The sequence below is a fragment of the Spermophilus citellus genome (assembly GCF_964194105.1).
Source record: "Spermophilus citellus genome assembly, chromosome: 2".
Classification (NCBI taxonomy): Eukaryota; Metazoa; Chordata; class Mammalia; order Rodentia; family Sciuridae; genus Spermophilus; species Spermophilus citellus.
In genome coordinates this window covers 85,587,004-85,731,182 of record NC_138183.1, presented here as the reverse complement: position 1 = coordinate 85,731,182, position 144,179 = coordinate 85,587,004, and the positions used below count along the sequence as shown (strand labels likewise).

General features: G+C 41.3%; 2 protein-coding genes across 9 annotated transcripts; one reads left to right on the top strand and one right to left on the bottom strand.

Annotated features, from left to right (window-relative positions):
• Positions 1–30,187: 30,187 nt before the first annotated feature.
• On the bottom strand, positions 30,188–47,540 carry LOC308641543 (uncharacterized protein; the record flags this gene model as incomplete). The annotated part of the gene is made up of 4 exons (XM_081280217.1): positions 30,188–30,317; positions 39,779–39,848; positions 46,474–47,031; positions 47,394–47,540. 4 exons carry the CDS (start codon positions 47,538–47,540, stop codon positions 30,292–30,294), a joined length of 801 nt encoding a protein of 266 aa, XP_081136343.1. The 3' UTR covers positions 30,188–30,291.
• A 551-nt stretch (positions 47,541–48,091) lies between these two features.
• Positions 48,092–140,077, top strand: TLE1 (TLE family member 1, transcriptional corepressor). Of its 8 annotated transcripts, none has more exons than XM_081278495.1 (21): positions 48,092–48,222; positions 49,019–49,119; positions 50,559–50,622; positions 50,741–50,785; positions 78,984–79,046; positions 80,654–80,728; positions 93,945–94,146; positions 94,876–94,892; positions 106,842–106,958; positions 110,409–110,462; positions 111,033–111,185; positions 112,690–112,834; positions 113,408–113,509; positions 113,837–114,024; positions 115,463–115,539; positions 130,791–131,040; positions 132,801–133,048; positions 136,131–136,278; positions 137,780–137,930; positions 139,212–139,288; positions 139,434–140,077. In XM_081278495.1, exons 1-21 carry the CDS (start codon positions 48,199–48,201, stop codon positions 139,539–139,541), a joined length of 2,409 nt encoding a protein of 802 aa, XP_081134621.1. In that variant the 5' UTR covers positions 48,092–48,198; the 3' UTR covers positions 139,542–140,077. The 8 variants fall into 8 exon arrangements, with proteins under 8 accessions (XP_081134621.1, XP_081134620.1, XP_081134619.1 ...); XM_081278494.1 differs by having other exon boundaries at positions 93,942–94,146; XM_081278493.1 differs by having other exon boundaries at positions 80,654–80,758.
• Positions 140,078–144,179: the final 4,102 nt, after the last annotated feature.

Genomic DNA, 144,179 nt, shown 5'->3' with positions numbered 1-144,179 from the left:
ACCTCCACAATCGCACAGGGATGCCTATAAAGGAGTGTTCATGATTGTGCATGCTTTGAATATATGAGATGTTTGGAAAGTCATTCCTCTTTCTAATATCTTGATTGTGTAATGACCTCTAGGTATAAAAGATAAGAATTTAGCTCATTTATATTATCTTATTCCTCCCAGTATTGAGCAGTTACATCATTATTTTCAAGTTTTGTTTTGGTCATCCTTATAAATTTAAATAGCAGGTCATACTCAATTTCTCATTTCAGAGCTGGAATCAGTGTCTTGACTTCTGATTAGACAAGTTGCAGGAATCAGTGATACTATTTCTTTTTCATTGTGCATATTTTCTTGTGGTACTTGGGATTGAACCCAGGACCTCTAACCTGCTCATGCTAGGAAAGGGCTTTACCACTTAGTTACACCCCAAGCCCTTTAAATAAACTTTTTTTAAAAAATTTTTAATTGTGAGACAGGGTCTACTTAACTTGCTGACTGGCCTCTAACTTGTGATCCTCCTGACTCAGCCTCCCATGTAGCTGAGGTTTTCGCCACAATGTCCAAATCCCTTCTGTGTGTGTGTGTGTATGTGTGTATGTGTGTGTGTGTGTGCGTGTGTGTGTGCATATATATATTTTTTTAACTTTTTACTTCTTGCTTTTTGTCAGGTACTCCATTTTTATATTCTGAAGATTAATACTTGCCTCTTTAAAAAAAAACTAGATCTGCTTTGTTTTGATCTGAGGTTGATTATAACAGATGTTGGTCAAAAGACACAAAACATTCAGTTATAAGATGAATAAATTCTGTACATCTAATGTACAACATGGTGACTAGTAAAAAGACAAAAACCCAACCAGAGTACTTAACTTATTAAGACTACATCAATACTGTGCACATCCCAGTGAGGTAGTATGTTAGAAATGTAATTTCTTTTTCTCTGAGGGCAGTATCATACCCCTTATCTATGCAAAGAAAAATAATATCATCACATTCTCATCTTTTTCTTATAATCTGTAAATTACTGAAAATCATATAACATGATATTTTTTTTTCAAATTTGGATCAAAACATTCTCCTCAGTTAGCTTTTTGTTTTTCCTGGAATTCTTAATTGTTTTTTTTTTTTTTTTTTTTTTTTTTTTGGTAGCGCTCAAACTGAATCCAGGGCCTTCCACATGCTATACAAGCACTCTACCATTGAGCTATACCCCAAACCTGTTAAATGCCCTTTGTATTGACTAAATATGTACTTTATCTTGTGCTGAAAAGTTTTCGCTGTTGTTCACTTAATCACACTACAGACTGCATGGAGATCTCTTTTGTCCCAGAGATTTTCTCTTTGGAGCTCTTTATCCTCCTACTCCTACAAGGATGATTTTCTTATACTCCTTTCCTGTTTTAGGAAGCTCCCTTGCTGCTTTTTTGTGGGGAGGGTGTACCGAGGATTGAACTCAGGGACACTCAACTACTGAGTAACACCCCCAGCCCTATTTTGTATTTTATTTAAAGACAAGGTCTCATTGAGTTGCTTAGTGCCTTACTTTTGCTGAGGCTGGCTTTGAACTTGTGATCCTCCTGCCTCTGCCTCCTGAGCTGCTAGGATTACAGGTGTGCTCCACTATGACCGGCTCTTTGCTATCTTTTTTCTTGAATTAATTTATTCTGTTGCAGCACATATTCAAATAACATAAAGGGATTCTGGGAAGTAAGTTTTTTCCTAAGTTCTAGTTTGTGTGAGATGCCTGCACTCTACCCTCACATTTGGTTGTCAAGTGGGTTGGATATGCAAATTTGTTTCAAATTCAATTTCTCCTAGAACTGCAAGGACCACTTTATTATATTGCAGCAACCAGAGATGTTAAGGAAAACGTGGCTTCTTAATTTAACATTCCTTTATGGGTGGACTAATTTTTCTTTCAGGAAGCTTTTAGGAAATGATTGAAAGATTGTGGTACTGGGGATTGAATCCAGGGATCCTTTACTACTGAGCTATAACCCCAATTGCTTTTATTTATTATTTTGAGACAGGGTCTCAACTAAGTTGCCCAGGGTGGCCTCAAACTTGTCCCTCAGCCTCTGGAATAGCTGGAATTAGAGGCTTGTGACACTGGGCTGACTTGGGTTTATTTTTAGAGTTCTAAAAGTTGTGTTCATGTTATTGTCCCCATTTATCATGACTGGCACATAGGGGGCTCTCTGGAGGTAAAGATGTGTGTCCTTTTCTGGGAATTTTTCTTAAATGATTCTCTAATGTCCCTTACACCTCTCTATCTGATCTCCATTTCTGAATCTCCTATTATTTAGCTGTTGGATCTCTTAGATGATTAGCTTTTATTGTCTCCTATTTTCTTTCATGTTCTCCATAAATGGGAGAAAATGGTATTTCCCCTTCAACATCTTCATCAGTATTGTCATCTTTTTTGTGAATTATAATTAAATTATAGTGGGATTCATTATGTCATATTTGCTCATGCACATTATATATATCATTACCCAGTACCTCCCCTTTCTCTCTCCTCCTTCCTCCCACCGATTAGATTGATGAACTTTACTGATCTCCCTTCTATTATTATTTTAATTATTGCATTATAAACACACACACACACACACACACACACACGGTTCACTGTGGTGTCTACATACAGAAACACAGCATAGTTTAGTAGATTTTGATCCCTAGTATTTCCCCTTGTCTTCTCCCCTCCCCTCCCCCTCAGTCCCCTCCACTCTGTTGGTAATACTTCTTTAGTCACATCCATCAAATAAAATTGTAGTAATTATTACTATTAACTGGGAGCAGAATCTTTGTTTCTACCATTTTGAGTACCTCACCCAGATTCATGACTACCCAATTGTTGTTCTAGGTAGCATCCTGTCAGAGAATTGATACTGAAACATGCCAAGGGATAGAATCTAACCCCCCGCCCCACCCCAACACACACACACACACCTTTCTGTAGTCTAATTGTAGATGTTGCTTTCTCTTCTACTGCCAGGCTCATCACTCCATCACAGATAAAATTAAGTTGGTCTGGCATAATTTTGCACTTCAAAAAAATCACATTGATTACTACCCAGTACCTTGTATTTTTCTGGTTGGTTGCAAATTGATAGTTTGATGATTTGTTCTTGTATCTTCCCAGGTATCCAAGATAAGCTGAGTAGTATACAATTACCACGGGTGTCCCTTTCTCTGTTTTAAAAAACCAGGTACTCAATCTGTCAATTCTGCTTGTTAAGACCTCCTATCCAACCTTCCATGGCTAAAATAAAGCTGAGGGTCTTGCAATTACATCTGCCAATTCCTTAGATATTCTGGGATGCATGTAATCAGTCCCCACTGATGTGAATGTACCCAGCTTTCTGGAGTGCTCTTCAATCACTTCTTTCCCCCTTGTTTGCCTTTGCACCACCAGTGTGATATCACTCAATCCGGTTTAGTTTCCTTATCACTGCTGATTATAAAGAAAAAAAAAAAGATTTCAGATAGTGAAAGCTTCTCCTAGTATAGTTTTTTGTTAATGGTTTCTGTTTAATAGTACTTAGTACTTATTAATTTTTGTTAATAGTTTTAGTGGTCATATTTTATATCTTATAAATTCTTTATGGTCTTATTTCTGTTCTCCTTCTTTCCTGCTTCATTCCTTCCCTCCATCTTCCTTCAATCTTTCTTCTTCCATCTCTCCTTTCCTTCTTCTCTATTTCTCTTTCTTTCATATTTCTTTTAGAGGGGATGAGGTACAGGGAAGGGAGAAAATAGAGAGTCTGGGTTAGCTTTCCATTGTGTGAAACACATGAGAAAGGGGGAGAGATTGATTTTGAGAGGTCTCAGTCCATGGTCACTTGGACCTGTGGCAAAACAGAACATCAGGGCAGGGAGTGCTCTACATCATAGCATTCGGAAAAAAAGACAGACAGGGGAAGGAGCCATGGTCCCAATATCCCCTTTAAGGGCAAAGTCCCCAGTGACCTAACTTCCTTTTACTGGTCCCACACAGTGAATGTTCCACCACGTCCCAATAGTGTCACAGGCTGGTGATTATGTCTATAGCACATGCAACTTTGGTTTAAGATCTGAACCCTAACACAGGCCAAGAATGCCACATAACTTTAGTGCAGGGACATTTATTAATCACCAAATAATCCCATGCTTCCCCCAATTCTCCAGCCTGCCTATAGTTGTGCAGAAGGTCCATGTTTTCCTTCCTCCTCCTCCTCTAAGGTGGAAGCCACCTCTTCTGAATGGCGTACTATCAAAATGCAAGCAGCCTGGATCCCAGGCACCACTGACAGGCAGCCATCCTGGACTAACTCATCAGACACCCCCAGGAGACCACGTGCTAAGCCACTGAGATCTGGGGATTTGTTTTTCTCAGGACAACTTAGCTTATCTTCACTAATACATTCAGAATTGTACTAATAATTTCTGGATTATTCAGATTATGCTAGGTTTTTTTGCCAAGAGAACAAATTAACCCTGAAATCTAAGTGACTTAACATAACAATGCTTTATTTCTTACCTGTGGTATGTGGCCATCAGCTCCAAGCACCCTGATTAGCTTACCTCCTGGTAATCCTTCCTTTATAGTTACCTCCCACTCTGTCTCTGACTGATCTCATGACTCACTTTAACCAAGAAAATGTGGTCAAAGTCACACTTGTGACAGTTCCCAGCTTAAGCTTAGGAAATCTTGGCATTTTCATGATATAAGAAGTCCAACCATCCTTACTGGAAAGAGAGGCCATGCAGAGATGCCTGGAGAATGAAACTCTACGTTGAAAAGCATAAGTAAGGTTCCAGACATGAGTAAAGAAGCCATCTTTAGTTCAAGCCAAGTCAAGATCCCTGAGGACTGCAGACCCAGCCACCATCTGACTACAGCCACACAAGAGACCCTAAGAGCAGCAAAACTTCCTAGCTGTGCCGAGCTGACTCACAGAATTGTAGAGATAACAGTGAATTGTTGTTTTAAACTATTTGTTTGGGACCATGTTTTGGTTTGGATATAGAATGTGCATATCCCCCAAAGATTCCTGTGTTGAAACTTTGTGGTTCACAGTGGGGTGGAGTTGAGATGGTTGAATCTTTAACCTTGAGATGGAACAAAGAGCATCAGGTCATTGGAAACACTGCCCTTGAAGGTATTAATGTAGTTCTCAAGGAACCCCAGTTGGTTCCTTATTATATAAAATGGGTTGTTATAAAGGAGCTTGGAAGGGAAGTTATAACCTCCTCCCTCATGTGTATGCACCACTTACACCTTGCCACCATTGTGATGCTATTTTTCGTGAGTCTCTCACCAGAGTTGAACAGATATCAGCACCATGATCTGCAACCATGACAAATATGAGCTAAGCAAACCTCTTCTTTACAAAGAATCCAGCTTCAGGTGTTTTGTTGTAACAACAGAAAATAGACTAAGATAGATGGCATATCATAGGTAGCAATAGATAACCAAAGCATAGTACACATTCAGTGTGGGTGAATGAGAATTGGATTACACACAGACATTCATGGAACCATTTTGATACAGGCTCCAACATTTTGTATCTGCCCCATGAGAAACACATGACCTCCTTAACTGCAGCAGCAAGGAAGGCAGTACTGCAGGAGGTTGCATACCGACTTCTAAATATTTACATCTCTGTTCCTAGTCTATTAGCCAATAAAAATTATGGGGGAGTAGATGGAGATTCAATGGGCATTAAATGTCACTGCCATATACCTTGCCAATAAGATTTATTATCCGTTTCGACTAGTATTGTAACAAGGTTCATCCAGGTATTACCCAACTAGCTTTCCAGAAATTGTACAGTAGTATGCAGATCTGGTTCATATATCTCACAGAGCTGTGTGTATCTCCTTCCTACTCTGCATTCTATATGCTAAGTGGGTAGCCTAAAATCAGCCATGGTAGAAATATTTACGCCACAGAACTTGGTGAATGAGTTCAAATTGGGGCTTTCTTTCCTTGGAGAACTAATTATTTAACATTTACCAGAACACCATTAGATGTACAGAATTCAAAATCTACCCACTGCTGGCTTGGTGGTACATGCATATAATCCCAGTGATTCAGGAGGCTAAGGCAGGAGATGGTAAGTTTGAGGCCAGCATGGGCAACTTGTTGATATCCTGTCTCAAAATAAATAATGAAAGTAGCTGGGGATGTAGCTTAGTGGTACAGTGTCCTGGGTTCAATTCCCAGTACCACATATACATACATAAGTCACACACACACACACACACACACACACACACTCACACAGATAAATATACATACACCTACTATTCAAGCTGCCCCTATATTCATGAATTTATTATTTTCAATATGATTTATCATTTAATATTACACGTAGAATTTGGAAATATAGCCATTGATGACTGGATACTCTATTAGTTCAGATTAAAGACTGAACACATGAATTAAAAATGTTAGCACACACTTGAGCAAACTTTTACCAATAATTTTTTTAAAATGGCAATGTTAAGTCTTCTCTGTGTAATCAGAATGTGCATATTTTCATAAGCAGATACAAGGTTAACATTGACATTAGTAGAGAATTGGAAATGTTGCTGTGAATCAAGTGTACAAGGTACCTGTTTTCAGTCAGCATCAACAAAAATTTTATCCACCCAGTATCACTGCATCTAATAACAGTGGCTTAGCTACTGATTTATTCTGGAAGCTTTGGTTGTCTTTAAGATTGCCAGGAGCTGAGTCACATGCCTGTAATCCCAGTGACAGAAGGCTGACACAAAAGGGTGGCAAATTTGAGGCCAGCCTTGGCAATTTTGTGAGGCCCTGTCTCAAAACAAAAAACAAAAAAACACCTGGGGATATGGCTCAGTGGTGAAGAGCCCCTGAGTATGATCCCCAGTATCAACAACAAAAAAGAACAAAAGAAAAGAAAACAAAAAACAACAACAAATACCTTAAGTCTTTAAGGTTTCTAACACTAAAATCTTTTATTTTAAGCCTTGCTAATGGGGGGCCTTCCTGCTGTAGTTCACCGGCACTTCCTCTCCTAGCTTCAGCCTTGGCACACACTCAATCAAGAGGAGCCCTCAACAAGGCTTACACTTCTATTATAGGATGCAAAGCAGTAACACTTTAAATAGCACCTCGGAGTTCTAATGAAGTTAATATATCTTTCATCAGTGCCTACTTTATAGCTTTGGAGTATTTTGGACCCCGAAAATCTGGATTATTTATGAAAGAATGAGAAGAGTACAGTTGAAGGAAAAGTTTCATTTACCAGACAAGGAGGGACATGTTACAAATGACATTTGAAAATAAGATGTCCAGAAACCTTTCACTATAAACAATAAGATATTTGAACTTTGTCCATACCAAACTGTATGGTAAAATAAAACATAAGATGGTTCCAGAACCAAAGAGACCAGTCACCTTTAAAATGATACTCCCTGAGTAGAACCAGTAAGACGACCTACAAATAAGTTTGATGTTCATCAATTCAGAACAGGAGGAAAGAGAGTTTCACTATACCTGCCAACCTTCTTTCTATCATAGCATTAATAGTTTTCTGGGAACTAAAGTTTTTATTTTAGGAATTAGTCTACATGTTGAGGTTCTTTTGTTTACAAGTATGAGCAATTTTATTAAATAAATATGGCCATTTAATATACAGTCTGGCCACATGCTCTTCTTACAATGCAATGCTGATATTTCTTCACAGAGAAGTAGGGTCCTCTTGAGCCTGGGTGGGTCTTTGTAACTGCCTCATGAATAGGATGAGATGAAATGACACTACACATCTTCCTAAGGCTAGGACCCAAAAGGCAATATGGCGTCCACCTATCCCATCTCCTTGGGACCTGTGACATATGGATTCCTAAGCCTCCATGTGATAGTACATCTGAGGCCACCATGATGAAGAGACCACAGAGAGATCAAGAGCATTTCATGCAGGGCTGAGCACAGTGGTACACACCTATAATCCCAGCTACTCTGGAGGCTGAGGCAGGAGAATCTCATGTACAAGATCAGCATGGGCAATTTAGCAAGACCATGTCTCAAAATAAAAATGAGTGGGGGTGGAGCTGGTGATGTATCTCAGTAATAGAACACTCCTGAGTTCAATCCTCAATACTACAAAAAAGAAAAGCCCGGCACAGTGGTACACACCTGTAATCCCAGTCACCTGGGAAGAGACAGAAGGCAGGAAAACTGCCAAGTTCAAGACCAGCTTTAATAAATGAGCAAGACCCCATCTCAAAATAAAAAAAAATAATAATAATAAATAAAAAGGGCTATGAATAGCTCAGGGGTGAAGTACCCCTGGGTGTGACCCCCAATACCACAAAAAGAAAAGAGTTGTTCTATTCAGCCACCAACTACTAGAGTCTCCCCAGCGCAGAAACCAGGTGTGTTTAAGTGAAACTTCAGACAATCCGTCCTCCACACCCCCACCTCCAAGGTGTCTCAGCTGAACCCAAGTTGAAATGGAAACAAGCTGCCCGTGCTCTGCCTTGCTCAGCTGACAGATTTGTAATAAAATAAGTGTTATTCTTGTTTATGCCACTCAATTTTGGAGTGACATGTTCCACAGCCACTGCAGCTTAACAGCAAGTAACAGAAGCCCTGCAAGCCAGCATTGTCAGAATAGTGGTGATGGTTATAGTATAAAGGTTTAGAAGCATCTAGTGGAGCCCTAGGAAAAGAGGCACAGCTCGGTCTCATAATGGGTTGAACAGGAACTAAGAAAACGAGCCGAAGCCAAGCCAGCCACTGGACTCCTGTCCTATTTTTCTCTCTCTCGTCTTCTCTGGTCTCCTACTTCATGGCTCTCATCTCTGTCTCTTAGCACGTCTACTTCCTTCTACCTCTCTGCAATCTGGTGCTCTGGCTGCTTCTTGCCAATGGCACACTAACATAGCTGTTGAGTTCATATGCCCTTAGTGTAAGAGACCAGTGCACACTAACTGGCCCCCTTTCATTCCAGTGACAAGTTCCTGGAGGACAGCATGGAACAAGACTGCCTTGAGTCAGATGTCTACTTCTGGTCCATTTGAAGAGCACTGGGGGCAGGACCACCTGTAATAATGGGGTCATTACCCCACTCCCCAATTCCCTGTGAGAGATCTTAGAAGGCAGATTCAAAGGCTTTAGTTTATAGCAATATATCTAATGCCTGAACATTAGAAGGCATTTTGCATGTTTTTATCCTTATATAAAACCCCATCACAAAACAGGAGCACTGGTGCATGCCTATAATACCAGTGGCTAGGGAGGCTGAGGCAGGAGGAGCACGAGTTCAAAGACAGTCTTAGCAACTTAGCTAGGCCCTAAGAAATTTAGCAAGACCTTGTCTCTAAATAAAATATAAAGAAGGGCTGGGATGTGGTTCAGTGGCTCCGTGCCCGTGTATTCACTCCCTGGTAACAAAAACCCCACCAAAAACCCCTTAAAATTGCCTGTTGCTTTGTGTACACATATGCTTAGATAAGTGCATGCCACCCTTCTGCTCAATCTCTTCTCATTCTCCCTATTTTTAAAAAATATGCTCTGGATCTCTACAATAAAGGCAGTGGATTGACCACCTTATGTGACCTCAAGAAGACTGAATGCAGTGATTAACCTCTTTTATTTCTATTTTTTTGAGATTTATATTCTAATATGATATTGGCTCTTTACCTTTTAGCTATTAGGGCTTCTGAGTACCTGGGTCAATTAGAGTTCACAAGAGACACTCAGGGAAAGTACTTCTTCTTCATGAAATTTGATAATTTTTCAACACTAAAAACTTCCCTTTGCTAAGTAACCTGTGGTCTCAGAAGTCAGGATAGAGGTTATCCCCAAAGGAAGGAGAGACTGGATAAAGTTTCTTAGGTGCTGGTGATATTCTGATTCTTGTTCTGGGAGATGGATGAATGAGTATATTCCAGTTCATAAAAATTCAGGAAGCACTGGGCACAATGGCACATGCCCATAATCCCAGTGGCTCAGGAGACTGAGGAAGGAGGATAAGAGTTCAAAGCTAGCCTCAGCAAAAACGGAGGTACAGTGGGCTGGGGATATAGCTCAGTTGGTAGAGTGCTTGTCTCGCATGCACAAGACCCTGGGTTCGATCCCTAGCACCACATACAAAGTGAGGCACTAAGCAACTCAGTGAGACCCTGTTTCTAAATAAAATACAAAATAGGGCTGGGTATGTGGCTTAGTGTTCAAGTGCCCCTGAGTTCAACCCCTAGTACCAAAATAAAAAAAATAAAATAAAGGCAATTCAGAAAGCAATATATACATTGTGTTAACTTCTATTGCTGTGACTAAATACCCGAGAAAAGGTTTAATTTGGTTCACAGTTTCAGAGGTTTTAGTTCATATTCACTTGGTTCATTTCTTTTGGGCTGTGGCAAGGCAGAACATCATGGTAGGAAGTATGTGGTACAGCAAAGCTGCTTATAGCAGCCAGGAAACAGAGAGAGGAAAGAGTTAGGGTTTTAATATCCCCTTCAAGAGTGTCCACAGTGACCCACTCCTTCAACTAGGCCACACATCCTAAGTTTCTACCACCTCTCAATAGTGCCATCAATTGGATTCCAGCCTTCAACAAATGAGCTTTTGGGGGATATTTAAGATTCAAACCATAGCACATATGTTATGTATTTTTCTGGTACATATGTTAACCTTCAATAAAAGTTTTAAAATATTTCATTAATTATGATCCTGGCACAGTGGTGCGTGGCTATAATCTAGCAGCTCAGGGGATCACAAGTTCAAGGCCAGCCTTAGCAACTTGATGAGGTCCTAAGCAACTTAACGAGACCCTGTCTCAAAATTAAAAAATACAAATAAAAAGGTCTGGGAATTTATGGATCAATGGTTAAGTGCCCCTGGGTTTAATCCCAAGTACCCCCTGAAAAAGACTGCTCAAACTAGCCTCACAGTATAGTGTGAAAATATATACAACTTAATGATACAAATATATCCTCTGTTAACAGATATATATATTTGTTACGGTACAAACCGAATTTTAACATTTCTTCAGGATGTTACACAGATATACCTCTCATAGAAAATTTGGCTCCTAAAATACCCAATTTGAGGGGCAGTAAAATAGTGAATGGCTCTGGAGTCCGACTCTCTGGGTTCTAATCCTACTATATGCTACTTTTATAACCTGGGAAAATTATTTAACCTCAGCTTCCTTCTCTGTAAACTGGAAGTACTGAGAATACCCACTTCATCAATTCTGAAGGCTGAAGCAGGAGGGTCAGTTCAAGACTAGTCTCAGCAACTTAGCCAGACCCTGTCTCTAGATAAAAAGGGCTGGGGATGTGGTTCAATGGTAGAATGCCTCTGGGTTCAATCCTCAGTACTGAAAATAAAATAAAATAAACAAATATAAAATGTCATGAGAATTAAGGGAAATAATGCTTGTCAAGTGCTTGGAAACAGGGCCTGACCCCTAGTAAACACTTCATAAATGTTAACTATCATTATTATTACCATTATAATTACTGTGAGGAGACTACCTCAAAACAAAGAAAGAAAGCATCCCTAATTCTACCTGTTACTACCCCATCCACTCCAACTCAACAGAACTCACTTGAATACAGCATGTTAGCTCACCTCCATGTGCCTGGTACAATGCTCAGGTCTGGGCAGAGCAGATGTAGAAAGCGAATGTCTGCCTATTCCAGAGTCCCCCGCTGCAGAGATCTAAGCCCCTGGGATCAGTGTACGCTGGTAACATTCTTTAAAAGGTTCTGTGGTTCCTTTTTTCCCCACGAGTTCACTTCTGACACTATCTGCAGTTCTACAGATTTCTGTCTTGAGCCATTGTGTGAACAGAAGCAAATCCTCTTGCTGGGTTGTCCTAAGAGGAACCTGGCAAGGTAAAAAGGTGAAGTAGGATGGATTTGCTGCTGTGTTTGCTTTTTTGGTTGCAGGTGCTGTGTCGTGTTGTGTTTCACTGCAGCACCAGTCCACTTGACCTAAGTGCCCTGGGAGTCTCTTGTAACACCCGTTTTGTTTTAAGTAAACACAGGGAAATGGGACAAAAGAAAATGGCTATTAATCAGAACTTCAGCAGCACACTGTACACAACGAGGTGCTGCTACAACCATCTAAGTTGAACAGTTGTTTGGATGCCATTCGTAACCAAGGCAATCTGCAGTGGACAGGAGCAAAAATGATTAGTTACCTCCTCCAGAATTCACAGCTACAATCATCTCTAGTAACTCCTATTTCACAGCTCACATCTGGCATTATACCAACACATGAGCTGAGAACCTCTTGAAATGGAATTTGTGAAAAGTGGAAGGGAAATGTTACTTCTAATTAGACAAGCCTAATGCTCCAACAATTGATAAAAACCAAATTGAGTCTGCAGCAGTGGTACATGCCTGTAATCCCAGAGACAGGGGAAACTGAGGCAGGAGGATCACAAGATCAAGGCCAGCCTCAGGAACTTAGCAATATCCTTCCTCAAAATAAAAAAATAAAAGGGGTGAGGATGTAAAGTGGCCTGGGGTTCAATCCCTGGTAAAAATAAATAAATAAATAAACAAAAAATGAAAACAAAACACCAAATCAGTGGGGTTTTTATTGTTGTTGTTGTTTCATTTATTTCCTCCTCCTTCCCTGAATAAGGAGCTTCCTGAGAATAACCTGATATATATTGCTCTTCCCTCTCAGATACAGAATTGGGTGCTTTGCAGTTTGGCTTCTGCCTTGTCCACACCCAGGCATGTACAGAACTGGAAAGGAGGAGAAGAAACTGGGGGAAAGGAGAGCAGGAAGCCAGCAGTGAACAACACAGTGACCATCTCCCCTCCAGCTTAGGCAGTGCTGTGTAATGAACCCTCTGTATGTGGGAGGTAAGGACTTTAAACCACTTGATTACTTCCAGGTAGGGCATGTTCTTCCAGGTGAAGGGTATGTGCCGGTAGCCAAAAATATTGGCTTTGAATCCTGGCTCAGTCATTTACCTTGGATAATCAATTTAATTCCTCTGTACTTCAGCTTTCCCATGTGCAAAAGGGGATAATAATAGTACCAATAACTTAACACCTATAAAACACTGAAAGAAAGGACTAGCACATATTAACCACCCATAAATGTCAGCCATTATCCTCATCATTATCATCATCATCATCATCGTCATCATCACTATCATCACCATCACCATGAAATATTTCCAAATCATAATTACAATGCAACATCATCATATTATATTTTCCTCCAGTTGCACACCATTGAACCACCGTATAGGCAAAAATAAAAATTTTTGTTAATGTAGTTACTGAACAGTGTTATAAGATCTAACATAAGCTGTGTGTGATGGCACACACCTGTAACCCCAGTGACTTAAAAGGCTAGAGGAGGAGGATCAAAGTTCAAGGCCAGCCTGGGCAACTTAGAGAGACCCTGTCTCAAAATGAAAAATTAAAAGGGCTGGGGTCAGTAGTAAAGTGCCCCTGGGTTCAATCCCTAATACCACACACACACACACACACACACACACACACAAAGTTGTAACATGAAACACCTTGGGCTGATTTAACAGGGATTCAAATTGCCAGTAATTCTACTTCTAGCATAACTTCCATGGGATTTTTCAGATATGCAAAGAAAAGGTACTGCGGCATTATTTATAGGGTGAACAACTGCACACAGCCAACTAAAAATCTGAGAATGATTAAATAAGTTATGACCCAGTGATGCTACAAACATCATGAAGTCATCAAGAGGGGCACTTTTGAAGAATTTTTAATGTCTAGGAAATACTCAGGAAACAAAGGTTTGTAGAAAAACAGGCTTCAAAACTCTGTGTACAGTGGGATGGCATTTGGTAACTAGGTAAGCACAATTCAGAGAAAACAAAACTCCAGAGAAACACATCAGGATGTTAACAGTGGGGTTTCTGCCAGTGGGGGACATATGCATGGTTTTTGTTTAGTTTACATTTCCTTATATTTTTTGGTGCCTTCCACAATCCCACAGACGAACACAAACAATTTGGGGAAAACATTAAGTCATAAAACCAAAGCATTTACACAAAGAAAGGATCTTTCTGAAAACACACAGAGGGCCAACAGGAACTAGGGCTTTGACCTAAGTTCCTTCCAGGTTTGTTTTGTTTTCAGTCCAGAATGATGTCACATCACAAAGACAGGTGTTGCTACTCTTCAATTTATCTTTGGTCTGGAAAGAAAACCCATGAGGAACCTCTTGATTAAAAAAATACAGACAGATGCGGATGGGGCAGTAGCAGAGCGAAAGAGCCTCTCCCTCTCCCTAAGTTGTCTTAGGATACAATTTAGGATTGACTAATCACAGGCATTTGTTTTCACAACATTGGGGAGAAACGTCTTTGGCCCACAGCAACATGGAAGAGAGCCATCCATCAGCTCTTTTGGAAAAAGTTAAAAAAAAAAAAAAAACTGCAGTTAAAAAAAGAAAAAGATAAATAACACAAACAGTACATCAGACCAGTCTAAATAAGTAACAGAATTCTTGAATTTCCACGCCTCTATGCACAGAACCTTGCTGATAAACCTCCTGTTGTTCCAAGTCCTACTAAGAAGAACTTGACTTAAAAGGACTTGGAACATATCAGAGAAAGCCAGTGTACACTGCAGGCCACCTAATATCAGTCAGCTCAGGGCCCCCACATGGTCCTCACCAGGGGCCCTTGTCCCTTCAGCCAGGAGCTTGGGTCTGTGTACTCGGGATGAGAGGGGGGTCTTACATGAGTCGGACCTTGGTCTGAGAGGCCAGAGTAAAAACATTAGGTTCACTTATGATGCAGCAGTGATTTAATAATATTTTTCAAGAACCTGATAAATTTATGTAGAGGAACTGCTGTTTTAGTAACTAAACCCTTTTGGATAAACTCCAAGATAAACCAGACTTGTCTGGCTTCCGCCCCGAGTCCCTCCACCTCTTCCAGTTTCTCTTGGCAAATAATCTCCTTTACTTTACTGGAGGGTGATGGTCAAGGAGATGACCTTCCTGGCTGCTTTATCATCCTGACTCCCCACTTCGAAATATCTTCCAGGAGTATATCTCTTGTTCCTTCAAATCACAAAAGAAGAATCACAGGAGGCTGCAGTTTTTTGTTTGTTTGTTTTGTTTTGTTTTGTTTTTTAATAGTAATAAGGATTGAACCCATGGGTGCTTTACAACTGTGTTACACCCACAGCCCTTTTTTACTTTTTGAGACACGGTCGCCCTAAGTCACTGAGGCTGGTCTGGAAGCTTTGATCCTCCTACCTCAGCCTCCGGAGTCTCTGGGATTACAGGTATGTATCACCATTCCTGGCTCGTGCCTTCTTCATGCCACAAGTGTGCACTTAATTTCCACAAAAACCTGCAAGTTAGGCACACGTATCTCTGTTTTGTTTTAGAGAGGATGGAGGAAATTGTTTCTTGTTTTTTGTTTGTTTTTTGTTTTTTAGCAGCTGATATGAGTACTCCTCTCAGGGAGAGAACCAGCTTAGTGGGTAATGCCTTGACCAACTTCTTTGGATTATTAGGGTATGGGGAGGGGTGGGGAAATATGCAGACTGCAGGGAAGGGTTGTGGACTCTTCACTCAGAAAGAAGAGCAGTGGAGGCAGGAAGAGAGCAGCCGCTTTAGAAAAACACTTGGTATGGTACCAAATGCCCCATCCTCAAAAAAAACATAACTTCAAATCTTGAATAAATGTATAAACTTATAAAATGCTTCTCAAAGAGGATTTTATGAATTGGGCTGCCAATGTAGGGTGAGGCAGAAACCACATGAGTTCCACCTGGAATGGTGACAGGTGATACCATAAAAAAAAATATGTTTCATAAATTCAAAAGCAGAAAGACCCCTTGATTTTGGAGTTACACAAAGAAGGATACACATAGCTGGGTGTAGTAGTGCATGTCTGTAATTCCAGGAACTCGGGAGGCTGAGACAAGAGGATCAAAAGTTTGAGGCCAGCCTGAGCAATTAAGTGAGACCCTATCTCAAAATTTAAAAAATGAGGGGCTGGGGTTATGGCTCAGTGATAGAGTGCTCTCCTTGCAAGGAGAGCACTTGTAAGGCCCTGGGTTCAATCCTCAGCACCACATAAAAATACATCAATAAATAAATAAAATTTATTTTTAAAAAATTTAAAAAGTGAAAAAAGGACTGGATTTTTTTGCTCAGTGGTAGAGTGCCCCAGGGCTCAATCCCTAGTACTCAAAAAATAAAAATAAAAAACTTTCTTTGTGCAAGAGTCACACAAACACGGGAGACAGGTCTGCAGGTCAGTTTGCTGACTGATTTTCCTAAACCCTCCCTTCTTTTGGGTTCTTATCCTGGTGGGTCAGCTCCTGGGCTGGGCTCCCAGTTCTCCTTTGCCTCACACTCTCCCCATGAAACCATACAGGTTTGTTTGTGAGCCTCAGCACACATCCTGGCATCAGGATCTCTCCTCCACCCTTATAGCTCCTCCTGCCTAACAGAAGAAAAGTAATTGTCTGCTTTCTCTTCAGGAGGCAGCTATAAACTAAGAGAACCAGCTATCATTTAGATAACCTTGGTGAGGCTAAGCTCTAGGGACAGGATAAAGGGGCATCCCACAAGAACCAAGGCTTGCTAATGATGTGCTTCAAACAGAATGAAGATCACAGAAAGAAACCTCTAGAGAAGGTGGAGAAGTCGTTGTTAAGGATCTGAATCCAAGGAGGGAGTCCTGCAGCCAGAAATGGAAATGCCTCACTCATCTAGGAAGCCAAGGCCAAAGGTCAAGACACAGGTGCAGGACAGGATGCACTTCTGCCCAGGACCATTGGACAGCACAGGTCCAGTACAGGCTCAGACTCCATTAAGGGAGACTAAGAACAACAACAGCCATCACTTCTTAATTAGCTGCTATGCTCCAGGCACTCTGTTGCTGGGCTTTTAAAATAATGCATTATTATTATTATTACTCTGTGTGGGGGGAAGGGGCCAATACTGGGATTGAACCCAGAGTACTGCAGATGCTAGCAAGCACTCTACCACTGAACTCTATCCCCAGCCTTTTCTTCCTCCTCCTCCTCCTCCTCCTCCCCCTCCTCCTCCCCCTCCTCCTTCTTCTTCTTCATCTTCTTCTTGGGGGGGGGGGGGGGGGGGGTGGAGTTGGATCTCACTAAGTTGCCCAGGCTCCTGCCTCAGCCTTCTGAGTAGTTAGGATTATAAGCACTGTATCACTGCACCCAACTTCCTTCAATCCATTTTTTAAAAAAATATTTATTGAGGCTGTTTCTCTCTCAGGAAATGGCCTACATTCTCCCTCAAATGGGCCTCTGCTTTCCTTAATACACCTGGTTCAATCCCCAGTACCACCAAAATAAAATAAATAAATAAATAGGTGTGTGTGTGTGTGTCTGTCTCATAGGAGATAGGGAGATCACAGGTTTCCCTGAGGAAGTGCGTCTTAGATTTAAATGCAGTGATTATTAGTGATGAGTGAGGTTAAGACTAGACCAGACAGAGGAAACAGCATGTACGAATGCCCTGTGATAGACACAAAGGGCCAGAGCAAGCACAATTTGAAAGGTTTATATAGTTGAGCAAAAAAGAGTAAGGATCAGCCTCTGTTCACTGAGGTTTAAAAAAAAAAAGGAAGGGAGGGGCTGAACCAAAATCTTGTTAGGGTACTTATTTTCTTTAAATACTGAAACCGAGGCACAAAAACTCAAGTAACATGCACCTAATAAAATATGGAGCTAGAAAACTAACCTGTTAACTTCCAGACCCAACTTCTATATTCTCTTGGTTCCGTTTGGTTTTATGTTTACCTGATGTCTTTATAAATTTCTCTTAATGAAATTTCCATTTTGTTCAACTAAATTAAAAGAAAGAGAATTTTATTTTAGACTTAGTCTGGAAGGCTAGCAGGGTCCTGATACTAGCAGGAAAGCAGAGGGAAACTTGTGGAGGATTCCTTCAGAGAAGGATATGCAAAGATTGGGGATAGCTATGATCTATATTCTCTTTTCACCTTCGATGTCTTTTATGGAGTATTATTAAATCTTTCTTTTTTTCCTCTATATCAAAGAATAGTGTTCAGATTATCAGCCTGTGGAAGTGGCAAAAATCTGTAGTCCCAGAAACTCAGGAAGTTGAGGCATGAAGACTGAAAGTTCAAGGTCACCTCAGAACTTTAGCAAAGTCCTAAGCAATTTAGTGACACATTGTTTCAAAATAAAAAAGGGCTGGGGATGATCTAGGCACGGTGGCACACGCCTGTAATCCTACAACTTGGGAGGCTGAGACAGAAGGATCACAAATTCAAGGCCAACCTCAGCTGCTACTTAGTGAGACCCTCAGCAACTTAGACCCTGTATCAAAATAAAAAATAAAAAGGGGCTGGGGATGTGGCTCAGTGGTTAAGCATCCCTGAGTTCAATCCCTGGTACCAAAAGAAAAGAAATATATGTAGATAGATAAAGAGACTATCCCTCAACACCCTAAACTAGCTTTGATACCTGTCCCTGCCACACTCTTGTCTTTCCAGTACCAGGGATTGAACCCAGGGTGCTCTACCACTGAGCCACTTCCCTAGCTCTTTATTTTTTTTTTTATTTTGAGACAGAGGCTTGCTAAACTGCTAAGCCTGGCCTCAAACTTGCAATTCTCCTGTCTCCAACTCCTGAGTTCCTGAGATTACAGGTGTGCACATTTTTTCTTGATCCAGCCTCTGTCTGCCTCTCCTCTCTGTCTTATCACCTCATTTGCCTCTTTCTTCTGAGAAAATAGGCTGACTTGTCCCATGAGAATCCCATATCCCCTCTTTAATTCCATGCTGTCCCCTCTGCTGGAGGAGCACATGACTGGCCCTGCCCCTTTGTCTAGATATTCTTTCTCTTTAAGAATTCATTCAGGAGCTAGGGACAGTGGTGATTACTTATGATCCCAGCAGTTTGGGAGGCTGAGGCAGGAGGATCACAGGTTCAAAGCCAGCCTCAGGAAAAAAAAAAAAAAAAAAGTGAGGCGCCGAGCAACTCAGGGAGAACCTGTCTCTAAATAAAATACAAAATAGGGGGCTGGGGATGTGGCTCAAGCGGTAGCGCGCTCGCCTGGCATGCGTGCGGCCCGGGTTCGATCCTCAGCACCACATACCAACAAAGATGTTGTGTCCGCCGAGAACTAAAAAATAATAAATATTAAAAAAAATAAATAAATAAAATAAAATAAAATACAAAATAGGGCTGGGGATTAGGCTCAGTGGTCGAGTGCTTCTGAGTTCAATCCCCAATATATATATACATAAAAAAATCCATTCAAGAATGACTAGGGTATTCTAATTTTAAGAAGCCCCCATAACCTCTTCCTCACCTAACTTGAATGCTGTGTTCCTTCTCCTGTGCTTACAATGGTTCCTACACTGATGGCTAACTATCCTACTATCCATCTCCCTTTAGTGGTCAGCCTCTGCCATGAACCCTCAGCTGGTGAGCTCTGTGACAACAAAGGACTTGTCTGGTAAGTATTTTCCATATGGAGGTTAATTTATTTAGCTCCAGTTTCCTTAGGGAGGTTTAATTGTTGACTTGTTAACTCTGCTTCTTTTGCCTCGTAAGTATATTTCTATCTTTTGGAGTTCCTACCACTGGACTTATATCAGCAGTTCCAAAAGTGGGGTCCCAGATCCAACATCAATATCATCAGCATCACCTGGGAACTTGCTAAGCACTGCAAACTCTCCAGCACTTCTCTGACCTCTGAAAACTCTCAGAGTAGTAGTAGTACTAGTTCTGTTTTTTAATAAGTGATGCGTACTAAATATTTGAGAAATAGTGCCTTACAGAAGTTATTGCTCATTAAATTGTTGAAGAGCTGGGGATGGGATGGAGCTCAGTGGTACAGCACTTGCCTAGCATGTGTCAGGCCTTGGGTTCAGTCCCCAGTATCAAAAAAAAAAAAAAAAAAAAATTGTTGTTGATTCCCTGAGGATGGCAATAGGCTATTTTTAATCTCAAGAGAAACAGTAATTGAGGAAATTACCAGGAAAGCTTTTATGAGGTTGAATTTTTTCTGACATAGTATTTCAAATAGATGACTATTTCAGAGAAGGAGCAGTGGTTGGGGTTTTGTTTTGTTTTTGTGGTAATGGGGAGAACATGGAGATGCTCTACTATTGAGTCACGTCTGCAGCCCCCAGCCTTTTTTTTTTTTTTTTTTTTTTTTTTTTGAGACAGGGTCTCACCACATTGCACAGACTGGCCTCAAACTTGTGATCTTTCTGTCTCAGCCTCCTGAGCAGCTGGGGTAACAGGCATGTGCCATCGAGTCCAGCATGCTTTATATGGGCTTAAAAACAAGATGGATTCTCTTGTCTGACTCAATCTGGCTTGAGTGTGGTCTTGCTGAAGGAACATGGAGGAGACTGCCTTCACAGTTTCCTTCTAGTGCACAGATTCTCTGCTTCTAGGACAGTCTATGTGCTATTTCTTGTCTGACTCAATCTGGCTTGAGTGTGGTCTTGCTGAAGGAACATGGAGGAGACTACCTTCACAGTTTCCTTCTAGTGCACAGATTCTCTGCTTCTAGGACAGTCTATGTGCTATTTAAAAAAAAAAAAAAAAAATGAAAGTTAGGGAGCAAGGGACCTTGCTAGGGGACCTTGGGCTTCAGCCCATAAGGAAGTATTTACTTTTTTTTCCCTTCCTGAGGTGTCTTTGCCAGTCTATACACATAAAAAGGGATGACCAAGACCTTTCCAGAAAGGTAACTGTTTGTTTTACAGTCATAAAAATGAATCCTTGCTTTGTTTTCAAAAGAACATGCTCTTCATGCAATCCAGACAAACTGAATGACAAGTAGGTGCGGTCCAAGATCGGAGAGATAAAACTTCATTTGTTGATTTTTGGCCTAGAGCTGAAACAATGGGACAAAGGAGCAGCTTGTTGGTATAAGCTCTATAAAACACAATAATATTAGTCATGTAAACAGAAGAAAATAGGAGAGGCTAAGGAGATAAATTACATCAAGTCACCACAGTAGGGATTAAAATATTCTGATTAAGCAAACACTAAAAGATCCAAAAGAAAGGATGAAGGGAAGAATGATAACTTCAGATTTAGAAAACAATGGGTCCTTCTATCTAGGGTGCTGTCTGACAAGGACAGCTTTCAGAGGCTGCCTAAGCCAACTGTGATCGCCCATTAAGATCCCACTTTTCATCAAAAGAAAAAGAAAATCATCCTATGCTCATATCGCTGGCACACAAACCCACAAATTTTTTTTTCTTATTTTCTTCCCTATTGTCTTATCCCCCTGCACAATTGCAAAGCAATCCATTTTGCTATCTAAGCCCGGGAAGGGAAAAAAAAAAGCACTCACAGGTTTCTAACTCTATTTGCATTCAGAGATTTGTTGGCTTAACTTCCAAAGCATGAATTGGTGGCCGCTCTCAAGCGATGGGGAAAACAGCCAACTTATCAATGTTTAAGACTGCCCAGGTAACTGTGTGAACAGCAACTTTTTTCATAACTGTCTTTATAAGGATATTTGAACAACCAAAGCATAGCTTACAGATTGGTACTATTTCAAGTAATAGTGCTGCTGAATCTGGAGTTAATGTTCTATGTTTATATACTTGTCTGTATTAAAGTGCCCTTATACAATAATGAAGAAATAATATTTCCCTTTGAAACTTAGAATGCTGACATGCTCACTGACCTACGTGTCTGTAAACTTCTTGGCAGTGACAATGAGCATAGGTTACTGAAAGCCAGTAAGCATTTTTAGAAAGTGAAGGTCTGGGGTGTAGCTCAGTGGTAGAGCACTTGCCTGGCTCTCCAGCACTGGAAAAAATAATAATAATAATCTTTAAAAATAACCAGGCTCCCAGACCTGGCTCCAGGTCAAGAGTTGATAATTCTACAGCTAGACAGGACTCCTATGCTTTTTTCCCCCCGGGGAAAAAATGTCCTTCTGGAAGGAATTGAGACTAGCTGTTCTCAAAATCAATTTTTGTTATTTTGTTTGTTTTAAAAGTAATATATATATAAGTATTTAATGAAAAATAAGCAAGATGCAGAGAGTATTAACAAATTATGATCATGAGACCCACTTTAAACCACTTTTTGGTTTATTTCTTACCAGGCTTTATTTATATTAAGATGTATTTTTAAAAATATTTTTAGTCGTGGATGGACACAATATCTTTTTTTTTTTTTTTTAATGTGGTGCTGGGGATTGAATCCAGTGCCATACATGCACGAGGCAAGTGCTCCACCACTGAGCTACAACCCCAGCCTCTTAAGATGTATTTCTAAAAAAAAGAAAAAAGAAGATGAATACACACAATTATTCAGCTCAATATTATACTGTATGTAACCTACTTTTTTCAATTAAACATTTTCTTGCTAATAAAAATCTTAAAGCAAAGGTTGTAACGTGGTGGCCAATGAATACATTAATTGGCTCACAGTGTTCAACAGTGTGGAGCTGAGGAGTAGGAGATTCTGTGATATGGCCTGTGGTCTTCACTTTACTGCAGTCCCCACCACTCCCTATTGTTCTCCATTCAAGATTATTGGTTGCTATTTATCATTTCAATTACACTACCTTTTATTTTTAAATTGTAGGATCAAAAAGAAAGTGACAATATTAATTCTGCCTATCCAAGAACAAGGGAGATCTTTCCATCTTCTAAGGTCTTCTTTAATTTCTTTCTTTAGCGTTCTGTAGTTTTCATTGAAGAGGTCTTTCACCTCTTTTATTAGGTTGATTCCCAAGTTTTGTTTTTTTCTTTTTTAATTTTTTTTTGAGGCTATTGTAAATGGGGTAGTTTTCCTCATTTCCTTTTCAGAGGATTTGTCACTGATATACAGAAATACCTTTGATTTATGGGTGTTGATTTTGTATCCTGCTACTTTGCTGAATTCATTTACTAGTTCTAGAAGTTTTCTGGAATTTGGGGGGTCTTCTAGATATAGAATCATATCATCAGCAAATAGTGGTAATTTGAGTTCGTTTTCTATCTGTATCCCTTTAATTTCTCTCGCCCAATTGCTCTGGCCAGTGTTTCAAGAACTATGTTAAATAGAAGTGGTGAAAGAGGGCATCCCTGTCTTGTTCCAGTTTTTAGAGGGAATGCTTTCAATTTTTCTCCATTTAGAATAATGTTGGCCTGGGGTTTAGCATAGATAGCTTTTATGGTGTTGAGATATGTTCCTGTTATCCCTAGTTTTTCTAGTGTTTTGAACATCAATGAGTGCTATGTTTTGTCGAATTCTTTTTCTGCATTTATTGAGATGATCATATGGTTAATCTCTAGGATTTATAAAGAACTCAAAAAGCTAAACTCCAAAAAAATTAATAATAACCCAATCAATAAATGGGCCAAGGAACTGACAGACACGTCTCAGAAAGTGATATACAATCAATAAATATATGAAAAAAATGTAATAATCTCTAGCAATTAGAAAAATGCAAAACTACTCTAAGATTTCCTCTCACTCCAGTCAGAATGGCAACTATTAAGAATACAAACAACAATAAGTGTTGGTGAGGATGTGGGGAAAAAAGCACACCCATACATTGCTGGTGGAACTGCAAAATGGTGCAACCAGTATGGAAAGCAGTATGGAGATTCCTTGGAAAACTGGGAATGGAACCACCTTTTGACCTAGCTATCTCACTCCTCGGTTTATACCCAAAGGACTTAAAAACAGCATACTACAGGGACACAACCACATCAGTGTTTATTGCAGCACAATTCACAACAGCTAAACTGTGGAGCCAACCTAGATACCCCTCAGTAGATGAATTGATAGAAAATGTGGTATATATACACAATGGAATATTACTCAGCAATAAAAGAGAATAAAATCATGGCATTTGCAGGTAAATGGATGGAGTTGGAGAAGATAATGCTAAGTTAGCCAATCCCCAAAAAAACAAATGCTGAATGTTTTCTCTGATATAAGGAGGCTGATTCATAGTGGGGTTGGGAGGGGGAGCATGGGAAGATTAGACAAACCTTAGATAGAGCAAAGGGGAGGGAGAGGAAATGAGAGGGCAAGGGGATTAAAAAAAAGATGGTGGAATGAGATGGACATCATTACCCTAAGTACATGTATGAAGAAGACACGAATGGTGTGAATATACTTTGTATACAAGCAGATATATGAAAAATTGTGCTCTCTTTATATAATATGAATTGTGATGCTGTCATATATAACAAATTAGAATAAAAACTTTTTTTAAAGTGAAAAAATTCCTTTCTCCATGTCTCCACTTTATATCCAACCTACCTTCATTCATTTCTGTTATTGCTTGGTATCCAGGTTTAGAAGTCTTTTATTAAAGTAAATTTTATAAAGACTCTAGAAAATATAGCATTATGTGACTTCCATAAGTATTTAATCAATCACTGCTGTTGGACCCTCAAATTATCTCCAGTTTGTTGATATTACCAATAAAACTGAAAATAATATCTTTTATATAAATGTTAAATATAAGTTCTTAGGGATGGGAGTATAGCTCAGTGTTAAAGCACTCCCCTAGCATGTGTGCAGCCCTGGGCTGGATACCCAGCACCATATAGGCGCATGTATGCAAACACACACACACACACACACACACACACACACACACACACACCACACACATGCTTCTTGGAAGCAGACTGCTTTCAAGCATAGCCAGGCAGGTGATTTAGCACTGAGCTACACCCCCAGCCCCAGCAGAATTGCTTTGAATAGTAAGAATATTTTAAACCTTTTGTTGTTGTTGTTGTTACTGGGGATTGAACCCAGAGTGCTTTACCCCTGAGCCACATCTCTATATCCCTAGTCCTTTTTATTTTTGAGACAGAGTCTCACCAAGTGACAGAGGCTGGCCTCAAACTTTCAATCCTCCTGCCTCAGCTTCCCAAATCACTGGGATTACAGGCAAGTGCCACCATGCCCAGCCAACAGCTACATTTTGAAAAGATATTCCCCAGATAGTTTTTTGTTTGTTTTGTTTTGTTTGCAGTATTGCAAACAAACCCAGGACCTTGTACAGGTTAGTCAAGTGCTTTCCCACTGAGCTCCTCCAGATAATTTTTTAAGCACACACTGGTTAAAGAAATACTTCCATAAGAGACTGGGAAAATGCAAGGAACCACTATGGAAAGTTGAGAAGAGTTGGAGAAGCAAAAGCAATGGGAGATGATGGGGGCATGGTCAGCCTCAGGGCCTGGCCAGGCACAAGCTTTCCACCAAGGAGGCTTGTGACATGTTGCAGTGAGGGCGAGAGAGATTATGAAGGCTTAACTGTAAGGAAGAAAGCCTTAAAAGAACAGAAAATAGAGGTACTTAAACATTTATTCACGAGAGAGAACTTTATATGCTTAAAATCAAAGGAAAAAAATGTATTCCAGATCTGACTACATAAATATGAAGTATTTCAACATGTCAAAAATCCATGAAAAATTAAAACAAGAAATCAGTATATATGATCAAATAAAGCAATATCACTAATGATATAAAGTTTTATAATCCATTCGAAAAACTATGACTCACTTGTAAAAAAAATGAGCAACCACATGGACAATTCCTAAAGATAATACAATTTTCAGTATATATGAAAATGAATATAAAACATTTATAAAAATAAAAATGTATGACATTTTAAACTTTTTAAATTGGCTTTTTTAAAAACCAAAAAACAAACAAAAAAAAGTATACTACTGTTCTGGCACAGAAAATAAGGGAAATGGGCAAATTCATCCACTATTCATATTCACTATCAGTAAAAATATCTTTGGCACAAATTTTCTAAAGACCTTTGGAAGTTTTTCTGCTGGGATCAGGTTGGCACATGCCTGTAGCAACTCAGGAGACTGAGTGAGGATCACAAGTTTCAGGCCAGCCTCAGCTACTTAGTGAGGCCCTGAGCAACTTAGAGAGATCCTGTCTCAAAATGAAAAGAAAATAAGAATAAGAAGAAAAAGAACAACTGGGGATGTGGCTCAGTGGCAAAGCACCCCGGCTTCAATTCTCAGTACCAAAAAAGACTTCCAGGCACACTGGGCATACCTATAATCGCAGAGACTGAGGTAGGAGGATTGCAAGTTTGAGGCCAGCCTCTATAACTTAATGAGACTCCGTCTCAAAAATAAAAATAAAAAGGACTGGGAATGTGGCTCCGTGATAGAGAGAAGGGTAGGAAGGAAGGAAGGAATTCCCTCTTTTGCCACCAGGCACATCTTCTGACACCTTATGGTCAAGCCCACATTTCCTCAAACTAATTCCATCTTCTTAAATATTTATCATTTATTTATGCTGGGAAACTTTGAACTCCTGTCTTCTGGGAGGCCCTTAGACAGAAAGAGTCTTGCTTCAAGCTGTTTTGATTTCCTTAATGATTAGAAGTGAAGAAAAAGATGCCAGATAATAATCAGAGCAGATACTACAAATTGTCCAAGTTGAAAAATCTTGTCCAATCCCAAAGTGCTAGGGCTGGGAGTGTGGCTCAGTGGTAGAGTTTGTCCTAGCAAGCATGAGGCTCTAGGTTTGACACTCAGTGTGGGTATACACACACACACACACACACACACACACACACACACACAGATTTCTATCCAAAAGGTGCTACTTAATATCTTGTTGCTTTCATTGTCCATAATCTCAAGAGGCAGCTCTTCCTTCCTGGGCTTTTCTGATGCTCCTGGGTAACAGGAGCTCCTAAGAACTTCTTTAAATCTAGCTTCTCCTGTTAAACTCAGAAGTTAGGCTCAAAGCAGTATAGTCAACCATCTATCTGACAGGGGGCAATGCATCCTGGTTAGGAATGATGACTCGCTGGGTGCAATGGTGCACACTTGCAATCCCAGCAATTTGGGAGGCTGAGGCAGGAGGATTGTAAATTTGAGGCCAGCTTGGACACTTAGTGAGCCCAGGTCTCAAAATTTTTAAAAAGGGATTGGGATGTAGCTCAGCAGTAGAGTAGCAGTGGGATGAATCTCTAGTTCCTGTGGGGTTGGGGGCCCTAACTATAGGGTGATTCTGCAGTCACCATCTGTGAGGTTGGGGGACAAAATGGAAACCACGATGACAACTCTAAAGGTGCAAGGGTACCTGAAATTTCTCCTCTGACAACTTCTTTAGTCTGAAAATGGTCCCCAAACTATGCTCTGAAAAATGCTAGTGTTTTGGGTTTCAGGAGCTGGGCCAAAGCAATTTATTGCTAAATTTGAATACTGACAGCCTTGCCTGCCTACATCCCTCACCTACTGCAGACCAAATTAAGTTCATGGACAAAGTTTTCAATTTAGGCAGGGTGGCACATACCTATAATTCCAGGGACTAGGAAGGCTGAGGAGGAGGATCGCAAGTGCTCGGCAATTGGGGGAGACACCATCTCAAAATAAAAATGTTTTTAAAAAACCAAAAAGAACTGGGGACGTAGCTCAGTGGCAAAGCACCCCTGGATTCAAACCCTTGTTCCAAAAACAAATAAAACAACAAAAAAATGAATTTTTAAATTAAAAACATCATCATCTCAGCATTTTCAACCAAAAAAAAATAATAATTGTACTTATTTATTGGGGACAGTGTAATAATTCAATACATGTAAAACATATAATGATTAAAGGAGGGTAATCAGCATTTCCGTCTTCTTAAATATTTATCATTTCTTTATGATGGGAACCTTTGAACTCCTGTCTTCTAGTTCTTTATAAAATATATAACAGGAGTTGAAGATGTAGCTCAGTGGTAGAGAGCTCTTGCCCAGCATGCCCAGCATCTCTAGTACCACAAACACAAATAAATAAAACCTATAATAAATTGTTTGGAACTATAGTCACTTATTTACATTATAGAACATTAGAATTTATTCATTCTATGTACCTGTATTTTGTTAACCATTTTCAAACCTCCTCTATTAATCTGCTTTCCATTGCTGTGACAAAATACCGGAGAAAATCAATTTATAAGGAAGAAGGGTTTGGGCTCACAGTTTTAGTACATAGGTGATTGGCCCTGTTGCTTTGGGCCTATAGCAAGGCATCGTGGTGGAAATAAATAGTGGAAGGAACTTCTTTATTTCAGGGCAGCTGGGAAGCAAACAGAGGAAGAAAGAGAGGAGGGGGTAGGGGTCCAATATTCCTTTCAAGGTCATGCTGCCAGTGTCCTAACTTCCTTCCAATGGGACCCACTCCTCAAAGTCTCCACCTCCTCCCTACATGGCAAAGCTAGGGGCCAAGACTTCAACAAATGAGCCCTTGGGAACATTCAGATCTAGACCACACTGCCTCCATCTCTCCTTCCTCTCCCCTTCCTATCACTATTACCACTATTCTACTTCCTACTTATATTTCTATGAAATCAACTTTTTTAGCTTGCACATATGAACAAGAACATGCGGTATTTGTCTTTACTTTTTCCCCTGAGTGTTCTGCATCCTGTTTTATTGTTTCTATTTTGGGGGCAGAGGGGGATTGAACCCAGGAACATTTTACCATCGAGCTATATCCCCAGTCCTTTTTATTTTTTATTTAAGACTTAACTTCCACCAAGTTTCTGAGGCTGACTTTGAACTTGCAATCATCCTGCCTCAGCCTCTGGAGGGGCTGGAAATTTAAGTGTGAACCACCACACCCAACCTGTTTCTAGCAGAATACCCCACACAGCACATAATTTTAGGGGGTATAACTCAGTGGTTGCAGACAAGGCCCTGGGTTCTGTCCCTAGCACAAAAATAAAACAAACAAACAATAATAAAAACATGTATTTGCAAATATTTGTTATTCCTCGACCAATCATGTGTCATGAGAGATAGGATTCTTTTGTTATAAATAAATACTTAAACACAATTTGGTTCCTACAAGCATCTGCTCTGTGTAGTGGGGCTACTTCAGCTAAAGATCCCTCAATAGCATCATTATTCTTGTCCGATAAGCAATACATTGAATCAGAGTGCCAATAGTCACACGTAATCTCAATAAAGCCCTTTTCTTTTTAACTTTTTTATACATGACAGCAGAATGCATTTCAATTCATATTACATATATAGAGCTCAATTTTTATGTCTCTGGTTGTACACAAAGTATTTTCACACCATTCATGCCTTCATACATGTACTTAGGATAATGATGACCATCTCATTCAACCATCTTTCCTACCTCCATGCCCTCTCTTCCCTCCTTCCCCTTTGCCCTATCTAAGGTTCCTCCATTCCTCCCAGGCTCCACCCCACCACCACCATTATGGATCAGCATCCACATATCAGAGAAAACATTAGGCCTTTGTTTTTTGGGGTTTGGCTTCAATAAGGCCCTTTTCTAGAGCTTTCCCAGGCCCTCTTCAAACATGATCTGGCCTGGATAAAAAAGATGATTGGAATTTCTTATAGGTTAAAGTTCCAAAACAGTAAAGTGTTCTACCTGATTCTCTTGGCTTCCAGGTATTTGTTCTTCTGTGCCTGGCTTATTTCACTTAACATAATAAACTCCAGTTGCATCCAAGTTGCTGTTAAATGACAGGATTTCACCTCTTTTATGGCTGAATAATATACAATCATGTACATGTACCACATTTTCTTTATCCACTCATCCACTGATGGACACCTGAGTTGATTCCATTTCTTGGCTACTATGGGTAGTGCTGACATCCCTAAATTTTGTAACTTCAGTGCTAATGAATGTTCGGAAGGAATTAACAAGTAAAAATGAAGTATTATTAGTAAAGCTCAGAAACAGTGGCATAGACCAAATTTAATAGTCAGGTTATCCTCATGAAGATCCACTCATGATTTTTACTTTAAACAATGTAGAAATGACAGCCGCTTTCCACTAGTAAAATCGACCTTTATTGTATGTGAGAATGAAATATGTCACTATTTGTTGTGCTCTCCCAGGAACACAGAATCAAAGGTCAGTGCCACCCAAACAAATCTGAGTGCCCAGATGAGGCACTCAGGGTGACTCTACCTCCAGTACCATGACCCCATGAATTATTAAAGCACTCAAGAAACATTAACTTTTACTTGTCACTTAACATATGCAGTTGGGTGGGACACTGTGGTGCACACATGCCTGTAATTCCAGCAACTCAGGAGACTAGGGCAGGAGGATCCCACATTCAAGGGCAGTCTGAGCAACTTAGCAAGACCCCATCTCAAAATAAAAAATTAAAAGGACTGGGGATGTAGCTCAGTGGTAAAGCCCCTGTGGGCTCAATCCCTAGTACCAACAAAAGAGAAAACAATTAAAAAGGCTCAGTTTGTAGCTCAGTGTTAAAACAGCCGTGTGTTCAATCCTCAGGAACAAAAATACCATATGCAGTTGGCCCTCCATGTCCATGGGTTCTTCATACATGGATTCAACCAACCTTGAACTGAAGATAATCTGAAAAAAAATTGTGTCTATACTGAGCATGTGCAGACTTTTGATCATTTCCTAAATAATACAGCATAATATTACATATCATTTACATTGTACTAGTCATTAAATGAATCTAGAATGATGGGAGAAGGGCTGAGAGTATAGTGATAGAATGTGCTTAGCACGAACAATGCCCTGGGTTCAATTCCCAGCAGAAAGAAAGAAAGAAAGAAAGAAAGAAAGAAAGAAAGAAAGAAAGAACACAAGAGGATGTATATAGGTTATATGCAGATACTGTTATTTTACATAAGGGACTTGAATATCCACAGATTTCAGTATTTTCAGGGGTCCTGGAACCAATCCCCTGAGAATACCGAAGAATGACTCTACTCTCTCTTATAGCACTTTATTATTATTTATCATTTATTTGTGTGTGTGTGTGTGTGTAACAGTACTAGGGATTGACCTCAGGGCCACTCCACCACTGAGTCACATCCCCAACCCTTTTTATTTTTATTTTGAGTCAGGGTCTTGCTATGTTGTCCAGGCTGGTCTCAAACTTGCAACCTCCTGCCTCAGCCTCCCAAGCAGCTGGGGTTCCAGGTATGCACCACCACATCTGGTAAGTGTTAAGTTTTGGTTATACAGCTATCCTCCAAGTTCTCAGAGTATCTTTTACAAGGTTCCTCATGTCCTCAATACCTTGAAGTATATTTTTGGTAGATCTAAATAAATGTATTGACCAATAATGTATTACCTGGAATGGATGATACTTCAGAAGTTTTATTTCCGTTAACACAGCCCTTCCTCTAGAAAATGGGATATGGGGTCACTAAATCTTGAGCTGTAAGGGATTAGAAAATGTCCACCTCCTCAGGACCAAACACAGGATAGCAAACAGCTGGAGTTTTATGTTCAAGGGCATTAAGCTCTTAAGATAGTTGTCGTGACTTAAAGAGGGAAGGAACCAAATATTTCAACAAATTGTTTCATTCATAAAGGTTTACTGGAGCCATCACTAGCAAATTGTACACTATTTACCATTTTCTGGTTCCCAAAGCCACTTTTTTTGAGGTACTGACAATTGCACCTAATGGTGCTCTACCATTGAGCTACATTCCCAGCTCTTTCTGTTTTCAGACAGGGTCTAAGTCACTCAGTCTGATCTTGAACTTTCATTCCTCTGCCTCAGCTTCCTACCTGAGTAGCTGGGATTACAGAAATACACCACCTCACCTGATGGCGGCTCCTCCTCCTCCTCCTCCACGTCCTCCTCCTCCTCCTCCACCACCACCTCACCTGATGGCTGCTCCTCCTCCTCCTCCTCCTCCTCCTCCTCCTCCTCCTCCATTATTATTATTATTATTATTATTATTATTATTATTATTATTATTATTATAAAAGCCTGATCTGAGACAAGATTGTTTATCTGGTTTCCTAGTATTTCCTTACTGGAAAAAGCCAAATCTAGAGAAAAAAATATTTTCTCTTTTTTCCTTTCACTCTACCAATAAATGAAAGTTTTACATTTCAATAGTTTTTTTAAAAAATTCCCTAAAGTAAGCCTGATTTCAAAGAGAAGTTTTCAAATTAAGAAGGACACAGAGAAGAAGTTCTAGAAGGTCTCTTGGTAGGCAGACAACTGTTGAATTAAAAGATAACTGAGCCAGGCGAGGTGGCACACTTCTGTAATCCCAGCGACTTGGGAAGCTGAGACAGGAGGATCACAAGTTCAAAGCCAGCCTCAGCAAAAGCGAGGTACTAAGCAACTCAATGAGACGTTGTCTCTAAACAGAATACAAAATAGGGCTGGGGAAGTGGCTCAATGGTCAAGTGCCCCTGAGTATAATCCCCGGTACTCCACCACCAGCAAAAAAAAAAAAAAAGATAACTGAGTTTGAGTTCTTCCTACATCATGGCAAGCTGGAGCTATTGGGATTCTTATTTAACCAGGGCTCATTCGTTCTCACTAAACCTTATTCAAAGATTTGAAAGACTTCAGCCATGGCTAATAAAATAGAAGATGTGAACGTCTCCAGGAGGAAAGTGGAAGTTCTCAGTTCAAAAATAATCCTAGAACAGAGCACATTCCTAAAGAGAGTCCAGCTGGTATCTAATGACTTCCTAATTTCTGCATGTGTTTCTCAAGGTCTTTCCAACACACAGCTTCACATTCATTAGGTGAGATGGCATGACATTCAAGGGGAGCATATTTGAGACCTAATTCCATTAACCTCTCACTGGTTAGCCACATTTTTGTCTTATTATATTATCTAAGCAAGCATTTCAGGGCATTTAGCCACAGAAAACAGCTGTTGTATGTTGTTCAATATTTGTTTTTATAGCCCTCTCACCCAAAGTTTGGAAGTTTGCATTCCTAGTTCCAAAAACATACAAATAACTCCTGTTGCTTTTTTTTTTGGTTCACTCCCTAATACCACTCTATCCCAGGTTCTTTTCATTTTTTATTTTGAGATAGGATCTTGCTAAACTGCTGAGGCTGGTCTCAAAACTGTCATCCTCCTGCCTCAGCCTCCTGAGCAGCTGGGATTACAACACTTACGTCCACGATGGCTGGACATAAGTGTTGCTTGTGTCCAAGCAACTGGCTATAAATGGGTAGGACATGGGAGTGTATTCAAGGTCACTGACTCCTATTTTCCTGAGATCCATTTATCCTACTCCTGAGAAATACAATGGTGATGGCTTTCTTGGGCCCCAGAGTACTGGTCCATGACTGGAGTATAGAATTCCACAGAACACACCTTTGGAATCCATGGTGCCAGATGCTCTGGTAATAGGGGTGGTGTTTCTCCAGTTCTGGCTGACTTAGGGTAGAGCCTTCAACTCACCCCAGGCAAAAAAAGGGAAAGGCCAATGCTATGTTAAGTATTTTATTATGTTATCTCAGTTAATCCTTCAATCCAAGCAACTATCTTAAGAGATCTGTGTTATCTTCATTTCAGAGTTGAGAAGGGGCTGGGGAATGTAGTTTAATGACAGAGTGCATGCAGGTGCAAGACCCTGGTTCAATCCCTAGTACTGGGGAGGAGGGGGAGTCATTTCAAGGTATGGAAGCAAAGGGAAATGTGTTTTGTTCAAGGATATACCTAGTAACAGGTAGGGAAGGATTCCATTTCAGAATGGAATGTCTGCTACTGTTTTTTTTTTTTTTCTTTCCTTTTTGGTGATGGTGCTGGGGAATGAAACCAGGGTCTTGTGCATGTGAGGCAAAAGTGAAGTGCTAAGCAACTCTACCAACTGAGCTATATTCCCAGCCCAAATCTGGTGCTTTCAAAATTTTTGTTATACACAAGAATTGGGGTGTGTGGATAGGCAGGGAGGCCAGAAGGATCCCATGAGAGGTGGGAAAGGAATGGGGATGCTGAAAGGGAGGGGGAAATTTGAGGCAGAAAAGAGTCAGCAGAGAAGGTAGTAACTCTAAGAATTCAAAAGACCCTCCAAAGTGATTTGAATTCTACTAATTTGAAATTGAAGATTACGATCAAGAAGGCAGGCAGGAATTATGGCTCCTCATATCAAAATGGTATAAAGGAAAGAAAAATATGTCATTTGTCCTATAGTTATTGGGCTGACTTGTGTCACCATTTTTTATGGGTACTTAGAATGTATACTTAGCATGGTCAAGGCCCTGGGTTCGATTCCCAGCACCACAATTTTTTTTTTAATTTAAAATGGTACAGCATAATGTAAAGCAATATTTTTTGTGGTGTGTTGCAACCTATGTACGTGGTATGTGTGCATATATGAGGTTGGGGGGAGAGAACAGAGTTGAGGGATTAAGTGGTTTTTTTGGTACTAGGTATTGAACCTACGACCTCACACAAGCACTCTACCACTGACTATACCCCCAAGCCCTTTTTAACATTTATTTTGAAATAGGGTCGCGCTAATTTGCCCAGGCTGGGCCTGGACTTGGAATCCTGAGTCACTGGGATTCCAGGTATGTGACACAACTGGGCTGAGATCTTTTAAAATGTATCTTAATATGGTTCGTGGTCAAAGATGTTTGCAATCCACTGATTTCAAGAGAGCTTTGGAGGTTAGAAACACATCCTTTCCCATTCAACAGGACAAATGCTTCCAAATGTGTTGTCAATACTCAGTCTACCTGTCTATTGTCGCCAAGATCTTCTCAAAACAGTACTATTCACAAAACCATACGTACCTTTCCTTTATTTTTTCCCCTTTCAGTTTTAGCATTTGAAAAATTGAAAACCAGGACAGGTGTTACTCTGTCTTTGAAATTAAGACTTCCTGTCACTCTCATTTGTCTGCTTGGGCTGGCTGCTGAGCCCTCCCTTTATTTGCTGAACTGCAATGTGAGGTATGGACTGGGTGCTGCCAGAAAGCACAGGACTGAAGGTGGCTGCCTTTTTCCACTGGCAGAAACAATTCCAAAGCCCTGGGGCAGGTGTTAGTTCTCTTTGCAGGAATATAAATTCTTAAAGTATCAACTTCAATTCAAAAAACTGAGAGAAATCCTACCAAGCTTGTGAACCATTTGTATTTTATGTATGTGTGTGTGTGTTTCACTTTTCTATCAGTAGATCCATAGGGTATGTAGAAATGGTAAAGAATAGGGCAGCCGGGCGTGGTGGCACATGACTGTGAACCCAGGGACATGGGAGGCTGAGGCTGGAGACTGCAACTTCAAGGCCATCCCTCAGCAATTTAGCCAGACACTGTCTCAAAATTAAACAAAAAGAGCGAGGGAGGAAGGGTAGAGGTAAAAAGCCCCAGTATTGTAAAAGAACCAACTATAACAAAAAACCAGTATGGAATGGCACTGGAGGGTAACTAAGTACTACACTCATCTGTGACTAATGGCGTCCCATATGTTCTCATGAACACCAGGATTAGGAACTGGGCTCTCCCATATGACTCTGTGAGAGTACTGGGCCACAGTAAATAGAAATGATAATAGTACTTACCTTGGAGGGTAAGTACAATTGCCATTGTACTTATCTAATAGCAATTATGTGAGGATCAAATGGGGTACTACAAACATGGAAAGCACTTAGTAAGTGCTCAGTACAAAACAGTGATATTCATAAGCTTGGAAAACAAACAGGAAAGCCAGGGTGTGGTGGTGCGCGCCTATCCCAGTGGCTCAGGAGGCTGAGGCCCGAGATTGAAAGTTCAATGTCATTCCTCAACAATTTAGCAAGACACTATCTCAAAGTTAAACAAAAAGGCAGCACCCAGTCCATACCTCACATTGCAGTTCAAAGCCAGTCTCAGCAACTTAGGGAGGTCCTAAGCAACTTAGTGAGACTCTGTCTCAAAATAAAGCATAAAAACAGCTGGGGACTGGGGACGTGGCTCGGTGGCTAAGTGCCCCTGGGTTCAATCCCTGGTACCAAAAAAAGAAAGAAAAAAATTAGGAAGAGAGTCCAAAATATATATATTTTTGTTGTTGTTTAAAGAGAGAGTGAGAGAGAGGAGAGAGAGAGAGAGAGAATTTTTAATATTTATTTTTTAGTTCTCGGCGGACACAACATCTTTGTTGGTATGTGGTGCTGAGGATCGAACCCAGGCCGCACGCATGCCAGGCGAGCGCGCTACCGCTTGAGCCACATCCCCAGCCCAAGAGAGAGTCCAAAATATGGTGCATATTGCCTTAAACCTCGAATCTCAGCTACTCAGGAAACTGAGAAAGGAGGATAAGCAAGTTGGGAGATCCTGTCTCAAAATAAGAGATGAAAAGGGCTGGGAGTGTAGCTCAGTGATAATGACCCTAGGCTCAATCTCTGCTACTTCGAAAGCAAACAAACAAAGAACAGATACATGAAAAAAAAAAGGAATTTTATTGTCTTTTAAAAAATGTGGTGGTGCTAGGCGCAGTGGTACACACCTGGATTCTCGGTGACTGGGGAGTTTGAGGCAGGAGGATCACAAGTTTGAGGCCAGCCTGGGCAACTTAGTGAGGTGTTAAGCAATTATGTGAGACAGATCCTGTCTCAAAATAAAAAATAAAAAGAGCTGGGGACTTGGCTCAGTGGTAAAGTGCCTCCTGGGTTTAATTGCCAGTACCAAAAAAAAAAAAAAAAAAAGTGTGGTACTGGGGAGTAAACTGAAGGAAACTATATTAGATGCATCTATGAATGTGTCAAATGAACCCCATTATTGTGAATAACTATAATGGACTAATAAATAACAATTTTTAAAAATGTGGTGGATCAAGGGTATAACTTAGTGGTAGACCACTTGCTTAGTAGGCAGGAGGCCCCCAGGTTCCATCCTTGGAAAAAGGGGTGGGGGAGAAGAGAGAGAGATGGAGAGGCAACCACCATTCTCCTTTCATTTCCATCATGCTGAGTCTCCTAGGTTCCTTATGTAACTGGAACCCTTTACAGTTTTCTGAATGACTTATTTCACTTAACCTCCTAAAGTTTCATCTATGTTGTTCTATGCGTCAGAATTTCCTTCCCTTTTAAGTCCATTTTCTTTATAAAACCTATCAATTCTTTTTCAGTCTTTCAAAAAAATTAATAAGTAAACCTGATAACACCCCTCTTTCTCCAGCAAAGGCAAATAATTTTTCCTGAAATTCTCCCTAGAGTTCTCTGAAAATAGTGTCTCCATAGAAATGCTAATTGGAAAATCAGTTTTCTTAAGAAAGGTATTATTCCTCCAGGCAGGCTGTTTACATTAATCAACATTTCTCTAATACTTGTCAGTGTTTTGTAACACTTTTTCAAGTGCCAATTGTAGCTTGCCAGTTCTTCTGAAGTGTGGAGGCTGCAAATGGGGAAAATCAGAATGGTAACTCTGTTCCCTTGGGGCTATTTCTGTCATGATGATGAAGCATAAGTTCTTTTCATTATTTTCATTTTACATAGTCATTAGTTATGTGGATGGTGGCTAGAAATATTGGATGAACTGATTAGTCACTATGGGTGAGAAGTCCAGCCTTTCCAGAATTTTCATATTTGTCTTCCTTAAGGCAGTCAAGTTTTTCATTACAAATTGTGGGTTTAGGGCTGGGGATGTGGCTCAAGTGGTAGCGCGCTTGCCTGGCATGCATGTGGTCCGGGTTCGATCCTCAGCACCACATACAAAGATGTTGTGTCCGCCAAAAACTAAAAAATAAATATTAAAAAAAATTTTTAAAAAATTGTGGGTTTAATCTGTTTTCACAAAAACTGGAATCTGCTACCAGGGGAGGTGGTGTAAATTTGTAATCCCAGCTATTCAGGAGGCTAAAGCAGAAGGGTAGCAATTTTTGAGGCTAGTCTGGGCAACTTAGTGAGACCCATCTCTAAATATAAAATTAAAAGGGCTAGGGATGTAGCTCAGTGGCACAGTGCCTCTGGGTTCAACCCCCAATACAAAAAAAAAAAAAAAAAAAAAAAGTAAAGTAAATACACAAACTAGACTCTGCTTACCAATGCCACAAAAAGTATTCCCTTCAATAAACATAATGGTGATAGAAAAAGCAAAAACAAACTGAAAAGTTGTGATGAAAAAAACATGATGAATGTTTTTTTTTTTTTCAATTTCTACTTTTAGTTTATGTCTTGTTACTTTTCATATCTTTTCTGGAAAACTACTTATTTATTAGTACATCATAAACATAGCAGTCCCTCCATATATACTTGGGTTCTATATCCATGGAATCAACCAAACTATCAATCAAAAATGTTCAGGAAAGCTGGCTAAAGAGGCACATACCTGTAATCCCAGTGGTTCGGGAGGCTGAGGCAGGAGGATCACAAGTTCAAAGGCAGCTTTGGTAACTAAGTAGGCTCTAAGTAACTCAGTGAGGCCCTAAGTAACTCAGTGAAACCCTGTCTCAATAAAATACAAAAAAGGGCTGGGTATGTGGCTCAGTGGTTAAGTTGCCCTAAATCCAATCTCTGGTACCAAAAAAGAAAAACAAAAAATAATGTTCAGAAAAAAAAAAAAAAAAAAAAAGCTTTCAGTGTGCAGACTTTTTTCTTGTCACTATTTCCTTAACAATAATAGTAGAACAACCATTTACATAACATTCACAATGTGTCAGGTATTATGAGTGACTTAAGACACAATGGAGGGTATTCACCCATTACATACAAATACTATATGTCATTAAATGTAAGGGACTTGAGCATCAGTGGATTTTGGTGTGTGCAGCAATTCTGGAGCCAATCCTGAGTGAATACTAAGAGACAACTGTGGCCTCTGTGATTCTGAGTGAGGATAACATCAGTGTTCAAGATTTAGTGATATATTTATGTTTTCAAGATAAACATTTAAAGCTTAGTACATAATGTGATACTCTATCAGCATCATATTTCAAACTATTAAGAAATTTAAAAAATCAAATTAATAATTCATAAATTTCATTGCTAGACTCAAGTGATTAAAAGGCTAGCAGAACAACTATTCATAACAGAAATAAAGAAACTGACGTAAAATATATTTGCTACTGCCTTATTCTTAATAAATAGTTTTGCTCTTTATTTGATAGTAGATTTTCTAATGATTCAGAGCTTTATGGCTCACAAAAAGATGCATCAATGAAATGCTGCAGTGTATTTAAAAATTTCCATATTATATTAATAAGTAACTAATCTACATTTAGGAAAAAACAAAAATTAAATAGAATAATAAAAGTACTCAAAAATTCAGAGCAAAAATATTTGGTAACACTTAGTTATCAGTACCACAGTTCTTTCATGATGAAGGAAAAAAATCATTTTTTACATTTTTTTTTTAAAGAGAGAGAGAAGAGAGAGAGAATTTTTTAATATTTATTTTTCAGTTTTCGGTGGACACAACATCTTTATTTTATTTTTATGTGGTGCTGAGGATCGAACCCAGCGCCCCGCGCATGTATTACCGCTTGAGCCACATCCCCAGCCCTTACACTTTTTTTTACTAAAAACATTATAAATCAAATTTTAACTATGAAGTTGAAAATTGTTTCACTTTATATATGAAACAAAGATGTAGGTAATAAGTTTTGAATTGTTTCCCATACTTATTAAAACTTCAAACAGGAAGAATGAAGGAATAATAAAATAAATAACTATCTCTAAATTCTGAAGGGATCTGTGTAAACACATTGCCAAATTTGCTTTCTCTTTCTTTCTCTAGACACACTTATTTGCAGTTACTTTTTCTTTTTTTGGTACCCAGAGGCATTCCACCAATGATACTCCTAGCCTCCCCCGCCCTCCCCTCCCCCTTTTATTTTGAGATGAGACAGGGTCTCACTAAATTGCCTATGCTGGCCTCCAATTTGTGATCCTCTTGCCTCAACTCCCAGGCAGCTGGGATTACAGGCATGTGCCACCACACCAGGCTTACAATTAATATTTGAAGTTGCATGCTTTACCATTCATCTTCTCAGAATAACAGCCTCCTAGATAACCACAATATTTCCACATCAAAAAAGAATCTTTATTCTATATTGCCTAATATCCCAAGTACTCTGTCAATGAGCTATTGACAATTGCCAATGACATATTCCATACTTGTGTGTACTTGTGCTGCTGAAAGCTCAGTCCTTGTCCCTGATGCCAATCCAATAATGAGGACAAGGTTCTGAAAAAAAAGGAAAAAGAAGGTTTATTTTGCTAGTAAAGGAGAAACACAGGGGACTCAGGTCCAGAGGCTGTGATTCTGCCAATCAGTAGGAAGAGGGACCCTTTTAAAGAGGTGACTCAAATGCTACATTCCAGAGTTCTCTGTTGGAGCTGTAATTCACTTGTTAATTTGGGCAACACTCATTTGGAAATGCTCTGGAACCATCCCCAAAGTCTTAATGATTTGGTTCCTAAAGTGGGGTGTGTACTCAAGGACAGATAAATCTGCCTAGCATCCAGAAGAAAGGTAATCCTAATTCCCCTAATAATAGGGAGGGGGAGAAGCAGGGAGAGAGGAAGAGAAAGAAACTTTTCCATTTTAAAAATAAATTGCAAAGAGGGGAGGGAGGGAAAGGGAGGAGGTAGGGGATTAGCAAGGATGGTGGAATGTGATGGACATCATTCTCCAAAGTACATGTATGAAGACACAATGGGTGTCAACCTACTTTATATACAGAGATATGAAAATTTGTGGTATATATGTGTAATAAGAATTGTAATGCATTCCGCTGTCGTGTATTTAAAAAAATAAAAATCAATAAAAATCAATAAATAAATAGATAGATTGCAGTGGCAGAGCAGCAAGTTATATTCAAAGCATAAAGTGAACCACTGTTACACTTGTAGTACTGAAGATTGAGTCCAGGGCCTTGTGCGTGCTAGGCAAGCACTCTATCAATGAGACAAGATCTGGTTTAAGTTGCCCAGGCTGGTCTTGGAATTTGCAATCCTCATGCTTCAACCTCCTGAGTAGCTGGGATTACAGGCCTAAACCACTGTTTCTAGCTTGACATTTTTAAAGAGTGCAGGCTAGTTGTCTTGTGAAATGTACCAACGTTCTGTATTTCTGCTATTTAACATGTTCATCCAGGCCTAGACTTTCTGTTTTAGAAGCATGACTGTATCTGGAACATACACTTGTTTGCTGGTGCCCTCCCCATGTCAGACTTTTTGTCTTCAACTATACCAAGAAGAATACTCAGAGATCACAGGTGAATTGAGTTCAACTCTTTAACCCTTCAAACACTTTGCTAGCTTCAGGAAGAAATATCATTTAAATGATACTGACAAGTCTTCTAAGGTAGAAGGAAAAATGTATTTCCTAGCAACTCCTTGGCCTGCAGCAAATGTGGGTCATTATAGAGAACTTTAAGGGGCCAACATCTGTTCTTGTTATGTGAATATGTGGGAAGAAGCATCAAAAGGGTTTCCTTTTATTACTTTTGTCTACCAAAAGTCCTTCAGCTTCTGTTGTGCTAAATGCTAGATTGAAGGAGTGAAAAGGTATATTATCCCATCTTTTACCAGACTTTAGAAGAGTTAAAAAAAAAAAAAAAAAAAAAAAAGGTAGGGAGTGTGCAGTTGTGCACTACCTTCACTGAGACCTATGACAGTCTGAACTCCAGACAGTTTTTGATCAGGTCCCCAAATACTGACAGCTTTTCCAAGGCATCTGGCCAGGTAGACATGAAAATCTCTGACAGCTAGGCCCTCTGCTTGAAATATTTCAAAGAAAAGAATCATGAATCTATTTTATTGATGTGAAAATTCCAAATTAATCAGACTACATGAATACACAGGTGTGTGCCATTAGATGTAAACAGGCTTAAAAGGAGCACTACTGTGCAAAAGAACATGGTAAAAGGCATTTATATCTGAACTCTGATGACTACATATAAACATATCTATTTTGGGCTGATACCTCTCTGGAAAACCAGCCTTAAGTAAACAAAAGGTTAGCCCTGGGTGAGGTGGTATTCTGCAGGCACAGACACAGTCAAGTGTTTTTGTTTTTTCGAAACTTGATTGGCTAGCTAAGAAGTTTATCCTCTTGGTGCCTCAAATTCTCAAAACAGTTTATTTGAATACTGAATGAATGGCTAATCTCCTACAAGTTTTGGGGCTTTAACAAGGTAAACAAATGGGTGGGCTGTGGCAGTAAACATTGTATTTAGTCCCAGGCTCATCCAGGTTTCCAAAATTCCTCTCTTCCTCTCCTTTTTCTATATCTAGCCTTCCTACTCCCCAGCTTGGTCTCTAGTACCCTGTAAAAGTACTGAAATTGCAAAGGAGACATTTTTAATTATAAGTACTATGGTAATGAATTCAAGTACACTCATTTATCATAAAGGGCTTTCCCATCTGTCTCTAAAGTATACTTAAAAATGATGTGTATTTGATAACATTAGCACCAAGCATCTTCCACATGTTAATGCTCACTGTTTTAAATGTTCCACCCCGCCCCCCCAAGACAGCATAGTGGTTGTTCCAGAAAGAACACATTTATCTCTTGTTTGGGAATGCCTGTGTGGTCTCTTCCTAATTTATTTGCACTCCAATCCTTGGGGATCGCATCACAATCCCCCTAGGCAAAGGGAGATTAGGGAACAAGGCCGGCTGCTTTTCCCCACCCTGCCAGAGAAGGGAAAACAACTTCCCCAAGTCCCACAAGTTCTTCTGGCCACTGTACAAATTGTTCTTGAGCATGGAGAGATTCCAAAAGCCCTAATTAGCAACTCACAGCAAACATTTCTTTGCATTAGCTAATGATCCGGCTACACTTGTAAGCAAACAGAACCAACATATCTAATCAATGCTGAAAAACCAACCAAATGCCTATTAAACATCTGGATGTAATTTTCTAGTTAGAACAAAACGAAAACATATGCAGGTTCCTTTGATCTGCGTCTTAACAAAGAAATTGTTGATAAAAAAGCATACTGGTCAGTCAATGTGTCATTTCCATAAAGTCTGCTCATTTCTCTTCAAATGCTCCCAGCTTAATTTAGTTGGTTTCCTGCAATCTCTAATTTTACCATATTGTGTGAAACCACAGAGGTTCTTTGGATGTGATTTTATTTGAGGTTTTACTGCTGCATGGATCTGCTACTGATTTTTTTTTTTTCCTTCTCTGCCTTCTTTCCTCCACCTCCACACCCATTCCGTCCTTTTCTTTGGTAATGGGGTGGAGGAGGAAAAGGTTATAAAGCAATGCTGGGAACATTTCTTCTGGACCCTACATTCTTAAGTTTTAGAAAACTTTCAGGGAAAAAAAAAAAAGCCAAATGAGGAAATGTATGAGCAATAACTTGTAATTAAAACGAAGAGAAAATGAAGAGGGTGAGGTGGTGTGTGCCTGTAATCCCACCTTCTCAGAGGGTCAGGCAGGAAGACTGCAAGTTCAAAGCCAGCCAAAGGCAATTTAGTGAGGTTCTATCAACAAAATAAAATACAAAAAGGGCCATGGATATAGCTCAGTTCTTGCTTAGCTCCTTGCTATGTCCTGAGTTCAATTTCTAGTACTGAAAACAAACAAAAAGCCTAATTTTTTGATCAGCATCCATGTATTTTCCTGTTGTGTCCAGTTATCATCTTACTGTATGACATTTTGTTTTTATAATTATTTAACCTATTAGTTGAAAATTTAATAATCAGCAATAAATGAATGGAAATATACCTATATATGCATCAAGATAAACAATCTGACAATTTTTGTTTCTTTTGCAGAGGATCAAAGGGGTATTGTTTTGTTCCAAGTCAATTTCCTATGGAAGTAGTATACATAATATTATTTTATGTGAAAACATAACTGACATACGAATATGATAAAGGTAAAGAAGATTATGGTTAACAGACTTTAAATAGAAGATCAAAATTATAGATTTCATGAGTAGGACTATTTTCTTTTAAATAGGCTGTAGGCAATCTGCACATATATTATTTATTTAAAAGGTAAGATTAAAGCTACTTGATTGTTTAAACACTATCATTTGTAAAGCAGTTTGATGAGAGTTTTGTAGTATAATTATTACAGCATGACAATCATGGAGAAAATACGACCTTGAAAAGGGATAAGGCCTTCTCCTACTCTCAAAGTGGATGCACTGAATGATAAAGAAACCTTCCAAAACCAACCATCTTTATACACGCAATTAGAAGCCTTTCAATTTAAAAATCATTAGGAGCTTTCTTTTGTTCCCCCAACATACTTCATTTTAAGACAATCAGAAGGCCTGGTCTGGTTTCAAACTTTATTGGTAAGGAAGTACTAGTTAACTTATTTCCCATTGTTAATCTTAGCAAACTGGTAATATTCTGAGTGGACACATTTTCTGTGAACAATTAGAGAACATTTTAAAGACAATATGGCTAGTTGTGGAGGTTAAACTGATAATCCCAGAGACTGCAGGAGGGTCACAAGTTCAAGGTCAGCCTCAGCAATTTAGCAAGACCCTAAGTAACTTAGCAATTACCCCCTCTCAAGGGCTGGGGCTCTTACTCAGTGGCAGAGTGCTTGCTTAGCACATGTGAGGCACAGGCTTTGATCCTTAGCACTGCATAAAATAAACAAATAAAATAAAGGCATTGTGTTCATCTACAACTACAAAAAAATTTAAAAAAATATCCTGTCTCAAAATAATAATAATAAAAAAGAAATCTGGGGATGTGGCTCTACACCCTGGGGTTCAATCTTTAGAATCAAAAAAGAAAAAAAAAAAGGACAAAGTGTTAGAATTTTGAAGTGTAGTAGGGAAAAAAGTAGCAATACTTTTGCTCCTGTCCAAAAATACTCTTTCGTTTTGTGTTTAATTACCAGTCTGTGACAGTTAGTCAAGGCACACTGAGTACATAAAACTCAGGGAAGCCAGGAAGAAGTCTCAGTGTAGGCAAAGTCTACTTGTGGCATAGAAGAACTTTCTACCCAGTTCTGGCACTGATTATGGGATAAACTGACCACAGACTGGCATTTGTGGCCCAATCACTGGATGATGATTTACAGGGGCACAGGCTGCCAAAGCACAAAGCCTAGTTGTCCATGTATCATCTGATTTCAAACGTCCTGTATGTGGAGCAAGCCTGCTCTCACCATCACTAAGTTTAACCAAGGAGAAAGGCAGTGTTTCCCTCTTTTCATGCTCCATGTTAGTAGTAATATGAATAACATAACCCCCATTAATTCCATTTAATGAACATGCCCCAAAACTGCCATGCCAAACTTGTTTTAAGTCTTCAGACTGGCTCAAAAATTGCTCTTTTATTTTTCATTTATAATTGATATTTGGGATTGATGCAATTACATACAAATCAATATCATGCATATTTTAAAACAACTTCAACAGTGAACTGTAGTATCTAAAACGATTCTTTTAATATTTCAAAGAAAAAGATCTCTGTAAAAGCAAAATTTCTAATAAAACATATGTTTACTTAAATAGGCCCCTTCCCATAAACCTCTTGAAGGTAAAATAAGGGTTTTAAACTAAGAGGTAAAATAAGGGATGGTTTTAAAAAAGAGGGAGGATTTTAATACCAAACATTTGTTTACTAGATTCCAAAATAAGATGAACGATTGTCCAAGATGCGCCTTTCTTAGGGAGGAAGAAAATAGCACCATTCTACTCACTGCTCACAGGCAGAACTCCACTGAATTAGTCTTTAAAGTATATAGGTAGTGGTTGAGGGGGAGGGGGGCTAGGGGTATAGCTTAGTTGGTAGAGTGCTTGCCTAGCATGCACAAGGTCCTGGGTTCAATCCCCAGCACCCCAAAAAGTGGTGTATAAAGTATAGGTAGTGGCAAAACAAAATAAATAAATAAAACTATACACATGGGAACTCTGAAGGTTTTTCTGCTGTGTTGTGTATTTGGACATACGGACAAAACCTGGAAACTCTGAGTTCTAACAGCATCCCTTTCAACTAAGAACCTTAACTATGCCACGTACCCAAAGTATTTTCAAGCAGCTACTTAACACTGCTCAGCCCCAGGGTACCACCCAAATTCTGGGGGTGGGGTCGGCAGGACAGGTTTTTCAGGTCTCTGGGATGTGTTATTCCATTGTCTCTCTTTGTTCCTAAGACGTGGAAAAGACTCGTGGTCTCCTGGTTGAGAGGCTCCTGAAACGTTCGGTCACCTCCTCCTTCCTCGTACACAGCAAAGTCAGACAAGGACCCGGGATTTCTCGCCCGAGGGAGAGTCATCTGCGCCTGGGACACATGTGCCTAATATTGGTCGCACCTTGGAAATCCTTCCCGCCAAGAATACAGGCCGGTCTTTTCGCAAAATGGTTTGAAATCCTTCAATAAAACCTGAAACCCACTACTTGGGGAGCAAAGCGGGTAGGTGGGGTGGGCGGGCATTATCGTCAGGATCAACGCCGCTGGTGTACCTATGCCACCTAATGCATTGCTCATCTATGAATTTTCCATTAAGTGCACAGTCCGCTTCTGCGTCCGTGCAAAGGTAGCTCAAGGTAAAACAAACCTCACAGACATTTTTGAACGTAACCCCACTTTCAAAAAGTAGCATCAAACAAGGGCCAACACCGAAAAACACATTTTGCTTAAATTACCCCAAAGCGACCTCTTCGTCCCCAATAAGAAACAACGCGGTTAGTCTCTGAGTTACTTTCACTGAGATCTGAAGATTTTCATTAAAGGGAAAAGTGAACAAGTGGAAGGGTTTCTGCAAAGTCTAGCCCCCAGCTTCCGCCACAGCACTATCGCCGGTCCCTCCAGCTTGCGCCAAGCCAGCCCCACGTTACTTTGATTGACAGTTCGGCCCCGCCGCGCTCCTTCCCACCGACCTTCCAATCCACCGTGCCAATCTCCGCGTCTCGCCGCTTCCCATTGGCTGGTTTTGGCGTCCCGCGGCTCCTCCAGGAACTGTTCCTCACCGAGCCCGGGAGGACGCGGCTGGCGGAGAAGGGGCGGGGGGAGGGTGGGAGGGGAGACGGGGGAGACGGCGGAGATGGAAGCGGGGGGGGGGGTAGGAGAGGAGGGGGAGGGGGAGCGGGCCGTCCGGCATGGCGCAGCCATAGGCTCCGGGGAGGCTCTACGTCAGTGCCCCACGTTGGGCACGGCGCACTGGATTGGCTGACGCGGGCCTCCGCTCCCCCCGCCCCCCCCCCGCTCCAGCTCGGCCCCCGGCCCCCGCCGGCTCTGTGCAAGCGGCCCCCGCCCGCGCGGGGCTGGGCGGGGCCGGCGCTGGTTAGCTCCGGAGTGTGAAACCGCGTGTTAATGTAACCGGCGCGAGAGGCGCGGGCGGCGGTGGAGGTGGGAGCGGCGGCTGCAGGAGCAGCAGGAGCGGCGGGTACCCTGTGCCCAGCGTCCCCGAGGCAGCCGACTGCTCCACCCCCACCCTCCTACGGCCGGGCAGGACCTGCGCCACCAACCGGGCTCTCCGCCGTCCCGCGGCGACCCAATCCTCTTCCGCTGCGCTGCTGTGACTACTCGGGACTCGCCCTAGGAGTTTGCCCGCTGGGGAGGGAGACCAAGCGGCAGAGCGCTCTCTTGCTCTTCTCTCCACCATTTCGCGGATGTCTTCCCCTGGGTCTTGAGAGAACTTTGCTGCAGGCTGGAGAGCCCTTTGCAGAGAGTGAGAAAAAGGGAAGAAAAGAAAAAGACCCAGGAAGAAGAGGCGCGGACGAAGGGTCCTGAGCGGCTGTACGGCCGGGACAAGTGCGCGCAGGGCACTGCGCCCTAATGCGCCCCGGGCTCAAGGAACAGCGGGTGGTTGCGGGATTGCTCCACGAGGAGTAGCCCTGTGGGTCCAGGAGCGTTTGTGCAACCGCGGAGAACACCGAGTGCCGGTCGCACGGGGCGTGCCGAGCCGCCTCCCGGCGCGCCCTCCGCACTTTCCTCGTTTCGTCATCTTTCGTTCCCCAGTAGGGGCTGAGGCTCTGGACCACCGGGTGAGGATCCTCATCTTCGATCCCGACCTTGCAGTTTGCAGAAGCCAGTGAGCGCCTGGCCAAAGACGCCGCCGGGACCCGAGGAGTTGCCCCGGAACGCCGCCGGGTTTGTTTGTGTGTGGGTTAGCTGGGGGTGCCGCGTCACCTGCACCTCGCCTACTGCCACCGCTGTCGCGGGGAAAACCCGGGGAGGAGGCTGATCAGAAGAGCAAAGCAAAAGAGCCCGCCTGGATTTGTGTGCCCGGGACGGGCGCCCGGCACGCGGATCTCGGAGAGGAGTGCCGCCGGAGTCACCGCGACCCCACCTCCTCGTTTGGGCGGCCGAGGGCCGCGGGTTGGAACGCAACCCCCGCGCTCTTTCTCTGCGAGCCAGAGACGCCGCGCAGATTTTTGGAGCAGCCCGCACCTGGGCGCCCCACAATGTGGCCCTGAGGGCGGAATCCCATAGGCAGGAGCTGCCGCCGGCACCGAGAGGCCATAGAGCGCGCCCGGGTGCGTGGCCAGCGCGCCCCGCTTCTGCCTGGCCTCCTGGCTTAATTTTCCTCGGAGGGATTAAAGTTGGAAATTGAGCGGAGAATTGAGTTGTCCGGGAACCGAGCCGCGGCAGCCGCCAGAGCGATGTTCCCGCAGAGCCGGCACCCGGTGAGCCAAAGGCGGGTGGTTGGATGGGGGGCTTGAGCGAGGGTTGGGGAAGTGATTTCCCTGTGCGGTAAGAGACGAGTGGCTACTGCAACCTGGCGGGCTCCTTCGCCCCCAGCGGTGCCAGGGTGAGTGGGTCTTGGGCTCGCCCACCCTAGGGCAGGGAGTGAAGTGAAACTCAATCCCCCCCTTTCCTTCTGGGCCCCCTCCTATTTGACGTCTAGACAGGGCGGACGAGGGCGCCCGGGGAGGCTGGGGTTTCTTTCCCGGAGCCACATCCTTCCCATTTTCCCGAGGCGTGTGGGGTGCCCCCCCCTTTGTTTCTTGTCTCCCTTATTTACATGTCAATGTAGCCCCCGTTCTGGTGCGCCCAGTGGTGGCCCCGGCGACTCTGGGAATGGGGAACGTTAGGCTGTTGTTTTTCTCCTCCCGTCCCCGGGGTCATTATCACCCCCGTGGGGGAGGGGGCGGCGGCGGCGGCGGCGGCGACGCGATCTGGCTTAGTCCTCTCCAGTCTCGGGGCAGCTCCCTTTCCCGGGTCTGGTTGACCTAGGCACAAGGCGCGATCCGCCCTGGAGGATGGAGGAGATTCTGTTCTGAGCCTTTTTAGAAGCTGAGGGCAGGAGGAAGGGCCACTTTCTCTCCAAAGTGAATCGTAAAGTTGAGTTTGGGGCTCGTTTTTTCACCACTTAACTTTATTTTTGTTTATGTCTTATCCGATTTCTCCCTCCCCTGACTTTTTGCTTTATCCATCCTCCCGCATTCTGGTGCCTCGGTGCCCCTCGCTGGTCGACACCAGACGCCTCACCAGGCTGCAGGCCAGCCCTTCAAGTTCACTATCCCGGAGTCCTTGGACCGGATTAAGGAGGAATTCCAGTTCCTGCAGGCGCAGTATCACAGGTGCGTGTCCAGCCGCGTCACGCGAGTGGTCGGTCGCCCAGGCTGCCCGGTGCCCCTCATCTCCCATTCTACTGGCGGCGGCGCCTGTACTTAGTACTGGCGTCCAGGCGGTGGCGTGTGGAGTCGCAGTTAAGACCTGTCATTCATGTTACCCTCTTCAGTGTCTCTTCTCGGGCCGCCTCTTTTCTCTTGTCTCCTCCTCCTCCCATTGTTTCCCTTTTGCCCGTTTGCTGCTGTTCCAGGGAGTCCTTTTTCGTGTATTTAGGAGTTGCATGAGAACCGTCAATATTTGCACTTCATTTATTTATTTTGCAACAGGCTGAGCTGAAACATTGGTTCAATCGATGCCTCAGCTCTGGAGTGCGGGTTCATGGAAGCAAAGCCATGTTGAAATCGTTGTTTGCCATGCTAGAAAATTGGGTTGTCTGAAACAAAGTCCATTAGGGAAGGCTAGATGCTTTTAGCTACGCCCATCACTGGTGATGATGAGGGAAGAGATGGATAACAAGTAGGGGAAAGCACACCTGCATTGGCCTCATTCTGGGTTGTTTTGAGTGGGACAAGAGAGAGGAGTCATATTTATATTAATGTCAGCCTTAGTTACTTGTAATGATACCTACCGTCAAAGGATTTATAAATGAAACTATTGGTAAAGTATTCTGCCCATGGTGAATTTTCCAGAAAGGTTAGTTTATTTCCTTTGATCCTATGAGGTTTTGGCTCATTGGAGCTAAGAAATGGCTGTATTGACATTTTTACTTTTGTAGTGCTTGAGAAAAAGCACACAGATAAGCTAAGTGGCTTGGGTGTGAATTTTCTTATTTTGTCAGGGGCTTTCTGATTATTGACCTTTTATCTACTTGTAAATACTATCTCCAGAGCTTGAGGCATACTTGCACATACCATGTTTACCTAACAGGGAGAACTTCAACCCACTTCATTTCGGTAGCTGCTTGACATATTTTGGCAGGGATTTAAAAATCAAAGGTTTTGAAAGGGAGCAGCCATAGTAGAAGTAATTTTACAGGTAAGACTTTCAAACCTAGAGACTGTTTAAATTGGCAAGATGGTACAGACTATGCTGAAGTCAGAAAAGTGTGCAAAGGCCAGATATTGGTGTAGTCTAGAGAAGTGAACTTTGCAAGGAAGTAAGGAACAGATAACCATGAGGAGAAATCTGTTTTGATGGACTTTTCATTCTTGACATCGGACCAGGTATGCATCAAGAAGAAAAAGAACTGTAGTTGAAAGGGATACCCTGTACTGTTAACCTTATTCTTCTCTGTTAAATGCAAGGACAAAGCTTTCAGGTGTTTACCTAGATAGTTTATGGTTTTTCCAAATTGGTCTTTGTTTTTACTTGAAGTGCAAATATGTGAGGCAGATGTTAAAACAAGTGACATAATGTTTACATTAAGTTGCCTGTTTTGTTTTCATAGCCTTAAATTGGAATGTGAGAAACTGGCAAGTGAAAAAACAGAAATGCAGAGGCACTATGTGATGGTAGGTATCAAAAATTGGACTTTTTTTCTTTTCATATAAGTATCATTAAGTATATATTCTTAGCATTATAACAGCATGAGTTAATGAAATACGGGTTCTTTTTTTTTTTTCTTTACAGTATTATGAAATGTCATATGGACTAAACATTGAAATGCATAAGCAGGTAAGCTTTAATTGACTCTCAAGCCGAAATGAGAAATTTCTTCATGATTTTGTAACACTGACTTTGTCCTCAGCCCTGGGGTTGTTGGGTGGGCGTTTGTGTGTCATTTTTTCTCTCCTCTTAGTGTCCTGTATCTTCCTGCGAATTGGTAATGGTAGTATTCTGCAGCAAGGATTGCTTCTTGACAATTACCTTGATTTTAAATGACTAGGTGGGAGGTGCTTTGGAAATGTAAAGTAGCCTGTTTACAGACAGATAAGAACTGAGACTCCAGAATTTACTGGGGTTTCTCTCACAGAATTGCTGAAATTTCGAGTAGTGTTTGTACTGTTTGGGAAGAAAGTGTGGACCTGTGTGGGGAAGAAGAATGGTTAGGAGGTTTTCTTAATCAGATTAAACAAGGTATATGACTAACTGGAGTACTCCTTATGCTTTGGGGTTACACGGAGTGACCCTGAGGATTGGTGACTTATCAGCAGACATCTTTTTGAGAAATTCCTCAGTTGATGCAGGTTTGGAAGTGAAAAAAGCATCCTTTTATGGCCACAGCATATGTTGAGAGTTACTTCAGTCCTAGTGGTTTTAAAAGCATGAAAAGATTAGTGACTGGAAAGCTCTAGCTATGACTATGAGTTTGCAAGTTCCCATAAAATTCACACTTATGGCTACTATAATGGTGTGTAAAAAGAGTATTGAGCTGGAACAAGGCACTAAGGACCTCATAAGAGAAGAAAAGCTAAATGATTGATCAGCCCAAAGGACCCTCGATTGAGTAGTCATTGTCTGCCAAAGAAAGCATTAATGGCAGGGTGTAAGTATTCTGGAGATATGCTGACATTCACTTTTTCATCAAGACGCTGGTACAATAAGTCTTTTAGAAATCGATTGCCTCTTAAAAAATTATCATCAGATGAAGTTGCACAGTTGGACACATTTCAAAGTGCAACAATACAATTCTTACTTGATGTATATGTGCTATTTCATCTCAAACCCTTGTTTCATTAAATTAAAGAGCATGGCTGACCGGCTGGGGCACAGTGGAGAAATTGATTAGTTCAGCCTTCAGATCTTCCTTATATTCAAAGACTTTCATTAAGCAAGTGTGTTTCAGAGTTGAATTCTGCTTTTGTAACTGTGCTCTTTGATTTTTAATTCATCATAGATTTCATAATGTTAGGTTATCATGTACATTAGATCTATTTTCAGATATGTGTTTGGAAAGTGATAGCTTAGTTCAAGGCCTCTCATTAGTAATGTAATTGGGCTTTTAAAATAGTGCTGATTTTACTCTGATTTGCAAAGTTAGTAGCCTAGCTTGTACTGGGATTGTGCCTTTGTTTTTATATTGTTTCAGTGGCTAGTGTCTTATTGAGACAATTATGCCTTGTTGATAGTAAATAAACCAGAAGATCTATGGCTCATGTCTATGGTCATTTAAATTAATTATGCAGATAAATCTTGCCTATGCATCCTAATTTGCTACTTCCCCCAAACCTCCAGTACTAGGACTTGATACTTTACCACTGAGCTATATCCCCAGCCCTGTTTATATTTGTTTTTATTTAAGTTGCTAAGGCAGGCCTTGAACTTGTGATCTTCCTGCCTCAGTTTGCTGGGATTACAGGTGTGTGCTACTATGCCCAGCTACTTTTTTTTTTTTTTTTTTTTTAAGATGTCCTCAAGGGCACATTTTTTAAAGGCAGGGTGGGGGGACAGATATTCTTTAAGTGTAAGAGGAAACTTGAGTTTCTTTTTTTTTTTTTTTTTAAACCCATAAACTTGAAGGATTTAATAACCTCATCGACTCTTTTACAAGGGAACACCACCCCTGTGTGATGTTGTATGCTGGTGCTGGGTTTATTGGGGAAGATAAAAGAGGTGTAATTCTTGTGGGTTCCTGTAGGTTACATGACAGGGTGACCTTTTTGTCATGTTAGGGGGAAGGGGGTGAGAGAGTGTCAGAAACCCCACGGTGTGAAAATAGTTTTCTAGTGAGTTTCTGTACTGTGTTGGGCATTTATGTGTATATATTGTCCATCTATGAGAATGTGTGCGTTAATAATATGCTGTGTATAACTGGCTCAGTAATTTGAAAAATGTGAAATGCTGAGAGAAACCATGTTCTTCATAGTAGGGTATTAAGCCCCCTGAAATTTAGTTTATATTGTAAATGCTGACAGACCCTTAACTAGAGTGGTGTGCAAAGTAATGCTATAATTCAGTTTAAAGTGGTCTTACATTTGAAAAACATCCTTCTGACTGTCACACATTAATAATAAGTTCTGAGGAGGCATTTGGTGCAGCTAGTAATCATAATTCTTATTAAAACTGGTGACGTCTGGCCCCCAGGGTGCAGCCAGGCTCAAATTGATGCTTTTCGCCGCCTGATCACCAGCATGGCCTAAGTGCTCATTATATTGTAGAGAGGGCCTTTGGAGCTCTCATTAGATTTGACAGGAATTCTCTCTAGGGGGAAACTGGGCATTAGCGAAGACTCCTGACAGGCTGAAATTATTCCTGCTTTATGGCTTATAACCAAATGCTAGCAAGGCATCATCAGGGGACACAAAAAATTGTCATTTCTGACAACATCTTTGTTACTGGGGGAAAAAAAATGCAGTGATGGGGAAACTTTCCATGTAGAGAGCTTTAATGCAGTTAAGATTTGTCTGCAGTGTGACGACTGCTCTGCCTTCCTACCTTTCAGCGGGCTTGTCGGAAGGAGTAAGTCTTAGAGTTCAATGTCAAATCTCACTACCAGCTTCTCCGGCTGGAAGTTTTAAAGTGGAAGCACCGGCCAAATCAAGAGTGGTATAATTGTGGTTTCCTTACTTGGTGTGGTGCTCCCAGTCTGTTTGTGTTGTGTCAACACTTCCTGATAAGGCTTCCTCTTACTTTCTCTGCTCCCATTTGTGGTTCCTTACTGAAAAGGCAGCAGAGCCAGCATGGGAATAGATACTTGAGTCTTTTATGGTAGCATTAAGACAATTTTTTCCTCCTTAGAGCTTTTTAATAGGTCCCTGTCTGTCCATTTCTAAACATGTAGATGTTGAATTTTAGCTTTTTTGTTTGTTGGTTTGGTGGTGCTGGGGATTTTATCCAGGGCCTCACGCTAGGCAAGCACACATCCCCAGCTCAGCTCTTATCTATTTCTAAGCAAAAGAGAGGTGGAGACTTGAAAATTTGAAGGAATTCTGAGACCATCAGAGTATTATAAGTACAGTGAAAAATAGGAAACCCATGTGAGTCTGGTTGTTTTCAAGGGCAATGCCGCAGTGTGTATGACAGCCTGATCTTTGATTTTCTTTGTTCCATGTCTTGGTATTATCTTGTTTGATATTTTGGGGAACAAAATGTACTGTAAATTTCATACATAATCCTTATTTATCCCAATAGTGTATCTTTTTTTGTGTGTGCTGATAAAGCCAGGTTATGAATTATCACTAGTGACATCAGTTTTACAGATTTTAATAGTGATTTGGTCTCATGCCCTCCATAGGCATCCCTTAAAGTAGTTTATATAGGTATTTTGTTTTGCCTGAAGCTGTGAGCACATGTTCATGACTGGGGCTTGCTTAAGGCCCAGCATCTGTTGAAGCTTTAGCTGGGGGTTGCTTGGTTTTAGGTAACTAGTGCTGTTCCCTCCCCACCCTCACCCCCACCCCAGGTGCCCTTGGGAAGATGAGGCCAGTAGTAGAATTGCCCTTGGACCTGTGTGTTGTGACCCACATCTACCTCTTTTTGTGCTGATTAGTTTCACTTTGTGTGTGTGTGTGTGTGTGTGTGTGTGTGTGTGTGTGTGTTGGGGGTTATTGGGGATTGAACCCCTGGGTGCTTTACCACTGAGATTTTTATGTTGAGATAGTGCCTTGTTATGTTGCTGAGGCTGATCTCAAATTTGTGATTCTCCTCCCAAGTCTCTGGATTGCAGGCATGAACCACTGTGCCCAGCTTCAACTTCATGATTTACAGGACATATCAGGGATGGGCATATGTTCTAAAAGTTAGGAAAAACAGCAGTGCTAGTTTTCTCTGGTTTCAGATCTGTGGGTGTCACAAACCATGGTATGTAGAAAGTTATATCTGACTGAATAATACTGTCTTCTGGTTAAAATATGTTTAAGAACAGAAGAACCAATACATTTCTGAGTGAATCAGAACTTCAGTGTGTGCTGTAAAATTCTCTTAGAAAAATAATTGCTTTTTAGTGAGTTTTTTTTTTTTTTTTTTGGAAAGTATTTCTGTGGGATTATATAAGGGATTCCTCCGAGGGTTAATTTCTCAATGTAGCATTTACTGTTTGTTCTAAGTTTTACTTTCTTTTATGTTTGTATGGAGGGGGCGAGGGTACTGTGATAGAACCCAGGCGTGTTCTACCTTCCAGCTATATTCTCTGTCTTTTTTATTTTGAGACAGAGTCTTGCTAAATTGCTGAGGCTGGTCTTTTTATTTGTAATCCTGGCTCAGCCTCCAGAGTAAATGGGATTATAGTCATGTGTCCCTGTGCCAATTACTGCCCTGTCTCCCACCCACCCTACTATGGATTGAACTCAGGGGTACCCCCAGCCCTATTTTGTATCTTATTTAGAGACAGGGTCTCACTGAGGCTGGCTTTGAACTCGCAATCTTTCTGCCTCAGCCTCCCAAGCAGCTGGGATTACAGGCATTCACCACTGTGCCTGGCCCTGTTTTTAAATCAGTTTTAATTTCAGTTTCTCACTTTGAGGTGTTTTGTTTTGTTTTGTTTGGTGCTGGGGGTCCTCCTTGCACATACCAGCTGTACATTCTGCCTTAAACTTCACCCCAGCCCTGTGATCTACCGCCCTCAGTCAAAATCTCAAGACTGGCTGAAGTATAACCACTTAGAATTAAGCTCCACCAGGTGTGAAGCACCTTGTAATATGAAGAGGGTAACTGTCATCAAGATTAGAATGATCCCAACTTCATTTTCATTAGCTAGGCTTGCCCTTTACAAGCATAAGTTCAAAGAAATCTCTCAGTGTATTTAAAGCCTAGGTTCTGAGTTGTAAGATTAGCCTGTCCAGTCCCCCACCCCCACCCGGCTTTTTTTTTTTTTTTTTTTTTTTAAATCAAGCAGGGCCAGTTTCTCACTACTTAACAGCTACCTCCCCAGCCCCTTCAGTAGCAGGCTGATGGTTGGTTTCTGCCCAGGGCCTCTGCTCTGGGGTAAGCCTCAGACATGCAGTTTAAGGAGACATCAGAAAATATAGTAATCATGATTAATTTTACATATACTTTTTTTTTTTATATGATATTAGTCATGGAACCTAGGAGCATTCTGCCTCTAAGCAACGGCTCTAGCCCTTGTTTTTAAATTTTATTTTGAGACAGTGGCTTGGTAAGTTTTCCAGGCTGGCCTTGAACTTGGTGGTGATCCTCCTGCCTCAGCCTCCTGAGTAGTTGAGATTACAGGTGGTTTAGTAATATTTTCTTCCTTGTTCCTTTTCTCATTTCTTGTCTTCCTCTCCTCATACCCTTCCCTGCTCCATTCTTCTGAGGATGGAACTCAGGGCCTCATGCATTTTAGGCAAGTACCGAGATAAATCCTAGCCCAGTAATAGTTTCAGCACAGGTACAATTTTGGGGGTGGGGTGGGTACATACTGGGGATTGAACCCAGGGCCTTACACATGTGAGGCAAGCATTCTAGCTACCACTGAGATTCACTCTAAGTCTGATAAAATTTTTTAAAAATTCAAAATGAATACCCTCCCCAAATCCACACAGAACAAAATATCAGAATTTCCTCTAAGGATGGGAATGAGCAGTGTCAAGGTCAGATTAAGGTGATGCAAGGGAGGCAGAGCTGGGCCAGTGTGGGGGTCAGAACCTCCCCCTCTTCCTGCTGGGAGTGGCTGTGACCTGTAGGATCTGCCTTGGTTCTGTTTCTTTCACTGAGATTATTTAATTAGGAATTAGACATGTCACTAGAATCCAGGGCTTCAGGTTCCCTTTTTGTAAATGAGGGAGTTATAGATTGAAGTCTATTGGCCTCACATGGCAGGAATCATCCCAGCACACTCCACAGAACCAGCACTGCTTGTGGAATTTGAGGAGAGTCCTTTGCCAGAGGGCTTAAGATGTTCTTCCAAATAATGTTTATTAAAAAAAGCAGAAAGGAAATCTGTTTCTTTAGTAAATATTTAAATAAACCATCATGAGTGGTAGTTAAATTAAAGATATATTCAGTTACTGGCTCATGGGGCCATTTTATGCATCCAGAGAGCAGAATTTTTGCTCTTGGTTGCTCAACCTCTGTGCCCTCCAGCAGCAGAATGACCAGGAGGGAACTGAGAAACTTGGCCCTTCACTTTGACCAACTCAGTTCCCCACCCCCACCATTGCTTACTGTTGCCTCAGATTTTCTTTTAAATTGAAATTCTTACGGCTAGTATCTTTATTGTGGAGTATTTAGAATAGCACTTTTTAATTCAATTTTAGATAGCTTTTTTTGTCAGTTGGCTTATTCAAGATCAGGCGTTTATACTTTCAGAATACCCTCACTAATGATATTGGAGATTTCTTTAGTAAAATGTATACCATAGGATGGTTCTGTGGGGGAGAAATATGAGGCACTAGGATTACAGGCGTGCGCCATCTTGCCGGGTTCCAACTTGATGGTTTAAGTAGTTATTGTGTATAGGTAAGAGGTAAGTGTGTACAGGTAGTGATGCATGGTTTCATCTGGAAAATGAAATAATTTACACTGAAATTTTAACATATTATGATATTCAAGTATTGCCATTCACTTAATTTAATAAACAAGGTCTCAAATAATTGTTTGCAAAAATAAAATGTTTTCAAAATTGCCCAGTTGGTTGACTGCCCAGTCACTATAATGGTTTTTGAAATGTTGAAATATATGGTTTTTCTCAAATAATATGTGATTTAACACAATTACATATTTCATTATTTAACATTAATCTTTTTGGTGAGGGAGTTCTAACCCAGGGCCTCACATACTTGCTAGGAAGTGCTGTACCTCTGAGCTAAGTCCCCTGCCCTTCTATTTTTGGTACTATACTGGGGATTAAACATAGGAGTGTGCTGTACTACTAAGCTACATTCCCCAGTCCTTTTTTTTTTTTTTTTTTTTTTTTGGTGCTGGGGATCAAACCCAGGGCCTTATGCATGCACGGCAAGCACTCTATACCAACTAAGCTGTATCCCCAGCCCCTCCCAGTCCTTTTTTTTTTTTTTTTTTTTAACTTTTTATTTTGAGACAGGGCCAGGCTGTCTGTCCTCAATTTGACACTTTGCCTTAGCCTCCCAATTTGCTGGGATCATAGGTGTGCACTGTTGTGCCTGATATAAGATTTAAATTTTTAATAATTCCATTTACCTGCTTTGAATCATAAGGAACATAATTGTTTACTCCCTTCCCCTTCACGCTTACATAGTGGGTATAAAAAGTAAATTTCTCCTTTTATTTTTTTATAAGGAAATTTTATTTTTTAATTTTTTTATTGTGCTGGAGATCAAACCCAGGGCATTGGCGTGCTGTATAAGCATTCTACCACTGAGATACATCTCAGCCCTACTTTGTCATTTTTTGACCACAAAATTTGTTAGCAGAAAAAAGGGTGGGGTACTGGTCATTTTTGGTTAAAGAAAAAATGAGCCAGTCATGGTGGTGCATACCCATTAATCCCAGCAACTCAGGGGTCTGAGGCAGGAAGATTACAAGCTTGAGGCCAGCCTCATCAACTTTATAGAGACCTCAAAATAAAAGGAATGGTCATGTGCTCAGTGGTACAGTGCCCTTGGGTTCAGTTCCTTGTAGCCCCCACAAAAAAACAAACCAAAACAAAAAACCTTGGAGGAGAACAAAATCTGAAGATTCTACCAATTGAATTAAAATTTTCATCTGTCAAATAGAAAAATTATTATGTGGGGGATGTCCACAAATATGTAAACTTCCTGAAAAGGGTAGAATTGTGTGAACAACCTGCTGAGCATCCCTAAATCTCTTCCCAGTGTGCTAATAGATATTCATTAGATAGTTATTACCCATTAGGTGAGATAGGGGTAGGCTTTGAGAATGTAGGCACATTTGAACTTGCACACCGAATCAGCCCCCATGAATGGACATTTTCAATGGAGAGGTTAAAATAAAAGTGCTACATGTCAGGGCAATTCCTAAGTTGGACCCTAGGGTATATCCTTTCTACCTCGGAGACTAACCTACTTCAGACCTATCCAGACCTATCCGCTCCTTGCAGCTCTAACCCTGGAATGGGAGAACCTTTAAGACGGTAAATGCTGTACAATGCTGTACCTCATCAGATATGGCTTTGGGGCTTTGGGCCTTTGTAAGTTTTATTTTCCACTCTTGCCGGTCACTCATAGCCTTCTATGTCTGCCCCTGACTGCTGCTTCATTCATATTTGGCTCCATCTCCTTCTTTTCCTTGTATACCCTTTAATTCAGTCTTTTCATACTGAAACTGAGTTTCTTGTTTCCTTCATAAACAGTCCAGGCCTTTTGGTCAGACTTCACAGGCCTTCCTCAGCTTTCTCCAAGGTCTCATTCAGATACACTGCCTATTTCCCTCAGGGCCTTCCATGAGGGCACCAAGAGCAGGCTGTCACACCCTTACTTTGCTGTGTTCTGTCATAAGGTTTGTTCATGTGCCTCTGTTATTCCTCCAACTAGGTTGTAGTCCACTCTAAGCTTGAGCGTGAGGTGTATCTACTTTCCCAGTGAGTTCTGCGGTATAGGTGCTTGGTATATAGTGTATTTAGAGTATTCCTCATGTATAGTGGTAGTTGCAGGTGTTTTGGGTCCTGAACATTTGAAAGTTGAAACCTACTTTGCAAAAAAAAAAAAAAAGTTGTACAATTTTTTTTTTTTTAAACACAAGCACACAACATTGCTCTACCAACAATTTTGTTTGTGTACATCTCAGGATTCTTCTGCAAGTCCATGGAATCCAGGTGCCGGAAGGGATCCTTAAGCAAAAATTTAAAAATGAAATCTGTTCAATGTGTTTGTAATAATCTCATCTAACCACTTCTTGTTTTTCTTTTGGAAAGGTGATTCACAGAATAACCATTGAGATATCTTAATGAGGAGTTTAATTATAGTAATGCATTTGGATTTGTACTTAAAAAGAGAAAACAAAAGTAGCATGTTGCTGAGGCCTGGGTTTTGGTGTGAATTGATGTGTGCATACATTACTGTCCCTGGAACTGTCACGTATTGCTTAAGGACAACCACAGCTGCCAATAGGGTTGTGGATAAATTACATTACAAGCTTCTTGAAAGGCATTACATTTGACTTAATCACCAGTTTTCTTGGTAGTATAATGACTATGACTATTGATTATTAAAGTCCTTGCATTGGCCCTAAACTCTCCTAAACATCTGAATTTTGAAAAATTTCAAATCAACAGAAAAGGAGAGAGAAATACACAGTGAACACCCATCTTACACCCACCTCTATTGTGCCTGGAGTCTGTAAATTAGCATTTTATAATACCTGCATGTTGTATATCTCCTACATAGAGCCATTCCCTCTATGGAATCTGGAGAATTTGGAAGAATCTGGAGAATTTGGAAGGGCTTGTCAGAGGATCAGGCCTGTCTTTAGCTACTAGCATCAGTTTAAACTCATGTGAAAGAGGGATTTTCATGTATATGTGAAGAGTTCTGCCTTAGCAGGTTTTCATAAGATTTTTCTACTAGACTTGCCCCCTTGTGTTTTGGGCATGATTGTGTTAAGTTCTCCATGATGGTGTTAAGGTGCTTTCTTTATCAAGTGTCAGCTGGAAGCATAGATTTGTACTTGAACAAAAAAAACTATACTCCCCTTACCAAGCTTTCCTGTCTACCTTCCTTTTGGCCCTTTAATGAAACTTGCATTATAATGCACCTTTAAGATCTAACCAATGTTTTGCTAGTGGGGATGGCTTTAGTGTGGATGGGGTAGTAAGCTGGAGAATGATTTTGCAAAAGGAGTCTTGATTTTTGAACTTTGTTTAGAAACTGTCCTGGTGGGGAATTTCACCTGTGGGTGGCATGGGGGTGTGAAGGGCCAGAAAACAAAACCTCTTTCAGGTCCTCAGCATGCTGAGCTGTCTCTCTAAGGCTGTGTCCTCCAGGTCGGCTCTTCAGGAGCCCAGCCTTTGTTTCTTCCTGTGCCCTCTTGATTCCTTGAGCAAACAGCTGGTCAGAGCCGCTTATAAGTACGGTGACCAGCCAGTGTATTGACACACTCAGACACAATAGAAAACTGCATCTGGAGGCAAGCCATTGGGATTTGCAGTAAATATATTACAGAACACAAGTGACTTGCCGATACTGCTTGTTTAGCAGTTCGCAAGGCCAATGGCAGTATGGATTTTTGAATTAGAAGGGAAGGGCTGTTCTTTCTCTGTGCAGGAACATCTAGTTGATGTCTAGGGAGAAAATTGATTTAGAGAACAAAATGCAGCCGCCTTTATTTGTGCCATTTGAAAGGCTTCTATGGATTAGAGAGTGAAAATAAAAAGGTCACTTTGAGTTTAGGGGAGGGGGTCTTAACATTGATCTGCATCTTGGTTTGGGATGGAGAAAATAAAGAATGGAACACCAGGATAGAAGCAGGGCATCCTGTCCCCATGCAGCCTGCAGCTACAGGTGCCTGCTCCATTCTCAGATGGTTGTCTTTTTCAGTTATTCAGCTGTCAAAAATCAGCTTATTTTATTTTTGTAGAATGAGCTTTTTCAGGGGGGTTGGCAGGGGGACATTAGAGTAAGCCATAATCCCCCTCCATGGAACTCACAGGAATTGTTCTCCAGGAGTTGTCTGTCAACCTTCCCAACCTCCTTTTCTGTGGATATTAATTTTATTTCTCCTTTAAAAAGAAAACAGGCAAGGAGAGCTAGGGGATGACAACAGTACCTACCCCATGGGATACTTACGTGGATTTAGTTAGTTATATATAGGAGCAGTTAACATTGGATCCTGGCACAGGGACACATAGCCCTTATCTAAATCTCTTAGCAATCGCTTTAGAACTCTATCCTGTCTGTTGGACTTGCAGGCTGTGTGAATCAGCTTTTTGTCACTGTGACTAAAATACCTGAATAGAACAACTTAGTGGAGGAAAGGTTTATTTTGACTCAGGGTTTCAGGGGTTCAGTCCATGGTTGGGCAATAGCATTTTTCTGGGCCCAAGGTGAGGCAGAAGGGCATGGTGGAGGAAAGCTTTACTCATGGCAGCTGGAAAGCAGAGAGGGAGAGAGAGAGATGTGTGTTTGGAGGAGAGAGAGCTCACACAAGCACGCGCAAAGGGACTGCAAAGCAGATGCACCCTTCCAGCCATGGGCCACCTACCTACAGTTACCACCCAGTCAGTCCATTCAAACTGAAATGGACTGATTAGGTTACAGTTCCCATAACCTAATCATTTCACCTCTGAGTATTCCTGCATTGACAACAGGAGCTTTGGAGGGACACCTCAGATCCAAACTGTAACATAGGCCTTGCTTCATTTATACTTGTCTACTTCATGTTTTTCCAAGCCTAGCTTCTTTCCTCTCTACTTCTGAAGCACTTTTCCTTTCCCTCTCTTATACTGTTTCCTTCTAAGTTCATAAGCATTTATCTTTAGGCTCAAAAGGAAAGATTAAAAAAAAAAAAACTTTAAAAAAGAATACAGTCTGCGTTGGCAGTCCCTACAGTCTAAGGAATATGAAGGAATTAAAATGCCTTATATAGGCCAAACAGCAAAATATTCTCTCCATTTTTGACAACATTAAGTAATTAATTATGCTACCAGGGAGGACAAAGTTGTGTTTTTTCACTTAAGGCACTGGATAAACAAGAAATAGGATTTGGTTGTTTTATTGAATTGAGTTTTGGCAAAATAAAGGGTGGGTTGTATTTGAGATGTTTTTCTTTTTAACGTAATATGGAAAACTGTTCGTTGAAGAATTTGTCATCCTGAAAACGGGATGGAGGGGAGATTGTGTGTGGAACTATAAGGTAAGTTGTTTTCATGGCTAGAGAAAGGAAGAGCCTCAAGCCTTGAGAGGGGTGTGTGTGTGTGTGTGGTTTTGTTTTTGCTGTGAAATCTGTAAAGTGTGATACGAAAGTCTGAGTAAACTAATTGTGTTATTTCTACATCTATTGGCTCCATGGGCTTGAAATTTTTGTTTCTCATCATATTCACAGCTGATGCTTAGTGCTAATATTTTTGGGGAAATAAAACCAAAACAAACCCTTACAAGGGAGAAAAGTAGAGCCATTGAAATTGGACATATGGGAAGTTGAGGCTTTTGACTCCTGTTGCCCCCTACGTTGCAGTAGAAACTTGTGGTGTGTCTGTAGTATTTGGGATGAAGGAAGATACAAGCTCAGGCAAGTTGTGCCAGTACCTGCTCTCAGGAGCTTAAAAGCTCAGCCGCCTGCTGATGTGGTGTGCTGAGGAGCTCCCTGTTAACATTTCTGTTTAGCTTGAGAAGTGGCCCTGACATCCTGAGTGTCTGTGGGGGAAGCACTGGGTTGTTGACAACCCCCTCGGCCTGCCAGTTGGCTGGGATTCCAGCCTTTTCCATTTGTAAGCAGGCTGGCTCTTTTTACAGTGCCTGGGCCATGAGCAGCCTTGGAGCCTGTGTCTGCCCAGCTTCTGAGAAAACGGGAATTGGTCTACTGAAACGCATCCAACTTTTGTGCTTTTTAGCTGACCAAAGGCCAAAATCATACCACTAACTCAAGATGGGAACTGCTGCTTTTTGATTCTTAACAAGAAACCTGTATTTCATAGTTAACTACTGTGGATGCTGTGGTATGTTTTAATTAAATGAAGCATAAGACATATCAAATTTTGACTCTGGATTTTTCTAAGGGTACAGAGATTTTGAATGGTTGTTAATTTTGTGTTCATTTTATTTTTGCTGTTTTGGGAGTTGAACTCAGAGGTGCTCGACTACTGAGCTACACTCCAAGCCCTTTTTATTTTTTATTTTGAGACAGGATCTTGTCAAATGGCTTAGGGTGGCCTCCAATTTGGCGATCTGCCTCTCTCAGCCTCCAGAGTCACTAGGATTACAGATATGCAGCACCACGCCTGGCTTGATGTGACTCAGTGTCAGAGTGCCTTCCTAAAATCTTGTGCAGCTATTGTTTTGGTTATTATTTTAGTACAGGTCAAATCTTTTTTCAAGTTTTTTTTAAATTATTTTTTCTAATTAGTTTCTGAGATTACTCTTGCCAGTTTTCTCTCAAAATGCTGAAGTTGCTCCAAAGTTTTTATAGAATGAGTATCAATTGTTGCTTCTCGAATTAAAGCAATGTAAAAGGGAAGAAGGGCCTTCTGAGTAGACTTTGCACTCTGAGAATATTGGTATTGACACCATTCATAATTTGGAGTAGAGTTTGAAGACGAGATTCTACTGTTTGTCGCATACTGGTTAATATGGCTGTAAAGAGGAGATGAATGTGGCTACTTTTCCAAGTCTATTACTCAAGAGGACTGTAAATTTGATTGGCTGTTACAATTCTAGCAGAATCATTCGATTTGAGAGCAATAGAAAGATAAGATATCCAATTACCCAAATGATTTGCAGGGTTAGCCAACGTTGTCATGGAGACACGAGTTGGAACAAATTAAATTTTAAGCAATAAAATAATCTTAAAGCCCGTCTGGGAACAAGAAAATTTGGCAGTGGCACTTACCTGAATTGAATCTTAGCTTGACACGATGTTGTTTGACATTGATATACTGTGGGGGCCTAAGCTTATATATGGCACAACATTATCTTTAAAAAGTAACTCAGCCAAACCAGTGAAGGGGAATATTGGTATAAAATCAAGGAATATTAACATTGATTCCATGGCTTAAATGATAATTGGGCTGTGGTCTCTCAAGAATATTTTGTATTTAAGGACCAAAATGCCTTAATAATGTTGAAGCGCCTTTAATTGGACATTTGAAAAAAAAAAAAAAAAGATTTTATTTAGCAGCAACATGCAGTTTTTGGAACTGCTGTTCCCCTTTGTGTGTGTGTGAGCAGATGCAATAGAAATCCTGTGGATGTCTTTTGGTGGGGGGTGGAGGTGTAAGCATGCATATATTTGCATGTACAAGTAAGGAGATTTTGGCACATGTCCCTGCACTGCACATAATTCTTCTTATTAGTTAAAATTTCTACTTTTCAGTACTTAGACCGGAAAATTTTGTTCCAAACTTTAGCTGATGACCTAAAACCTGAATAAGCGCTGGTCTGAGGCTAAGAAGGTTATTTCCCCTTTTTAATATATTGTTTAACTGGTTCCTGGCTTGTGCCTCGGATTTGAAAGCAGCTGAGTGGCCCAGAAGGAGGGAGGGCTTTTTATCCACATGTCTATTAGACAGATGGAGATGAAAATTGGTCTGAGGTCAAGCCATTTGCAGCGTTTCCCCAGCCTTCGATTTTCCTCTCATCCTCACCACAGATCATCTCAAATGATTCAGTAATGACCAAAAGTGCAACACTGACCTTTATTCCCTGGTGGATTACTGTGTTTCACAGTCCAAATGGCAGGAAGTCTATTCTGTTCTTCCAGAAGGAACGCAGCATTATTGAGCCAGCCCAGCCCTGTGGGAACCACACAAGTGCAGACCAGTGTAACATAATATGTGGGTTAAATTTGGTTTCTGGTGCTCTGGGAAACGAGAATTGACATGTCCTGGAACCCACATAATTAATGGGAGAATATCTAGGATGTTTTCTGAAAACACACACGGGCACATAAATTGATTTGTCCACTTGTAAAGTAACGTGTGGTAACTTCTGGTGGCCCCTGGTTTATAAATTGTTCACTCTTCTGTTACCCTCAATCGCTTCCCACTTTTTATTGAATGCTTCTCCAGTATATCTTGAGACAACGTTGTTAACACTGTATAATTTTAAAATTATAAATTGATGATGACTGGCATAAGGGACTTGGGCTGTTTCTTTGGCATACTTTTAATCATGTATATTTTTGGTCAATCCGTGTAACCAAGAATAGTCTCTGACATACAACACACTTTTTTCTCCTGAAAGTAGGTTGATGGTTAATCTTGGAGGAATGGTACTTATTGTTCTTTTGCTTGGATTTCCCTGCAGATTGTATTATAATGCTGTGATGGAGGGTTTTAAAAAATTTTTTTGGTAAAGAATTTAATTTGTGCTTGAAATGTTACTCCTGTTTGCCTCCACATGCATCACTGAGTCAGTCAATACCCAGTGAAGGTGTACTCTGTCACATGTGTCATCTAGTATTCTTTTTTTTTAACCATCTTTTAAATATTTAAATTAAGCTTTTCCAGAGGTGTTTTCTTTGAAAATTTTAGCTCATATCCCAGATTTTCATTTTAATAATCCTCTGAACTGATTTATAAAAATGTATTGTGCTGGACATATTGATGTGCACCTGCAATCCCAGCTCCTCAGGAGGCAGAAGTGGGAGCAATTTAGCAAGATCTTGTATCAAAATAAAAAGAGGTGGGGATGTAGTTCATAGTAGAGTGCCCCTGGGTTCAATTCACAGTATCAAAGATAAATAATTTTTTCCTGACTGTTGACTTAATTGTTCTCAAGTTCTTTTTCTGTCTCAGTGGTTTCCAAGCTTTACTTTTACTCCCACAGCTTTGAACTTGCTAGATACAGCATTGCACTGTTCTCAGGCCAACTTTGGTACCAGTTTTGAAAAAGAGGTCCATCTTGTAAAGATCCCTCTTCTGGCTACTCTGAGGGTCGGTTCTGGAGCCTTTTTGAAGGTTTATTGACATATGATGTTCATTGAAAGAGAATTATAGCAAAGCAAGATTGTGCATGTCTATAACCCAGTGACTGGAAAGGCTGAGGCAGGAGGATTGCAAGTTGGAGGCCAGCCTAGCAATTTAGTGATGCCCTAAGTAATTTGGTGATACCCTGTCTAAAAACAAAGTAAGGCTAGGGGTGTAGTTCAGTGATTAGGCACTCCTGGGTTTCAACCCCTAATACAGAGAGAGAGAGAGAGAGAATGAATGAGAGAATTTCATCTTCAACTGGGAAATGAGGAACCTTGTCTTCCTTTCCAGAGGACCACCTTTGGCCAACAACTGAGCCTTGGGGGAGTTGGAATACAGCTCAGGACTGGAGCTTCTCAACTGAAATTTCAGTACTGACACTGAATTTGGAGTATGGGGATGATCCTGCCCTGGGACCTTCCAATCTGTACACACGTCAGACTTGCAGCTGTTTTGTTACCACTTGGCATGGTACCATTGGCTTGGGTCTTCTCATGGAGTAGCTGCTTTCCCTAAGAAGTTGCTCAGAAAGAATGGTGGCAGCTGCCATTCATGAGTGTGGGTCATTCAACTGTAGCATGCTTATAAAGTAAGGGAAGCGTTGGCCTCTGGTCATCTTGTTCAGGAAGATTCTACCATCTGCATTGGCTAAAAATTTCAGTGCATCGGGAAAACAGTCACTTCAAACTGCTTCTCCAGTGATCTCCAAACAAGATGTGGGGTGGGGACCGTGAGAAACACTAGTGCTAGTGATAACACTATAGTTGGGTGCACAGGGTGTTTGCTTTGTCAGGATGGAAAGCATGGAAATTGGGACCATAGACTGCTGGCAGTCTGTACCAACCAAATACAGATTACACAGGCCTAAGTGGTAGCTACAGTTAACAAGGAATGTTTTAGAGTTTATTCAAGGAGAGCAATGTTATAAATTTTGTGAAAAGTTGTAAGCTGGTTTCCAGCCATGGTTTGATTTTTGCAAATTCTTCTGCAGTCTTTGTCTTTACATAGGCATATTTTAGTTTCATGGTTGCAATTTTAACCTTCATTCTGTGATGATGATGTAGTTGACTTTTCCGCCCACTAATCTTGCTGTTGTATGATATTATCTAATTTCTCATGAGCTGCCTAATTACTAGGATCTGTGAGGAGAGGTGAGGGTGTGGGCTTGGCTTTGGGGTGTGTTCAGGGAGAGGCTTCTCTTTCCAGCTGGGAACAATAGGTGGTGACTTCATGGTGATGTTCCATGATTCACCCTGTGGAGTTTGTCTTGAAAACTTTCTGTGGGGCCAACGAGTGCATTTTCCTTTAAGGCCACCAAAAGCTGTTCCGTTTTTTTTTTTTTTTTCCCCATCCTGGGACAAGTCAATACTCTTTCCTGTGAACAGGCCCTTCCTGAACTCCATAACAAGGGTTTCTGAATAATGGAAATGTGCTAGTTAAGAACTGAAACAGCTGCGATGCTTTTGTCAAAGATGCATCTTTACCAAAATGACAAATTAAAGCCCAAATGCTCTGCTTGGCAACAGTTGGGTCAAAACATTTAAGTCATTAATTAGAAGGAACTGAAGGGGGAAAAATTTACACAAATACACAGCATTGCAGACTCAACTTGGTCTTGGAAAATGCAACTGAATTCTTTGGGGGAAAAAAAAATGAGGGCAGCCCTCAAGTGGGGCCTGGCAAGCTTGTCATTTGCAAATAAATCAAAAGACCATCATTGCTGGAAGGAGAACCAATGAATAGAGTTGCTTTGTCATTCTTTGATGGGCCCCACACTCAAGCCTGCTATTAAAAATGAATGCATTCAAGAGGCTCTGCATTAAGAACATAAACAATTAAGGGCACTTGAGTTGCTCTGCTGAGAGCCACAGCAAAGATAGGAGAGCTTTCTCCTGAGATGCAGGCCCCTGCAATCTGCCTTAGGAGCCAGAGAATGGGAGCAATTAGTGTTGCTATCTCTGCCTGTGCAGCCTTCAGCACAGTTTTTTTCTTCTTCCTCTCTTTAACCCCTCCTTGTTTTCAGAGAAGCTGTGAGTGTGAAAGATGAGCAGTGAAGGATAGGTAAGAGTCAGGGCCTGGTTGGAAAGGGTTCAGACGGAGAATGATGTGGGAGTGAGCAGCCCAGTGAGGGGGAGACGGAACATAAAAGTTATTGTCTGCCAGTAAATGGTGACTTATGTTCTGATTAGTTGAGCCACTAAAGGTTTCTGTCATCTGGTACTCTTTGTTTTGTTGTAATCATTGGTTTTAAGAAGGGGCGAGATTACATGGCTATGGGTGGAATAATTTAAATGATTATTGTTTGAGGTTTTCCTGCAGGAGGCAAACGTGTTCCTATACCCTGGGTTTGTATTCTTGCCTTGGTCTCATTTTGTAAAAATGTGTAGAGATTTTGTCCCTTGTGATGTGACAAGGCTTTTGGGGAAAGGCTGGCCTGACCTCCCCACTAGTTTGTTTTGACCTTAGGCAAGTTATTTTAACCTTTTAGTCCATTCCCTCAGGGGACTTTAGGTCAGGAAAGATTAAAAAGATGTCAGGAGACCTGGCAAGTGCTAAGCAGCAGGTTGCCTCAGTTGTGTGTGGTGAATGGATGGCAGTGATTGTCCAATGAGGCCCTCAGCCCAACAGCTGCAGGATCACCTGGGAATGTGCTGGGAAAATGCAGGTTTGCAGGCCCAGACCACCTCAGTCAGCAGCCCCAAGGTTAAGGACAGTCATCTCTGTTTTAACAAGCCCCTTCAGGTGATCCTGGATGTGCACACATCTTTAGAAACCAACAACAACCTCATTTACCATTATAACCTGAGCTTACAGATAATACCCACGGAGGGACTGGGGATGTAGCTCAGTGGTAGAGTGCTTGCCTAGCATGGATGAGGGCCTGGGTTCAATCTCTAGCACTTCAGACAACACACAAAACTAAGAGAAGAGTCTACTATGGGCTGGTAGCTCAGTGGTAGAGTGTGTGCTTAGGGCCCTGGGTTCTGTTTCCCTCACCACAACCACCATGCTCTTCCAACACAAAAACAACACACACAACAGCAATCCATGCTACATACTCTTTAAATTTAGATTTTCCCAAAATGTGATTAGTGATTTTTATTGATGGAATTATATTTTAAGCAGAGATCTACTGTGCTGTATTAGAATTTAAGATAAACTGTCTTTTACCTTTGGGTATATTTGTCAAGCAAGGTGCTACAGGAATAAATCACCATTTAGTAGATATCCTGAAAGTTGTCTCTTGGCAAAGGGACCTTGCCTCCTGTGGAGGGGAAGGAAACACTGGATGATGATTAGCAGTATTTTTTTCATATCATTTTTGGTAAACAGTATTTTTTTTTTTAAGTTGTTTTGTTTTTCCCCATACTGGGCACTTAACCCACGGGTGCTCTACTACTGAGCTACATCCCCAGCCCTATTTTTTATTTTGAGACAGGATCTTGCTAAGTTTCTGAGTTTGGACTCCAACTTGTGACCTTCCTACCTCATGCCTTCCCAAGTTGCTGGGGTTATAGGCGTGTACCATCACACCCAGCCAGCACACAGTTTGTGTACATAATGTCCTACATTCACTTGGTGTATTCAATGTGATTTTCAGAAACCAGAGATGTTTTTGTGGATTTTGCTCCTTTTGGGGCAAGATTGATGTTAGGGTTGATGCATAATCCTCTCTGCCTGTGAGGAAGAATATGAAATGAAGTTTGGCTGTACTTAAGGTTTGCAATTTTATGCCCTAAGTTTATTATAAAATACCTGTTTTGCCAGGGCATCTAGCGTACAGTATGACCCTATTATTGACAGATGGTGGGCTACTTCTTGTGGCACTATTGTTGGCTGAGGATGTATGGCCTTAGTGTTGTGTTGCTGCAGTGCTGTTGGGGCTGTATGACCACCCCACTATATTGCGTTGCAAATACAGCTGAATTTATCAACTGTTCCTGGTCTTGAGTATGCCCCATCTTCCCACTATGCTTCTTGGAGAAAGTACTAGGCAGGATATATGGCTTCTAATCTTGCTTTATGATCTTGAGCAAATAATTTTTAACTTAAGTGTTGGTTTCTCCATATGTGATTTGAGGATTGTATGAGGCCAGATACCCAAATAGTAAGAGGTTTTGCTATTATTATTGCATCTGGGTGGTGAGCCTAAATGCTCTTATCTCCCCTTTTAATTTTAAAATAAACTTAAACAGGGGCTGAGGCTGTAGCTCAGTGGTAGAGCGCTTGCCTAGAATGTGTGAGGCACGGGTTCGATCCTCAACACCACATAAAAATAAATAAAATAAAGGTATTGTTCATCTTCAACTACAAATATATTTGTAGTTTTAAAAAACAAAATTAAACAATAAATTAAGAGCAGTGTTCATAAAATCATTGGAGGTGGAAAAAAGTCATCAAAACCCCTACTACACTAGCATAATCTCTTTTTACTTTGGATATCTGCTTACAGTGCCTGGCCACTTGCATATGATTAAAAACACAGAGGTGTGGTGACATCATGTTTTTGTTCTTCCCTTCCCGCTCAGTCTAGTAAATGTGTTGGCCATTTTGGCATCATTATCGAAAGTATGACTTTAATGGTTACTTGCCATGCCTGTGGGTTGGTGCTGTGTATTTAACTGTTCCCCTAGTATTAGACAGCTGATTTATCAGGAGGGCAAATGTTAAGTTTTTCAAACAGTCTGCAGATGGTTGTGATGTGTTGAACTGCTTTTCCATCTTTACCTGGCCATTTTTGTAATGCTTTTTGAAACTAGTGCTGCAGTGAACAGCTTCATGCATGGAATGCTTTTCATTTGAACTATTTCCTTAGGATAAATTCTTAGCTATGGGAAGCACTACCAAAGGGTTTGAATAATTTCATGCTCTTGAAACACATAGCCCAGTTGCTTTCCAAGGTGATGGTACCATAATGTGTGATTGTTCCAGTGTCTCCCTCTCCCCCAGGAGTCATCATCATTGGAATTTTTTTTTTCCCCAACCATCTTAACTGGTTCCAAATGACCCACCTTACTTATATCAGAATTTACATTTTTTTTGGATGGCTGGTGATGTTGAACATTTTTTCTGTGTTTAAAGCTGTCATTTCACAGACTCGGAAACTTCTGGTCAGAAGGGATTTAGAGGTTATTATCCACTTATTTCCTTTTGTGTGCTTTGTTTTCCTATTCTTGCCCATTTATCTATTGCCAGATGCTTCTTACCAACACTCCACTGTTTTTCTCTTGGCTTCCCACTTGATTCAGGGAAACCAAGAGATCAGTTCGCCAGCCCTCAGGATGAGCACCATTTTTTATGATCCATCAATTTGGAATTTAATCCTGGTGGAGTTTCTCCTCCTGAGCTGACTTTGGGCAGGGTGCCATGGGATTGCTTTGAGACCCATTGGCAATTACTGCAGTCCTCACCCTGTTTTGAGCTTCTAACAACACTCATTAGCCGTACTCTGTGTGTAGTAGGGAGCGCAAGCGTGTGGGGCAGGAGGAGTGGGCTCTTTAGTCTTGTAATTAGACAAGGCGTGAAGAGTAAGAAGGGATGGCAAGCCAAGCTTTTAGGGATCAGAATCCTAAAACTCTTAAGTTCAGATGCCCAGAACATATCTTCAGCTTAAAAGCTTTGTAAAATATACCAGGTTTTGATTTGTTGTTAGTTTTTGCAGTATTTGGTCATATTTTAGGTCAGTTAACATATACAAGAATGTGAATCTTTGTGTGTGGCAGGGTGGGTGAGCTAAGGATTGAACTTAGGGCTTTGCACATGCTAAGCACACTCTGTACTACTGAGGTACACCCTCAGCTCCAGTTGCATGAATCTTATACCTACTAACATTTCTTTCTGTACACAGAGCCTTAACTCTAGCACTGTTCAGTAATGAATCATCTGGTTTTACCTTGGTCCATGTACCCATGGTCAGTTTTGGTGAGCAAGGTCTGAGGAAGAAATAAGAGTATTTAGTGGGGGTCTTGTTAGCTTCCCATATTGTGTTGAGAAGACTGGTTGCAGGAAGCTCTGAGGAGGCTGAGGGAGCTTTATGTAAAGTGGTGGTGGCAGCATGTAGCTTTAGTTTATCAAATGAGAGTAAGTGCTATGGAGGATCTTGAAGAGTGTAGAGAAGAGTGTATTTATTGGTGGCACAGGCAAGGGCAGCTTCTGAGTGGATTTGAGGGAGGCCTTGAAGGATTGGGAAACTCTCTGAGATTTGTATAGCTCTTTGGAATAGTAGACCTGTAACTTATATATTAGCTTACTTGATTTTGATGAACCTCTGAAGTAGGTTAGAGATGTTCCTATTGCTATCATAGAAGGCCTGGGACACCTAGCTCTCGTTTGCTGGGACAGACTTCAATTTTTGGATCATGAGGGCTAACTCTGTCATATGCAAATCAGTGAGAGGAATTGGCATGGGCAAAGAGCATAAAAGATTGTCCTAGATAGGTGATTTGAATCCCTGCATTCTGCTGCCCACTGATCAGGCAGAGGATGTCTTTGAAGTGAAGCTTGATGATGGGGCCTTTACCCAGCTCCTTACATTCAAAGTGGGAGGATTCCTTGCACATTTGGTTTGGGGATAACTCATAAGTGCTGAATTTTTTGTTGTTGTCATCTTATGTAGTATCAGAAAAGCAAGTTTAGGAAAAGTTTATTTATAAACATTGTAATCTAGCAGGTACCAAATACATTCAGCTTTGAGCAGGAAAATAATTTCTGGGTGGAAAATACTATTTGCTGCTGCTGCTGCTGCTGCTGCTTCTTCTTCTTCTTCTTCTTCTTCTTCTTCTTCTTCTTCTTCTTCTTCTTTTATACTAGGAATTAAAACTCAGGGTGCTTTATCACTGAGCTATATTCCCCGCCCTTTTAATTGTTTTTATTTTGGGATAGTTTCTCACTAAATGGCTGAGGCTGGCCTCAAACTAGAATTACAGGCATGTGCCAGCATGCTCCATCAGTCTGCAGTTTTTTCCTCTGAATTTCTAATCTTTGGAAGAAGTGAAAGGCAATGTGTGGAAAGGTCATAGAACTCTCTTAGTGTTGGTTTAAGCAGGGTCCAATATCCAGGGTATCCTATCTGCAGACTCTGTGACCTGCAGTAGGGTGAGAAACATTGCTACTTGCTAGTTGGTGCTAAATTAACAATCTTGTCAGAGTGATCTTGGGTTGAAGTGAAGGTAATACCAAGAATTTCTGTCAGGTTTTGTGCTGCTGCCATCCAGTCTGTTGGGCAGAATGGGGAAACGTATGAGAATTCCCCCTAGGGAGGGAAGATGGTGCTTTTGGAACTCTCAGAGCACTGTCAAGTGCTTGCTGCATCCTCACAGGACCAGGAGGTAGACTGTTCCCTGTGCAGGGTAAACCAGCTTGAAGTGGAAGCAAGACTTGAATTTAGGTCATCTGGCTCAAAAAATCAATTTCACTGGTAAGTATAGTTTTAACATTAGGGTTTACAGAGAGACTGTGGCTTGGATAAGATCCTCCCCTGTGGCTTTTATTTTCATGTCTTTTCCATACTATATATTTAGAACTTTCAGGACATATGGTACAGCTTTTGATGATTCTACATCAGTTTGAGCTTTGATCTGTAACTTTCTTCTTCCCATTTCAGTCTTACTTAGTCCAAACCAGTTTATATCATCTTTGCTTTAATCAACTTCTTTTGTTATTTATTTATTTATTGGTACTGGAGATTGAATCTAAGGATGCTTTACATTAAGATACATTCCCAGCTCTTTTTATTTTTATTTTTGAGACAGGATTTCACTAAGTTGCTTGAATATACCAGTTCTCCTGCCCCAGCCTCCCTAGTAGCTGGGGTGGTGCCTGACCTTGTTTACTTTTTGATCACTTTAATCTTGCTAAAGATTTACAGTATGCATTCATCCCACTCAGAATGGGTCTTAACTGTCCTATGATGATGTTCAATTCTACCTTCAAGCTGTTCTGTTACATAACACATAGTTACTATTTAATTAGAAATGAAGGAATTTTTTTCTTCCTAAATCAAAATAAAATCCAGAAGATCAGGTAACTGAGTATAAAAAGCATAGCTGTAGCAGCACTAGAAGACAAATAAGGATGGCTTGTCTAATTTTGGTATGTTCCAATCCTTACCCAAAGGCTAGAAGCATAGGAAGAAATTTCTTCAGTTTGGCCATATAACAACTTATTAGGCAAGGTTGAAAGACAAGTCGCAAGCTGGACAAACTGATGAGGGGTTGATATTTGTTTTATGTAAAGAACTACAAAAAGATAAATGATGATTAAACACCAGCAAAAAATGAGAAAGGAACGATACAATGGGCCAGTAAATATATGAAAAGATGTTTAACTTCAGGAAAAATCCAAGTAATTCAAATAAAAATGAGGTCATTTTTTAATCTGTTAGATGGATAAAGATTAAAAAAAAAAAAAAAAAGGTCAAGAAAACCCAATATTGACACTGGGAGAGCAAGCACCTTTGTAGATGGGCAGTAATGTGCATTGGTGCAGCTTCCTGAGGGGCAGTTTGGCAGCATGCATTATGATTTTAAAATATGTACACACTTTGACTCAGATTTTCACTTTCAGAAACTCCTTTTAGAGATCTTGTGGAAAGTTATTTGACATTGAGTCTTGTAATTGTGGAAAATAAATGAAGATAAATACCCATTGGTGTCAGGAATGCTTAAATCTTGGTATGCTTATATGGTAGAATATGTTCATGATGTAGTCATTCATACCTGTGTGTATTGACTGGGAGGGGGTCTGTGACCCATTTTTTGAGTGGACAACAAATTATAGAAAGCCAGTGGGTATAGTGGGGACCCCTTGGTCTTAAAAGTATATTCTCTTTTCTCCACATCCTCGCCAGCACTTGTTGTTGTTTGACTTCATAGTGGCTGCCAATCTTACTGGAGTGAGATGGTATCTTAGGGTGGTTTTGATTTGCATTTCTCTGACTGCTAGAGATGGTGAGCATTTTTTCATGTACTTGTTGATTGATTGTATATCCTCCTCTGAGAAGTGTCTGTTCAGGTCCTTGGCCCATTTGTTGATTGGGTTATTTGTTATCTTATTGTCTAATTTTTTGAGTTCTTTGTATACTCTGGATATTAGGGCTCTATCTGAAGTGTGAGGAGTAAAAATTTGTTCCCAGGATGTAGGCTCCCTATTTACCTCTCTTATTGTTTCTCTTGCTGAGAAAAAACTTTTTAGTTTAAGTAAGTCCCATTTGTTGATTCTTGTTATTAACTCTTGTGCTATGGGTGTCCTATTAAGGAATTTGGAGCCCGACCCCACAATATGTAGATCGGAGCCAACTTTTTCTTCTATCAGACGCAGAGTCTCTGATTTGATATCAAGCTCCTTGATCCATTTTGAGTTAACTTTTGTGCATGGCGAGAGAAAGGGATTCAGTTTCATTTTGTTGCATATGGATTTCCAGTTTTCCCAACACCATTTGTTGAAGATGCTATCCTTCCTCCATTGCATGCTTTTAGCCCCTTTATCAAATATAAGATAGTTGTAACTTTGTGGATTAGTCTCTGTGTCCTCTATTCTATACCATTGGTCCACCCGCCTGTTTTGGTACCAGTACCATGCTGTTTTTGTCACTGCAAATTGGTGCGGCCAATTTGGAAAGCAGTTTGGAGATTCCTGGGAAAGCTGGGAATGGAACAACCATTTGACCCTGCTATTGCCCTTCTCGGACTATTCCCTGAAGACCTTAAAAGAGCAGGCTACAGGGATACTGCCACATCGATGTTTATAGCAGCACAATTCACAATAGCTAGACTGTGGAACCAACCTAGATGCCCTTCAATAGATGAATGGATAAAAAAAATGTGGCATCTATACACAATGGAGTACTATGCAGCAATAAAAAATGACAAAATCATAGAATTTGCAGGGAAATGGATGGCACTAGAGCAGATTATGCTTAGTGAAGCTAGCCAATCCCTAAAAAACAAATACCAAATGTCTTCTTTGATATAATGAGAGCAACTACGAACAGAGCAGGGAGGAAGAGTAGGAAGAAAAGAGTAACATTAAACAGAGACATGAGATGGGAGGGAAAGGGAGAGAAAAGGGAAATTGCATGGAAATGAAGGGAGACCCTCATTGCTATACAAAATTACATATAAGAGGTTGTGAGGGGAATGGGAAAATAAACAAGGAGAGAAATGAATTACAGTAGATGGGGTAGAGAGAGAAGATGGGAGGGGAGGGGAGGGGGGATAGTAGGGGATAGGAAAGGTAGCAGAATACAACAATTACTAATAGGGCATTATGTAAAATTGTGGATGTGTAACCGATGTGATTCTGCAATCTGCATTTGGGGTAAAATTGGGGGTTCATAACCCACTTCAATCTAATGTATGAAATATGATATGTCAAGAGCTTTGTAATGTTGTGAACAACCAATAATAATAAAAAAAAAAAAAGTATATTCTCACTAGGGGCTTCTGCGTGTAAAGTGAGAGCCTGAAAAGATGGTGTCCCAGGATCACCAAAATGTTACTTATGGATATTTCTGAATGATGGACTTAGGGTTATTTTAACTTTCTTTTCTTTGTCTGTTCATATACATCTGTGTGCATGTGGTGTGTGTTCAAAGGGAGTATATATCTTAAGAAACAAAACATCACCAAACCTGGTGCCTCATGCATACTGGGCAAGTGTTCTACCACTGAGCTACACTCCTTAGCCCAAGCATATATCTTTTTTTTTTTTAAGACACTTTGGTTGAACCCCGGAATATTGTACCTCTGAGCTACATCCCCTGTCCTAAACTATATTGAGTCTTGCTATTTTACTGAGACTGCCCTCTAATTTACATTCTCTTGCTTTAGCCTTCTCAGTAGCTGAGATTACAGACATGTGTCACCATTTCCAATGCATCTGTTAATTTTAAAATTGGAAAATGTTAAGTGGATTTTTGAGAAGGGGAAGGTACAGAATGTATGCTGTTGGAATCTGTGGTAGGTGGGTGTGGAGACTTAACCTAGGAGTCCACAAAGAGCATCCCTACTCCTCTATATGCACGTGTGTGTGTGTGTGTGTGTGTGTGTGTGTGTGTGTGTGTTGCATAACCTTGTTCTAAAGGAAAGGGAAGCCTGCCGTGCTTTCGAGGAGAGCCATGACCTTGATTTAACTTGAGTGGGTGCCTGACCCAGTTCTGTTTTTGCACCTGGTACAGCTGCACTACTTTTGCATATATCTGTTTGCCCCACTGGCTAAAGCAAGGTCATAGGTTTGCTTTCTATATCAGCCATTTTCCCTTAAAGTACTTTTCTTCCATGGCAGGATCTATAACCTTTTCTCACTGGTGATCTTGTGAGAACTAGGTTATTTGGGCTACATCCATCCCATAAAACCAAAGACTTTGCTGCTCAGTTAACTGGATTCATCTTAGAAGACAAAAAGGGTCTCTTTTTTATATACTTGATTTTAAAATTCTCGGGTTTCTACCTTATCTTACTTAATTCTATTCTCTGTTTCTCGAGGGCATGGCCTGTTTGCTTTGTAATTTTCTTCTCTTGATCCTCTTCATTGTTCTAATTCAGTAATAGAGGCAGCATTTAGTAAGCACAGACAGAAAATGTTGCAACAAATAAGGTCAATGGTAGGTCTCTTTACAGATGCTTTTTTTTTTTTTTTTTTTGGCAAAGCAGAACTGGTTCTTCAGAGTTAGAGGAAAGCAGAGCTGCTTTGCATTGCTGTAGGGTACTGGAGGTGGTGCAACCAGATCCTTCCCCAGGTTGGAAGCCTCCATTCCCCTCCCTCACTGGTTTGTCCCTGCACCAGAGGGACTGCTGTGGGTGTGTAGCTGAGTAGGTACTTTTCCTGGCAGACACTCAGCACACATGCTCTTATGTTCTCTTGAACCATTGGCCTTTTCCTTTTGGCAACACTCTCCTGTATTCCTTGACAATCACTCTAGACCTGAGTTGTTTTTAGTGATGTTTTCTTGGTTTGTTTGAATTTTTAAAAGTGAAGGATACTAGCATTAAAATTCTCTTTTCATTGTGCTAAAGTTGGGATATCGTGGGAGGGAGGTCAATGGCCCCTTTGTTTGATAAGATTTCCAACACCAGTTTGAATGAACCTGCTATAACTATATATAAATGTGCTATGGTATGCCATCATTGAAAAGTCTATTACGGGGCTTGCAATCTCCAGATTTAAACCTGAGAGCCTTAAACCACATGCATTTTCTGACTCAATTCAACTTCCCTAAGTAGCCAGTAAGGTGTGCAGTTGCACTTTTGTAACGAGGGACTGATACTTATTGGTTATCTAAAGATAAATATTGGTAACATAACCTAGGGAAACAGTCTTAAGCCTTCAAGTGTAAGAATAGACGAGGAAGCAAGTGTTGAAGGTATGAAGTTTCACCTTTTTGAAACTTTTTGATTGTGAAGTATTCTAAATATTTGTATGGCTTTGTCTTTATAGACTGAAATCGCCAAGAGATTGAATACGATTTGTGCACAAGTCATCCCATTTCTGTCTCAGGAAGTAAGTAAAACTGTTCAGCTGTTAAAGTGCAATTATGTTGCTTCTCTGTTTGCAAATTAGCTAGTTTTAAGATGTTAATTTTATCACAAGGAACAAGCCTGAAAAAACATCTGTTACAGCTGAAGTGTGTAAACCCCCTGCTATTCTGTCTAACACTTCTGAGGGCACACTGTAGAATTGGTGACAATAGTTCAACCCCAAATTAATTTTTTGCTGTGGAAAACTGCGAAATGCCTTATCAACATAAAGCTTTTGTTTTGAGTAGTATAAGCTTGATAGCTAGTGATGATTCTGGTGTCCTTTTTATTGTTTAAATAGAGAGTACCATGGAAGTAGATCCTTTTTTTTTTTTGTGCCTATATATCAGATTGATTGACTGAATGCTGTCCATGGAGGAAGTGGATGAGAATAGAGTAAAATTACTTTTTACATTCTATCCACTTAATGAGTCACATATGTAGATAAGCCAAGCCATTTTATTCAGATACAATGTTCTTGAGGTTTAACCTTACTCTTTTGAGAGGGAAATCTCTTTATATGAATAACCTGTGAAGTTGACTGTATTTTAGTTTTGCTTTGAAAAGATTTACCTTCCTTTTGGATACCGCCTTATAAATGCCATAATGTGTTTGCAGTGTGTGCAGGATGAATGTATATTGAGACAGGTGAAGTGCTTATTGGACTAGGAGTCAGAATTCAGGAGTTAGATCTAGTGGGCACCTGCTGTTCCAGGCTGATTTGTAGGCCTTGTGAATCTAGTTGTTTAGACTTACTGGATCTTGACCTACATACTAGTCTCTTCCCTCCCAAACAAACCTGTGGCTTCTTTTTTTTTTTTTTTTTTTTTTTTTTGAGGGGGAGGGGTGTAGTTGGGAAGTGTGCAGGGTGAATTTCCATCCTCTGAAACTGAGGGGGGTCTTTCTGTTTCCCCTGGGAAGGGTAAAAAAAAAAAAAAACTGCTAAAAGAGCAAAAGGAATTCCTAGAGTTTCCAAAATCTGTTGATGGGTCAAGATTTATTAATCAGAGAAGTGCTCACAGATTTGATGTTTACATTTCAAGTATTGAAACAGTTGTTTTAAAATTGCTGTAAACGTCATCTGCCTATTTTCATCACTGTAAACCTGTTCTGTGATCCAGGGTGGCCTTCTAAATTCCATTCTCTCTGTTTTATCTAAGGCCTTAAGTTGCCAGTCTTCATGTCCTGTTCTAAGCCAGAAATTACCATCAGAAGTTAAGTTAGAAATTCAGGGAAAGCTGGGTATGTTGGTGCCTGCCTGTAATCCCAGCTACTGGGGAGGCTGAGGAAGGAGGATAGCAAGTTTGATGCCAACCTGGACAACATGGTAAAACCCTGTCTTCAAAATAAAAGGGCTGTGGATGTAGGTCAGTGATAGATTGCCCCTGACTAGTCCCAAGTAGAAGGAAGCACCATTCTTAGTTTCCTGTTCCTGTGTTTTTGGAATACTGTATGCTGGAGAAGTGCCCTGTTTAAACCCTTAAACTGCATTCAGCTTACACAGCACGCAGCATTTGTGTTTTTGTTATTAGAATGTAAAGGGACGTTCTTGGCTATTGCTAACATGTTTTCTTCTCCCTGTTTTCAAAGCATCAACAACAGGTGGCCCAGGCTGTCGAACGTGCCAAACAGGTGACCATGGCAGAGTTGAATGCCATCATCGGGGTACGTGGCCTACCAGGTCTACCTCCTACAGTGTGTATAACCAGCTTTCATTTCTTAATAGTTTTGATGTCTTAATATGTGTTTGTGTATAATTGTGTGTAGCTTAATGTTGAATTGTTTGATAAGGGAGGGTAGCAGGGGATGTGGAGTATGCTGAGTTGCACAGGGGAAGAGGGCTTAGCATAGGGAAGCTGATAGGAGAGATGTTTTGGGGAAATCTGCTTTTCCATGGGAAAATAAGTGTAGCTCATTCTTATGACACTTAAACCACCCTTGCTGCATTAGCTGAGTAAAAGCTGTAAGTCAAGAGTTTTAAATACTTTTCTATCTTCTGTCTTACAGCTTTGGACCGCAGTGAGGGTCAGGCCAGGTCTCTGAATTACCATTTCACGGAGTTCTCTTTGTCTTTGCCTTTTCCTTTCTAGGGTATTCTAACCTGTGTAACTGTTTGCTCCTTTGCTTTCTTGTGTCTCTTTCATGAATTTTTAAGTGGCGCACCAATGAAAGAGTGCTCTCCCGCCATGGAAGAAGTGTTAATTGTCTGCCCTACTGCTCTCTAGCCTTTCAGTGGTTTCCTGCTCTCTGTTGAGTTCAGCTAGTGCTTCTTGCCGACTGGTTGTCAATCACAAGTCATTTGCTCCGCATTAAGGAACCTGGTGAACTGTGTGTTCCATCCCCTGCATGAGTTCATCCCTCTGCCCACCACAGGACCCAGGATGGTTCTCATGTGCTGTCCCCCTTCCAGACCAGGGGAAAGAAGTTGCTGAAACAGGGGAGGGTTCTTTCTGATTTTATTCATATGTGAATGCCTTGAGCAGATTCAAATCACTCATTTATCAATTTATGTTAATTGCTTGTGAGAAGATGCCCTGCTGGTCTTTATAGTTCCCTCAGACACTTTGTAATGATAATTAGACATGCTGCTGTACGGATTAAGAGTGCCATAGTCCAATGACGGCCACAAACAATGGAACCAGTTAATCCATCAGGGCTTAAAATTACATCCCAACTGGAGATGGAAAAAAAACATAAGAGCCAAGGAGGATTAAAGAATGAGCCTCAGCTTGAAAACTCTCCTTTCATCAGTTTCTCAATTGCAGATCTGCAGTTGGGTTGCCTGTGGTAAGCTATTGGCAGTCAATTAGGTGAAATAAACTGGGAGGGTGACCTTCATTTCCTTTTAATAGCTTTTTCCTCCCTGAAATGGGGAGCTTCAGTGGATTTTCAGCTTAAATTTTATTCAAGCTGCTTTATTACACTTGACAGCTTAGCTCTGCATAAACAATTCTCCCTCCTCTTCCCCCAGATCTAGGCTCTGCCTTTCTTCCCCTTCAGTATCACATTTTTGACTGTTACTTAGTGGGCTCTCTAATCACATTCAACAAAAAACACAATTACATCTGCATTTGTCTGCTGCCTTCTGTACCCTTTTCTTGTGTAATGAATTGCTTTATTTTAGAGATCAAATCAAATATTCACTGGTACTTTTGCATGTACTGTGTTTGATTAGCAAAGACTAATAGCGAATTGTACTTGTAGCTGGAGCACAGAATTTTTTTTTAACCCAAATGAATGAGGATGGAAAAGCCTGTTTTGATTAAAGGAAAACATATGCAAAGCAGTTCTCAAGTACCCAGTTCAACTTTGTGGAACATGTTTGTTTTCTGAGCGGCTCTAAATTTTCACATGTAATTTTTCAATGGTAAAATGCTTACATTTAAATTCTCAAAAGCACTGCCCAGGACCTGTGAATCTCCTTTGGACCTACACTTTAGAAGGGAGGAAATTGCATTAACCAGATGTTTATAGGTAATACCCATTTTGAGCTGAAGCAGAGAGTAAAAACAGGTCGTTTTAGAAGAGCAGATGAATCGCTAATTTTACGAATGGCTTTGGTCCAGGGAAAATGTTGTTGAGATTATAAAGGCAGATTAGGTCTGATAGTGTAGCAACAATAACCCAAATTGGTGAATTGAGCCCAACACAAGACTTATGCCCCTTGCTTGTCTTCAGTATCCTGGCCTGGGTAGCTTTTGTCATTTAAATTTTTACATCAGTATATTAATTTATGTCAGAAGGTTCTTTTAAAGTTTGCAGTGATCAATAATTATCTCACACCGTAAGTTTAATGCTCTGGCATATGCTTGATTTTTGCTTGAAAGGAATTGTGTGCATCCTGGAAAATCAAAGTCGCATAAAATTGGGTTGACAATTCAGTGGACCTTTGTACCCCTTCATTGAACATGCAGTGTGTCAACCTGTCTCCCCAGAGGGGAGGAGGTACCGGGAGACTGTCTGTTCCTACAAGCAGCAGCTGCACGCAGAGTCAATGCAGCCTAGTTTGATAGCAGCTGTCAGTATTGTTCAGGGACCGACTTAGGGTAAAGAACAATGGGAGAGGCCATGCTCTCAGTCTGCATCGACTTTCAGGCTAAGAAAAGAAATAGTAATTTAACGGTTTAGACATCTATTACAAGTGTGAAAGATCATGAAAGAGTACCCTTTAAAATGCAAATGAGCCGAAACATTCTCATTCCCTTTAAGGTACAATCAAGGAGCTTACTGCTTGCTTGACAGGGTTCAAGATATTTCTCTTCAGCAAACCTGGAAAAAGTTAAATGTTCTGAAGGACTCGGGGCTCCTAGGTGAGCTCAGTCTGTTCTTGTCCTGTGGGTTCTCTTCAGAGGAAAGAGACAGGTCATAACTCTTTTTTTGGCCTCCAGTCCTTGTTGAGTAAATGAATGCTGCCCATTTTGCACAGAATAGAAATCTTAGCTTTTCCTGACTAACAGAGAATACTGAATTTTAATTCTTTTCCACCTGCCTTCTATTGACATACAGTACCTATATTTAAGAATGATAAGTTTTTTAGTTGATATTTGGTGAAACTACTATTTTTGTTAGTGTTTTTGTTTTCAGTACTGGGATTGCACTCGGGGATTGTTGACCATTGAGCTATCCCCAGCCCTCTTTTTATTTTTTGAGACAGGATCATGCACACTTGCTGGGGCTAGTCTCTAACTTGTGATCTTTCTGTCCTCAGCCTCCCTGGTAGCTGAGATTACAAGGGTACACCACCATGCCTGGTGTGATTTTATTTTTTAAAGAGAACAATTGCATGGTTGTTTATTTCTAGCCACCTGTTGCCCAACTTCATGGTGTTTGTGGTAATACATATAACATCGTTTACATGTATTGCATTGATAAAAAGCATGGTCCAGGATCAGAGGGACTTGGGCAGGACACTTGACTATGTGACTTACTGCTTTTGTGACCTTGTGCAGTTAACCTATGTCAGGGTCCCCATGTGTAGATGGGTTAATACATTCACTTCCATGGCTTTTGTGGGAATAAGAACTTGGTGGCAGCCCTTACATCCTCACACCCACCTTTTGGTCTCAACTCTCTGAATTGCAGTTTATCTGTGGTTTCTCTAAGTGTCTGTAACAGATCTAGGGTCCAGTTGGCCAAGCCCTTGTGGGGGTGATTGCTCTGAGCAGCAGGTCACCTCCTCCTTTGCCTTTTCTAGTGGTTTCATGGAAGTGGGTATTGGAGATTAGACCAGCCAGATGCTCTGCTCCTGCCATTAAGCTGTTGTGCTTGAGTGCCTTTTAATAAAATAAGGACACAGCAGTGAAAAAGCTCTGCCATTTAGCTTTTGATGAACAAACTTAAAAGTTCCAAACCAAGAGGAAAAAGTTGCTTTAAGAACAGATGGAGACAGAGTTGAGGGCAAAATTGTGGCTCAAGACATTCTTAGCTTCCTCACACAACATAAAGATGGAGGGCAGTGCCTTTGTTGACCCAGAGTTACAAGCACCGTTGTAACAGAGTTGGAAGGAGAAAGAAAGAAGAAGTGGACAGATGACCAGTGGAGATTGTCCTTCTATCCACAAAATACCAGATTTCTAGTTGTGCTGATTGTTAGGTATAAGAAAATGTGAAAAAATTTCCTATAGCAGTGCTTTTGAATTTGGGGAACTCAAGAAATTTAGGGTCCATGTAAGCAAACTTGATTTCTCATTTTCATTTACTTGGCTGTAGTATGACTTATTTCCATGAATAGAACTCCTGTCGTGACCTGTGGTGGCTCCAGTTTCTGGTTAGATTTGTGTATTTCCACTTTGTAGACAAAATGTATAACGCTCTGCTTTCAAGCAACTTAGTATGAAATAAAAATAGTGGAGGGTATTAGGTGATAATCTGTGTGTTTGTGGAGGGGATGGCCCCAAATACAGACTCATGGTGTGTTCACAGGAGGTGACTTTGTCTCCCTAGGAGATTGAGTTGTAGACTGGAAGGGCTCTCCACTGTTGCATGAGATGATTGGTTTAAGGATTAGCAAAATGTTGGATTTTTTTCCCCTCCTTTGGCTGTAGCTGTCAGCTGTCTATAGGATTGTAGTGTGTGAAGTTTAAGAGGGTGAGGTTAGCCTCTTATTCTTATGAGTCTGTAGCTAATCCCTGGAAAGCCCATCAGTAACCCAGCTGTAAATTTCTTTGTAAAACAAATTCACCCGAGGAGAATAAAGCTGCAAAGCTGCGTATCCTGTTACCAAGAGAAGACTATATAGCTACAACAAACGGGGATCTTCTAGCTCCACCAATTTAGGTTTAGTGACATACCCTCCACTTGCATTCCAACGGCCTAGTCCTTTCATTAAATTTTCAAAGGGAAGGAGCAGCATTGCAAGGAAGTCTTTTTTATGCCTTTGTCTCCTTTGGTTAATTTTTAAATTTTTTAATTCAGAATACCACTGGGTATCTTTGACAAATGCAGGTCTTGGCCTCAGTATCTGGATTTTTCTGTGTAGTCATAGTTAATAGAAAAGTTGCTGAAGCATTGTTTTTAATATTTCTCCACATATTTTCATGTGATTTTACTTGATGTCTTTGGAAAAGGCATTTTAAAATTTTTCCCTCTTTATTCAGAAAGAGAAGAATGCTCTAGAGTAGAAGCTGAAGACCTATTTTAGGGATTATGTCTCTGTGTGTTTGTTATTGAGATGTAATTACATACTATCAAATCCTCTCTCTTAACACACTTTAGTGGTTTGTAGTATATTTACAAATTTGTGTAACCATCACCATTTTTATTGTGTAATAAAAATTCTCGAATATTTTTATTATACTCAAAAGAAATCCCATGTCCCCTCCTCTAACCCTTGGCAGTCACCAGTCTCCTTTCTATCACTGTGGATTTACCTATTCTGATCATTTCATATAAATGAAATCATATTTCTATTTTGTCTTTTGAGTTAGGCTCCTTTTACTTAGCTTAATGGCATAAGGTTTTTAAAGCTTTCCAAATTCTGGAATGCACTAGTACTCAAGTCCCCTTTTTTATTGGATGGGTGATCATATTTCATTGTGTCAGTATACCACATTTGTTTACCCATTATTAAGTTTGTGGGCAAAATTTCCCATTCTCGTGGTTGTACATGATGTAGGGTTACACAGGGCGTGTATTCATCTTTTTTTTTTTTTTTTTTTTTTAATGTTGTCTTACTCTTGCTCGGAGTGGTCTCTAAACTCTTAGACTCAGGTGATCCTCTTGCCTCTCAGCCTCCCAGTAGCTGGGGCTATAGATGCACATCTCCACACCTGACTGATCACTTATATTTAACTTTCTGAGCCTGTTTTCCATAGTGGATGCACCACTTTACATCTCTACAGCAGTGTATGAGAATTTTAGTTTTTCTATATCTTCTCCAGCACCTCGTGTCCATCTTTTTGATTGTAGTCATCTAGTTGGGTATGAATTGGTATTTCCTTGTGGTTTTAATTTGCATTTCCTTGATGGCTAATGATGTTGAACAGGTTTTCATCTAAAGCCTGTAGGGTTTTTGAAGTGGATCCACCTAATCATGGGTTTTTAAAACTTAACTTTAATTTAGGCCTTTAAGTCCTAGGGCTCTGATGTTTTCCATGATCATTAGGGTCATTCAGGGAAGGTAGGATGAGCAAGGGCGTGGTCATAAGGAATGAGTTAGCCTGTGGATTAGCTGAAAGACAGTAAGAGTAAAGATGAGTTCAGATTGTTAAGGTTCAGGCTCTTTGTTTTGGTACACGCCTGCTTACATGGAATCAATTTTGCCTCTGGTGTTACTTGATGTTTTGATGTATGTATACATTGTGAAATCATCACCATGATCAAGTTAGATAACATATCCTCACATCACTTTACTTCACAGTTACTGGGTGCGTGTGGGTGTGTAGTGAGAATAGTTAAGATCTACCCTGTTAGGCAAATTTCAAGTGCACAATACAGTGTTATTAATTGTAGTCCCCATGCTATACTTTAGATCTCCAGAACTTATCTTGCATAAACTGAAAATTTGTACCCTTTGACTAGTGCTTTCTCACTTCCTCCAACCCCTGGCAACTACAACACCCTTGTACTTTGTTCGAGAGTCTACTTATATGTGAGATAGGGTATTTGTCTTTCTGAATCCTCTGTATTTCACTTAGCATAATGTCTTCCAGCTTCATCTATGTGGTCACAAATGATATTATTTCCTACCCGCACCCACCCCCCCACCCTTGGTACTAGGGGGTTGAACCTTGGGGCGCTCTTCCATTGAACTACATCACCAGCCCTGTTAATTTTATTTAGAGAACAGGGTCTTGCTAAGTTGCCCAGGCTGGCCTTGAATTTGCAAGCCTCCAGAGTTGTAGGTATTTCAGGCTTTTGCCACTGAGCCTGGCTTATTTCCTGCTTTTTATAGGCTGAATATAATTTCATTGTGCATATGTATCACGTTTTCCTTATCAGTTCATTTCATGGTGAATTTTTGGGTTGTTTCCATTTCTTGGGTATTGTGAATAAAGTTGCATCAACATGGGAGTGCAGATATTTCCTTTGGACGTGTACCCAGAAATGGGATTGCTGTATCATATAGTTCTATTTTTGATTTTTTGTGGAACCTCCAAATTGTTTTCCATAATGGCTTAACCATTTTCCTTCCTAGTGACAGTGTAGAAGAGTTCCCTTTTCTTCATACCCTTAACAATATTTAGCTCTTTTCTTTTTAATAATAGCTGTCCAAAGAGGTGTGAGGCCTATCTTATTGTGATTTTGATTTGCATTTCCCTGGTGACTAGTGATAGTGAGCATTTTTAAAAAAAATTATACCTGTTGATCATATTTATGTCTTATGAGAAATGCCTGTTTAGGTCCTTGACCTTTTCTGGGAGGTAGGCCATGTTGGGGATGAAACCCAGCACCTTGCACATGGTAGGCAATTGTTCCTCCTTGACTGAGCTACATCCCCAGACCTGTCCAGTTTTTCAGTGGGTTATTATTGGGTGGGTTTTATTTTGTTGTTTGCTGCTGCTGTTGTTTGTTTTTCTATTGTTCAGGTGCATTGTTTGCAAAGCCTTTCTCCCTTAGATAGTGCTGGTGTCAATTTCTGGGGACTCCTGCATTGAGATGGGACCTTTCAGTGCACTGTAACCTTTTTTTTTTTTTTTTTTTTGTCTTCAAGTGGCTTCAAATTCTTGGCAAAAGTAAGCACTTTCTACCTTTTTATCATCCTTGCCCCTCTTTCCTCCTCTTCACCAGAGAGGCCATTCACATAATGGGAGGTTTGCAGGCAGCTCCTGCAGTGTCCTTGATATTACTGCTGCCCTTCCCCACTTGTTTACTGATTTTCTTTTTTCTACAGTTCTCCCACAATAAGAACCGAGTGTGTAAAGGAATAAGGAAATAGCAGAAATCGTGGAAGAATGATTTGGAGAGAGCTGTCAACAAATGCTGCTTTTCACATTTCTGTCCCCTTTTAAAAGAGTTTACATACCAAGTGCTATAAATGCCACTTACTGTCACTCTTAGCATTCAAGATGCCACTTCAGGGCATGGTTTTAGGTCTGATTGGGTCAAGTTTGTGATTTTTGTGACCTAGTTTTTCCTAGGGTTATAAGTGGGTTACATTTCAGAAACTCAAGTTGATTCCCTGGTCAGTGGTATGCAGCCAAGCATCCGAGAGGAAAAGGTGGGTGTTGGCCACCTTTGGGAAGGACCCAGTGTCCTCTTCAGTTGTATTGGCATTTCTGTGGCGATAAGCCATGTGTGTGTTACACCTGTGTTTTAGAAGCCAAAATGTGGAAACCGCTACACCATTACATTACAGCCTTGAATGTAAACAGCAAAGTCAATTTCATTATAGGAACATAATTGACCCAAGCTGCACTAAGTAAAATGTGAATTAAAATTCTAAATGCGTGGCTTTTGTTTGACATGGATGAGGTTACTTTATTCCTTGTGGGTTTTCGGTATCATTAACTCTGGGTTTGGTGTTTGTTTTTCTTGTCTCATTCTCTGCATATTCAGATTGTTTCAGTTAGAGCAAGTGCGTGTATCTCCTTATCCTCAAGCCTAAACCTTTCCATAATTTCCTTTGAGGCACCAGAATACTAGGTGAAAAGTTCTCAGCGTAGCTCTTTCCCAAATTGTTTCATAAAATATACGAGGGTGTTTGTTGTTGATGGTGGTGGTTTTTAATTTCGAAATTGTTAGTGGGATCTCTGGAAAGCAGATGTTCATTTTTTTGGAGTTGCGACAGGGGCCTCAGATGGTGATGAAGGGACAGTCAAAGCTTGAATGTTGAAAAGTATTTTTATTTCTTAAACAGCAGTTTGTTAGTCATTTGCCATATAAGAACATGAATTCAAATGTAATGGGACAGGGCTGGGGATGTAGCTCGGTGGTAGGGTGCCTGCCCAGCATGTACAGGGCCGTGGGTTCAGATCCAAGCAGTGCAAAAAGAAACAAAGACAAATGTAATGGGACAGGATTCCAGCTTAGGTCTTGATTGTCATTTCTCAACCTCAGACTGTTGATGATTTGAGTGCAAAAGTTCTCTGTAGTGGAGCACTGTCCTGTGCATGTAGGATATTCAGCAGCGTCCTTGGCCTCTGTCTGCTAGATGTCATTAACACCCGCCCCCATGTGACAACCATCAATATCTAGACAGTGTTAGGAGTCACATCCCCAGTTATTTTTATTTTTATATTTATGTACCAAGTATTGAACCCAGGGGCACTTAACCACTGGGCAACATCCCCAGCCCTTTAAAAAAACATTTTTTTTTTAAATTTTAAGATAGGGTCTCACTAAGTTTGCTTAGTGACTAGCTAAGTGTCTGAGGCTGGTCTTGAACTTGTAGTCCTCCTGTCTTAGCCTCCTGAGTCTTAGTTTTTGAGACAGCACCTCACTAAATTACTAAAGCTGGCCTTGAGTTTGGATCTTCTGCCTCAGCTTTCCAGTTTTCTTGGGTGCCAGGCATGTACCACAATGTCTGGTTCAGAAACATCTTTACTAGTAGCTATATAAATTATTTTGCTTGTGTTTCTTGCAAGCGTTAACTTTAAAAATAATTTCCTGATCTTTATAAATTAGTGACCACATAGAAGGTTGAATCTGCCTTGCTGTCGTTTTGTAAAACATCTTGTAGTTTTCCAAATGGTGGAAGCAGATTTTGGTCCACAGAGGACATATGTATGTAAATCCCCCTGATTGTGGGAGCCATTGGGTTTTTGGCTGTAGAGCAATGCCAGTATCACTTTTGCCCTAAAATATATTCTTTAACTAGCATTCATCCTTTCTCCTTTTGGTGAGGGTGGTGAGTATCCTATCATCTTGGGGAGCCATGTTGCATGGATGGTGTGGGCTGCCCTTTTGGAGTTAACCATTTTACTCTTTAAATATGGGCTCTCTATATTCATTTAGATTAATTTTAAATGAAAAAATACTTTTTACTTATAAAGTATCTACTTCTGGAAAGAACCCAGAACTATGTCTGAAAGCTTGATTGTTACTTGAAAATTTCCTTGGAAGAGAGCAGGAGCAGATGATGTCCTCCTTTTTTGCAGAGGTAGGGACAGGCATTGAGAAGTGAAATGAAAGAGGTGGTGCTCGTGAAATCTATGAACAAACTTCCATTGGTCACTGCTGTTAAGGCTGGATAGTGGTGGTGGATCTGTCCCTGGGTGCATGGGACTGGGTGCTTTGGAGAGCATCTCACAGGCTGGGCATGGAGTGAAGGGTGAAGGATCCAGTGGAAACTGCCATCTTCTTGTGCTGGCACCAGGACTGGGTTGCTGGAGTTACAGGAGAAATGCTCTTTAGAGCATGTTCTACAAAACAGAAATTTGCAAGTCCTCCCACTGGCTCAGAGCTTCCTGGCTAGACTTCTGTGAATGAGTCTCATCTGGGAAAATGGGAGTCCAGTACCTATGCTTCCTGCCTTAAGATTGTTCTGAGCTCAGGCTGGATAATGAACATGGATATATTATAGTATCCAGGAGCACTGCCCAGCAGGATCAAGAGATAGAATGTGAGGCAGTAGATCCCCATCTCCTGGAACCACAGCATCTTCCACAGTGGGGACCCGTCTAGTTGCTACTTACTGTTTCTAGTTTGATAAGATTTTTCCTTTTCTTCATGAAGTTGGGAGGTGGGGGACGCAGCAGCAGCAGCAGCAGCATTCGAGATGGCTGAGCTCAGGGTGAAAGAACCCAATACCCATTTCCTCTAGTGATAGACAGCTATTTTCTTCAGGGGGCCTGGAAAGCCAGAGTAGGGTAGACACGGGAGTTCTCTGTGGCCAGGTATGCTGTTGAATGTCCCTGTTGCTGGTTATCAGCTTAACTGTTGGGTTTAAAGCATAGATCTACACAGATTACTTCACAGCTGTGACAAAGCCCTGTTGTTACATAAGCTAGTCCTTCTTTTCAGTAATATGTCAGGGTCTGCTTTCCTATTTATATTTCTGGAGGCTAACCTGGACTTTGGGGGTAAAGTCTCTACTTCTGTCTTGTGTTTCCAGATACAAATCTGGTGCGTTTGATCCCACCTCCAAAGAGGCCCTTCCAGTGGCTCCATTCTGGATATTTTGGGGAGTGGGGATGCAGAGAGGGGATAGAATGCTGTCTTCCACCCTGTAGTTACATCCCTTCCCCTCTGCTTGGCCTCTCTCATCTTCTTTTAATCAGTGCCGTGCTTAATTACCCCGCTGCACTTGCTTGTGTATGCATCATTGCCTTCCCCCCCAGAAGCCGGACATAGCTCTTACTCTCCAAGTAATGATAGTAATTGCTGGTAGGGCAGACCTGCTCCTCATCCTTCTCTGAGCACATTTCTTATGGCAGGTGTCTAGTTCCTAATTAAGTGCTAATGAGCATGCCTAGTGGACCGTGATGCCGCTGCCAGCTTCTTCAGTTTTATGTCTCACTGATGCCCAGCCCTTAGGAAGTGACAGAGCAAGATTTAGTGTCTTTGGGATGACAGGAAGGTGATTTTACACATAAAGAAATTGTTATTATGATCTCAGATGGTGAATGAGTAGTTTTTAAATGCTTTTCAGGAATGCTGTTAAGGTCACTCCCCACCCCTTTTCCATTTCTCCCTCTAATTTCAATGAGGCTCTCTAAAAAAGGGATGGAAGTTTAAAGATGTTGCACTCTTAAAGATTTTTTTTTTTTTTACATCCACCGTGGTGGTGCAGGCCTATAATCCCAGCAACTCAGGAGGCTGAGGCAGGAGGATTGCAAGTTGGAGGTCAGCCTCAACAACTTAGCCAGACTGAATCTCAAAAAATGAAAAGAGTTGGGGTTGTAGCTCAGGAGTGGAGCCGCCCCCGAGTTCAACCCCCCTGTATGTACAATGTGCACAAAAATTTCTTTTAAAGGTTATAGGAGTGGTTGAACATTTACTGTACGATTGCAGCAGCTACTGCTTTCTGATTTTAAGATGGTGATTTATTCTTGGGTGGGAAGCATGTTTGGGACTCAACTAAAAATCTGTGGTCTGGGTGGAAGTGACTGTAGATCTGGCATGAAGATTTAATATATTCAATACGTGCAAAGGGATGATAAATAAAACGAGTAATTGAGTCCCAGGGAAGTGAGCACAAATCAGAATCTTAAGAATTTTCTAACATTACACCTTAGAAATTGAGCTTTAATCGTTTTTACTGTCTCATCAAAAACGCGTTTTATGTTGGACAGCTGAAATGTGTCCAGATTTATGATGCAGGGGCCATTTCTTGGATACTTTCTCATTTTGTACAACATGCTTTTAAATATAATATATGAGAGAAGCGGTTCTGTATAATGTGAACAGATTTATGACCTTTGGAGTGGGTGATGCGACAGAGGCCCAGTGCTTCGGTGGGAGGGGGCCCCAGGTCTCCTTGGCTGGAGTCCCACACGGGTCAGTGAGACGTGTTTTCCTTGTCAAACTTCTTATCCTCTCTGGGTCCCAGTGTCAGTGTTTTCATCTGTTACAGGAAGAGTGGGGTTGAGGTAGGGGGCTTGGGAGAAAGAGCCCGTAAGCAAAGCTTTATCTCTAAGGTTTCTTTTAGCTGTCACAACCCCTGACCCCCACCCCCTGAGGAACGGTATGAGAAGGAGTGCAGCTCTATGGGGCTTCGGAAATGACTGCAGTCCTTTGCTGCCTGGGGGGGCGGGGAGAACCTCAGTAGTGCCTTTGAGCCTGGGTTCCTTCTGAGAAACGGGAACATCGTGCTTTCTCACAGTTCAGGGAGGACTTGGTGACACAGGGACACATAAGCCTGAGTGGTGCTGGAGAGAGAGCCAGACACTACTTTGGTTTTTTTTTTTTTTTTTTTTTTTTTCAGGGTTCTGTTCATTGAAGGTAACATTTGATTTTGTCTCATCATATCTTGTGTTAGGGTAAAGTGCAATGACCAGGTCACTGGGACTAGTCAGGGTGTGGTTGTTGAACTGTCGGTTGAACATTACCACCCCCAACTCCACTGCTCTGAAATCAAGAGGAGTCTTAAAATCTGCAGCATCTTAGACTCAGTGACACACTAGATTTTGTCCCTGGAGGCGCTTAGAGATGAAACTTGTGTTTAAGTACTTACTGACTTAGCCAGACTTGCTTTATAATAAGCATCTCTACTCCCAGGGCATGAGTTATGCCAGGAAGTGACAGTGTAGATCGGAGGGTTTGATTTTGGGGATGGTAGGGAGAAGTTATTGCAAGGGTGAAAGCTTTTGATGAATTGAAAGTACTAATCTCATTTTCCCCCCTTTCTTCCCTGTCTCTGTCCCTTCTGTGTGTATGTCCAACGTCCTGTCTGTTTCTTGCATCCTCTCTTGTGTTTCTCCCCTCTGGGTGTGCTTCATCCCCACCACCACCACGTCCTCCTCCTGTTCCCCCATCCTCTTCTCACCACCGCGAACAGCAGCAGCAGTTGCAAGCTCAGCATCTTTCTCATGGCCACGGACCCCCGGTACCCCTAACGCCTCACCCTTCAGGACTGCAGCCTCCTGGCATCCCGCCCCTCGGGGGCAGTGCCAGCCTTCTCGCACTGTCTAGTGCTCTGAGTGGGCAGTCTCACTTGGCAATAAAAGATGACAAGAAGCACCATGATGCAGAGCACCACAGAGGTGAGAGGCCGGGCAAACCGGATTAGGACTTTGACCTCATACTCAGACAGTGCTGCAAAGTTGCGTGCATCGCTAACGAAAGCCCCAACCTATACAGAGAGCAAACAATGAGATAAGAGGAACTGTCGCAAAGCTTTCACTGACACACAATTCAATTCACCCTGGAAGTTTGCAGGGTTTGCCGTGGGCATCGTAGATTTCTCAATCTCACTAGATTTGCAGGCATCTTGGCAACTGCCTAGTTAATGCCAGTGGCCTGTACCATATTATGGAAAACTGTTAACTGCTTAATTGGGTAATTTTCAAAGAAAGTAATGTTGTTAAATGGGGCGAAATAAGAAGTTAAATTTGAAAGTGAATGTGTTCAAATGAAAGGTTTGATAATTGCATCTGTTACTACTTAGTTTCATAGGCTTTAATTCTAGTATGCATTAAATATTGGGCAAAATTGCACTTGACTAATTTTTTGAAGAAAAGTAATTTATTCTGTTAAGAAATTAAAAAAATAGGCTTTGTGAATGGTTAAACTGTAAATCTTATGTTTACAAAATACTGTAATTTTCAGGAAATCACTGTATTAGGAATGTGCAATGACTTATATAAATAAAAGCCATTTTTAAAACTGTTTGGGGCTTGTGTTCTAATTATTCCCCCCTTTTTTTTATTTCTGTTCTTGCCTCTGTGTCTGAACGGGCATGTCTGTGCGTTTCTTGGTAACCTCGGGAGCAGACAGAGAGCCGGGCACAGTAAGTACCCCAGCGCCTGCTGCACACGAACACAGCCCCAACACCTGCCAGTGCCCTCTGCGAACTCAGCGCAGTCAGGCCCACACTCCCCATCTCTCAGTGACCTGGGTTTTTCTTTTGCTTCTAATTAAAAGTATTTGTCTTTTATGACTATTTCCCCTCTTGTTTTTTTTTTTTTTTTTTTTTTTTTTTTAAACAAAATTTGTGTTAGACGAGAGGGCATGATTTGGAGGTGAAGCTGTTTGCAGTAATTGCTTACCTGGAAATACACTTTGATCTGTATGTATCCAGGACCCACTTTAAAAATAGGCTTATCATTGCATTCTGAGACCTGGTTTCATGTAGTTTAATAATATTCATTTTTATCTTAAATCAGCTTTACAGACAAGAAGTCACCATCCATATGTGAAGTAAGTTAGTGATGTGTTGCTTCTACTTAAACCATTCATTATCCTCTGCAAACGCATCTTAGTTGCTAGGTTTCCATATCTAGTTTTCTTTGTATAATTGTTCTTGGAGTACAAACTTGAATTTCCATTTTATTTTAGATATCTAAGCATCTGAGCAAATGCTTACAAACAAGGAAATTCAGTGAGCAGGGCTATGTGCTTACAGAGCTCATCTTTTCACCAGACTAAATCGTACCCATTTTATATGATGCACATTTGGAGTATACATGCGTCTGCTAGTTAGCTGTGGGTAGACCTGTGTTGCAAATGCATCTCTCAAATATCATGGAGCGAATAATGAATGAAAACTTTACCCTCTTCACGTAGGATTGCTACAGTTTTTGCCTCTTTCCCCTTTTTTCTGAATATAACACTATTTTAACCATTTTTAAGACCGTAAAAAATGTGATACTGAATTTTGGAATTATTCTGATACTTTTTCTTCTCATGCTGAGGATGGAATCCAGGGCCCTTAACATGCCAAGCAAGTGCTTTATTACCGAGCTGTACCTCCCGGCCCTGTTCTGGTACTTTTTTGTTAGGAGTTTGGGCGGAAGACATAATTTTTTTCAGTTTGATAATTTTTTTATTTCCCCCTCTCCCTCCTCTGTCTAGAAAAATAGTTGCTTTTAAAATTGTCTTTGAGACAGATCTTTGTGTGCTTCATGTATTAGGATATGTTTAGAGGAGGGGCATGGTTAAAGGCAGAGGTCGCTAGTTTTTAAAATTTTCATACTACAAGTTTTCTCTGGAGAACATTGGGAGTGGAAAGGGAGGGACAATATGTTATAGCTAGGAAATAAAATACCCAACACACAAAGTACACATTGAAGTAAACTTGCTTTGATTTATGGAGGTGACCTTTATATGTTTTGCCGTCTCGGTATTCCTATAGCTCATCATTATTTTCTGCCAGGTTCATTCGGTAGAGTATCATATCAGACCTAACCCTGGACCAGAAAGCACATGGCAGAAGAAGTTTCGTTGGAAAAGCCCATGCTGCATTTTTACCATTTGGGGGGTTTTTTTTGGACTTATTTTTTAGCTCTGGGACTTACTTCTTATCCAACTTCCCCCCTCATTATTACTTTTAGACCTCAAATGACTATATTGACTTACACTACATGTAAGGCACTGTGGGATGGGTCTGCAGTTTAAGAGGTATGTAGGCACGTAGCACAATACCTTTTCAGAAAACCGAGGAGAGATGACAAAAATACAGAAAAACAGAAGAATAGAAACTTTCAACAGAAGTTGTGTAACATTGGCATCACAGTTGTGGGAGAGATGCAGCATGCCTTGTGGCTCTGAAATGCTGGGGCCGTGAACTCTGAGGTTTGCACACTAAGGCCGGTACAGGTGTTCCTCACACCTCTGCATGTGTCTATATTTCAGTGTCCAGTAATCTTATTTATTGGCTGAAAAACTTTATTTATTGGGGGAGGGAGGTCGATTAGTGTGTCCTTAAAAGAAATACAAATAAGTTCTTGAATTTCAGGGGACTGTATTGTTTTTAAGTGCACATATTCAAGTTAGTAGTCAATCAACTCTCCAGTCAAAATGGAGTGGGTCATTGCATAAGCTGACCTGTGCAATAATGTAAATGAAGTGGTGACTTACGTGTTATTGACTTGTATATTTTTTCATATCAAATTTGTAACGATCTTTAGGGGTTATTTCAATGAATGTTTTCAGAATAGTATGTGTACCTGTGTTCTCTGCCTAATTACTGCAGAATGGTGGTGGTGATATGAAATGGGAAGACTGCACTAACTTTAACTGAAACATTTCATTCAGTCTGTAAAGAGGAGTTAAATTGTTCACTGTCCCCATCGGGGGATTTTGCATTACAGTTATATAAAATTAAAGAGCTCTTCAAACTTGATATAAAATTGAGTACAAGAAGCGGTGGATAATGTGATGTGTGTACTATTAGGCCCTAAAATATAAAAATATACATAAAATATATATAAAAATAGGAACTCACTTATTTAATAAAGTGGTTTGAATTATGAAGTCTAATTTCACTTGGCAGAGAAGTCAATTGATTGCACTGCTGCCTCTTTTTTTTTTTTTTTTTTTTTTTTTTTTTTAAAGCCAACAGAGGTAAAGGGCCTCTGGAGCAATCTTTTTCAAAACTTGTGGTCTCAGATGTTTGTTTCTCCCTTCAAATTAAAATTGAGGACCCCTAAGAACTTGTTTTTCTTGATTTTTATTGAATTGGAAGAAAAAATTTAAATCACTGTAGTATAAGTATCATTAATGAGAAACCCCATTTTCCAAAACAGATTTTTATTAGGGTGAATTGGCATTCTTTTACATGTTTGCAAACTTCTTTAGTGCCTGGCTTAAAAGAGGTTAGCTAGTTTCTGATCAGCTTCTGTATTTGATTTGTTATGATACAATTATTTTTTGTTGTTTGGGAAGGAAATCTGCCATCATAGAGATCAAGGGTCTCTGGAACACTCATGGGTCCTTGGACCAAACTCTGAGAACCTCAGCCCTCAATGAGACTAAGACTTATTATTACCTTTTTCTGTTCTTCTGTGTTGAATATACTTAAATCAAGTGCCCCAAAAATTCAGAGACTTAGGTGAATCTAGATGGAATTGCAGATGTATTTGGATTTTTAGCTGTGAGCCTAAAATGGGTTGGTAGATTGTGTGTGTTAGTGTGTGTGTGTGTGTGTGTGTGTGTGTGTGTGTGTGAGAGAGAGAGAGAGAGAGAGGATTATTCAATTTACTTGTTTAAGCTTTTATGGTAGGAAAACAAATGAGCCTTAATATAAGCAATCTGTTTTGATGTAAAACCTAGAAAATGAAAGTAATAACAGTGAAAATATGAACACTTAAGTTCATGTTTCTGAGCAGGGGACATGATGAAGCCAATAATTTTTTAGGGATGGTCTGTGTTTTTGTGCTTGGTTTTAAATTTGACTCTTTTTTAATTCTTTGAACCTCTTTCTTTCTTCCTTTTTTTTTTTTAATGTATAAGTTTCCTTATGAGAGAGCAGCTGCTGAGCAAAGATACATGAAATGACCTTAAGAAAGGCTGTTATTTCTTCAGTAGTATATGATAGTAATAAAAAACTTTAGATGTTTCAATTAATTTAAAGATAAAGAGCATTAGATGTTGGCTGATTGAAATGTCATGTAAATACATCTGCCTGAAAGACTTGGAACTACAGAATCAACAAAGAGTTGTGGCTTTTACTGAATACAGTAATGTGTGTTTAAAAAAGACCTTGATTCAGTTAATAAATGCTTGCTGAGCACTCAGTATGTGCCAAGCATGGTTTGAGGTGGTACATACATTTGCTGCCATTTTTCATTCATCCCCCTTAATATCACAGATAAATGACTTTTGTAATAACACTGAAATCTAATTCATGTGATTGGTATTTGGAAAAGCAAGGAGTACCCCGGGGTGTCTGGGGGAGACTCTAGAAGATAGATAGGATGTGTTCATTTAGGCAGGGCTCATGATTGGGCTCTGAAGGTGTGTGCATGCTTGTCGTGGGTCAGTGACCTTGTGTGTGGTTCTGGGGACAGATCAGATCTCAGCAAAATTTTAAAAGGGTTCCTGATCCAGAAAATTTTGAGCACTGTTTACCTACCTTGTCAGTCAGAAGACAGCACCATCATTTTATCAGTGAGACAGCTCAAGGAGACTGGTGCTTCTAGTCACATGGTCACTTGATAATAGAGGTTGAGATTTAGATCATGTCCTAAGGACTGTGCTGTCACTCCATAACTGACCTTGAAAAGCTTCAGGGGTTCATGTTTGGAATTTAAAGGTAGTCATGGCAACCAAAATGGTCACTTTTTTCCCCCCCTTTTCCAGCTTTTCTTGACTAGCTAATTGACAGAGCTGGGATTAGCTCCAAATTCAGGACCACCCAAAGTTTTACTTTTTCTTAGAATGACATTAAATTTATAGAGGATAAGAAGGAAATTATGACTTTTTTTTTTTTTTTTTTTTTTTTAGAAATTAGTATGGGTCTTTTTCCTGAAAATTTTTGAGCCACAACAGCATTTAAGGGTGGTAAAAAGAAGATGAATTTTGGTGAAGGCAGATCCCAGGGAGTTTCTGGCTCTTAGGCAAGGCTCCCCTCTGTAACTGGTGAGTACAGTAGTGGTTGCCCAGCAGAGCAGGCGGGTGCTTCAGGAGTGGTCCTCACCCATTTGCAGAGTAGCAGCAAGGCGATAAGTGCTTTATCACTTACACTCAGTGCAATTATTTGTGGTTCCTTCCTTGTAATCCCAGTGGCTCAAGGGAGGCTAAGGCAGGAGGATCGCAAGTTCAGAGCTAGGGTCAGCAACTTAGGCTGTAGGTAACTTAAGGAAATCTGTCTCAAAAAATAAGAAGGGCAGGGGGATGAGGATCAATGATAAAGTGTTTTTGCGTTCAATCCCTAGTACCAAAAACACACAAATTGTATCGGGGTGCAGTAATTTGCTAGATCTACCTGGGAAAGTTAGCAAGACCCCATGTCAAGATAAATTTAAAAGGACTCAGTGCCATGTCCCCCACCTCCAAAAAAATGCAGATTTTATCAGGAACACTGTGAAAGTGAGAATCTATATGTCTTGGGGCACTTACTGATGGTTCTTTGTGTCAGCATCTTGAAATAGCCCAGCTCTTATTAACTCGTCACTTTCACCTAACGTACCTAACGTACAGGGACTAGCAAGAACTATTTTTGTAGGTTTTTTTCGGGGAGCTGAGGGAAGTTACCGGGGATTGAACTCAGGGGTACTTGACTACTGAGCCACATCCCCAGCCCTATTTTGCATTTTATTTAGAGACAAAGAGTCTCACTGAGTTGCTTAGCGCCTCACTTTTTGCAAAGGTTGGCTTTGAACTTACCATCCTCCTGCCTCAGCCTCCCCAACCACTGGGATTATAGGCGTGCACCACCTTGCCCAGTGCAAGAACTGTTTTGCTCAAACATTTATGGATTAATTTTGACCTGGCGTGTCAAACTATGGCCTGGAAATAAAGGCTAATATTTAGATGAGTCACCTAAAATGTCAATTTTAGACACAGAAGAGAACACTTAAGTGTTCTTAAGCTGTTGCCTCTGCAGGTTTCTCTTGTGGGATTTTAAACTGTGCTTAAAATACAGATCCTCTTTGGGAAAATTGACATCGCTGCTGAGAGTAGGATGAATTCCTGAAGAAAGAAAAGGTCTTGGTTGTTGGGGGTTGTGTGCACCTGTACCAGGTAGAGGTGTGTTTCATGTAAGTGCAGCCACTTACCAGATGGATGCTGGGGTCTGAGTGTAATTAAAACCAGGTTTAACTCACAGCAATTGCAGTGAAAAAAGGGATCTTCATGCTTTAAAAAAAAGCAGGCAGAGAACATTTTTCTTTCTTCCTAACTCATTTTTACACTTCAGTTTTTTGTTTTGTTTTATAGTGGCAGGGATTGCTTAACCACTGAGCTGTATCCCTGGCATTTTTATTTTTTGTTTTGAGACTGGATCTTGCTGAGTTGCTTAGGTCCTCACTTAGTACTTGAGCCTGACTTTAAACTTCCTGTCCTTCTGCCTCAGCCTCCCAAGTTGCTGGCATTATAGGGGTGTGCCACCACACCCTGCTTGTAGCCCAGCATGCCTAGCTGAGAAACTGTTTTTAAGTAATTATATTTATTGTCTCCTGCAGCCTTTATATTTCTTTTGTTTTGCTTTACCTGGAGAAGGAGATAAAAGGACACAAGGGGTATGAGATTGACAGGAAAGGCATTATTTGACTTTAGGTGCCAACCACCCCCAGTATACACTGGCTCTTTACTTCATCTTAGCAGAACATCTACTTTCCCTGAGTCCTCCTGAGTCAGCCATCTGCACTTGACAGTGTGAGTTCCTAGGTGGAAGTTCAGCAACTCCGTTCTTTCCCGTATTTTGCACGTGAGCTAGGAAGCACACATACACAACCTTCAGACCTGCTACAGTCCACAGTTCTGAGCTGTGATGTGCTTGCCACGTGGACACATTCTCTACTTTCTACATGTTGTTGACAACTGAGGATCCCATTAGTTTTATGGGTTAAAAATAGTACATTTGTCGAAATGTCAGGGAAGAACACATGAGTGACCAATTGGACGGCAGCAAAAAAGTACAGCGCAGGGTGATGGCTTAATTGGTACCAGGTGTAGATGGAGCAGGCACACAGATGTGTTGGGGTGCGAAGTTACCTAATTGTTTTAATGTTCACAGAGAAGTTAATTGTCAGTGTAGAGTATGCTAGCAAATTAGGTTCCCACTGTCTTAGTGTAACTGAGGATAAATGAAGTGTCACGAGTTTCCAATCTGTACCTCTGACACAAACACTTTTCCTGCGGGGAAGAGAAAGTTCCCAAGGGGAATCAGTGTGGCAGCTAAAGAAAACCATTTGAATAATGTGCATTATTTTCACATTAGGGAAACCCATCTAGCTCTGCTGTATCCATGAGTGGGTTTTCCTTTCAGATTTGCTTCTGGTGGTTTTAAGGTTTAAAACTTGTTGGCAGAAGAGTTGCTCTGAGTCCTCGAGATACATGAAGGCTGCTGTCACTAGTGTTTGGTAGCATTACAGCATTGACAGTGTAACATTTCACTAAGCCTTTCTTTCATAGTTTCTGGAGTTATTTTCCAGATTTGTTTCAGTAGTCAAGAACAGCCATTACTGTTAGATTGCTAAAGAAAGCAAAATTCCTGGAACAAGACCATAAAAGACTGGGCTTTATCCTTATTGAAGCACTGAGGGTTTTGCTATATTTATCTTGAGTGTTCAGAGCATAAAATGTGAACATCCATTTCTAAAATGGTCAACATGAGGGTAATACAAAGTCCAAATCTTAATGTTTTCTTTTTATTCTGCTGGTTACTCTCTGAAGTTCAGTAGACTTCCTCTCCTTGCATTGTAAGTTCTTAAATGGAGGTATGATTTTATAATTGTATTGGGATCTTTGGTTTTTGTTTTATCTGATAGGCTGTATTGGCCTCTTCTGCCCACTGGGTTCTAACACTGAGCCAACTGCAGGGGGAGGTTGGGTTCCCACAGTTAGGAAATTGTGCTCCAGTTTGTCTCGAGAGAGAGGATGCAGGTCCTGTTAAGGGAAAATCTTTTTCTTCTGACAAGCTCTCTGCCTCACATAGCCATTCTGCTCTGTTGGGTGGATGTGGACCCTTAAGAAGCATCTAATTATAATACCAAACAATTTACCAGTTGCCCCTGAAGGTGTTCTCTAAGATTTGATGTTCTCCAAAGAATTCTAGGTTTTCTTAAGAGGGGGAGAGGTCCTTTCTTGCTGTGGAGCATGCCTTTCCTGTCCCTTAACCTGCATCTGATCATCTCAGTTGTAGTTTCTATGTGTAAATGCAGCCAGGCTTCTTTCTTTTGCTAGTATTGAGCATTCTGGGAGGATCTTTTCTTTCCTTTTTGAGTCTTGTCAGATTTGCCTGTCCCTGTACCATTTTACTTGGCTCTACATCCTTAAGCGTGTGCAACCATAAGGTGTAGAACATCATTATGGTTTTAGAATTTAAGTTTGTTTTGAAAACACTGTGTTTTCGGATCTTGATTTGCTCAGGTTTGTAATATCTCCCCTAGGCTATATAACTCCCTATTTTGAGTTCCTATAAAAACACAGGTAAATAAGATGATTTTGTTTATTTCTTAACAAAATCTTAAAGAGAAACTTATATACAGTCTGGAAATCCCAGTGCTTGGGACATTTGTGATAGAAGTCTGCCCAGTATTTACAGTGTTTGGAAAGTCCTGGCAGATATGTAAATTTCACCAGCTGCAAGGTGAAATAAAACACTGAGTTTCTTGGCTGGGACGAGAGTCTGTCAATCAGTGTGATAACAGTGGTTCTCATGTTGATCAAAAAAGTCTTATTCATAATTAAATATTTATTTGGCAGATAAATATTTGAAAAATGAATTCCACTTGATGAATGCTATTTGGTAGATTGAAATCTTTAAAAAAAAAAAAAAAGAAATGGACTCTGGGAGGAGATATCTGCAGTGGCAAATAGGTCTGTAAAACTGTTACCTGTGGGGATTGGCAGCCTGTGGGACGGGTGCTGGGTATAGGTGGACTGCTGTGGTTCTACTGGGGTCCTTGATAGGATATAGCTTAGGTTATGAGCAGCAGGATTTTTAGGAGGAATTTTGAACTATTCTCAGTTAATTTTATTTTTATTTTGAAAAATTATTATTACTGCTAGTTAGTGGCAGAGTCTCACTGTGTTGACCAGGCTGATCAGTTCATTTTAAAGTAGGCTGTAAAATGTCCAGTTTTTATAGTTACATATTTGTATTTTTGAAGTGATAGGCATAGAACCAGATTGTTGACTGTTGGTTAGGAGTATCCGAGAAGCAGGCGTGAGACATTGTCAGAATGTTAAGCACGGCAGTTTAAAGAGCCAGTGTGGGTTTTGAGTGATTTTTACTAGGGTATAAGTGTTCTGGGTACAGAATCTGAGCTGAGAAATCTCCAGCCTGGGAGGGGTGGCACTTCGACATAATTGGACTCTGTAGGTGGTAGGAAGAGCTGCTCTAGGCAAATCACCCTGGCTTGGACATCATAGTGCTCCAGATAAAATGAGGGGGATGAAAAGTATCTCTTGAAGGTTGTTTTGGTCTCTTTCCTGGTTTGAGTCTAATTGTCTGGAATGTGTGTGACTTTTTAAGTTGCTTAAAGCAAAACAACCTCAGTTTCATTCTTTTGCAGTTTGGTCTCCTCTTAAATGTTTGTTCAGTATGTACAATAGTTAATCTATCAACACAGAATCCTAAATTTTGAAGAGGATTTTCAGTCGATATCAGGTATCGTCTCTTAATACTTGAGATTCATACAAGTGGTGTATCTTGACTGGCAAAATGGCTGTGTTCCACCCTTCAGCCAAAGAAGAAGTAGCAGATGGTGCATGAAGGAAAAATATTTTGGGTATCTTGAGACATGTAGCAATACCCACGAAGTCACTTTGGGTTTCTGGAGAACAAACGAGGGAACCACAAAGATAAGGATCCCCTAGACAGTAGTTAAGAAACCAGACGGTTGCTGTTGGCTGCCAGTGCAGCTCATTAGGCTGGAACTGTTTGCTTATATCTAGAACAACCACCAGAGCAGTGTCGGGACTGGAAAGTCGGCCAGTCACCCACAGAACTGGGTTGCAGGAAACAAAGGTTCAAGGACGTGGTGTGTTTTTGGTGGGCTGGTGCTGCACAGCAGTGGGAGCCCGGGATGCCCTGGATCTCACGCCCAGGCCTTTTCAGCCCCCACCCCTTTGCTGCCCTGTTTTGAGGCGGTCTTACAGCATCAAAGGTATGAAGAGACATCTTGTTTTGCAACTTGTTGAAGTCTGCTGGTTGAATGGGGCCAATTTTCAGATAAAGCAGGGATGCTAATTACCAGCCCAGTCCAAATTTAGAGGAACTTCAGAGCTTTTCAAAACCCATTCAGATTATAGACTTCATTTAAGCTGCTCGTGCGGAAGTTACAGTAATGACTTCTAACTTGTAGAAGCAGAGGCCTGAGAGCCTTAAAGGGCCAGCTATAGAGATGTTTCTAACACTGTGTAGCTCCTAACAGAGGTACACTTTACTTTTGACATTCCCAATTCCACTGGACGTGATTTTTAAAATAAGACGTTAAGAAACCATTTTGGAATGGTGAGTGGTTTGGATGCCTGGTGCTAATCACACAGGAGGGCTATAAAGATAGCCTTGTGGAAAGAGACTTTGAAATTGCAGTGGACCTGGATTCTTTGACATGTTTCGCTGGGTACCTGTGCAGATGGGAAGTAGAGTGAGATATGTGCCTTTCCCTTGCTGCATTTGCAGAGCCGGAGGAGACTTTGGGGCTGAAATGATTTAGAACAGAGGCAGGTGTATTTAAGCACTTCCTGGAGTTGTGTTAATTCTACCGCATCCTTTGTCAGGCGGAGGGACTGGGTTGAAGAGGTTAGTTTTTAGCAGACATTTATGAAGGTAATTAGTTCAGGGATGCAGCCAGCTCACCTTTCAGCCCCAGCCCCTGTGGTAAAGCCATTACTTTGAGCTTCTCCATATTGAATTGCCTAGTTCCCTCTACCTCCTTTTATCTGAGCCTCCTGGCATTTGTGTAGCTTCAACAGTCAGGAATAAAAGAGCTCAGCTCACTTTAGAATCAGCCCCTGAAGTGGGCCACGAGGCTTCGTGTTGCCTTGTGGTCCTCCGTTTTGATTTCCTCCTGTGTGAGGTTGAGCTGGGAGCACTCCCATGGTGGGGTCCAGGTTTTTCCCAGGGGAGATTTGAGAGCCGGCCACCTGGCTGATTGATCATACCTCTGTCTGGTGGGGATCAAAAACTCATGGCCTTAAAAAATGGACCATAAGATTTTTTGCTCCTGGTATATATTGTCACCTCAGATGTGGTCTAACCTAAAGATTTCCCCTGCCCTTTTTTATTTTAACTTGTGACACAGGAAGATAGCATAATTGTCTGTTGGCCTGGACACCTGCTTTTAGTTCTCAAACATCTTTCAGAAATTGGGGTTATCTGGGCTTTGTGAAGGGAGGTTTTTGCACAGCTCATTCACAGTCGTTCAGGGCAGTAACACATCACTGAACAAATTGCCTCCTTGCATATGCTAATCCTGCACTTAAAAGAACTCATTGTAACATGTTCTCATGCCTTAGCCCAAGGGGAGATGGGAATTGAAGGGATGTCAGATCATGTCATGTGACCCCAAAATATCTCAAATGCCTGTTTTCTTTGGGTCAACAGTTCGACTCAGCATATGCCAATGAAAGTATCCTGTGTGACTGGTGGAAGAGATTAGTCCTTGTTCCTGCTTTGTGTGTGGGAGCTGGTCTTGCTATTGAAGCGTCACAGGCTGAGATTTCTTCCCCTGTGGGACTTAAGTTTCAGGGCTTCTGGCAAGCAACACCAAATCTTATTTTCAACAATAAATTAAAAGAATTCAAAAGTTCCTTTATCGTTGCTATGGAAAATGTGATTTGCCTTTTAGGAAACCATGCTGTTAATCCCACCTGTTTTTTTTTTTGTGTCTGTTTAGAGTGGTACACAGTGACTCTTAAGAGTTATAGAATAGGCCTAGTGGAGCAATCTCAAGATTTGCTCATCGGTTCTTCATATTCTTGACAGAGTAAACACACATCCACGCACAAACAGCAAGCTCCCAATTTCTCCAGCACCAGATAGAACAGGAGCACATTTAGAGTGAGCAGAGCCTGAAGGATTCACCGGGATTTGTAAGGTTTGATACCAAAGACAGGGTCCTTTTAAGTGGGGAAAGCTCTTTGAATGTTTGCCATCAAAGTCTTCAGACAGATGACTTAAATGGAGTAAAAGGTCATATAGGTATCACCTTTCTAAAACAGTTCCCACTTCCAGGTTGGGTTTTCATGTGTACAAAGAGACCTGCAAAGAAGCCTTTGAGATATATATATATATATATATATATTTTTTTTTTTTTTTTTTTTTTTTTTTTTTTTTGTCTTGTAGAGTAATTCCCTTTTGGTCCCAGACAGTCTAAGAGGTACAGATAAACGCAGAAATGGGCCCGAATTTTCCAATGACATCAAAAAACGGAAGGTGGATGATAAGGATTCTAGCCACTATGTAAGTAAATAAAAGACTTTGAATACTATTTGTTTGCTTACTGCCTACTTTCTATGTGAATGTCTGAGTGTAATCTAAGATTTCCATTATACTTCCACATCCCTTAAGGTAAGGGTAAGTTCAGAGCTGGGCATGGTAGTACATGCCTATATCTGAGCCTCTTGGGAGACTAAAGGATCAAAAGTTTGTGATCAGCCTGGGCAACTTAATGAAACCCTGTCTCAAATTAAAAGACAAAGAAAAAAAGGCTGGGAATGTATATAGCTCGGTGGTGTTAAGGCTTACCTTGCGTGTGCCAGGCCCGGGGTTCTGTCGCCTGCATACACAAAAAAGAAAACATTAAAAAGAGGTAAACTCTTATATTGTAGAATATTCTTTTCCTTTAGGGCTGTAAATTATGCTTCTTTTGGACTTAATTTTACATTTTAAACTGTCTTAGTTATTCTTCACTTAATCTTAGCCAGAAGTTCAAGAAGTGATCTGCAAGAGGGACTTTGAAAATTTAGGTGTGGCTTTGTGGACCATAAGGCTGCACTGGGCCCTGCTTCTAGAAGGGTCTCATCTTACAATCATTGAAATCTCAGTTTTTGAATGAGGGCTTTGCATTTTCATTTTGTCTTGGACCTTGCAAATTTGGTAGCCACTTATGCACAAATAGAGTAAAAAATTTGAAGCCAGGCGAAGTGGTGCACACCTGTAACTGCAGGGGCTCAGGAGTCTGAGGTAGGAGGATTGCAAGTTCAAAGCCAGCCTCAGCAATTTAATAAGAACCTGTCTCAAAATAATAAAAAATGAAAAAGACTGGGGTTATGCCTCAGTGGTTAGCCCCTGAGTTCAATCCCTGGTACCAAAAAAAGAAAAAAAAAATTGGCAGCACAGAATATTTTTTCAAGATGCTCTTCAGCTAAGATATCTAGGATTATGTTAGGTTTAAGGTAGAGTTTATGGTCTTCTGCAGTGGGTGATCTTAGTCCATGGTAAAAACAGATGAAACATCAGAGGATCTAGTTCACACCCTGCAGATGAGATCGCTCACCCGGTTGACGGACGAGAATTCAACATAGATCCATTGAAGTCACATTCAGAGGAGAGCAAGTCAGGCCAAGTGGCCACTGGCTCTGGCCCTGGAATCATAAACATTACTGCCATGATTTAGCTTGGACTTGCCCTGTGTGTCTCCACCAGTGAGTTCTCAGGAACAATATGAGAGTAGGATCCTGAATTGGGCCACTTCCTGTCATCCCTGGAGGAAGAAGTGTCTACTGGGCAGACTGGAAGTTTAAACACTGGCCTCGACCTTCTGAGGCTTGCTCGTGCCAATAGCTAGCAACAGGTAACATTTCTTGAGCACCAATTCAAACTCGTTCCAGCTGCCCTGTGTTTTTATATGGGTTATTTCACTGGATTCTTACTGTAACCCAGTGAGTTAGCTACCATCATCTCCATTTCATACATAAAGAAACTGTGGCCTGGACCTTCAAAGTGGTTTGCCAGAGGTCCTGGCTATTGGCAGAGCCTAGAGCTAGTCTGACTCAACCAAAATTTGTGCTCTTAATCAAAATTCCTACATCCAGTCCCACGCAGGATTGGTATTTTTCCACAGTTCCTCAAATCAGACCTTTTTGTACTATGGTGTAATAATATCATAAGAACCAGAGTCATTGGTTCTCCCTGGCCCAGCCCAAGCTTTTTAATACATACCTTCTCCCCTTATCTGCTGCCCAGTGCTGATGTCCCATGTATGCATTTCCCTTTGAAAAACTAATTTCAGAGTTCCATTAGAGCGGGTGGGAAGGCTCGGGAATAGAGGGAGGTAGGACAACAGGTCCTAAAATATCCTAATTTGATCATTACACAGTGTATACATGTATTGAATCACTACACATGTACCCCTTGTAAACATGTATAATTATGTGCCAATTAGAAAAATAAATTTTTTCTTTAATGTTAAAAAGAGTAATATTTTAAGAATTTGTTTGCTACTTTTTAACCAGTTTAACCTATATACTGCACAGTTATTTTTATAATTTTTTTTTCTAAAAGGGAAACCCTTTTATTTTGTATTCTTTTGCCACACACTTAACACCATAGAACATTTGTGCCTCTCTGTAGGCTTTCCTGCAAGAAAACAAATTTTCTTTATTATTAGTTTTTCTATCTTCTTTATGAAAATATTTTTTTTAATAGACTGTTATTTTGTATTACCCCAGCTTCCTCATTGGTTGTAATTTTATGTTGTTACTGGTGAATTGCATGGTGCCTTCATAACAATGACTAAAGTACATCTTCTAACACATTATTGAAGAAAGTGAATAGGGTCTCCCACGTGCAGTTCTGGCTATGGTTGGGAAACAACATTTGAGATCTGAATTTAGAGTCGAAGACTAGCTTGGACTGTGGGTTCACGGAAGGCCATTGTGGGTAATGTTTGCACTTGTATGTATTAACATTTCTCAAATATTCTTTGTATAATCCTAATGACAGTGACATCAAAAAAAGAATTGTTTAGATCATAAATTTGGGTTCTACTTATTTTTTAAGAATTTGGACCCATCAAGAGGTCCTAATTTCTACATGCTTATTGTATTTCTCTGCACTAAAGGATATAAGGGTTTTTGAGTAAAAATAAAAAACAAGAGTTTTACAGCCTGCCCCAAACTTTGATGGAGGAGTCATCACATCATTAACTGAGCAGCTTTTCTGAATCTCTTCCAAACTCAGTACAACCCCAGAATTTCTTCTGATTAGCAAATTTTACAGTTCTATTGAAGAGTCAATAAAAATCCTACTGCAGAATGGCAATACCCTCCAAACACTGCCATCTGTATTCCTTCCATCTTTCCAAAAAGCTGATTGCTGAAGAGGTTTATTCTTGACATGAGATTGGATCTTTTTTGTTTTCTGCTGTAACTAGAAACCCCATGGAAAAATGGGTTAAGTGAATTTGTGTCTGTTATATGAATTGTCTATGAGCGCCAGATTGGCTGGCCATCTGCCTTCAAGGTGAGACGTATAAAGATAATGACATGAAATTGTGTACTTAATTTGAAAATCAAATGGAAGAAGAATGCGGATGTAAGGGTATGCAGATATCAGATTATAAGCAAGATTTTAGATCACAGAAAAGATCTAGGTATTTATTGAAAACATTTATTATGCCTTCATAGTGCACCATATTTTTGCAACTTGCCTTCTCCTGTAAGCAAATTATAATTGGAGAGCTGGTTTGCTACTGCAGCAGAATTCCTGGGAGCAGCTTTGCGTAGCTCCGGGTCAGATGAGAAGGGGAAGGTGGTATTAATGGGAAGGGTTGGCAATCTGGAAGTGAGCCCACAGGCATGTTCCATGTAGTTTTCTAGCTTGTGCGCCACCAAGAACTATAGAAAGAAATTTAACTATGTTCACATCCATTCTTAGCCTTCATGAAACAGTAAAATTTCTTTTTTTCAGGACAGCGATGGTGACAAAAGCGATGACAACTTAGTTGTGGATGTGTCCAATGAGGTAATCATTGTTTTTGTCAAAAAGTGTATCTTCAGAATAACTTGCATATTTCTATTGTGAGAAAAACCCAATAGCAAATGTATGAAATAGAACCACAGTGTCTTTTGCATTTGTATTCATTAAGAACCTAATGGTTGTATGTGGATGGAGCAATAATAGTCTTAACTGACACAAGTTATTATTCTCTTTATTAAAAACAAAAAAGTCTGGGCTGAGGGTATAGCTCCAACATTGGCCCAGCATTTGCAAGACCCTGGGTTTGATACCCAGCACCATTTGTTGCCCTGGTCATTTTGGATTTCTAAGTTGGGTGTCTGGCTCCTCTTTCCAGTGACTTCTAGGGAAAGTACTTGGTCACAGGGAGGACTTTGATAATTTTCTTTATGATAACGTTCATGGGTGTTCAGCAGACACCTTCTCATTCATTTATTATAATATCATTAGGCATGTCATGCCCTCCCCACTCCAATCAAAAGGACTTCCAGTATTCTCTTATAATTAGAGAATTAGTGTGGAAAAGTTTGTCTGCTGTAAGCTAAAACATGAAAACTTTTGGTTCTACTTATTGAGGACCCTTCTTCTCCACGAGCAAGTCCTGCCCATTCACCTCGGGAAAATGGAATCGACAAAAATCGCCTGCTGAAGAAAGATGCTTCTAGTAGCCCAGCTTCCACTGCCTCCTCGGGAAGTTCTACTTCTTTGAAATCCAAAGAAATGAGCTTGGTATGTAAAGAAAATTGGTAGCCTATTTGGCAGTGCATTTTTCTTTGTGGATCAGAGGACACTAAAAAAATTTGAAAGTCAGGGTTTTGCTGTTTGAGGGTTATATCTGTTGTTGTTTTGGTACCAGGGATTGAACCCAGGGGCTCTCAACCACTGAGCCACATCCCCAGCTCTTTTTATTTTTTATTTTGAGACAGGGTCTCACTCACTTGCTTAGGGTCATGCTAAGTTGCTGAGGCTGACCTCCAACTTGTGATCCTCCTTTCTCAGCCTCCTGAGCCTGGCTGAGCGTTATATTTTCAAGTATTAAAAAGCGAAACTCCTTCTCTTGTTTTTACGGAGTCAGTGTGTTTACTTTTTCTTCTGCAGTAGTCTCTTATGAATCGTGGTTAGAGACACAAATCTGTGAAATTCACCAGTTGGCACATAGTTCAGACCTCTTAGATCTTAGGAAGTCTTGACTTTGTTAAGCTGTGCACTTACTGGGGGAGATTGTCCCATCATGTTGGGGCTTGCTGGGAGCATGCCCGATATTAGAGAGCTCATTAGAACAGTGATGTACTCAAGGAGGCCTAGAAAAAACTGGTGGTGTTGGGGTGCATCAAAGCCCATCTGTGTGGTAGTGTATTCTTTCAACAAATGTTGTAAAGCTTGTCATCTCTTCATTCATAAGGGTCCCTTACCACCCTATTTAATCCTTACACAGTCCCCCAGTTGTTACCCCATGTCACCTACAGGAAGGAAAGCTGATGAATTTGCTGCACCACACAGCCTTCCAGGTGCAAGACAGAGTGCTGGGGTCCCTTGCTGGCCCATGATCTTTGCCCTGGGGGTCCTAAAAAGTTGAGAGGCAGAAGACACTGTCCTGCCACCCTGTTGTTGTTTTGCCTCCGGTAGTGCTGATAGCAGGCTGGTGTTAAGTCTCCCGTGCCTGTACTGGTGGGTCCACATGCATTATGTAGGTAGGTGGGTGGCAAAACCTACCCCCAAAGGTATTCTTAGATGAAGCTTGTTCTGGGGCTTTTGCCTCTGGAATGCTGGTTTGCTTGTCACGTAACTGATGGTCTCGCTGTCTTTCGTCATTAGTCTCAATTCTGCGGCTATCCAAAGGCAGGATTAGAGAAAGGAGCTTCCCTTAGATGTTCCTGTGGCTGGAGCCCACGTTTCCAAGGGACTGGGAGTTATTCTCTGGGTGGTCATCATTTTGACTTGGCAAAGAGCCTGAGTCCACAAGCCCGATGGAAAATTCTTTTCAAAATAAAATCTGCGGAGGAAGAAGTGTGATCATGTTCTCTGTCTCTAGCTCGAGTTTTAATTCTGGCAGGAAGAGGAAAGGTCAACATTTCTCGCTCACAAGTTAATGCTGTCAACATTGTGTGGATTTATGAAAATTGGCTGAGGGAGTAGCTAGAAGGTGCCCAGTGTCCCAGCTGCTGTTGTGATAAATTGTGTAATATGGCTTGGATTAAAAATAATACTCATTTAATTTGTTTAATGATACCAGCATGAAAAAGCCAGCACGCCCGTTCTGAAATCCAGCACGCCGACTCCTCGGAGCGACATGCCAACGCCGGGCACCAGCGCCACTCCAGGACTCCGTCCAGGCCTGGGCAAGCCTCCAGCCATGGAGCCCCTCGTCAACCAAGCGGGTAGAGCATCGCCTCTTATTATGCTGCGTTGTGTTCCTCCCTCTCCCAGCTCAGTAAATTGTCTGTTAATCTAGTGACGTGATTTCCCCATGCATATGAAATGCCCTTGCCACCACCCTCCTTCCTGTCTCTGAAAAAGGCACGGTAAGAAGCAGATGTTTGTCCTTGGGTCTCAGCAGCTGCACCCTGTTTGGTCTCCAACTGTTTACATTCAACTTTTCTTTTATTTCCAAATAATCCAAATCCTAGGGACTTCAGTCAAGTTTCCGATAATTATTCTGTACATAAGCTTCTGACCAAACTATCATTGTGTGTCTGACTTCGCTAATATTGACCGAAACGTCCAGTTTTGAGGCTAGAGCGAGCTTCTTGCTGACTGTGGTTGGCTGGTTTTCTGTTAGCCCACCCCCCAAGAATCAGTAGAAATCAGGAGGGTTCCGCTGAGTCTCCAGCCCATGAGTAAACTCATAACTCTCCTCTCTGGGCAAGGAAAAAAGTAACAACCTGAGTCCAACAGAAAGTAAGCACCAGAATATTCCTCCTAAATCCATGCTTTGGTTTACGTGAATCTAGGATTTGGTTTTCATTTGGAATTGGTACCAGGGAATGGAAAATTCGGACTGAAGGAGAAATCTTGGATTTTATCAAGAAAATCTTCTTTTGAGATTAAGTCAGGTAAACACTTAGTGTCTGTGCCTTGGTTTGCTCTCTGAATTGGGTACGATGATGCTGATTAATTCCCCTGGTGTCCCAGCACTGCCACATATACCAATGAGAAAATCTGTGGGTTTTGCTTCTGGGGTCCTTCCTGTCCTGGAGATTAAATTAGCTCTGGGGAGGATTGGATCCAGTGTATAAATTAGAGGTAATCTCCCTGCTGCCCGGGAAGCCTCTTTTCCTCCCTCCCCATGACAAATGACACTAACAGATGACTCTGGAATTACTGGTCAGGCTTGACTGGAGTGGGCAGTCGAGTGACATGCGGCTTGTGTTTCCTTTCAGCCGCCGGTTTGAGGACGCCCCTGGCAGTGCCTGGCCCGTACCCTGCTCCCTTTGGGATGGTCCCCCACGCCGGCATGAACGGCGAGCTGACCAGCCCCAGCGCCGCTTACGCCAGTTTACACAGCATGTCACCCCAGATGAGCGCTGCTGCTGCGGCTGCGGTGGTGGCCTACGGGCGCTCCCCAATGGTAGGCCACTGCTGGTGGGCTTTGCTTGGGTGGGAAAAGCCACATGCTTCACTGAGTGCTGTCAGCCCCGGGGGCACACAGGCCTCCCCAGGCTATGGGGGCAGGAACAGCCGGCCCCACACACCTCCAACACAAAGACGCCAGTGTTCCCACTGCACCCTTGCCCTCCTCTTGTCAGCCTTCATCAAAATGCTGGTTCATTAAGTGAGGCCCAAACGCTTTTTGTTTTACTGTTTTTGTCCATGAAAAAAGGCAGTGTTTAGAAGCTCCTTCAGTGGTCCTGGGGACATCTGGTTTTCTCCCACCAAAGTAGATTTTTTTATTTAAAGGCGATGAAATGACTCTAGTGGCTCACAGAAGCCTTTTCATTCATTTTCTTAAGTTTTTCTTTTCTTCACTCTCTCTTTCTCTCTCTATTTAAACCTTAGGGGGGAAAAAAAAAACATTTGAGAAGTCATAGCATTCTCTTTCCATGTCTATATATTCTTTACACCCAATAGCGTGGCTCATATCTTACAAGTGATTTGTGTATAACAAGTAGAAAGACAGACCGTAAACCTGCGAGGCTGGGCTGTCGGTTTCTTCTTGCCCTACCTTCTGCTACTATGCAAATAGCCCCATTTTGACTGAGAAGATAAACAGCTGCATTTGAAGAGTGAAATTGACTGTTGTCACTGATTGCAACAGGAAAGGGTGTATAATATTAGGTATCAAACAGAAGCTCTGTGGCTATTTTAAAATACCGCCATCACATACCTCTCTCTCTTTTCCCCTCTTGAAAATAACATAACACCCTATGATTGGGGGAGATGTTAAAGTCATTGTTTTTTCCTTCTGTTGTGCTTGTCGAAATGGATGTGCAGTGGAGGGCAAGAGTTCAAAGATGGGCAGCAAAGGGACTAGATGCTGCCATTAAGGTAGACAGAAATAGGGAATCCATGCATGAACTTAGATGAGTGGTGCACAACTGAGGAGTTTTGCCCCCTGGAGACATTTTGATGATCACAACTGGGGAGACGCTATTGCCACTTGAAAATAAAGGCCTCCCTGCAATGGCCAGGACACCTTTCAACAAGGAAAAGAACTATCTGGCCTGAAGCATCAGCAGTGTGAAGGTTATCAGCATTGCTCTCTCTGCACCTGATTAGGGAAAGATCAAGTCTATGGGGAAGGATTTACCATCTGAAGCTGGTTCACATTGCACAAGTAGATCGCACCCCTGTTCCACCTTCCAAAAGGAAGTGTGTCTTGTGGTGTCTAGAGGTGATTATGTTACTTAATTACATTAGACTTTTTCTTAAAAAAAAAAAAATGCTAGCCCTGGTATTGCTCCCACTTATATTGCTCTGGGGATACACTAGTTTCTAATGGAAAGTCAGTGCTGAGAAAGTGCCTACCTTGCATAAATGAGTCTGCCATGCCTTATTTTTATTTGCAGGTTGGTTTTGATCCTCCTCCCCACATGAGAGTACCTACTATCCCTCCGAACCTGGCAGGAATCCCTGGGGGAAAACCGTAAGTACCTCTGTGCCTCGGTTTTGGTTTGCTTCACAGGCGGTTCCCCAGCCACAGTGTCAGCAGACTGGGATTCCAAAGGGAGTACAGGCCTGGGTGTTTCCAAGGAGACTTCTGGTGTCTTTGCCCAAGAAGTGTTAACACTTTCTATAAATAGGCAACTTGTAGGTGTCATGCCTTCTCCCTGTGGGTGAGCTCATACACTTAGTTATTTCTGGAGGGAAGCTGTTGGAGACGAGGGCAAAGTGGGAGGATAGAGCTGGAGGTGGTTAGCCCACCTTGCTTGACCTGTCTTCAGAAAACTGCTCGGCTTTGCCGCTTGGTTGGAAGGTGGCTGCTGGATTTTCACTGGCGCTGTGTGTGGGTAGTAAGTTGTTACGAACTCTTAACCTCAGAGATTTGAAGTGTGTTCTTTCTGTACCCAGCTCAGTGCCTCCTTTTCCTTATTTTGCTGGAACTGAGATATTTGAAGGGTAGGTCCTGTGGGAGGCCAACATCCCAGGTGGAACCCCAGTTACAGTTGCTTTTTGTGTTTTTCCCCCCAATTACAGTTCTGAGGAGTGATTTACTCTCAGACTTGGACTTACAAAAAGCAAAGCGGCTTTATGGGGAAGCAAGACAGAGGTTAAGTGGCACAAAAGCACTCAGAATTTGGAAAAACTTGGGTATTCTTTCTGGATCACTTTTTAAAAAATCACTTGCTTTCCATGTTAAATTGTCAGAATGACACAGTAAAAGCAGAACAAGGGGAATCTGCTTCCCTAAAAAGCAGGTGAGAGGCCAAGAAATTTTATGTTTCCTCAGGTTGGTGGTTTCTTTGTATCAAGGCTCCAAACAAAATCACACAAGGCTGAATGGACAGTTGAGAATGGTGCTGCTGTGACATGCAAGTGACACAATGAAGAAAGCAGCCACGTTGACGGGAGGGGGGGGGTTATTCAAGGTCTGATTTGAAAGAATTTCTGAAATTCTCAAGTTTTATACAAAATGGAGTTGAAATAATGGAGGGGGGAATCAGTCTATAATTTCAGCAAATATGCTGCCTTTTCTTGTGATAGCAATGGCAGACGACCTTGTGAAATGTTGTCTTTCCAAATATAAGAGGTACTGTGGTCGAGTCTCAGACCATAGGTTGGTCTTTGTCACACACACACCCCCTCCCCCGGCACCGTGGCTGCTTTCTTCATTGTGTCACTTGCATGTCACAGCAGCACCATTCTCAACTGTCCATTCAGCCTTGTGTGATTTGTTTGGAGCCTTGATACAAAGAAACCACCAACCTGAGGAAACATAAAATTTCTTGGCCTCTCACCTGCTTTTTAGGGAAGCAGATTCCCCTTGTTCTGCTTTTACTGTGTCATTCTGACAATTTAACAGAGATTTGATTCATGAGGAAACAAGGCTTTGTCTACACTAGGAATTAGTACAGATGTTGAGAATTTAAGATGGCCTGGAGGTCCCGCCAGGGCAGGGTGGGTGGGAGAGAGACAGTGTTGCTGAATGCTCACTTAGGTGGTCCATCTCTTCCGGGACAACACCCATCAACTGCCATGATGTGTGTTTTCTTGGGAATGCTCACTGCTTCCAGCCTGGGAGGCCCTTGGGGGCAATTGTGGGTACTTTTCCCCTATATTTACAACATTGTAGCTGTTGGTATCCAAATGGATTGGTCAGTGGATGAAGGGCAGACTGGTAATACCATCTTAAGAAGCCATGATAATGTTAACTGGTGAGTCTTTGGGAGAGGATTAGTAGGCAAAAAAGGCCAACATTGGATAAGCCTTAGAGAAAGCCAGCTTCACGAGTTAGGGGAGTATGGGGGATTGTCCAGCTGCCAAGACCCTATCTTAAAAGTGATATGAGGGGGCTGGGGTTGTGGCTCAGTGGCAGAGTGCTTGCCTCGCATATGTGAGGCAGTAGGTTCGATTCTCAGCACCACATTAAAAAATAAACAAAATAAAGTTCTTGTGTTCATCTACAACTAAAAATATTTTTTAAAAAATGAAGAAGAAGAAAGTGATGAGGGCATTTGGGGCTGGGAAGCAGAACTGTGAGTTTCAGTGCTGGTTAGAAGGCTGGCATTCAGGGTATGCTCAATTTAGACTCTGTTCCTTATAGAGGTGTGGGGTGGGGGAGGAGAGATTTGATGCAAAAGACAGTGATATGCCAATTAGAGCCAACTGGTTCGTCCTTGGCTGTGTGCACCTTACCTTTCTCAGAGCTGTGTGAATGAGGATTACAGCGTGCCTGTAGACATGAACAGGGACACAGTGGCAAAGTGGTGAGACTCATATATAAAGGTGCTTTTCTTGTCTTGGTCAAAATGACCTTTGGTCTCTGGATCTGTGCCTCCTGTTGTCTCTCAAACAGTCAATGTATTTTTTAAGATTCTCTTGATATTTGAGGTGAGCCATACTATGTGAGGAAGACGGAATTAATTAATAACAGAGGGTTAAGTGAATTTCCCCATTGCCAGGATCTGGGCTATACAGTCTTATTGCCAATATTAATCCATTAATTAGTATGGGAGGACTTGCTGTTTTTAATCATCTAGTAAAGTAATGTTGCCTCACAGTATTTCCCAAACCATTTATAGTGACAGCCTGGTATTTTCCCAGCATATCAAAGATTGATAGGTTTGAAACATATAATAAGAAAAAACAGGGGGGAAAGCCACGAAATCCAAGTTGTGTCAACAGTCATAAATGCCTGGCACGTTGCTGTGTGAAGGTCTCTAGATGCTTGCCCTCCATGACTGTGCTCATCCATTACAGGCCGTGGCTAATGTTTGCAGACAAATGTATGGTCTACTTAGAGAAATGGGGACAAACCAATATGCCCAGGGTGGGGTGTATGAACAAGGTGTTAAAGGTTATGTAAATAATTCTCTGGGAAATGCCAGTTCATTAGATGTTTGGGTAGGGCAGCTGGAAGACATGATGGCTGTTCATGGACTCTGTTTATGACCTGAGGGTCAGGTGTGGTGCATACCCTGGGCATGCTCCTCTGGCTTTGGGGCTTGATGATGTAGTCACTAAAAGAGCAGCAAATACTGTAGTTAAACTTATGACTAGTGCTGTGGAGGCAGAGCAGTAGGTGATAGACAAGCATGTCAAGAAGTGACCAAAGTTAAGATGGGGAAGCCTTCCTTGGGGTCAGGCACATTCGTGAAGCTGAAGCCTGTGAAGGAAAGAATGGGTCTGGGAGGCCGAGGGCAGGGGCTGCATGCCATGCACGGAGAGAGCTTGAAGGATTCATGTGCAGATGGACGAGTGCCTCCAAGAGTATTATGGCTGACAGTTCAGTTGAGGCTGGAGGGACCTTCAAGTCTCATTATTATGAATATGCATCTGTGGTTCAAGTCTGCTATGATGGCATTACCACATGACTGCATGCCTCTGACCCGCGTGCCTCTGTGCATGCCCAGGGACAGGGATCCACTGCTGTCCAAAGCAGTGTACTTTCTGTGGCTCTGTGAAAACTCTTTTCACCCTTGAGCAGAATGGGTTTCCCTGGAACATTGACCCATCTGTGTTTGCCTTTCTAACCCTCATACCTTAAATGGACTGCTAATCTGTCCTCCCGCTTTTAGGGAACTGAACCCAGGAGTGTTCTACCACTTAGCCACACCTCCAGTTTTGAGCCTGGCCTTGAACTTTGAATCCTGCTGCCTGAGTTGCTATAGGCATGCACAGGGTACCCAGCTTCCATCCTCCTTTCTTTGTTCAGATATTTGGAGACCTCTGTTTCACCATGAGGCTTCTCTTCTGGCTGATTTTGCCCATTGCTTCAGCCCTGTCGTGCAGGATGTGATTTCAAGTTCCTGCATCATCTGCCCACTGAATTCTAGACCATCACCTCCCTCCCATTCATGCTTCTACAGATTTTATTTAGACCTAGTCACAGGCAGAAGGGACTCTGGTAGGAGCTCACGGTCTGGGAATGGTGTCTAGGGGAAGAAACATTTCTCACCTGCCTTCTTAAAGTTTCTAACAGGTATAGGAATGAAAATCACATAAGGCAGGTTAACGGGGGAAAGCACACAAGTTTTATTAAAATTTTACATGTATATGGGAATCCGTACAAAAAAGAAAGAGGTCAAGAGGGAACCAAAGCAGGCAGCTCAGATACCTTTTATATAAAGGAGTGATAAATTTGTGAAGTAATGACAAGAGAAAGGGGTTTGGACTGGAGGTAGTCAATTGGGGGATAGTGACTGAGACAGAAACTGGAAAAACTAAGGGAAGGTGAGAGTTATGTTGATAGGTTTGTTTGTACACATTCATTTCAACGCCCATTCCCTGACTGGCAATAAGAGACAAAAAGACGTATCATGAGAAGTTTTAGGACCTGTTTTTTAATTTTTAATTGTTTTGCTACTGGGAGTTAAACCCAGGGGTGCTTTACTACTGAGCTGCATCCTTAGCCCTTTTTGTTTGTTTGTTTTAGTTTTTGATGGACCTTTATTTTATTTTTTTGTATGTGGTACTGAGAATTGAACCTAATGTCTCATGCATACTAGGCAGGCACTCTACCACTAAGCCACTACCCCAGCCCCACCTTTTTATTTTTTGAGACCGGGTTTTTGAGACAAGTTGCTGAGGCTGGCCTTGTATTTGCAATACTTCTGTCTCAGCCTCTCAAATAGCTGGTGCACAGATGTCCACCACTATGCCTGGGAGGGACCCATTTTTATGCAGATGGGGAGGTTAGAAGGTCTTTCCTGTATCTCCCTTTGCTCTCTTGCCTTCAGCTCAAAGTACCATGTCAAAGTGGCATATTTGGGAGTGGCATATTCAGGGGGATGGCATTAATCAAATAATCTCAAAAACTAATATAGAACCGTAGTGTATGTAAGAATTATGGCAGAGGGGCACTATTGAATGGAAGTGTAAGGTAGAGGGTAGAGGGGCTGATCCCACTGAAGAGGAATTCTCTGCAGAATTGTGTCCAGAGCTCCATGCACCTAGTAGGGGCAGGAAGTGAACCTCTGCAGGGAGGCACCAGCTGATGCAAAGGCCTTTTAGCCTCACCCTGTTCCGTACTGGCTTCTGGTGTAGAAATGACCTGAGGTCTCAGTAGAGCTTCCCAACCACCCTGGTTGTTTTCCATCCCTCATACTCACACCAATGTTTCCCAACGGCTCTTTATTAAGGCATTGTCCCCTTCTCTCTGACATTCAGGCCCAAGCTTCAGCCTTAGATCCTTACTTAATTCATTTATTTTTTACCCAGTCTTATTTTGTCAACAAGAACCTGGGTGAGTTTTGTGTTCTCTCTCCTCACCCTAATCAAATCCCTGTTAGGTTATTGTTATTAGAAACCACTTATCGGGAGCCAGATATGGCGTCTTTCTCTAGTAATCCTAGTGACTCGGGAGACTGAGGCAGGAGGATCACAAGCTCTAGGCCAGCCTGGGCAATTTCAGACCCTGCCTCAAAGTAGAAAATTGAAAATAGGACCAGGGAGATAGCTCAGTGATAGAGCACCCCTGGGTTTAAGAAAAGAAAGCACTTATCTGATAGGTTTTCTGTTTATCTTATCCCATCCTGTCTTAATCAGAGATGCGATCTTGCAGTGATGTCTGGGCTGGACCCAGTGAGCTCCCAAGCTGAAGTGATCTTCCCATTTTAGCTTCTCAAGTAGCTGGGATTTCAGGGGTACCCCACTGCACCTGAGTTAGGTCCCTTTTTTGTGCAGAGATCTTTCATTGTTGACTAATAAGTGATGTGACATGTGATGTTCCAGGACCCACTGGTGATATGGCCCCAGCCTGCTTTTCTATCCTCATGTTCTATCTTTTATTTTGTGTTAATCAAATGCCTCTTCTGCTAGAAGCACCTTCCCTTCTTATTTATTTTTTAAATTTATTTATTTATTTTTGTATTTCTGGGGATTGAACCTAGGGCCTTGCACATATTAGGCAAGCACTCTGCCACTGAGTTTATTTATTATTTGTTTGTTTGTTTATTTATTTATATCCTCCCTTCCCGTCTCACAGTCTTCACTTCATATTTGAGTTAGTCAGCTTTCTGTTAATGTAACAAAATGCCTGAGGTAATCTACTTAAAAGGAGGAAAGATTTATTTTAACTGACAATTTCAGAGGTTTTTCGTCCATGATGGGTTGACCCAGTTGCTTTGGGCCTATGGTGAGATAGCACATTATGGTGGGGAGTGTGTGGAAGAGTGAAGCTGCTCTCTTCATGCTGTCCAGGAAGCAAAGAGGGACAGGAAGTGGGTGGTGGTTTCAATACCTCTCCAGGGCACACTCTCTTAGTGACCTAACTTACTTCCTCTAGGTCCCATCTCCTAAAGGTTCTACCAGCTCCTATTAGCACCACAGTCTGGTGACCAAGCCTTTAGTATATGGGACTTTATCCACACCATAGCACTGTTTGAGTATTTTCAGTCCTTCAAAGACACTTTAGTTGCTTCCTTCTTCATGAAGTGTTTGTGGATGCCTTCCCATCCATGATGTCTCTCTAGTAGCACTTAGTAATTGACGTCTTTAGACACTCACACTTGGACCTTGGGTTATAATCACATGTACATTTCCATCTGCTTTGTCCTGGTAGATTTGAAGTTCCTGAAGTTTCCTTTTCCCCTCCAGCAGAGATACCCAGTTAACAAATGTTAGTTGCATTTAGTTGGTGGTAGGTGAGTCCAGAACGGGGTGAGACTGTGTGATTCATTCTTTTTGAAAGAAGACTCATATTTTTTTGCACTTTGGAAATAAGTAGTGTTGATTATTATAATAGATCACCCAAACTTTGTTTTTAAACCCTCAAGGCTAGAATTAATTGGTATTGTTCAGTCAGCTTAACTTGAATTCATTTTTAGTTTTAGGAAATTTATTCCCCTGAGCTCTAGTGGGGAAATTTGAAAGTTAAGGTAGACTTTTTTTTTTTTTTTCCTGACCCGATAGCATTACTTTTTTCCCTCCAGATACCTGGGGGCCAAACTCTCCCAGCCTCGTATACTAGCACCTTGAGGTCAGTAATAACTCACACTAATAACAGCTTGGCTTCAGATTCTAGGTTAGTTCCAGGTCCCTTCACCCTATGTTTTAATACCAGACATGTAATTCAGAAATCTTCTACCCACTTGTTTAGTGCTTAAATAAACCTTTAAAATACCTTTTAGGATTTGGAGCCTAAAGGGAAAAGAAAGTCATATCTGCTTTTGGGGTAAAATTGCTTGTTAGGAAAACATGTTTTGCAGCAGTGGCTGGAGACCATCCCTCGACTTCTAGCCAAGGAGACAGCTCTGTGGCCAGGAGCTTTTCCCCACACCCGCTGTTTTTCTGTTCCTGATTTTTCTTCTGGTTCCTCTGTTGACCAGTCTCAATTCCACAGCTGTCTTATTTAGTGGACTTGAAAATCCAATTCTCTTTACACTATGCATGATTATATCAGGGTTCTTTGGAGAAACAAAACCAATGTGATAGCTAAACCGAAATTTATTAGGAGGAATTGGCTCACATGATGATGGAGACTGAGAAATCTCATAATCTGCTATCTGCAGGCAAGAGGTTCAGAAAAGCTAGCAGTGCACTTCCACTCCAAGTCTGAAGGCCCGAGAACCAGGGGACAATACCCTTACTTTAGAGATTACTTTTTATTCTATTCAGGCCCTCAGCAGATTGGATGATGCCCAGTGAGGCCCACCTGCATTGAAAGGGTGGGTCTTTTTTACCCTCTACCACCTAGAATGCTGATCTCTTCAAGGAGCATCCTTCTAGACACCTAGAAGTATTTTGCCAGCCATCTGGGCCTCTGCTGGTCTGGTCAAACTGACACATAGAATAAAAAGTCTCCCATCTGAATGCTTTGAAGTCCTGTACTTGTAATTATATAATTTTCAACAATTTCTGAAGGAACCAGGTAACCCCAGCTCTCAAAGTCTCCTGGGGCCCAGGTCTCTGGACTCTGAGCTCCATAATGAACCATACTGATCATGGTGACTTGCCTGGCCATGTTCCTCTGTCCTGATAGGCTCCACATTATCCCTCTCGAGGGATAAATCATAGTTAGTGTTGCTGTAGACGTCAAGTTCAAGTTTAGGTGCTCCACTTGTAGGTTGGTTGTGCCACCTAGTAGCTACATGGTTGTAAGTGTGTTAGCTTCTCTTGAGCCACTTCTTCCATCTCTAAGTAATGAGGGCCAATAAACTATCTTTTTGTTATAGAAACTAAAGATTGAATATTTATTGTATTTTATAATTCTCTTGAAGTACATTCCAATGTAGCTTCATTTACTCCACATCTTAGCAGACCTGTTCATAGACTGTTTTGTCAGGACACGTTTGTATATAGATAGGGAAAATGAGGTCCAAATAAATGAAACTTGGTTTCCACTTTTTTGGGCAGGATACTGGGGCGTGATCACAGAGGTGCTTTTCCACTGAGCTACTTTCCCAGCCCTTTTAAAATTTTTGAGACAGGCTCTCACTAAGTTGCTTAGGGCCTTGCTAAGTTTGCAAGGCTGACCTCAAGCTTATGAACTGTCTCAGCCTTTCAGATTGCTAGGATTACACGCCTGGTTTCCCCCCATCTTTCTAATGACTAAACCGAGCTGTGTCTCCTTACCTCTTGGACACTGGTGTCTGAATTGTGCTTCCAATGCTGAGACCCAGAATGGAGCCAGTCCCCAGTGCACTGTGGTTGTCTCTGCCTGGCTTGCTTTGTGAGCATCCAGCATCTACCAGATTTAGCTCTCCTTCAACCATGGCTGCCTCAGTGTCTTATCATGGTTGACATTCTCTCTCCAGGGACTGCCTTATCCCTGGGATGGTTGATACCAACTCTTAGTCACATTTGGGATGAATGCTAGATATTCCTTGGAAGTTGGCTGGCATGACCCAGATGGTTAGAATACAGTTGCCTACCTTCTCATTTTAGCTTATTTTTCTCACCAGAGCCACCTTTCTTTCATGTCTCAGTATATAAGTGACCAGGTAGCAGTCAATGACTTGTGGTGTTCTGATTCATTGTTGGAGCACCAGCTGTGTATGTGCTGGTGAAGTCATTCCTGAAGAACTCTGGAATAAGGAGGACAGCAATGTCTAGTTTGATAAATGCTATAGTAGAAACTCATAGGGAAAGCCAGGACCGTGGAGAAGAACTACTCTGCCTGGGGAGGTACTGGCAGGAAGAGGGAGGGAGGAAGTGACATGTACCCAGGAGGGAGGTAGTGTTGCTCTAGGCAGGAGGGAACAGTCTGTATACACCTTGGGGAAGTGACATGTGATATTTTATGGGAATGGCCTGCTGTCTCACATGGCTTGAAGTTTAGGGTCACATCAAGTAAGACTTGCTGTAAAGGGCCTCATGAGCTTTAAAAAGCTTGAAGGTCGAGTGGAGGTTTTTGACATGATCGGATTTTTGAGACTTGTTAATACAGCAGGAAATTTCACATCAGCAGTGCCGAGTCCCCAAGCACCAGGGGCTTGGCCACAGTCCTCATCTCTTGGGGTCCGTGCCTCTTCATTACTGTTTACTGGACTCTGCCACTGCAGTTCTATCTATTTCTAACAAACTGACAACTCTGTAAACACCTGTTTTCTTTTGGCTGCAGAACACAGCATTGTTTTATTAACAGGAGCCAGTCTGCCCAGGAAAAACAGCCTGCTTCCTTCAAACTCAGTCTTGTTTTCCAGCTCACCACTGCTGTGAGGAATCCCAGAGGGGGCTCCTTCCTTTGAGTTCCTTCACCTGTGCTACGTGCCCAGTAAATGAAAAGTCCCTTGCTCCAAATGAGTTTTTCTTTTGTGTGTGTAGTGGGGGAAGGCACTGGGAATTGAACCTAGGGGTGCTCTGCCACTGAGCTACACTCTCAACCCCTTTTTGAGACAAGGTCTCAAGTGATTGCCAGGCTGGCTGAGAACTTTGGCTACTCTTGTCTCAGCCTCCTGTGTTGCTGGGATGGCAGGTGTGCACACCGTGCCCAGCCCTTCTTCTTGAGTTCCACCACCAGAGTTCAGAATGAGAAGTGAGCCTGATCTGCTGGTGCTGGGGTCAGAAGGTGGAGCAGGGCCAGACTCAGTTGTGAGGCTGTCTTAGGAGTGGGCTGCTGACCTCGCCAAGGATCCAGGGACTCCATCTTTCTGCCCCACAGCTTGCCACACACCTATCCAAACAACCTCATCCCAAAGTTTTCACATAACTTTGCCAAGTGTCGTCTCTCCTGTGCTCATTTTCTTTAATTTTTTTTGATTTTCCTGTCCCTTCATCTGCTTTCCCGATTCCCACTCTGCATCTTCCTCCCCTTTAGCACCCTGATGCTCACATTTGCCCACTGGCGGACATTTGCCTTGATTCAACACAGCCCACTTTCCTTTTGTTAAAGTCATGGTTTAGTAATGATGCTGCATGTGTCCAGTGCTCTGTTACGTGTTTCACAGATGGCATCTCTTTTAATCCTTTTAATAACTTTATACTTTACTATAAGGCAACTCTTACATTTTATTATTCCTGTGTTATAGATCAGGAAACGGACACACGTTCTGCAGGCTATCCAGGTAGTAAATCCACAGTTGGTGCTTTCGGGGACCCAGAGCTCTGCATGTGAGGTCCACTGAATGCCAAAGGCTAGGCTGTCAACTTGGCTGTGGACCTAATCTAATGGTTGATAGGTTAGGGGCCTTTTCTCCTCTTTGTCTTGAATAAATAAACGAATCTAAATTTTAAGAATTGAGATACGATGTGTGTATCATGTATGTATAGCTCAGCTGCTTTTAACTAAGGGCTCCCACCCATGGAACCAGCCCTGGATCAGGGGTCCTAAAGCCTTCATGTTTCCCTTCATGTCACCAACAGTAACCCCCACCCTGACCTTCAGTATCACTGATGACTTTGCTGGTGTCTGACTTTGTGTAAATGCAGTCATACCATGTGTAGTCTTTTGTGTTTGGACTCATTCTGAATTCAGGTTTGAGGGATATTTATAAATACTATAGTTCACCCTTATCTGTAGTTTTCTTACTCATGGTTTCAGTTACCCATGGTCAAGTGCAGTATGAAAGTATTAAGCAGAAGTCCAGAAATAAACAATTTACTCTGTGTGTGTGTGTGTGTGTGTGTGTGTGTGTGTGTGTGTGTGTGTTGGTCCTGGGGATTAAACCCAGAGGTGTTGTACCACTGAGCCACATCCCCAGCCCTTTTTATTTTTTAGTTTTAAAGCAGGGTATCACTAAAAGATTCTGGGCTTGAACTTGGACTCCTCCTGCCTCAGCCTCATGTGTTGCTGGGATTACAGGTGTGCACCTCTGCACCCACTATAATTCACAAGCTTTAAATTGTGTGCATTTCTGAGTAGTGTTATAAAATCTCACACTGTGCTACTCCATCCTGCCTGGAATGTGAATCATCCCCTTGTATGGTGTATCCACACTGTATATGCTACCTGCCCTATAACAATTGATCTCATAACTGCCGTAGTTATCAGATCAATTGTTATAGTACTGCAGTGCTTGTGTTAAGGTAACCTTTATTAGACTTACTAGAGGACCCAAGGCACAAGAGTAGCAATGCTGGCAATTCAGATATACTAAAGAAAAGCTGTGAAGTGCTTCCTCTATGTGGAAAGGCAAAAAGTAAAAAATCTTGAGAAAGATTGCATTCTCATAACTTATATCAGCATGCATTGCTATAATCATTTGATTTTATTATTAATTTTATTAATCCCAATATGCCTCTTTTGAATATTAAACTTTACCATAGGTATGTATGTACAGGGGAATAAAGCACAGTAAGTATATAGAGAGTTCTGTGCTCTCTGATTTTAGGCATCCTCCAGGGGTTTGGAAATGTACCCTCCATGAATAAAGGGGATGACTTACCCCTATCTCTTTATAGATTCCCTTCCTTGATTGTTTTTACTTTTTATAATTCATCAACCAATAGAGAAGTTTCCTTTTCAGACTTCTTTAACATTGTCATAATGTGCCATTAATATGGTCTCTGAGGAGGTTCCTGTTATTTTTGTAGGTGAATAAGTGATGCCTACATCTGATTCACCCCGCTTCTTTTCCTTCCGCTGGATTTCTCCTTGAGACCATCAGCCCTTTGCTTTGTTCTGGTTTGTTCATTCGATGCGGCTCCCCAGCACAGCGGGTGCTGCCTGCTTCCTCAGAGGCCCCCCCTTGACTGATGTATTAACATCCATATGGGTTTCCCCTGGGACAGACAAATGTTCACAGCTTCTGGCAGCAGTTCGCTGCACTGTGAATCAATTTTAAATTGCCTCAGTATGATGATCGCAGACCTCCTGTGCAGTTTAAAGAAGAGGACACCTGGGAGAGAAGTGGGTGTCTTCCAAAGACCAGCATACAGATCTCCCGTCTGTACTTCGTGCATCTATTTTAATCTGGAACATTCAATTCTATAATAAGCAGGGTTCCAGTTGAAGTAAGATAAAATTTTCTTCCCCTGAAAATCTGGGATTACTGAAGGGGCATCTGATGGGAAGTTGGTGCCCACCAGTAGGTGCCCACCTTAACTGATGGTGCACAGAGAGCAGGACCTACCTCCACCTGTGCCATTGCTGTCATAGCAAGGGGACTTTCAGAAGAAGCTCCTCTCTCCTCCTTAGCTATATATACAACCCAGTTGTTTTATTTTGTAGAATCTCACTTGTCATTTCTTCAGCATCACCTAGAAAGTTTGTCACTTTTGCACCCTGGTCATGGTGCCTGATATCTGGTCATAGAGCTAGCCACTGGGCTTCACTCTTCTAGAGCTATCAGGAGTCCAAAATTCTTGTAGGAATAGGATTGATATAATTCCCATACTAAGTGTAATAGCTACCCATTCATCTAATTGTAATATTCATATATTGAAATGTTATGTGAACTTTGTATATTGCTAAGACAACCAAAGAATCCTGCTGGATAAAAACATGAGATTTAGCCTGCCATGGTGGTGCACGCCTATAATCCTAGCAACTCTGGAGGCTGAGGCAGAAGAATGACAAGTTTGAGAGCAGCCTGGGTAACCTAGTGAGACCCCGTCTCAAAGTGAAAGGGCTGGATATGTAACTCAATGGCAGAGTGCTTGAGTAGTACACATGACACCCTGAGTTCAATGCACAGTACCACCACCACCCCCAAAAAAAAGGATGTAATGATTCAGTGATTCAGGCTTTGAGGTATATTGTTTTATATGCATAATTATTTCTCAGAATATTATACATGGTTCCCATGATATGTGCTCATTTTTCAAACCAAGAGTGAGTTATTAGAACCAGTTTTCCAGGAGATAACAGATATAAAAGATTGTGTTTTTTGAAGAATATTAAAGTCCATGTATGTGATATTTTGCTTTTATAAAGGGAATATAATAGCCTGCATTTTATTTCCAAGGAAAAGTATGTGGGTTTAAAGCTTAGGCAAGTAGAGACTTGATATCTTATATATCAATTTTCAATTTTGTACCTGCTAATTTATAGGACAGAATTTGAGTTAGTATTAAAATGAAAATTTTAATGAGTGTAATGCATTCCACTATTGTCATGTATTTAATAAATAAATAAATAAATAATGAAAATTTAAGCTCTGCATTAATACTCATGATGTTTACATATGTAAAGGTGTCAATGACAAGTTCCAGAAAGAACCTAGGCCTAACCAGTGGGGTTGTGAGAAGGAGGAGATTGTACATACTCCATTTAGTGTTTATTGTTTGAACTTCTAGCTGTCCTGGTAATGCCTCAGATAAGACAAGGAAAGTTGTAATGTTCACCTGGGGTATGCAGAATTCTATCCATTGGGAGGTGGAGTTAAAACACTTCTTTTTTCTACCATCCTCTCTCCTGTTTTTGTGCATGTTTTATAATGTCCATAATATTTTCTTTTCTTGGAGCTTAAATAATAATTTAACTCTTGGTATGGAAATAGAAATGTACAACTAGGATTCAGTTCATTTGTTTGTAATGGGGGAAAAAACAACCTTGTAGCTTAAGTAATATAGAAATTATTTCTTTCTCTTTCCTGTAAAAGACACTGCCAGCAGCCCAAGGCAGGTATCAGAGCCCCACGGTTTAACAGGGTCTCTGCATCTATCTTTCTGTTCTCCCTCCCTTAGCAGTTAATTTCCATCTTCAAAGAGACCTTGTGGTCCCAAAAGGCTGCAGGAACTCCAGTCATCTTGCTTGTAGTTCAGGCAATGGGAAGGAACAAGAGAAGAGACCAGGCATACCCTCTCTTTACTTCTTTTTTGTTTACTTTTAAAAAATTGATAAACTTCGGTTTTTAGAATAGTAATTTTAGGTTCACAGCAAAATTGAGCAGAAAGCACAGAGTTCCTTTATGGCCTTCTCTCACCTGTATTTCAAATGAAAAACTTAGGTGAAATGACACCCAGCAGCTTCTGTCCACACCTCATTGGTCCAGATATGGGCACTACCTGGCCAGAGCAGAGCTGGGAAGAGCAGTCTTAGCTGGGAGCTCTGCTGCCTGAGGCTAAACGGGTTAGTGATGAAGGTAGGCAAGGGAGATTGTTAAATAGGAAACCTAAAATCTCTATCGCACATAAGTCTTTAAAACAAACGAAACAAAAGTCTTACTGGGAGCAGTGGCATGTGCCATGATCCCACTGAGCCCAGCAGTTTAGAGACCAGCCTGGGTAACATAGCAAGACCTACTTTAAAAAATTATTTAAGTAAATCTCTCGTCACAGAGCCACTTGATGTAAGAGAATCTCTTTTTGGTTATTTAGAAATAGTTTGAGCCTCAGCTTTAAATGAGTGTGTTTTAAAAGTTGTTTTGTTGTTGTTGTTGTTGATTAGCATTGAAATACATGACTTACTATGTGTAGTTATGAGTTCTTAAGGGCTTCGTTTTAAACCCTGAAAATGATCATTTTAAATCATACTAAGAAATCATACAATTATATGAGATACATGGGAGGGGATATTTTATGCTAATTTGGAAGCACATTGTTTTATAATGTGATTTGACAGAATGCTTTATAGAATGGGTAAGCACAGTGTTTTAGTCTTAAATTTTTTTTTTTTTTTTTTAAATAGAGTTCAAGAGAAGTTTCTTTTGGCACGTCCTAGATTCCAGCTATCATTTATTTTAGATGTGTTCCATCAGTAAGGGCTTCAACTCGAATTGATTTCAAAAGGGGAACCATCCCAAGGGAAGCTTTGCTGTTCGTTGCCTTCCTTCTAGAGCAGAGCCGGGGTCATGACTGATTCCTTCACACTCAGTGTGTTTTCTCTCTTCTCTCCAATTCTCCCCTCTCCAAAAGTGCCTACTCCTTCCACGTCACTGCAGATGGTCAGATGCAGCCTGTGCCCTTTCCCCCCGATGCCCTCATTGGACCTGGAATCCCCCGACACGCTCGCCAGATCAACACCCTCAACCATGGGGAGGTGGTGTGTGCAGTGACCATCAGCAACCCCACGAGGCACGTGTACACCGGTGGCAAGGGCTGTGTCAAGGTCTGGGACATCAGCCACCCTGGCAACAAGAGCCCTGTCTCTCAGCTTGACTGTCTGGTGAGTGAGCAGGAACTGGTGCACAAGGGTAATTTCTCCCCCGAGACTCAATAAGGAAATCGCTGTCCAGGCCTGGGTTTTATTCCCATTAGGAGGAAATGGAAGCCCCTTCTGTTTCCTGTGTTAGCTGTATAACCCCCCACCCCTCCCTTAAAAGTGAAGGTTTCATTTGTTGCTGTTGCTGTGGTTAGAGCCCAGTGTTGATGGATTTCTTTTTTAAACTATTTTACAGTGGGTTTGCAGAAAGCTGTCCTTGTGTAGCTGTGTATTATAAAGGGGGGTTTTCCAGTGAGTGCAAGAAAACACAGTGAGGCCTGGACTCTGATCCCTGCAATCCATTCCACTTTTAATTTCCCTACAGCCTTCAAATAAATATTGAATAGTAAACATTGGATAATGTGGCATGAAAGCCATTCTGAACAGGGTCTGTGTTGTTAGGGAGAGCTGGAGAGCTGGTTTGGTTTCACTACCTTAAGTTCAGGAAAGGGCTGAGGGAGACACTGCAGGGGATCAGGGTGTCAGGCAAACAGGAGCAATAGGAACATTTTTACAGGGCACATAAGCCAGCGTCTGAGGATGCCAGTTTGCATTTTTCTGGGACATAGACACTCTAGGACATATTCTGGTCTCTAAAGTGTAACCCTAGGATTTACAGACCTTATTTTTATACCATTGCCCTTACGCACACTGTCAACTGGGCTGCCCTGCTTTGCCCATCCAGAATGATGTCAACCTGCCTTCCACCATCTCAGATGGCTCAGTTTACCCACTCCCTACCTGACTGGAAGAGTGTAAGCATTCCAGAGCCAGTGTTTCCAAAAAGCAGAGTGGCAGTGTCTTTGAGATACACAGACTTGGGGTAGTTATTACTGTATTTTTTAAATCAGACAATGTAAAAATATCTCCTGTGGAGGGAGGAGGAGTGGGAACATTTAGGTTAATTTCAGGGCATGAAATCGACCAAATGATGTCACATACGTGTACATATATATCACACTGAATTCCACTAGTATGTGTAATTATAATACACCAAGAAAATTTTAAGACAAAGACCTCCTTTAATGAAACTTACACTTCAACATATTCTGTAGTAGTAGGAGTTATTCTCTTTTAAAGTTGGTGCTTAAAGTTTCTCTGATCTTTGAAAGACAGGCCACTTTTAAGCATATCCATTGGGATTCGAGTTGGAGGATAGCACATCCATTGAGGTTCTAGAGGTGGATCATATTAGGCCCTTTTTTATACATGTTGGGTTGATGGCATGATGCCTTCTTGGACTGATTTCCTGGGCTTTTGGATTGAGGGGCTCACACATGGATAGCAAGCTATGTTACAATTAGAGAAAGCAGCTGTTAACATTTTTAAGATCCTCTGACTAAGAAAGATATAGTTAAGAATAATGGAAACGAGAACATGCACAGTGGGTCTGCATTTTTTTCCAAACAGAGGGGAAGAGGTAAATGATTGATTGACCAGATTCAAAAGTGGTTTCTGGGTGTAGCAGTGCCTTACCACCTGGTTACTTTCAGGGCTTTCTGAGGCAGGGAGTCAGGAACAGTGATCTGACATCACACATGACTGAGCAAGCCTATGAATTTGTTTGGAAGGGGACAGTGGCAGTTGGGCCCTTATATTTACTATAGAAATGGGAGTCTGTGAAATGCCACTCTGAAGTCAAAACCCATGATAGCAGTTAGTGAACGCGGCACTGTTATTGCTTGGTAATGCATCATAGCAATTGAATTATGTTTATTTCACAGAATAGAGATAATTATATCCGTTCGTGTAAATTGCTCCCTGATGGCTGCACTCTCATTGTGGGAGGGGAAGCCAGCACTCTTTCCATTTGGGACCTGGCTGCTCCAACCCCTCGCATCAAGGCAGAGTTGACATCGTCGGCCCCTGCCTGCTATGCCCTGGCCATCAGCCCTGACTCCAAGGTCTGCTTCTCATGCTGCAGTGATGGCAACATCGCCGTGTGGGACCTACACAACCAGACACTTGTGAGGTGAGCACCAGCGGTTTCCTCAGGGAGGAGTGGATGGCCTCAGGAGAAGGCCCCTCTGCGCCTCTGCTTCTCTGGCTGCCCCCAGGCAGCAGTCCATCTGTGAAGAGCCTACTGTGTGCCAGGTGTGGAGCTAGATGCTCCGGGGAACTTTTGGTCCTGGTGCTGTGCTGGATGATGACCACGACTTCATCCTTTTCTTGTTCCTATTCTTCAGTGGGCATACAGAAGCCAAGTTTAGCTTTTGCCAAGGGGTGGTATAATAGCATAACATGAATTACATAGAAGCATGAAGGGCTCTCAATTCTAGATGTTTTTGGCCTTGTCTAGAACCTTGTTTATGCAAACAGAAGTCAACTGATAAGATAACCAAAAAAAAAAAAAAAAGAGTCAACAAAAGGACATCAGAAAGGAAAAAAGGAGAGTCCATGAATTGAATCCACAAAATGGTTTTAAAATATCCATGTTTCTCAATAAGTAAATAAAAGACTTGTTTAGGGGTCCTTCCACTCAGGAGTGAACAGGGCTCTGCTTGCTTCCTGGAATCTGCCCTCCTCACCCTGGCAACTGCTGTGGCTCGGCTGCCCTGGCTGGTGCTCACACAGAAGCATTACGGGAAAGTCTTCTAAAAGTAAAGCACTAACAAAACATCAATGGTAGAAGTCCGGGTGTGCTTGGCTTTTTGCCACATTTTATCTGTGCTCAGAAACCATCTTGTTCATGCTGTGGTTTTAGGCCTGTGGCTCATTAGGCTGGCCCCCTCTAATGCTTTTGGTTGTGTGTGTGCACAGAAAAGGGATGACCCAGAGACATCATCGAAGCAGCGCACTCTTTCTTTAAACCTTCTTGTAGAAACCCAGTGTCACCAAGCCCAGCTTTGTCTCTGCATGCGAATGACATTTCTGACATAGTGCAGAGTGAGCAAAATGGACTTGTGGAGCTGGAGCCCAAAGCCCCTTTTAGCCTAGCTACAGTTACTTGGTTTAAATTTTTTTTTTCCTTCCTCCTTTTCTCCCTCCCTCCCAAATTCAAATTGTAAGCACTTTTCAGATATTAGCCCATTTAGTTCTCATAACATCTGCACTGCTGTTCTCCACATTTTGTAGATGAAAAACCTGACGTACAGAGTTATTTGCCATGGGTCACACAGTCAGATATGGAAGAGCTGAAATTGGAGCCCAGACATCCTGCTCTCCTGTCTGTGCCCAGAACCCCTGCTCTGTGCTGGCTCTCTTGAAGTCAGTGCCTATTAGATGTAAGAGGGTAGGGCTCGACACATCTCTTTCTCAATTTGGACTGACTGCATGTGACTGCTGTGTGTGACAGGGCAATGAAGAATCTTTGTGCGCCTGTGACCCTGCACATTCTGCCTTCTGGTCTGGTAGCTTGGGAGTAATGTGGAGATATTCTCTTGGAGGGTGGTAGGATGGAGGAACATCCATTGGGGGCTGTGAGTTGATAGAGAGTGATATTTAGGGTGAAGGATTAAACATTTGCTGAGTTGAAGAGATGAAAAGAAGTCAGACTGGAGGGAAGAGGGAATCCCTGAATTGCCAAAACAGTTTGAAGGAAAGAAACACAGGCAAGGCAGTGCCTGTGGGACTTGTAGGGGGGACTTGGAGGAGTACTGGCCTGGTTGGGATGCTGTGCCTGGCTACAGTGGGGGAAAGATTTGGGGCATGTGGGAAAAGAGGTCCTGGGACAAGTGTAGACATTCAGAATAGCTTATAGAGGGTAAATTTTTTGAAATAATGGTTCTCGTCTTGGCTCAGGGCAACAGTGGTAATTTTTCCTTCCCTTATACTCTTTCAAATTCCAAGCTCATCTTAAAAGTTTGGACCTCTGAGTGGGTGCAGTAGCATACACCTGTAATCCCAGCAATTTGAGAAGCGGAGGCAAGAAGATTGCAAGTTCAAGGTCAGCCACAGCTACTTAGTGAGGCCCTGTCTCAAAATAAAAAGGACTGGGGATGTAGCTCACTGGTAGAATGCTCCTGGATTCAATACTCAGTACCCACCCCACCCCCGCTGCCCACCTCCCCCCCCCCCCAAAAAAAAGAATTTGGAGCTCGGTGGGAATAATTAGGTTTGCATCCTAGAGGAAGAAAAGGCATGGAAACCTTCTTCTGAATGTCAGAATTCCCAAGCACTTCTTTGTCAGGTCTTGCCAGGTTCTGAAGGTGGATCGTGATCTGTCCTGGCCACTTCTGCCAACTCCCTCTCAGCATGCAGAACCAAGTCCCTGATAGTCACCATCATGGACCACCAGCCTTGGTGACCTCCCCATAGCAGGTCCCACCTGTTGCCTTATATGCCACTTGTGCTCAGCAAATCCCTTTCCTAGTTGTTTTTGGTGGTGCTTTTTGAATGCTGTATGAGATTTTCCTGTCATGAAAAACCTTGTGCTCAGCTTGAAGACAAGGTCTTGCCAAAGTGTCCACCAATCTGCCTCCGTGATTATTTTGGTCTCTGCCCTGTGCCTCCGAGGTCAGGACGCCAGCATGACCCTTTGTTTCTGGGAGTCCAGATTTCCTAACACAGGGCTCTTTTTAATTCAGAAAGCAAGGTTGAGCAAACAGGTGATCTCATGGTTTGCTGGGAGGAAGGGCATTGCCGTGTTGATTTGCTCACTGAATGAGGATACTTCTGTCCCAGTGCTTACAAGGTAGCCACTTTCCTGGATTCAAGTTTCACCACTGAAGTACGGTACCTTAATCTTTCCTTAAGGCATACACTTGAGATTTTGTGTGTTTGTCCTTTGTTTTCTTTTAACACTTAAACACTTTCCAGAGCTGGGAGGAGTTTTCTCTTCTAGACAGATTTCATCAAAGAAGCCATAGTAGCATATTTGACTTCTGGGTAGCAACCTCCAATGGCAGTGCATTTGTTTAGCCCTTGGATTGTGAAAAAAGAAAATAAAATCTGCAGGTGCTGTTTCCTTTCCTCCTCAGGGGAAGGTTAGTTTGATCTTACACATCAGCAGACACTGACGAGATGACATACAGAGAGTCCAAAACTAACAACACAACAGTGTTTACCTTGAGCTCTGGCAGGAAATCATTATTCAATCTGGTTTGTTTTATCAGGCAATTCCAGGGCCACACAGACGGAGCCAGCTGTATTGATATATCTAACGATGGCACCAAGCTCTGGACGGGAGGTTTGGACAACACAGTCAGGTCCTGGGACCTGCGCGAGGGGCGGCAGCTGCAGCAGCATGACTTCACCTCACAGGTGACGACTGGCTTTCACTTGCCCTGGAATCTCTGAGGTGGCCTGTGTGGGACATCCTTCCCACCCCAGGATGATGGCAGTAGGACAAACAGATCGGGGTTAAATCTGAGAGAACTGATTCAAATAAACAAATAAAAACCCCCCTGAAACTCCTCAAGTGGCTTCTAAAATCCTGTGGAACTGCTTTATTTCCAGATGTGTTTGTTTAGGGAATTCATACAGTGAAGACTATATCCAGCTCTGCTGGTGTGTGGTACCTATTCTGACCATCTAATGTGGAGTGAGAGATGATTATTTGATTCTCATTTAAATAGAGCTTGAAGAATATTCAGGGTAGGGAAAGTCACAACAGCTCTGAAAGTTCATTCATTTGCCCTACATCAAGGAGCCTTAAAAAGTGTAGTAGGCCAGGCACAGTGGCACATGCCTGTAATTCCAGCAACTTAGGAACCTGAGGAAGGAGAATCTCAAGTTCAAGGCCTGCTGGCAACTTAGTAAAACCTTGTCCTCGAATAAAAAAGGCTGGAGAGATGTAGCTGAGTGGTTAAGTGCCCATTGGTTCAATCCCCGGTACTTTATTTAAAAAAAAAAAAAAAAAAATGCAGCATTATCTCAGTGGATGCCCATCTTATTACTTATCCTATGAAAAATGGACTCATGGCCAGCTAGATTTATAGAGTTTTGAAATAATATAAAAATGGCAACTTTGTGGATTGTGGAAAGTAGTTTTTTGAGTGTCTGGCTCTAGAATTGTTTTGGGTTAAGAGTGTGCTTGCCATTTTAAGTGCTTTCTGCTGGTAGAATTGTTCTTTTGATCATTACTTGGTACTTTCAGACCCTTTTTTGGCATTAAAATAATGCAGCCCAGAAAAATAGGACTCCTAACACATTTTATGTTTCTATTAATATTTTGTTGATTTTTTTTTCACAATCTTCCCTGTGGTACCCTTTCCTTATATCCTAATAAGTAGGATATTATTTTTGACTTCTCCTTTTTTAAAAAAAGATTATGGAAATTTTCAAATTTATACAAATATATAAAGTGTTCAAATGTATCTGAAAATACAGAGTACTGTTTGTAGATGCTTATCCTTCAGCTTTGGTGGTTATCAGTTCATGGCCAGTCTTGTCACTCTGTCATCCTCACCCCAAGCACAGTAAATTCTAGATGTCATTTTATCCCTGAGTATTTCCATCAGTGACTCTAAAAAGATAGGGATGGCTTTAAAACACACAAACAGATGCCACTATTATTAAGAATAATTCCTTAATTTCATCACGTATGAGGGAAGTGTTCAAAGTTTTCCAGCTGTTCCATGAAGGTTTTTGACACTTGGTTCGTCTGGGCTGGGTCTCTTGTCCTTGTCCACTTTCCCACAGTCTGGATTTGGCTGATCCCCTCTCGTCCTTACTCCTGCTCCCCCCACCCCTTTCTGGTTGCCTTTTCACTTCCTAAGTTTATTGAGCAAAATAATCAGTGACCCTGTTCTGCTTCTTACAGATCTTCTCCCTGGGATACTGCCCAACTGGGGAGTGGCTAGCTGTGGGCATGGAGAGCAGCAACGTGGAAGTGCTGCATGTGAACAAGCCTGACAAGTACCAGCTGCATCTCCACGAGAGCTGTGTGCTGTCCCTCAAATTTGCTTATTGTGGTGAGTTCCACTGAAAGGAAACTGGAGGTCATTGATAGCCTAAATGGAAAATACTTCTAAAAAAAATCTGGTTAGAGATCCTATCTGGAAAAAATGTTGTTCTCCGAGCAGCTGGATGCAATAATTCTATTGTTTTAATATGTTCCTCCAAGCATGGTAATGTCTGTTTCAGTCTGTTTTGCTAATTTGAGAAAAGTCAGCAGGAGATGAAATTGCCTAATACAAGGTTTGGACACATACTTGTTTTGAGTGGGGGTGTGGGGCAATTGTTACCACTCTGCATGCAGAAGGGCAGGCAGGAATCTTTAGAAGAATCGGTCAGGAACAGTGGAAGTCATTGTGAACTGGCCAAGATGAGGAACCCAGGGTTAAAAAAGGGGGATTTTTAGCTATACCTTCATTCTTCCATGTTACATCGAGGAGAAAAGTTCATGTGGAGACTGTACTTGTGCTCTGGGTGGATAGGTGAAAGGATAAAGAGATTAGTTAGCTGAGCACAATCTATATGCTGTATAACATGACTGGCATTTTACAAAAGTTCAACATTTGGGGCAGGGTGTTAGGCAGTATTGGGAGTTGAACCCAGGGTCTCATGACTGCTGAGACTCATACCCAGATCTGGTTTTTTTTTTTTTTTTTTTTTTTTTTGGAAAGAGAGAGAGAGAATTTTAATATTTATTTTTTAGTTTTCAGCAGACATACCATCTTTGTTTGTATGTGGTGCTGAGGATCGAACCTGGGCCGCACGCATGCCAGGCGAGAGCGCTACCGCTTGAGGCACATCCCCAGCCCCCAGATCTGTTTTATTTTAAATTTTGAGACAGGGTTTTGCTGAGTTGCTTGGGGCCTTATTGAGTGGTTGAGGCTGGTCTTGAATTTACAATCTCCTGCCTTGGCCTTCCAGGTCACTAGGATTATAGAAGTGTGCCACTGTGCCCTATTAAATTCAATATTTAATTCTTTGCAATCCCGTTTAGTCATGAGGGGACTGTCCAAAGTGAAACAACTTCACTGATTCAATATTTGAGGGGCTACTATGTGTTGAATATGGTCGTACAAGTCGTGTCCAGTGACTAATGAGGTTGTCACCCCTCTTCTACTGGGATCATACAGATAATTCACTAGGGAGCTCAGATTTAAAACCTCTACTCAGGTCATAGACCAGTTCTTTGGATATGATTATTCATGCAATAGCAGTGCTCTGTTTGATTAAGTTCAAGGTGCCAACACTATTATAGGAATTTTATTTGTTAAAAACTACGTGTTTTTTGTTAATTCTAGGTAAGTGGTTTGTGAGTACTGGAAAAGATAACCTCCTCAATGCTTGGCGAACCCCCTATGGAGCCAGTATATTCCAGGTATGTAAAAACTCCTTACCTAGTAGAATGGCAATTCGACAACAACGTCACCTGTGAAACCAGAAGTGAAGGAACCATGGAGGGAGCAGGGCCCCTTTGTACCCAAGTTCCACATTAAACACTTGCCCATTGTTTTCTCTTCCAGTCCAAAGAGTCCTCGTCAGTGCTCAGCTGTGACATCTCTGTGGATGATAAATACATAGTCACTGGCTCAGGGGATAAGAAGGCCACAGTCTATGAAGTCATCTACTGAAAACATGTGATTTAACGTTTATAGTTGAATTGGGCCAAAATGTTTTGAATTTGTAGAAATAGAAAAGTTGTAACTTTAAAAGAACACACACACACACACACACACACACACACACACACACACAGACCTGTTTCCAAACCTTGACACAAAACTACTTTGAGTCTACAAAGAGGAGGCAACAACTCCGTCAACAGAAGGTCGCCTACCTAGACCAAATGGAGCACTGCGACCAGCTGGACAGAGGGGCCAAGGGGCGTAGGACTGAGGAACGGAATCTGCCAACCTGAGCTGCAGTCGGTTCTCGTCTCGATGGAGGATCTGTTGCCCACACCTGGCCTGAGAGAGATTTCCTTCCTGTCCTTGCACTTCACCTTGCGTTCCGTCCTTTGTAGAGCAGTGGTGTCTCCAATGAACTTGTTTCCTGGTTTTGCATCTTGTGAAATGTTTTTTTGTATTTTTGTTGAAGGTTAAACATTTGTATAAATTGTAAATATATTTGGTTTAATACAGTAAAGCCTTTAGTACCAATAAGTGGTTCTCCTTCTCCTTCTTTACTGTTGTTAATCAAAGCTTTGGGATTATCCACGTGGGTTTGATAAGTAGAGTCCATACATTTGTAGAAGAAGTTTGAAAATGTGTTTCTTTCTTCGTGCGTTTGGTTGTGGACTCCTGCTCGTGAAAACAGAACCCATCAAACGCTTCTGACTTTCTGGAAACTCGAGTAAGAATTGTGAGCAACTGAAGGTATATTAATGGCAATTTAATTTAGGAAACCACAGTTACTTACTCTTCAAGAGTCTTTTTTGTTTGTTGTTATGAAACTTTTGTGCTTCAAGGTCACAAATTAAGGTCTACTTTTTCCTGGTGATTCATTGGATGGCAGAATATCTCTTTTCTCTGGAAAGTTCCATCTTTTCAAATCTCTATTTTATGTCTTCATAAGCTTCACATTTCAAAAAATGTTAGGTGACTTGGGTTTTATATTATAATTTATGCTGCTCAGAGAGCTCATTTCCCCATAAGAGAAAGGTGAAAAGCTGACCCGCTTCAACTTCATTAATACTTATTTAATCTATTATATAATTTACTTAATCCAGCCATATCTAGCACTCAGCCCCACTCTCTCATTAAGGCTATCCCTGCATTTCCAGCCATTGCAATCTGTCATTATTCTTTGGTCTTTATCTTTGTGGACAAGGTTTTACTAATTTGATTAGATGAAATCTGTAACCCTAGGCTTTTCATAAGTTGCCAAGCATGTTTCCCCCTGGAAAGGCTACATGACTTGATTCTTCATGTACCTGTTATTTACTGTTGTATTTTAGAAAAGAATGGCTAATAATTTTCAGCCAATTTTCCTAGCTATTTAAAAATAGCACCTAAGGAATTTTTAATGTTCTTATTTTCTTATGATGCAGCAAGTTGTTGGCAGTTTGTCTTAATATTTTTCGTTTGTCATTAAGGCCTTTTTTATATTTAAAAATGTTACTTTGTTTGCTTTTTGCCAAAAGAAATATTTATGTAGAAAGTGTATTAAATATTTTCACTTTTCACTAAGTGAATGGCAAACCCCTAATTACTAAAGCTGATTTCTCTCTCACCCCTTCCTTGTATAATGAAGTCGATTTTTATGCTCCAGATTTGGGTGGCTTATTAATGTAGCATTGACTTTTTCTGTTCTCTCTTCCACCTGCCTTCTGGTTTTCTCTAATTGTAAGTTAAAGTTTCAGTTGCCGTGACAGAATCCTAACAAACTCTAAATGACTAAAGGCCACAAGGGTTTGTTTCTCTCCCATCTAAAACCCAGGGACTCAAGGCAACAATGTGGCTGTGTGATCGCAGCAGTGGAGACGAAACAGATGTCTAGGGAAAGGATTTATTTCATTGCTTCCATTTGCCAGTCCACTGGCAGAGATGAAGTCCCAGGGCAGATTGCCAAAAGGTAGACTGGGAAGTGTTGGTTCCTTGTTGTGTAACCACAGCCCGCCGAGAAGGGGAGGCACATTGAAAATGTTTCCGGGTAAAGAAATGGTCTTGTTTTTGTTGGGGGTGGGGGCATTCTTTATCTTCCTTCATGCTTTATATACAGTTTTCTAGCCTCAGGTATTCTTTTTCTGAGAATCTTAATTCATACAATTTTTTTTTTTTTTTTTGGTACTGAGGATTGAACCCAGGGGTTCATGTACTACACCGCTGCACCTTTTTATTATTTGAGACAAGGTCTCACTGAGTTGCTCATGCTGACCTCAAACTCGATCCTCCTGTCTCAGCCTCCTGAGTTGCTGTAATTATAGGCATACGCTACTGTGCCTGACTTCATAGATTGTCTTCATTCTAATGAAACCACTTCCATTTGACTTTGGATGGGAGACTGGCTTGATGGCAGGAGTCTTGTATGAGGTATTCTAATGCAAGGTAGGCCCATTGTTCATGGAATTTAGAATCTTGGAAAATGGGCCAGACACTTGTTTCTTACTTAGTGAAAATGATAAAGAAAGAAAAAAAAATTGTGCCTGCTTTTCACGGTCTTGGGGGTCAGAAGTGGGCATGTGAGCAGGAACATGAGTGGTGGTTGTCTTGCTATTAGAGGGCACGAGTGGGAAGATTTTTTTCCTGAGCTGTGGCGTGAGCAGTTGCCTCTCCTCTCCCTCAGAAGGTTGGGATCATGTGATTGTTGAGAACCCATGTGCCAGATGTTCCAGTACCCTTGGTCTTGAACATGGAGTCAGCAATTCTGAGTCAGTGGGACACTGGTCATTCTGTGTGTCAAGGACTATGCTGCTAGGCAGTTTTACATGTAAAAATCTCAGGAAATGGTATTATTGTCCCTAAAAACTAACCAAATCTCAGGGAAGCAATGTCCCCATAGGCTCAAAGGACATAGAATTAAGTTCTGGTTTTACTATGGGCTCTGTGTTCTTTTACATCTTAAGAGTGATGTGTGTGTGTGTGTGTGTGTGTGTGTGTGTGTGTGTGTTTTCCCCTAACTCTCCCAAGTTTCCTCTTCATTTAATTTAAATATTTACAGTATGCACAATTCTCTTACATACCATGCAATGTAATATTGTTGGTATATCAATAAGTTTGTTTTCACTGATTTATGTAAATATTTTCCTCATTATTTTTATCAGCAAATTATATATCTTGATTTTTTTTTTAACCTCTCTCAGTCTTTACACCTTGTGTGTTGGTTTCTACCACATAGCTCTTCTATGAAACTGAGCAAAAAAAAAAAAAAAAAAAAAAAATCCTAGTTAAGATTGGTTTGCTAACACTTTCTTTATAGCTAGTTATTTCTTGTACTTCATAGGACAAAAACTGTTATCAGCATGATAATTAGCATTAAGTTCCTGTACAAAGTGATATGAGAGGTATTTTGTGGTTAAGAGATGGTATTTTTGATGTTTAACTCTTTTAAGATGGCATGACTGGTAAGCAGCAGCTGTTTCAAAGCTGAAGACTATTCAAACAGGTACATGAATAATTGCCGTTTCATTTATATGGTGTGACTTTCCCAGAGCTTTCCAACAGACCACAGAGAGGCATTGGAGCCTTAACTGTACATGGTTTCATTCCACCAAGAGACTGCTGCTTCTATCATGATGAGAAGTTAATTAAGTGGAGCTCTTTTAAACTCTGCTCTGCCAGGGCTGGTGGTTCCGTCCTGGGATCCCAGCAATTTAGGAGGCTAAGGCAGGAGGATCTCAACTTAAGGATACCCTCAGCAACTTCGTGGGATTCTGTCTCAAAATAAAAAGGACTGTGGGTGTAGCTCAGTTGTAGAGTGCACACTGGTCTCAGTCACCAGGCCTCCTGCCCCCCAAACACCCTCTGCCCCCCCCCAAAAAAAACAACCCCAAAACAACATACATTCCATTCTGCTATGGGCCCATGGGTTGGTGACTTCTCGATATCTAATCAAATTGTCCAATTAATTAGGGAAGAGCAAGATGAAACTTGTATAAGGTTCTTTTTCTTCCCCAGGGAACTTTATCCCGATAGCCAAAACTTTTTTGCCTACATGTTTTTATCCTAGTGCTTAATAAACAGCTAGATGTTTTGTTCTTAATTGGTTCACATTTCTAGGGAAATGGCTGATCAGAAGGAGTACTCCAAAATTAGATTTCTCAGATTCTAGTCAGGGCATTGCCAGAGCAAATTCTCAGGTTGTCCTGAGGTGGCTGGTTTTTAGACTACACTGGAGAACTGCTGATCTAGAGCAAGAATATGTACAGTATATCTTGTCAACTTAATAATAATAACAGCGTGCATTTGTATTCTAAGATGTGGATTCCTCCTGTGCTTTAGGCCTTGTGACCAAGAATTAGAATGCAAGGTTAACTCTACTGAAGTTTTGTTTGACATCTGTTCTGATAGTCTCTTCTGAAAACTTATGATGCAGAACATTATGATAGGTCCAGGCTGTAACTGAATTATTAAAAAGGTGCTTCTCCGCTTCCATATAACTGAAAGGAATATGAATCTTTAAATATGGGGGAGGCCTCAAGAATGTACACAGTGTTTTACTGGGGTGGTGATGCATAGTTAGAAGTTATTCTTTGAAAATTAGAACACTTACTATATGTAAAGCACCAAAGCTTTTTAGAGTGTTTTCATTCTTTGAATGATCACATTAAA

What these genes read in the sequence shown, in the direction of transcription:
- TLE1 (XM_081278492.1), top strand. Translation starts at nt 48,199, where the DNA reads ATGTTCCCGCAGAGCCGGCACCCG. An exon ending in CTGCAGGCGCAGTATCACAG is followed by an intron (nt 49,120 to 50,558) that starts GTGCGTGTCCAG and finishes TTGTTTTCATAG; the next exon opens with CCTTAAATTGGAATGTGAGA. An exon ending in TGCAGAGGCACTATGTGATG is followed by an intron (nt 50,623 to 50,740) that starts GTAGGTATCAAA and finishes TTTTCTTTACAG; the next exon opens with TATTATGAAATGTCATATGG.